This window comes from Cottoperca gobio, chromosome 12 (assembly GCF_900634415.1).
Source record: "Cottoperca gobio chromosome 12, fCotGob3.1, whole genome shotgun sequence".
Lineage (NCBI taxonomy): Eukaryota > Metazoa > Chordata > Actinopteri > Perciformes > Bovichtidae > Cottoperca > Cottoperca gobio.
Window position 1 is genome coordinate 12,538,848 of NC_041366.1, and position 104,232 is coordinate 12,643,079.

Below are 104,232 nucleotides of genomic sequence, written 5' to 3' on the forward strand. Positions count from 1 at the left end.
CTCTAGCTCCTGTTTGGCACAGGCAATGACCCACCCACTGGTTCAACCCTGCATTATACTGCAAATACCTATTCCCCAATTATTTTCCTGTAATCACAGCACAGTCATCCAGCTGCACATCAGCCACAGTTTGGCTGTTTTACAACCACTTTTAGTGCTTCCAGGTCTTGCTCCTGGCTTGACCTTTGCCCCAGCTCTCAAGCCTCATCTCTGGGGAGGCCTACCAGCAGTCCTCCACCCCCTCTTACCTCCAGCCCCAGCACCAAGGCTCCGCTCTGCCTATTCCCAGCCATAACTATACCACCCAGTCCCGGCTCGCAAGCAGGTTTTTAGGCTTGGCCCAGTGAGTGCGAGTGCACGTCACTCCCCTCCCCTAAGCACAGGTGGACTTGTAGGGAACGCTGCCAAATACTTTTGGTTTAGGTGGAGGGAGGGGTGTTGGCTGAGGCTGGTGGGTGTAGCAGTTTTTGTTTTGTTGTGTTTCTTAGATAACCGTTTCGTGGTACCTTTTCACTCCTCCAAATCACAGACACACCTTCAGAGCAAATTTGAGTCTCTATCTCGCCTGCTCTCACTTTCACAAGTCTGCCAGTGTTGAGACAGAGTTGAGTTTCCTGACAGCGACTGAGTGCGCTAGAGAGGAACTGAAATCAAAACTTCTCTTCTTAAAAGGTCAGTAACATCTAACTGTCTCTTTCACTCTCTTTTCTGCTTTTTTTTCTTCTTCATTGTGCTACTATTTTTGCATATCTTTAAAAAAGTGATAATGAGAGGTTCATATTTTCTGTGTGTTGTGGAAAAATTTCAAAGCATGCCAGAACTGTCAACTACCCACCGAGCGCCAGAATCAGACTAAAGGATGGCTGACCTTTTGTAGAATCAGGTTCCCCTGCATTACCATTTCAAGTTGCAAATCACTTCACATCTAAAAAAAGAAGTATAATAGGACATACAGTTTTAAAAAAAAGACGAAGGTATGTTCAGCTCTTCTCGGTGCTGTTCAGAAACTTTCCTGTGTGTGTACGTCTCGCAACAGATGTGCTCACAATGAAAGCCTCCCCCTTCACATAACAGCCACTGAGGAGGAAGCAAGTGAAAGCATGACAAAGCTGGAAGAGATTGAAAGACTGATATAATGTTTTTACTTTTACTTGTTATGACACCAGCAGCTTGTATAACGACACGATGATTTATTCTCCACGATTTACATATTTTATTTCATGATTAGGGCATCTAGAAGCTGCCTGAGTGCTTGTAAGAATACATGTAATACATGTCGCATCTCTTAAATGACATGTTCGTGACAAACGGGAGGACATCTGTCCTCCGGGAATCTATCTTGAAATTCTCTCCTTTCGTTCTCAGATGAAGAAGTCATCATTAGGTAGTGACCAAGTTCCCTTCAGATGCAGCTTCTCTGTGCAACACATGTGGGGGTAGAGGTGTGACATTTAAGATTACTTCCTGTCTGTGACCACCCCCCCCCCATCTAATAGCATGAGCAACTGTAAAGCTTTAAGAGTATTATTAAAAGGTGATAATGTACCACGCTGATAAAGGTATTGCATTGTTCCATCTTCAAATCTGAGAAACTATAATTGAATGATTAGTAGAATTATCAGAATTTGCTATACAGTATGTCCAGTGTCCTACATTAGTGAGCCTTGTGGCTTCAAAGAAATTGGAAATGATTACACATTTTAACATTTATATCTAACATTATACTAATTGCAGTAATTCACAACACAGCTTCTCAACAGGTGAAGGTCCTAAGTGGCACGTTGTTCTCACAGGCACACGTAAAGGATCATTCGTGTATAACTAGAAACAAAAAGCTAGTTTCTAATAGGCCAATGTGTAGCTGTGAGGTAGCAAAACTGAATCCTTTTTTTACTTGAATATACTGTAGTATAGAGTATACTTTAAAGGAGCTTGTATAGAACAGACAAGATCACGCCTGAAAGCTTTAATAAAAACCTATAGAGCTCTGTTCCTGTCACAGAGGCGGTTAGATGAGGATAAAGTGTAGTAGACACTTCCACACCTTCTCTCGTCACACGCCCTGAACTACAGCCCTGTCTGCCTCTCTCTCTCTCTCTCTCTCTCTCTCTCTCTCTCGCTCTCTAGGATTATCTCAATTGAACCTGATCCTTGCAGCTCTTTTGTTAAAGGGCCTCTTTTACATCGGTGTGTTTATCAAACATTACCTGAGGCACTGTTTCCTTCATGTTTGTACAATCTCACCTATAGAATACTGTATATATGGCCAATATTCAATATAAAGGAACTGAGATTGTATTTGAACAAAAGGTTCTCCTATAGAGTGGGTGAATGTGTGTGAGAGCGCAAAAGCACTCAATCGAGAAACTTAAGAGTGGTGGATGAATGTGTCGAGTGAATAAGGACATATCTAAATAATTGCAAATTGATGCAATGTGTTCATTATGAGACTGACAGAGTGAATGAGTCCACACGCCTTCTTCCCACCTGACAGCGTGTGGGCATGCCCATGTAACAGCATCTACACGGGGAAACACAATCTGCTTTCACCCCCCATGACTGAGATGTCTACTTGTCATAGTTGTCTAAAAACCAGTGTTTTCAAGTACATCCATTCAGCTAACCTCAAATCCCCTGCTAAAGTTCAGGTTGATGAGAACATGTGAGTTTGTATGTATACAATGGCCAAGTAGCTGTTTGTGCGTGCATGTGAGCATGTCCGCCCTCCTCCGTAGGATCGAGTTGGGCTGGGTGAGTAAGCCGCCCCTCACAGATGAATAGAGGATGGGAGGAGGCTTGAAGAGGCTGCCGTGGGTGGGAGGCCCGAGCCCTGCCAAAAAAGCTCCTTCTGTGGGATTTGTGTACTTTTGAGTTCCTCACGAAACACAGCGCCTGGCTCGAATGACAAAGCAGCCAGGGAGGCAGGCGCTCGCACTCCAGAGGTCGGCTCGATCGCACCCTCTCTGCTTTTTAAGCTATATTCTTTCTTTCCGTTTACAATTTCTCCATTTCCTCCATGTCTTCCTCTCTCTGCCCCTGCTGCAGCTTTTCATCACATTTGAGTTTTCTTCTTTAATAAAGTGATTGATGATTATGTTCACATACTTCAACAGCTACGTCACCTAAGAGCAAAAATCTCGTCTCTAACAGCTATGAGAAACTACAGCTTGCCTTTTGTAATATTAGAAATTTGTTTATGTTTTTATTGATTTGCATACAAAATCCTGGAAAAACGAGTTATTTGCATCAGTACATAACATTAGTTTTTAGGTATATTTCTATTTTAAAGTGTACCTTAATTGCCCTTAATGTGACCTTTTATTTCATGAATTCCTTTGAACACTACAGCAGTTATATTAGCATTATCTTGACTAAATCTAAGTGGAAATGTCTCTAACAGGGGTTTTGTATTCCCCAGCAGGGTCAAAGTCATCTGAGAAATATTTATTTGTCATACATTTCTACATCTGAAATGTCGGTGGCGGCCACAATTTGTATTGTGCTTGTGCAATGAAGAATTTTACATACAAATTGTGGGTGTTTCCTGAATGTTACCTAGATAATAGAAAATAGGCCTCTGTAACCACTGGCAACCCACCTAGCCTCAGCCGAGTGACAAGTGCAAAGACACATGTTTCTCAGTTTGGTCGTCAGGCATAATTATCAGCCAGTAAATTAGAAAATTAACGCTCTACTTTGTAGAACAGATCTGCAGGAAACATAAGAGTCGAATGTCATTCAGCATCAGGGTGTTAGATGAAGAAAAGAAGAAAGGGAAAGAAAAAAAAAGAGAGCACGATTTCATAATGTCTAAAAGAAAGATCTGGGTTGAATAAGTGGGTCCACCCACCTGTGTGTGAGAGGCAGCGAGAGAGAAAGCGGGGCTGGATGGCAGTTTTAGAGACATGAGTGTGTGGGTTAGACTAGCTGGCCTGCTTATGCTATCTAATCACTGGGAGAGAAAGGAGAGCAGCATGCCTTGATCCACCCACCCACCCCAGACAAACAGCAGTTTGCCTGCTAAGTACTATATGTGGTCGCCTGCAGCTCTGGGCCGTACATGGGGGAACAGAGACAACATGTGACAGACTCGGCAGGTAACAGACATTCAGCACAATTATGTCTCATTCTGTGCTGGGGAGAAAGAGAGATGTGTCAATCAGGAAGCGACTATGGGTCACAACTGCATGTGAGAGTGTGTGTGTGTGTGTGTGTGTGTGTGTGTGTGTGTGTGTGTGTGTGTGTGTGTGTATGTGTGTGTGTGTGTGTGTGTGTGTGTGTGTTTGTGTGAGGCACGCTTGGTGTGTGTCACCGGTGAACAAGTTGGCCATACTGCAGCAGGTTTCAGGTAGGAATAAAACTAAATATAACCCAAATTAGCCATATTAGTTCTAACCTAAGGCTAACCACCGAAAATAAGTAATGGATTCTCGTGTATATGCCAGTCAGCTAACAAAAACATTCATGTTCGTCAAAATCTTCTTTGTCTTAACATGAATTATGTTGATTTCACTGTTTGTCTTTTGTCATTTGGGTCACATACAGATTAGTTACCTGTGTGATACCTGAGTGGGTGTGAGTCCGAAAATAGCTGACCTACACATCACACTTGTGTGTTTGTGAGTGTGCATGTGGTTGAATGTGGTCCACCACCTTGTGCATGCGTGTGTGTGTGTGTGTGTGTGTGTGTGTGTGTGTGTGTGTGTGTGTGTGTGTGTGTATGTATGTGTGTGCCATGACAGGCATCTGTCTCCCCTGCCCTGCAGCCTGACTGGTTTTAATTAGGAGGTGCCAGAGTGCCCGAGGGCTCTCCTGCTGACACACACACATACACATGCGCACACACAGACACACACACACACTACCTGAGGGCAGACAGAGGCTGGCCTCCTTCTCGTTATCACCATAAGGAGTTGTCCTCATTCACCCCACGACCCCAACAAGCACACACAAAAAATATTCACACAAGCAAATGAAATGAACACAATACTGAAATGCAGTGACATGGAGAAGAGGTTGGGAGGTTTGACTCCTTTGTACATTTAGTTTGCAGTTTCAGATTGAGAATACATTTATATATAATAAAAGAGGCCTTAATCATAGAGAACTAGGAACTGGAAGGGCACTCGAGCAGCGCAGACCTCCGCCAAGGCCATACCCAATCTCGCAAAGTTGTGTGTATCTGCATCAAAACTTGATTGCCTCTTCCTTGACCCATCCTACACACTTCCACAAAGTTTCACTAGAATCGGGAAAGTAGTTTTTCCGTAATCCTGCTGCAGACCGAATGAAAAACACAACTTCGTCGGCGGAGGTGATAATCATATTTGTCTTTAACAATAATCACCACAGACATTAGACACAGACATTCAAGTTATCCTCACACACAGCAGTGAGTTCATACAACGCATTACAGCCACCTGTGAAACTGTAACTCTGTCTCCTTCAGTAATCGCAGCTCTAAATATGCAGCTTGTGTACTTTACCTCCCTTCTGGCAAATCTTCCAATACTGATTAGGATGTTTGAAAAGGAGACAAAACAAGAGAAAGTTAAAGACACAGACAGACAGCAGAAAGGAAACGCCCTCACCTCACTCCCCCGAATGGCATGCTCCAAGGTGAGTTCTAATGACTTGACGGATAGGTGTGTGTCTCTGGGATTGAGCGAGGCAGAGTGTACAGCAGGTTGGCACACATGCCTGCCTCCCTTTGTGTTTAAGCAACATTGCGTCTGTTTGTGTGTCTGTCTCCGTCCTTGGGACTGAAGACAGGGGTGTAGAGCTGGGAGGCTGCTGCGATGCTCTATCTCTGGACTGTGGAGGGATGATTGCCTCCCTTTCCTGCTTCTCTCCCACACCAGGCCACACCTGGCCTCTGCTCCGACACACCAGGGTAAAGGGCATACGTCAGGCTTGTTGTGTTAGTCTGTCTCTACAGTTATTAATCCAGTGAATGCCTGACAAGTACTGCTCTTTTTCCACCTTATTTTGCCATGCACACATTGCCACTTAATTTCGAACCTGTTGTGAACTTCTCTCTCTTTTCATTCTGAACTGCTCCTGACACTTTTGAGAATATGAATGCCCCAAAAAAGTCCTCGAAATGAAACAAACAAAAAACATCATTTGTCCATGAAAAACAATGTTGAAAAATTCACCAATTTTATGAAGTGAAATGATTACTCTGTTAAGGGTTAGGGGACAGTCGTCGTCATGGTTACAATAATAAACACGTGGATAAGGTTGGGGGACATCGTGGTCATGGTGTCTACCGTGTTAAAGTGCATGTTTCATTGATTCATCCGTGAACCCCCGACCTCGTAGCTACGCAGACTTTGTCACTCTATAACAAGTCACCTGACTTCCTTCTTCTTCAGACGAGAGTCCTACTGTAAACACTACGAGCTTCATCACTTGAGCATCAAGTGACGAAGGGTTTGAGGCACTTCCTGAAATGAAATCCTTCTTTTTGGAAGGAAAGTCTCTGTTGTGCCCACATTTATACTGTTATTGCTTCCCCCCTTGCTAGAGTGTGTAGTAAAGGGAAAACCTTTACTTCCTTAAATATTTTCTACGACTAATATTAACAGCATTAAGAAGTAAGCATTAAGGGCCAGCAGGTCTCAAGCTTCAAGGAACTGAATTCATAAAGAAAAGCCTGTAAGTGAGTCCTTTTGTTTGGCTGTCACATGCACATGAGCGTATGTATGAGGCTGCATTGCTGCTACAGTAGAGTCTAAGATATTCTAAAGAATTCTCAATTTCTTGAGAGAAATCTTACTGCATCAAAGTCTGCATGATACCAACTACATGTAATGGCGCTTCACACCCCATCCCCCCTCCAAAGTGCCAATCTGGTGCCCTGATATGTGTATCCTGCTGGGCGCAGCAGGTGGCAGTAAACAGGTACGTCGAGATGCCAGACAGAAAGACAGACAAAACAGATGACTCTTCCTCAGCTCCTTGAATCATCGTGTTTTGTGACTGTTAGCACACTCGCTAATGACGGGGGAGATAATATTTAGCGTGAAATATAAAAACACTGAAAAACCAAGATCATTTTCTTTCTTATTAGACAATCATATAACTGATTTCACGATTGCATTACAATATATAAAACTGTTGCAAGCATAATGACTAGGGGAGGGGGGAAATCAATTCAAAAATTATATTCAAAATCTATCTGGACTCCCGGGACCTAAATATTGCTACTGTATCAAAGTTGTGTTAAACATTAGTGCGTTTCTGAGAAATAAAAAGGCAGCTAGCCTAAGCTGTATTTATGTAACAGGCAACATTTAATGTAATAATACTAAAAACTCTTCAGTAAAAAAGTGTTTGTTTGCAAGTTTAGCATGAACAAATGTTACCTTCTGTCTTAGGTTTGCCTTTCTGTGTGTGTACTGAATCCAGAATCAATTTTGAATGGGGAATAGTTTGGATTTGTAAATCTACCTTTTAGACATGCTACACTGTGTGCACATTGTAAATGGTCTTTTGAATGTACACCCCAAAAGGTGCTGCAGAGCAAATCAATGTATATTACACACTGCATGTCTGCGCCGTCAGACCACTGGGTTAATCTCCATCATGGCCGATGGCAGTTTGACAGAGTTTAGAACAAAGCGATACACGCAGGTACCACTTACAGTGTGCTGCTATGACGGCAGCGGCCTGTTTAGAATATATAGCCGATCTTATAAGATGGCAAATGTTGTTTTTCTGGCCGTCTGGCTGGCCTGCTAGCAGTTAGTGGCTAACCCTGTTTATATATACTAGATGCCAATGTGAGCTGGCCTCAGCTCTCACCCTGTACAAAACAGTGTAAACCACGGGCATGGGCTGCGGTTTGCTTTAGTCCATGTTTTCCCCAAAGGGAAGTGGGCATAGCAGTCTGATGTACACTCTGATGTCTACTTGTTTGTGGAGGTTAACTCAACACAATTTGACTGCTTTCACAGTCTGATTGTCAGTTATGATTTGTGCATGGTTTGAAATATTTTAGTAGATTTGAAGGTCTGGTAACCACTAAGATAACAAAGGCTGACTGCACATTCTACCTTCATGAATGAAAGACACTTTGTCACTGATTCTTAAATGTAGTTTTATTATCCGTACCGCTGTTTTGTTTTTAGATCTGTCGGGGAAAACAGTTCATTCAGGCGGTGAAGCCTTATTGCTGTAAGCTAAATTAATTGAAAAAGAAAAATCAAGTGTTACAAAGGGCGTGGTTTATGAAGTCATGCAGGAAAGTCCAATGGCTGTTTCAGATCCTGTGAATGTGCTGTCATAACATTTGGCTTGTCTGTGAAAGCAAAAGTAACACTCTTTCTCCTCTTCTCTTTCTCTCTTTCTGTTTCTTGCTGTGTCATAAACACAGACACGCACTCTTTGACACAACCTGAGGAAGCAGTACTGTAAGCCATGCTTCGTGACCTGAAGGTTTTGTGACAGAAAACTCTCGGTATCTTGAATATCTCCCCAAACACCTGCTGAACAGGCTTCTTCTTCTTCTTCTTCTTCTTCTTCTTCTTCTTCTTCTTCTTCTTCTTCTTCTTCTTCTTCTTCTTCTTCTTCTTCTTCTACACTGAAGTCTTATTTCTACTCCTTTCTGCATAAACATCCTCCTCCTCCAGATAGAGGTGGTGGTGTGCTCACCAACTGTTACCCTGCTTCGGCGGCTTTCTGACTCAAAGCAAGAATTTTAAAGTTGGCCTTCTGCTCACTTCAACCTGGTTTATGAAACCTTGGTTAAAAAAAAAACTAAAGATGTTTCAACAAAAAGGAAAATAAGTCTGCTTTGCTTGTGGTATTTTTCAGCGCTTGTGGTTCAGTTCTGTCAGATCTGTTCAGTTGTGTCTCAGATATAGTCAGCTTTTAAGAAATATTTCCTCTCAAATTTACACCACTGACTGAATCAGCCAGTGTTATAGGGTTCTGGATGCCACACAGCAAAGTGTGTTAATGTGTTTTCAGTAATTAGTCTGTTGTGACTGAGTGTTTATGGGGGCTACACTCGCCCAGCGTGCACCTCGTTGCTTGTCTTAAACCATACATTGCCAGAGGTCTTAAAGAGTTTATTAAATCTTAGTTTATTTATATCATTTACTTTTGATTTGTGTATTTAAGAGAGCCAGAGATCTGCGTCTGTGCGACTACTTTTAGTCCTCTCAGCTTGAGACTAACCAACAGAGGTGCACAAAATAGTTTTCCAACTTTTCTCTCTCTTCCTGCTTTTCTTTTTTTACCCTCCCTCCGTCTCCCCAAACAACCCCTGCGAGTTTCTTTGCCCCGGTCCCTTTATACCAAAAATTCACTCTAACACAACTAAAAATTCATTTTGTCTGACCTAAATCAGAGGGTGTCTGCGCCATGGGCTTATTACACAGTGCGCTTAAACTTGTGTTGTGGAGGAGGATGGGGTATTATTATCTTCCAGCTACCCACCCTGCTATAAAAACTAGTGGTGCGACATCTCCACAGCGCAGTGCTGCTGCCCTCCCTCCCTTCCTCTTACTCTCTCGCTCGTCCTACATGAGCCACACACAACAGTGAGCCTGACTCTTAACTCCACACTAGCCACTCTGCTACACAGACAGACCCAAGAATCACACTCTGCTCTCCTCTCTTGCGCTGCTTTTGCTTCTCACCATTGGATATTCCTTCTTGGGTGTTTTTTTTTATTTATTTTTGTGAATGGGCATCCGTGGCCGCTGTGAGGAGCTTGTGAATGGACTGACTGCCGGGCTGACTGATTGACAGACTGGCAAAGAGGGAGGCAGCTGTGTGTCAATTAAAAAGGGCAATGCTGAGAGGTCAAGCGAGGAGCAACAGAGCCTCTTAGTAGTCTGGAAATACAAAGACACGTGAGGGGAATCAAGAAACTGAAGGCACGGTAGGTGATGGGTGCTGAAAGCTGTGGAATGCTGGGGAACGTATCAAGACATGTGTGAATTTATGTGTAAGCCAGTTTTGGAGTATGCACATGGGTGTGTGTCTGTGCGTATATGTCCATAAAAAATTGTCACATTGTTTCGGAGTGTATTTGAGTGAACAAGCTTGCACTTGTGCATTATGTTACAGGGAGCACATGTGCAGCACTTAGTGTTCCTGTGTAAAGAGTGTTTATGTGAGTGTTGCAGCCTACTGCTCTACACCATAAAGGCCTGACAAGGTGCAAACAGGTCAATAAAGTCACTTAATGACTCATGTAATTATTTAGGCGGTAGTGTAAATATTGTGCTGTAAAATTCTGGAAATAGCATCAGCGTTTATAGCATCTCAGCACGTCTTGGAAATGTCAAACATAGTAGTTTAAGTGGACTTAAGTATGTGTTTTGTCTCCAACGGTAATTATACATTGCACTTTTAGATATTCCATATCTATATGACATTCTGCTTTAAATCCAAAATAGATGCTCAGGTAATTCATAAAGATAAAGGGGATGTTTGTGAGTGGGGACAAAATAAAAACATGTTATGGATTTGAGCGTGAGCTGTAAATTACTGTTTACAACAGGCTTGTTGTCAGTCAGCTTATAGCCCTCTTACCTCATGTAGTTAAAATGCCATGACCAGTATTACCATTAAAATTGTTTACCAGTTGCTGTTTATCATTCACGTGTTAAGATGTGTTTGTACTCACTGAATTCTAAAGTCACTCAATTAGAACAATTGTTAAAAATGGAGGATGTACTTCAGTGAACGTGGAGAATAAAATATAGAGAATTCAGCGGTATATAGAAATGTAAAATAAGGTTATACTTGTGTCGCTGGTATATCAGATACTGGAAAACGTATTAAGTCACTTCAAAAGAGTACGTGTAGTTAAACACATATTTAACAGTCTCATAAACTATGACAGGAAATACATAATCATTTACAAGTTTGCTTGCTCACACATTGACTGATTATATCTCACAAGCTACAGACTCTTTTTAACCTGCACCTGCCAGAGTGTAATGAAGGCTCAGAACTTTTCTTACTGAACCGTTTTTCTTTTTCTGAATATAAGAAAAATCCAAAAGATATTACTTTTTTAACCATGGCTTAACTTTGAAACAGTAATAATAATCTAAAATGTATTTAATTAAATGTTTTATTGTACCATTCTTCTGTTCATTTAGAGGTCTTTATTCAGTCCAAATAGAGACGCAGAGAAACATAAGGTGATGTAGAATCATTTTTAAAAATCTGTCCGTTAGATGGCAGAAATTCTAGAAGCAATATGTTTAATCACTGAACAGATATTCTACAGCGAACCCTAAACTTTTGTTTACTTTGGGCGTAAGAGAGATAATGGTGTGTAGCTGTGGGCCCCCCTGAAGGCTCGAGAGATGACACTTAGTGCCAACACGCTCTTTAAGGAGCCGAGCGAGTCACTTGGTCTTGTTGTCTGTACATTTTTAATTTTATTGTCCTTCTAATAAATACAAATTATGTATTAATTAAAAGCATAAATTCTTGAATATTTAGGTGAAAATTTGTATTTTATTGCTACACTTTTTTGAAACATTTGAATAAAATAATCTGTTATTTAAAGTGAGATTTATGGTTCTAGATTTTAGGAAATATATTGAAGTCGCAGGCTGATTTTCAAACAAAATGATAATAATATTTAATATAAGTCAGTCTGTACTTGAATGTGTATGACAGCACAATCATTTCCTTAAAACAACATCTGTTTCATAACAGTGTAAATGTGGAATAAATGTGCACCAAACTCTGTGTAAACTTTCAATAAATAATCGATCCTCAACTTTTAAGCAAAACTTTTGCAGTTAAATGCTCAAATTTGGCTTCGAAATTTCATCATTATTGCAAAGATAAAAACCCATTTTATGTTACTGCCATTATATACTGTACACCTGCTCAAGTTGACAGCAATTAAGATTTAAAAACTCCTCCTCCTATAGGCTGCAGACAATTGTCATTTAAAACTCCATCCAAGGAAGTGTCTCCTGGAGAAACAGGTGCATTGCTGTGTTACCGGTGATAATGGACTCGCTCTCACGGAAGGTCAAATAAATGTCTTCTCCTAATAAGGGGGTGAATTTTGGCTGTCAATACTATAAATTATGGGCCGTGCAATTGTCCATGTGTGACGTGTTGGCGAAAGGCAGTTGGTGACAGGGGTAAACTACGGCTGCTGGTGATTTAGCATGTGGGTCAGGTGGATGCACTGGCCTGACAGGGGTAAACTAGGCTCCGGGTCTTGTAGCTTACAGGCCAAATTAGTGTCTGCCTGTGACAAGGGTTGAGATGGACATTAGCTGCTGATTTGTGGCCTGAGAGGTCAGGGCTGGGGACAAGTTAGCCGCTCTACTCTGGGCATAATGATGATACAGGTGCAACAGGGACAGAGAGAGGAGGAGGAAGAGGAAACTGATTAGGAGGAGGTGGTGGTGGGGGTGGTCAGAGCTCGGAAAGCAGATGAAGTTCTTGGGAGAAAGACGACACTGAATGGAGGTGACACATAATTTGGGGTGGGAGTGCTGAGTTGAAAGTGTTAGTGACTAAGTGAGGCATGAGAGGAGACATGGCCGGTACAGGCAGGCGGAAAGAGAGACAGACAGAAAGGCAAGACTGTCCATTAGAGGTCAGTTTAATAATTGAGCTGATACTGAGCTCGGTATGAATACTTCTCACGCATGGAACTGAAATTCCTGTTGGGTAAATTAATTCAGTGATGCATGTGTGATAAACACAAATAGGTGATGATTGCAACAAAACATGATTTACACTATGTGTTTATTCCAAATGCGTGTCACCTCCTGCTAATAATGGCAGTTTGCAGGCTACTCTAAAGAAACAAAAGTCAATTCCTCCATTACTCCATTAATTCATTTAAAAAAGATTCAGCATTTTGGTCACAAACCTTTCCGAAGACATATCAGTTGTTATAGGCTGACACTCATTTACTGAGTCAGTTTTATCAATAAAGAAAAAGTTGGATTGTCCATCCATGACTTTACTGGCAGAGTAAGATGGAGCCAAATGACTTAAACAGTAATTATCAGAGGCCTTTCACAAGGCGTCCCCACCCTAGCTGCTCCAATGGGTGGAGGGGGGTAGAGGGGTGGAAAGGGTTAAGGCTGTTTGGCTGATGAAATGTCGCTCCAGGGCCTTGCGGTGGGAAAGCTGTGCCCTCCTCCCCTCCCTGTCTATGTGGCACATCCTCCTTAGATCCTCTCCACATTGTAATTAGGGGCCGGCCGCTAAGAGCTAGTGCTAGCTAGTAGCAGGCAAACAGTGGGAACAGAGGGGAGTGGTGCTCGCTGGGGCACCAGGCGAACAAACAGCAACAGCAGCACGTGTCTCATAGTTCCAGGAGTGGGTGGGATGGATCAAGAGCAAACGAATGACAGTGGGTTTGCCAAGCCCTCCCAGTCAGACTCTTTTTCTCTCCCTCTTATCCATTCGGTGTTGTTCCAAGCTCAGCACTATTGTTTGCCTTGGCAGGCTGTTATAGGGAGGGGCCCTCCGCTGGTGTTTGTGCAACCTGTTAGGGAACTTTTAGGGCCATCTGATCTCTCCCTTACTCCCTCACTGGAGATTCTCTCACCTTTTACCCAGGCTATTACTTCATGGTTGTTGTACACGTGGTGTGAAATACAATAGAAAAAGGATATTATTCTGTGGTTGCAGAGGCAATATCTGCACAACGCAATCAGTGAAATAAGTTTTAATGCCGTATGTGTTACCGGACTTTCATTTCATTATTCATTATTCATTATTCGTTTCTTATATATATCATTTAATCAACTGGCAACTTTCTCTGACACTCTTTTATTCCAGTTTTCCCATCGTAGGTAGTTTTGTGTAGGTCTGTGGGCCTATATCCTATACCACCAGCCCCTTTATAGGCATTTTAATTATGACCACACTGTATCAATAGCATGAACATAGCAACAGTTACCTAGCAACAAGATCGACAAGAATAAACCACATGTAAGATCGGTATCCACGTTTTATACCTGCAGGTGAAATAAGGGATTTTCTGAAATAGTTTTTTATTTATTCTTTCTCGTGTGTGATCCCCTGCTGCTCAAAAGCAAGACACTCAGTGTGTGTGTGTGTGTGTGTGTGTGTGTGTGTGTGTGTGTGTGTGTGTGCGGCTTTAGCTCTGGCCCATTTTGAGCCAGTCAACAATGCAGCTGTGGTGAGCAGGCCCGCTTCAAAGTATTTATCTACACATGCCTCCAGTGACCACCAAGTGTGGACGGCTAAGTTTAAGCTCTATTCATAGATGTGAATGAATGAGCACCCTGCCAGAGGAAGTTTTATCACTGTAACTGTAAACAACAGCCCTTTGAATCAACAGGTAGGAACTCAGGCAGCTATGGCATAACGGATTTAAGAAAAGCGAATAGAGATCTGTGTGTGCCTCGAAAGTGTGAAGAGGATAAACTGCATAAGTAAGCATTTTGACAGGATACAGTATCTAGACTACAATCTGACCTGTTTTGACGTTCTCTCCGTCTCTCACCACATCCCAATCACACACTGTATTGTTCAAATGAAGGTATCGGCTTGCTTCGTGCCTATATCTGGTAGAGACAGACAAGAGGGATGGACGTCACACGCATTATCACAGAAGATCTCTCGTACTCATCATCATCAAGTGTCAAACTGTTTATTGTCCTATCAAGATGATGGGTTTCCTCTAACTCACATTGTCGCAACACGCTCATACAAGAAATCGTGATAGCACATTCAAGAATAAATATTACCCGATGTGATGTTTGCTCAAAATGAGACATGCTGTATTTACCACTTGTTGCCTTTGCTGCACAGATGGCACACAAACAAGCATGCCTACAGTACATTTTAATATAGCTAGACTGTCAGTGATTGAGTAAATCTATTCAAATTGTGGATCAATTTTACACCTATTGCACTTCAATGTTTTAACATGAGCTCATCACCTTCCTGTTGGCACTTCCAACTCGCCGCAACAATCACGAGCTGCTTCATCCCTGTGATAACTAAAATGTTTGTGATACTGAGAGACTACAACTATATAGATTTTCATTGTGAAAATGATAATCATCAAATGCCAGCAAATGGGACACTTTCAAATGAATCACTGCATAACATTCTCCAGGTATTTCAAAGACTGTCAATGTGTAACAAAACAATAGTTAACCAGATGTTTCCCTCTTTTCCCAACCTTTTAGTAATCTAAACTGAGATGGTGCCCTTATGACATATCTCCTTGTTGATTAGTTAGTAAAGATTTATTTATTCAGGAAGTCTCATTAAAGTCTCTTTCATTACCGAGACTTGAGAAATAATTGTGCAACATGAGGCAATATTTAAAAGCTTTATGGTCAAGTCTTATCTACATATCTAGATGTTATTTCATAATGGGGCTGTGTAAATGTGTTAGGAATGTTTTTTGAATTGTGTGGCAGACTGAATATTTTTGGATCCAGACAGATGAAAGAGTCGAAGGATTCTCAAAATTGTTTTATCTGTTGAATGACCTTGCAGGTTTTTGGAAGATTTCCAGGTTTTGTGCCATTACTTGAGAGGCACAACACTCAAGACCAAACTATTAGTAAAACAAATGTGGAACCCGTAGAACGACTTCTTATTGAACTGTCACTAAACGGTTCACTGTTTTTGCCTTCTAGATAAGCAACAGCATGGTTCATCACAGAGAAGAGGACCTGATCGGTATCCCCTTCCCAAATCACAGCAGTGATGTCCTCTGCAGCCTCAATGAGCAGCGTCGTGACGGGCTGCTCTGCGATGTCATCCTCATCGTCCGCGACCAGGAGTACCGCACGCACCGCTCCGTTCTGGCCGCCTGCAGCCAGTACTTTAAGAAGCTCTTCACAGTGGGCACTGCTAATGGCGGGGATCATCATCACACAGCCGCGGTGTACGAAATCGACTTTGTGGCGCCGGAGTCTCTCACAGCCATCTTGGAGTTCGCCTACACTTCTACTCTGACTGTAACGGCGTCCGACGTTAAAGAGATCCTGAAAGCGGCCCAGATGCTGGAGATTCCCTGCATCATCAACGTTTGCCTGGAGATCATGGACAGCGGGGGTGGAGACGGCGGAGGTGGAGGAGGAGGGAGAGGGGAGGAGGGAGAAGAGGAGGAGGATGTGGAGGAGGATGAGGAGGAGGAAGAAGAGGAAGAAGAAGAGGAGTATGAGGGGTCGAGGAAGGACGAGCACGAGGACGAGGAGGACAATGTCAGTGAGAGGTCACTGCAGTCGTCAGAGAGCAGGGGGGAGCAGACGCCTCGGGGGAGAGGGGACTCGCCGCCTCCCAGCACCTCCACGTACCACCAGCAGTTTGACCTGCACAGAGAGTCATCACAGTCACAGTCTCCAGACACCATGAGAGGAAAACAGGTAGCTCCCTCACTGGACATGTTGTTATTTCTGTTCATAATCTTGTATTTTAAAGAGAAAAATGATACTTTAAAGTTCAAAAGGCTGATGATGCTGTCTTGTGTTGCAGGAGAGTATGGAGAGTCGTGCTTTGAAGGATTTCTCCATCGAGTCTCTCCTCCAGGAGGGTCTCTACCCCCGTATGTCAACACTGGACAGGAGGGCCAATTTCTCGCCTCTCCTCCCAGGCTTCTACCCCTCCATGTGGGCCGCCGAGTTCCCAGCCTTCCCCAAGCAACTCCTGGACCCCAGCCACCACCAGCATATCCACGCAGGAGCCTCGCAGCAAACCCGGCTCCCCCACGCTTTCCCCTCTTCTGCACCGGTCGAGGCCTCCAGGCCCCTGGATCTAGCTGTGAAAAGAGAGATCATAAAGGAGGAGATGAAAGATGAAATCCCGCTCAGTCTGCTCCACGGCAATTTCCTGAAGGGGTTTGTCAACTCGGGCCTCGGCAGCACCGTGAACGCTGGGTCAGCGCCATCAGAAGGGAATGCTCTGGGTCCGATAAAGGATGAAGTCGACTTCCGGTCGTACCTGAACTTCCTGAGCTCCGCCTCCCACCTAGGGGCGCTGTTCCCTCCCTGGCAGCTGGAGGAGGAGAGGAAGATGAAGCCCAAAGCATCGCAGCAGTGTCCAATCTGCAACAAGGTCATTCAAGGTGCTGGGAAACTGCCCCGACACATGAGGACACATACGGGGGAGAAACCGTACATGTGCACTATCTGTGAAGTACGATTCACCAGGTATGTGAAGCATAACATCATCATTACTTCACTATAGGTGTTTTATATTTATAGGCCACACAGAGAGATCTTCCTGTTCCTGTAAGTTTTGTCTTCAAAGCATCAGGTTACGTAAAACGGCAGGGTTAACGGAAAAGTACCCCCGTGATCTTTTGACTGAGGTTAATCTGTTTTCACCAAATCTGAATATCAAAGGGTTTAAAGTGGAAAGCCCCTCCGCTGGTTTCTGTGCATTAGTGTTATCTCACTCACCAACATCCTTCATATTTTCCACCTGTACTTCAGAGCAGATCTTCAATGTAGTCAGTGGAGAGAAATCATCCTTACTGGCTTTTTAAACTCACTTGTGCTTAACAAGATCTAAAAGGGGCGAAGAATTGCAATGCTGTAATTTCTGTGTTAACCTCCCCACAACACAGTGTATAAAAACATGTGGTTTTGTTCTTTTCTCAGACAAGACAAACTGAAGATCCACATGAGGAAGCACACAGGTGAGCGCCCCTACATCTGCCTCCACTGCAACTCCAAGTTTGTCCACAACTACGACCTGAAGAACCACCTGCGTATCCACACGGGTGTCCGTCCATACCAGTGCGAGCACTGCTATAAAAGTTTCACACGGTCCGACCACCTACATCGACACATCAAGAGGCAGAGCTGCCGCATCTCCCGCCCCAGGCGAGGAAGAAAGCCAGCTGCTTGGAGGTCCACACCCACCAGCAACTTCCTGTGCCCCCCCACTGCTGCCACTAACCGGTTTGAGGAGAACGGGTTAAGCCCTGCATACCAGGGAGTCAAGAGTCACGGACTTGGGGAGATGCTTGGCAACAGGGGTCTGGGATTTAAGAGTGGGGACGGTGCGGGCAGGGAGAGAAGGGAGGAACGGCGAGCGGAGGGGAAGCACGTTGCAGAGGAGGAGAAGGCAGGAGCAGGGAGGCAGAGGGGAGTGTTTGCCTTCGCCCTGGCTGGAGAAGAAGTGCTTACCCACTCTCCATTTTACGCTGCGACCTCTGACCCCTGGACCATGAGACTGGAGCGCGCTCCACCCATCCCTGAGCCGGCCAAATGAACTGTGGTCTGTAGAAGACAAAAAGACAAGAGAGAAACTCTCTTTAATCTCTGTGTATTTTCTGCTCCAGGAAGCTAACGCACCTTTTTAAAAAGTGAAAGTGAAGCCTGCTGATGTGGCAGCCGTAAAACAGACTTAAATAATTTCACAGATGTCATGTTGAATAATTGTTTACAAATATGTTGATAGCATTTAAGAGGAGGCAAACAGTTGAACACTGCTGATGAGGAAAACATATCAGAATGCTGTTATATATATTATTTGCATTATTTATCTAAAAATACTATTCATTCAAAAACTACACAATTCTACAATGTACTCTGGAACAAGATAATATGAAGCTTTTATATTGAAAGGTATTCATAAGCAAGACAATATACATCCATAAATCATAAAAGGACCTATTGCAGTTGTTAAAATGTTGAATTAGTGACTATGATGAATGTAAAACATTTACATGATTACATGTACAAAATAATCAAAAATGTATTGTAAAGGGTTAATATAACAGTCTCATAACAAAAGGGAGGTCATTCAATTAAATCAATTTAATTTAAATAATGGCATGAATAAGCCTTCATCCAAACAATTCACAGCGAGTTTTGTTAAAGTGTTAAAAAAGTACTTTCAAAAAGCAAACAAACATTAAAAACGTTTTCTAACAGCAGGGCGTTGTCCGGCACATGTCCCGTAAGTATGTTTGAGCCTAAAATGGTTATTTAACGATATTCCAAAACAAAGGGAACCCACTTGAAGTCCAATAAATCAGGACATTTGCTAATGTGTTATTATCCTTTCACTGCCTCGTTCTGATTGAAGCTCCTCGTCTGCACTATTGTACATAGACACAAACATTTTTGGCCATGGTTGTGTTAATTACGGTTGCGTTGCTGATGATGTAAAATATATATATATATTGATCTTAAAAGGCATCCATCCAAAGATGTGTACTTTGATATTTCACAGACTTGAATAAGACTTTGTTTTAATGTTTATGAATATGTGTTTTCAGAGGATGTATATTTATGCCGCTTTAGCTATACAGTATGCTTGTGTTTTATCTGCTGCAACAAATCAAGAGGGTGTCAGCCCCATTTTTTCATATAATGTTCATCTCTGATTTGTGTATAAAGAAGTTCAAAAATGATTTGAATTGAAATGAGAAAGTATTTTCTTGCTATTTATGCATATTTAAATGAATGAGCCTTGGCTATATTTTGCAAATCTGTTTTATAAAGACACTAAATGTTGAACTTTGTTCTTCTTTGGGAGTGTTATTTTAGTAAAAGCACTACATTATGTTGTGTGTGTGTGTGTGTGTGTGTGTGTGTGTGTGTGTGTGTGTGTGTGTGTGTGTGGGGGGGGATCCTGACAAGGACATAAATTAGATTAAAACAGTTGCAACTATTCCATATTTACAGTAATATAAAAACAAATACCAGCACTGGATCAAAAAACACCTTTGTTTAGGTTCTGATTGGTGACCAAATGGTTTTCTCCCCCTGTGTACTGCGTAAAGTTCAAAATATTAAAAAACTAATTGGGTCAAATTTAACCCAGTGATTTTTTTGATTTAGATATTTTCTTAAACTTTTGCATTACGCATAAAACTATGCTACTTCTGCTTAAATACTTTATTTTTAAACTGGTAGGTTATAATATTTGTTTTATTTTTCAATCTTTATGTGATGTTTTGATGTTTATCTTTTTAAGAATAAGTATATAGCATGAACCAAAACCTCACAGCACAGCATTTATATCCCTGGATGGATTTTTTAAAACACAAACAAAACAGCACAAAACGCAAACATTGATAGAATGTATTACTATAAAACTCATTCATGACTTACACTTATTTAAATGCTGTGTCAAGATGATCTAAATCAAGATCCATTTTGATCTGTAGTCTGATGTCACTGAGCACCTTCCGAGCCTGCTTATTTAGGCGTTGATGGATGAATATTAATAAATTAGATTAACATATTTACTTTCTTAACAACGTGTCAGTGGTGGGATCTTATTAGCTTCCCATCCTGCATTTTAACTGCATGGAAGTGTATATCATCTTAAGAGGTGTGACTGTAGAAGATGCTTTTTGACAAGAACATACACAACATCTTAAATGTAAAATCCATGTCACCATAAAAGGGTGAGTAAAATGAGCTTCATACGTTAATTAAATGTTAAAGTGGGTGCACAGTACCTGTCACTTTGCTGTATTTCGAAATATATGAAATAAAAATGTGTCATTAATAATGAATGATAACACAGAGATGGATAATCCATGTTGTGATGGATGCTAAATATGTCACAGAATCAAATAAGATAAAACTACTAATCCAATATTTCAGTGCCAGTATGAGTCAGAATCAATAAGTTACAAAAAACACACAGGTCTTTAATGTGGGCAAAATTGTCGATGCAAATGTGCATATTATTACTCCAAAGATATATTGTATGTGAAATATGTACAGTAATATAAAAGATTAAATTAAGTTATTACACGAACCAGAGCAAAAAGTAAATAGTGCATCACGCAATCTTTCCATGACAGTAATGTGGTTTATTGGGGAATATTAATGGATCAATAAATAATTGAACGATACTGATGGTCATGCTGCTGAGACTCATTCAGTCCTTTCTAAACACATTGGCCTTGTGGCCTTGTGGTTTTGATATTTTATAGCTTTATTGATCAAGTCTTTATAGTCAGATCGTTCACTGTGTTGCTGTTTTGTTATTGACTGAGAGTTCATTTGTCTTCTGAGACTTGTTTTCATGACTTAAAGTGATCATTTCATTGGCTGCTCTTCGTACAGTGCTCGTTTGTTTCTTTGCCCTGACCTCTAGTGGAAAATAAGTGGCACTGTAAAGGACATGGTTTATATTGAAAGAATATCCAAAAGGATGTTTCATCTGACTATACTGTGTGACATTTAATAAATAGACTAAATGTCTAAGATTGATGTTGAGGTGACATTGATTCATATCTGAATATAAGACTAAAAGCACATAACAACAAAACTACTGCTGCTGACTTTCTCTCCATTTGAACCCAGTGGCTCATCACAGTAATAAAATCTCACTGAAACATCCGATCCATCCTGATACGGCTTCATCCCTCTGGAGGGCGCTAAAGATTTAAGTTTGACTCAAATCAAATAGCAAATCAAAAATAAATTTGACTTCAGACCCTAACGGTGGAATTCAGCAGGTTTGGAAGTTATTACAAAGGTGATTATTATTCATAAGTAGACAAAACGTTTTTTGCAGTGGAAGGTGCGACTCTTTCTTTTCTTATTTAAAGATTCTTGTGAAATAATAGAAAGATATATTGAGGACATAAAATGAAGAAACTTGCGGTGGAAGCTTTTTTTTGGGACACATACAGCACAAACCACATCCTTTCATGTAGAACATAGACGGTCTGCAGCAGCTGCTTCCTGATGGCTTCACATATTTCTTTGCAGAGGGTTTATTGTGATGAATGGTTGCCGTGATAAACTGTGCACCTACATTAATGGAGTGAGCAGCGACTCATTAAATGAAATAGGAAGCAAAAGCTTAAAGGAAAGTTCCTGTATTAAAAAAAAAAAAAAAGAATTCATACACATTTAAACAATTTGATGTCATTTGTTCAGTTTTACTTAAACTTGCATAACTTACACAAGAGTACTGTAAACACTTCAATATACTACTGACAGGAATATGTCCTGACAAATTGGTTCAGGTGTGCAGGTGATGCTGTTTCTGCACCTCGGTCAATGAAAAATAAAATAAAATAAAATAAATTCTCTTCTTTGTATGTTGCACTTACATTGTTTGGCTTGTTCAAAGCTATTGTTCTGCACTTACATGATTTAACCTATTGGAAGCTATTGTACTTGCTAGATTCCCGCTGTTTGGAGTTGTATCCTCATGATTGTTTGCACTTATTGTAAGTTGCTTTGGACAAAAGCGTCAGCTAAATGAACTGTAATGAACTGTAAATGCTCAAAAGATATTTTGGTAACGGTTGACTTGCTTACGTCTCGATTCTTCCTCTTTGGCTGCATATAAGTTCTTTGCATATTGTTCAGAGCAAGCCATGTGTAGTGTTCTTGTATACAAACAAAAGTTATGTTTACATTTATTATTACTCACCAAAATGCATTAAACATTTGCAAAGCTGATCTTTAAGTCCTCCGTTGTTTGCATCCATGTTTACGAGCTTGCTGTCTTCTTTTTCGCTGCCTCTGTTGACGCATTACTGTGTTTCTTGGTGTGTTATCGAACACCTGTTGATGTCCTTGTGCACAAGACGAACAAAATGGGGACTCAGAAAAACACCACAAGTTACCGTTAATCAAATATTGCAACAACAAACAAAATTCAAAAGTAAACCTACTGCAGGAATCTGGTGCATTTATTAGTTAAGGTTAAAGTTACAGTAACCAGCAATATAACCAATTACTGTAAAAAGAAATAAATGAATACCAGTGCACTGAAACTGAGGCAAGCCACTATTATTTAGTCAGTTAGTTGTTTAGTTTAATTAGTTATAAATGTGCTTTTCGTACTGTGACATGTCAAAAGGTATTTCATATTTCTTCCTGTATTCCTTTACTGCAGTAGTCTCCTAGCGGTGGGGAGTGAGGCGGAGGAGCCAGATAATTATTGTCCGATTTGTGGTGTGATAAACAGTAAATTCATCATGGCCCATATTGCTATTTTCCAAGCTACTGTACTTTTTTTTTCAACCATCAATGTTTCCCCCTCCATGTCCCCCTGACAGGGCTCTGTGGTTATCTGACCACATACATACTCTTGCAGGAAGAAAATGGCTTTTCTGTGAACTGTGTCTAGTGGTCATAGACGTCATGTAAAAACATGCAATCACTAGTGGTGTGAGTCAAGGACAGACAATTAGCTGTGTGGAAATGTACACCCAGAAGACAAAGTGTCGATGTGCGTGTGCCCATGACTTCCTGAACCCTAACCCTCCAGAGGTGTGACTTCCTTACCCATTAACTTGCAGTCCTGTCCGTGTTCCTCCCTCTGTTTCTACTTCACCACCTAATACAGTCGCCACCCTGATGATCCTCTGAGGCCCATGTTGGTACACACAACAGTCCTTGATGTGTCTGGTTGTGTGCGTGTGTGTGTGTGTGTGTGTGTGTGTGTGTGTGTGTGTGTGTGTGTGTGTGTGTGTGTGTGTGTATGCTTGCACACACAAAGAATTTCTAATGGGACATCCTCTGAGGAAGCTGTGTGACAATGCGGCTACACAATGCTGCTAGTTAGACCAGAGGGACTGTTGGCGGTAGCACGGTCTGAAGTTCTCTGCGGGGTTTCTGGGGGGCCAATGAGGAAACACCTTAAAAACAAAAGGCCTTAAAAAAACAACTGTTTGTCTGTGACAAGATTTCAAATACAAGGAACAATATGTATGACATAATTACAAAGCAGCGTACTGACATCCACGTACGTTGCTCTAAATTTACTGAGGGCTTGAAACATGTCAGTGGATTCACAGTATTATTATTATTTAAATAATTTATTTGTATGGAATTATATAGTGGCTATATAAAAAGAGTTTGCACAGGGAAGTGTCACTGCCTGCGTCTGTGGCTCAAAAACCCCTCACCCATTTCTTGTCTTTCTAACTGGTAAATGAATACAACTTCAAAAGAGGCTAAGCTACAAATCAATAAGTAACCACTGAAAGCACTTTGCAAGGATTAACCTGAAATAGACATTATAGCAACTATTCTACTAGAATACTCAATTTGACAAAAAGCTGTGTCTGGACGTGGTTGTCCCAAATTTTTAAACCTATAATAACATATGTTGGAAACTTCCGGGCAGCAGAAACAAGCTGTAAACATCACACTGACATAGTGCCAGCTTTAAACGTTAAGGGGTGCCCAGGTAGCTCACCTGTTAGTGCGAGCGCCACATGTTCTAACCTTGAGTTCTAAGCAGCGGCCCAGGTTCAGATCCAACCAGCAGCCTTTCGCTGAATGTCGTCCTCTCTCTCTCCCCTTTTCCTGTACTATCTAAAAAAGAAAAGGCAAAAAGCCTGAAAAATATCTTTAAAAGAAGTTCATTTTACAAACGTATTTACAAAACAGTTAGTTATTTACACATCCAGCAGATACATAACAACATTTGGAGTTGTGTTTCTGGCTACCCGGCAAATGTAAATCCAATATTCACTAACTTTTAGTGAAACATCTGGATCTTTAGCTGCTAAATTCTCCACTATGTTCTCCAGCTAGTAGCGAACTGTGACGGTTTAGCAGTTGGCAGTGTGTTTTTAGAAAAAGTCAGTTTTCACATATTTAATAACTGTTTGTAGGAAAGTGAATAAGCTTAAATAATAACTGCCTGCATGTGTATATGAAATGCCTTCTCACAGCAGCAACAGATCAAGTTATTTTGAATAGATAATAAACTTCCTGTCTCTTGTGGCTTTTTGTCTGTTAACCGTGATTATATTAAGACATTACAGATTAAGTTGTTCTGTATATGATCTTTACCTCCCTTAATACATTACAAGAAGCTCACAGCAGGCACTGCATCTTTTTCAGCTGCAGACAGTTTGTCAGCTGCCCTGTACGTCTTTTGTTTGTCGGCACCAGACGATCACTCCGAGACAATCCCTCTGCAGTCAATGGCTGACTGAAGTAAAATGTGTGTGAGTGTGTGCTCTGAGTCAGGAAGGCACCAGTCCTATGGCTTCTAATTAAATATGTATGCAGTTTGGGGTAAAGGTTTTACTATACAATGCATTTTTACTTGTTAGGTCAAGTCTGCATTAAATGTGTCGTGCATGTCTAAATCCCTCAGCACGTATGATACAATACATCTACAAGGAAATATCACAATGAAGTGAATGTCTCCATGAGGATCTGCTTTTGTAGTTTATTCATATCTATTTTTAACAATGATTTGAAGGAGCCACAATAACTGACAATACCGCGTGAGGTATTGTTCTCTTTCGGGGAACAAGGCCTCATTTTATGGCATGGCTAAAACTGGATTTTTTCTCAGAATACAATTGGACATCTTGACATCTCCTCATGATCCACCTCTTTCTGGAAACAACACACAAACGATTTAAGAGCAGCTAAAGACTTCCGGGAAACACCTGATTTTTTATTTACTGGTGTATTCTATAAGTAGCCTTATGCTTGCGTGTTGACATAATTCGATAAACCGAGTAGGAAGGGATTAACTAAAGTAATTGTGTTGTTATGTGTCTTGGCATGAGTTACAACTGCTACTTATTATTTCACCACATAGAGGGGAATTGAAACGTTTAAACGTCTGTCGCTATGTCATTTTTTGAGGAACCCATTCTCCTTTCTTTTTGACAGCATGTGAAAACTTGTGCATCAGGAGCTTGTTTTATGGGGTGTTTTGTATGTCAGGAGCAACAATAGAGCCAACTCAATGCTCAGCTGCTTTACAATCTGTGAGATTCATATACTGGCATTGCATGCATACATCACTTGCAGGAGGTTGTAATATACAGTAGCCTAATGTAGCCGACATTTATTCAGGCCAGCGTTTATGGTTTCCTGTATACTTACTATGCATCTTGGTATTTTGTTAGCTAGCTAAAGAGCTGTTTTATTGATTGAACAGGAAGCAAACATACAACAAAGATTCTTTATCTCTCTTGAGAAGAGGCAGCTTAAATCCTACTACTAATATGATTGATCCCAAGTGAAGAATACATCAACGCAGCCATGGAAGAATTGAAATAAAATATTGCATAATGTTGTACAGCAACAACTACCATGCTGTTGCAACACATTGGTGTCCAGTGGACATACATGGAAACACAGTACATTGATCCAACACAACATCTACTTTAGATAATCTTATTATATGAAACTAATGTTGTCTGACTCGTGCAGATAAGAGATATGAACGAGTTAAATGAGGCTTTCATTGGTGTATTTTAGACGTAACTGATTTTAATGCTCTTATGGTTATAGCACTAAGACATGAATAAAAAATGAACAGCAGAGATGACAGAAACATTGATTTGTAATGCATTGTATGGTGCTGCCCAGTATTTGCTGACCTGCAACGTGATAGCTGAACTCTTGATGTATTGGTTGTAGTTGGTTTCATAAGTAGTTAAGAATTTAAAAGCTTTTGTTATACAAAATGAGGCACTGTTTAAACTTCCACGTTGTTAGTGTAGTTTAAGTATAGGTGTATACAAAGAGATTTTGAGCCTAGTTTTTAAAGCTAAATTGAACATATAGTTTGTCCTGTGGGTACATTGTGGTGTTGACACCTACAGACTACATTAGCTTTTAAGTGGGTTAAAATAACAACAGAGTGTTTCACTGCATCAGCAAAGACTGCAGAGGAGTTCAAGTGAAAGTGCAGGTGTAGGTTTACCACTTACTGCCACAAATTTAGAAGTGGAGCTTAAATCATGACTATGAAAATAGAAACCTCTCCAGCTTTTTAAAATAATTCTCATATATCTATTTGTGTATAATACATTGGATTATGTTTGTGATGATATAAGGAAAAAGACTAAAGGAGTTGTGGGGGAAAGCAACTGAATGAAAGATGAACAAATATAATGCATGTAAGACTTGCACTCTGCTCAACAGACTCCTCTCTGGTTAATGACAAGGTAATAGCCATCCATTCAGCAGTAAGTCAAGCAACAACCAATGACTGCTGGACATCAATACAACACGTACTGCAGACCTAATGGGCCTGTGGCAAAAAAGCCTGACCTTGTGATGATTGGACTATTGCTGCTCACATTAACTGTCTGGAAGGCCAATGCAATTGCACTCAACTAAAAGGGAACGGTTTTGCTCGCTACATAATGTGGTCGTGGCATTGAAGCCCGGATGAAAACTTAACAATGCCAAAATAAAGTCTCAATATAACGTCAAGAGAGTGTTAGATGAAATACCAGGAACTGAATTTACAATATGAAGAACGGCTGAGAAGGACCAATCAATCTTTACTTTTGGTCTGAGCAAACTGCAATCTGTAACCACTAAGTTTCCTCATAATGAACGTCAGTAAGTCTTTACTGCGATTGTCAACTTCCATATAGTTTCTACGAACTCAAGCTAATAATATTATGTTCATGCAAGGGGAATTTCCTTCAACTAATTGTAAAGAGTTATCTCGACACAGAATGAATGAGCTGAAAGCAGCACATACTGTCTCGAGTAGACTCTAGAGCAGGCGATATGGCTCGCAGACAATTTTGAGCTGACATTTTTTAACATGATTAACAAGTAATAAATAATTATACTGTGTCATTTAAAGTAAAACATTTAGCAGCAGATTTTTCTTTAGTTCTCCCCTCTCCTTTCCTCCGCTGTCTCTGACTGTAAGTGTGTGCGCCCTTCTGTGTGTGTGTGTGTGTGTGTGTGTGTGTGTGTGTGTGTGTGTGTGTGTGTGTGTGTGTGTGCGTGTGTGTGTAGGGGCGGAGCCCTGCCCTTCGCGAAACAGCTGAGGTGAAACTGCGCAAAGCAAGCAGTAGACCAGGGGTGTCAAACTCAATCACAGAGAGGGCCAAAATGAAAAACTGGAACTATGTCGAGGGCCAAACACGGTCCACATTTATTAGACAGGATAGAAATATTGGATAAAGTGCAAAAAGATATGGAACATATTTAGGTAGGCTACATTCTCCGAGTATGCACATATGTCAGAGCCAGATGTTTGGAATCTTTTCTTAGCTGCCAGTTTAATGTTTGGGGTTCAGTGGAAACCCACAGTGCATCAGTGAGACTCCTGTGTGGGTTGTTGTTCATCTTCATCACAGAGAAAAGCTGCTCACACGGGTATGTGCTTCTGAACATGCAAAGCATCTGAGCGGCATGAAGGTTGGAAACTGTGCAGTGCCCACAGAGTCATACTTTGCCTTGAGTGAGTCATTACACTGGAGGTCAATCAGCTCCATTTGGAAGTTCACATGTGCTGTTTCCACATCAACTGCAAACGGATTGCTGAGCAGTTTTCATTTCTGAGCTGCAAAGTCGGCAAATGCGCAGTCGGGAACACAGCGGTGGTGATGGTTTGTCAGTGTTCAGGGGGGGGGGGGGCAGCACAGACAATGGTAGGGGAAACACTGATAGCGCTTTTAGTACTCGGAGACGTGATATACTTAAAACTCAATTTTATTAAATATATGGCTCTCAAGGAAATACATTTAAAAATATTTGGCTTTTATGGCACTCCCAGCCAAAAAGGTTCCCGACCCCTGCTCTAGAGTGTAGACCAGTGGTTCTTAAGCTGGGTTTGATCGAACCCCAGGGGTTCGTTGAGTCATTCTCAAAAAATTGGGCAACACGCAATTTTTCTTCGCCGTATTAGATTACAAATATTTAGTTGCTTAGTAAACATGTGTTACACAAAATAAATTCAGCCCACTCGTATTATTCTTGACGTCACGCTCCGCTTGGCCATCATTGGCTGCCGCTGATCACGCCACATTGCTTAGCTTTGATATCTGTGCTGCAGGGAACTGGGTGGGCTCAGTAGTCGACTTGTGGCTGTTGTGATTGTATGTCATTTGTGACTTTCAATTCCTTCATACTAACTATGTCGAGCAAAAAAAGAAAGTGGTTGGACGAATACGTACAATATGGATTCACGTGTATAAAGGAACCTAATGGGAGTCAGCGTCCTCAATGCATGATTTGCAATGTCAAGTAGCAATTCTAGTCTAGCACCAGCAAAACCAAAGGAACACTTCCTAAAGTTGCATGGAGATGGGAAATACAAGAACACAACGCTCGCTGAATTCAAGGTGAAGAGAGCCAGATTCGATGAAAAGGCTACTCTGCCTGTTCTCGGCTTTGTACCCATCGACAAACCGATCCTCACAGCATCGTGGATGACTTCTTCAGAGACAACGATCTTTCGTGGAATATGGTTTCTGCAGTTTGTTCGGACGGAGCTCCAGCCATGCTGGGACGACACTCTGGTTTTGGAGCGCTGGTGAAATCCGATGCACCATACATCATCGTTACGCACTGTGTTCTGCACAGGCATGCGTTGGCAACAAAAACCTTGCCTCCAAAACTGGCAGAAGTATTAAAAATTGTAGTTGAATGTGCGAACTACGTGCAAAATAGTGCAATGAAGCACCGCATCTTCAAAGAGCTGTGTAAGGAAATGGGCTGTGAATTCGAGGTACTTCTGCACCATTCTAATGTTCGTGGTTATCCCGGGGAAAGGTGCGGAATCGTGTTTTTGCCATGCGTGTGGAATTAGCCCTGTTTTTGCGAGAGTACCAACATTGTCACGCCGATTGCTTCGAAAAATTCTGAGTTCATTCTAATTTTCGATGCTCTCAATCATCTCAATCGACAGATCATTGAAGCGGAAAAAAACCTGAAGGCGTTATTGGAATTGGAGACATTTCTGTACCTGGGGAGCTGAAGCAAGCAATTGCCATGCACTTAGATGAGCTCGCAAAGTCTCTCGACGGATACTTCCCCACCAGAGAGTTATATCCAGCATGGCTGAGACAGACGTTCACGTTTAGTGTTGCGACAGCAGATGTCAACGATGAATACCCCGACAAAATCATTGAACTTCAGCAGAGCCAGCTTCAACAGCAACTCTTCAGAACAACAACGCTCTCAACGTTTTGGTGTCACCAAATCGTACCATACCCTTAGTGCTAAGAAAGCCCTTGAGATACTCATACCGTTTGTTACAACGTATCTTTGCAATCCTTTTCGAGGATGGTAGACATGAAAACTAAGAAAAGGAACAGACTTTGTTGTGAAAATGATATGAGAGTGGCACTTGCTAAGGTGAAGCCACGCATTTCTGAACTTGTATCTGAAAGGCAACAGCAAAAGTCACATTGATTTGCAGTAAATATTCATGTTCAAGTTATGTTTTTGTGTGAAATTCATGTTTTGTTGGTTTTGTTCTTTGAACACAGTGATTTTGTGTGCAACTGATGCATGGTTCATTTTGTGCACTAACAAAATATATACCTATGTTTTGAAGAAATCATATTTAATTTTTCCGGGTTCAGTATCTCCAATAATGTTAAGAACCACTGGTGTAGACTGTACCAAGCAAAACAAAAACGTACCAATTTCTAATAAGGAATCCTTTACAAACAGCTTATAAATTGTAACTAAATGCTTCAGTAATCATTATTAAGTCATCTACTAACGCTTTATATATCAGGTATAGGCCATGATTTTGGGATTTATTTCTTGTTGTTGCCATGTTGGGAAAATCTAGCTTGTTAGACTATTTTTGATAATGTAAATGTAATGTTCACATAGTGACTTCTAACATTTAGTATGAATAATCTTTTCTTCATTTGACTTCAAGTATTTAATTGAAGCTGCATTTATGCAGAAATACATTTATATTTTGGGATTTTATTCTTATTTAGTTATCTTTTGTCCTGTCTCTTTCTTGGTTAATTGTCTTTATTTGTAAGACCTGTCATACTTAGTGCAAATGCCAATTGATCTTTATAAAAAAGAAAAATGCATCAGATTAATGATATATTCTCTTTTTTCAGTTAGATTACCAAAATACATTTATTACACTTACACATGACACTTACAACTGATTACAACCCTTTATTTTCACGACATATAAACCCCAAATTTCTCATTTTTTTAAAGGCTCAAGGTATCTATAGTTTATTAGGCTATAAAGGTTCAATGTGTCATTTCGAGCTAACTGCTCCTAAGAAGTAGGGGGCAGTATTTCACTTCTAAACTGGGTCCATACAATCTCGAATGTTTATATTTTAGTTGTAGTATTTTGGCATATTTATTGTAATCTAATGTATTCTTTATATTGTGCATTTACTTCTATGTAATGCCTGACAGTCAGTCAGCAGGGCAAGAACACCAAACTGCGGAAACTCTGAGAGCCGGTCGAAAAACACTGCTGTCTTATAAACTTCACGTGGGGCTGATCCATCTGTGTTTACTGGGGCACTAATGTTAACCGGGGGCTGCTGTCAGTGTAACGTTACGTTAGTTTGCTAAATCCAAAGTGTCAGAAACTAGAAAACGACCTGCATATTCGTCTCGTCTTCCCGGTGGCGGTGCAGACAGAAGAGCAGCTCGCCAGGGGGGGAGAGCCCGTCACACGGAGCCCCAGTCAGAGGCCGGAGAGACTTGAGCTCAGCCACAACATGCCCAAGCGCCGGCAGTCACAGCGGGCTGCTGGACCTGCGTAACAGCAGGGACCTTGCGGTTCACCGGTGCCATGGCTGAATTCGAGCTAACTGCTAACTGAAGCTACGCTAGCTATACACTCGGTGAAACAGCGTCCTGGCAGCTGTGAGGACGTAGTGAGGTGGTGTGGGTGGTTTTCTCATTTCTGCCACTTTGAATGTAATACAATAAACAAACTATAAAACAGACACGTCAATATAAGTCAACACTTATTATTGATAATGTTTGTTAATTTTTTATGTTTTAAGTTTCAATTCTGGCATATCTTATACATTGAACATTTAATAAAGTAATTTGTTAGGGTGCCTTATTAGACAGTGGCACCACAACAATGTATACTATCAGAACACTTTCAAGATGCAGTCACACTAACGTTGTATGCATGGGAAGCTTAAATGTTAGAATTTTTGTTGGAGTTGGTCTGGACAGTACTATATTAAAATGTGTGATATTTTGTTGCCATCTGCATGTATGTGGGGTGAGGGAAATATCATGTGTCCGAACATGCAGCAGAGCAGGCAGTAACCCATGCGTTTATCACAGAAGCCCTTATAATGAGTCTACCACAAATAAACTGTGGCTTCTGTTTTGTTTTGTTTTGATGTTAAGTGTTAGGTGATTTCAGACCATTAAACTTATGTGAGGTCATCCAGTGTGACATTGGATATTCTGTTGAGGAGCCACTGTAGTATTTTTTAAGATAGACCCATTGGCAGAACTGAAATAAAACCATCCGATTAATATCTCAGCTGGTAAAAAATGAAATGGGAAATTAAAAGCTCTGCACTTAACGGTGAAAGAACAAGAGGTAAGAGCACTAAATGTCCACGCAGCAAAAGAAAGTGACAGAACTAAAGACTTATTTCTGTTTGTGTGGCCTTCTAAAGTTGGCAGGTGCTAAACTAAACTGTGCCACAGCTGAAATTATGCCTCAGTAACGTCTCCGAGGCCTTGTTCTGTTAAGTTGCATGCAAGAGACTGCCGTGCCTAGAAATACTGCTGCCACAAAGCCACAGGGCAGGAGGGGACTGCCCGCCTCAGATTTGCAGCCCAGACTCTCGGGGTGTGTTTTTGCCTCAAAATGGCGAGGGTGAAATTAAAGGCAGGGTTTTCATGTAATTGCACATGGATGTGCCCACTGCCCACGGCTTTGACCCCAGCTCTTGCACTCTAATGAAGGGTTGAGAGCTTGAACAAGGCAAACCCTGGCAAAGTGATGGCTACAGTGATGCAGCTAAATAGATTTTGTAATGTGCTTAAAGTACTAGAGCCCTTATCTTTATTCTATCTGGCCATTCTCATTTAACCATTAGTTATCTGCCTTGAATGAGAGGCTATTATGCTACCAGTAATATAAACTGCATTATAATCCATTATGAATGTTGTCATAATACTTTGTACATATAGGCATTGTAAGTGTGCACTGTTTTTATATTGCATAAAGATTAATAATTAATATCCTGATAATGTAATGCCCTGAGTCAAAAGAAGTTAGTTAAATGCTTTATATCTATATCTACAGATCCTGTACAAAGCTCTTTGACAACTCAACTTTGTTTGTCAACATCAAACAATGTCCAGGGATGCAAAGTAACTAAGTACATTTACTCAAGTGCTGTACTTAATTAAGAATTTCCATTTTATTCTGCTTCATGCTTTTACTCAATATATTTCAGGGGCAAATATTGTACTACATTTACTTACATATGTTTGGTCTATAAAATAGGACACATTGTTAGAGATTCAAATATCAAACTTTATATAAATTGTACTAGGTATAGCTCCTCTTTGACCAGCTGCAACATTAAACTGTTGCTTATATGACAAAGTAATAATAATTAAATAATGTGATATATAATAATATACTACTGACAATGAACATTCGTAAGTACATTTTGGTGGTAGAGCTAAGACTTGGAGCAGTTCTACAATGTGGTTGCTACATTAACTTAAATACAATATGGGAATACTTATTCTACTAGCTGACAATGTCAACCAGAAACTGTATACTGTATAAGGCTGGCTGGCTGTAGTTGAGCAGTGGAAACTTTCCCTGAGGAATGATTTTACCAGCTGTGAGGCCAGCTCCTCTGAGGGAAGCAGCTTTATTGTACAGTACTTTCAAATGAGGGGTTGCAGCTTGTAGGTTTATACTTAAATAATATAGCATTATAATAGCAGAAGATCACACATACGGTGCATTGATGATTTAGGAGAGACGTACAGCTCCTGATGCAGCCATAGACAGCTTTAATTACTGTCCTACTGACAAAGATGACAGGAAAATGCAGCCTCTCTCAAACCAAAGGAGTGAGGGTGGTCCTGCAAAAGTGAAACCCTCCACCCATGCTCCTCTTCAGTAGTCTATGAATACACATAGACATAGACTCACTCCAACCACATATTATGGGTTTGTACTTGCTGATGGTTTCATATTTGGCTCAAAGTTTATGTAAATGCAGATGCGAGCCCCACATCACTGTAGTTTGCTGAAAAACCCAAGGTTTTTCCAACCATGTTCCCGGTCTGTTAATCCAGCTGCCTTTACGTAGACCCACTCTGTTATTGGTCCCAGATTTGCTGCGGGTCCAAAGTAACTATTTTTCCCTATGATTTTTCCCATTGCTGCTGGCACAGTGCGACCTGCAGGAAATTACTGAGAATTGTGACTGTAACAATGCTAATGGACCAATGCCAGACCACAAATGTTTATCCAACCACACAAAACATTCCTCTGGGTTAATAACCACAGACACTGGAAGGGACCTAGTATTTAATGATTTGGTCTGTGACACAATACAATATGTGCTTAGTTTGAGGAAAGTTGCAAGCAGCTAAATGTGTGGCACTGTATAAAGTAGACCAAAGCAATGAGATTCTTAGCGTTTGAGTCATATTCACAATGCTCATGACTCAGTTATTCTTGGTGGAATTTCTGGAGTTCTTTGAAAATAAAGTTTATTGCTTCAGTCACATTTTGGTCATTTTATGTTTAGTTTTAGTCGGGGAAGTCTTAAAATCTCTGCAGTGTAGAATCCACTCCATCACATTCATTTCAAATAGTCATCATCTGTCTTTCTGCCTCCCAGACTCTCTGAGTCCCTCTCCTTGCTGCCAGCCCTGCCCATCCTTCCTGGATATGAGGTCACGACAGAAGGACCAGAACAAAGGATGGGCCGCAGTCATCTTAACTTAAACTCTTACAGCATATTATATGCTTTCTCATTGTTTGTACAGAACAGAAACAAGGCAGGGAGAATCAGCTACAACTGAACAAACTATATGCTTTTGTTATAGTTAACTAATATATATATTTATAATGTGTAAGTAAATCTACAGAGACAGGCGTTGCACTGGTGTACACAGTATTACTATTTCACTTAGTTATTAGAGAGTATGGTCCTAATTAAATCTGTTTTGAATTTATATTTATTGTTTATCTATTTATATTATTTAAAAGTGATTATCAATCTTATCTAACTTAACAATAGAATAATGTAAGTTAGCTAGCTTTCTTAAATTATTTTGCTAGCAATAGTGAGATTTGATCATAAAAATAAAGTGTTCAATAAGATGTGGCATGGCATGGCTTTGTGTCAGCTATGCACTCAATTTAAAAACGTTTTTAAATAATATATACATAACTTTATTTACATATAGCTAGCTAGCTATCTAAAATAATTTAGGATAAGTAACTATTTTCAATATATTAAACTAGTTTGATTTAATTTAAATAGTTAGCTAGCTAACTAGCTTAAAATGAAATAGTCTATGCATTCAAGCTAGCTAGCTTTAATTATTAAACTCTTTTAAGTTTGGATAAATGACCATACTTGAGTAGATACAGTACAGTAACAATTGTTTTTTTCTCATTTCTACAAAACATACCAAAAAGATATTAAAAAACAGACATAGGAAATGAATGTGGCAAGTAGACTTTTTGGACTCTGTAACTTATTCCCGAGGGATTTTTGTTTCATGTCTGGGACAATATTATAGCCACATATCTTAAAAACATGATGAGTTCCACATACCTCGTGGCTGGCTTTGATATAATGAATTAGACTGACCCTTCAGCCCCGTCCCTGATCTCCTGCCCGGGTTGAATGAGGGAGGAGGAGTGGGGGGGGGGGGGGGGGACTTCCAGCCAGCCGTCGACAACTGCGGAGTTTAGAGATCATTGAAGATGAGGAGCTGCTCTCTTCCACTGAGCCGAGGGACACGGAATTAAAGTTCAACAATACATCTGGTAATCACGGAGAATCGGCTACTCAGCAATGAAATGTATGTCTTTCGGTGTGCGTTTCACTTTCAACTAAACTCCGACTGCGAGCACCGCACGGTAAGTTGTGTTAAGGATCATTTGGTAAAATGTGACTGCTTGAAATACGCTACAATAAATCTGCGTGGTTTAAATTACTGTGAAGTGAAATAGATGAGGTAAACAGTATATGATTGTGATGATCAATAAAGCTACTTTAATGTCTTAAAAGCAGAAGTAAAGATTAATTAGCATTTTTAAATGAGCCTCTGGTAGTTTGGGCAATGGCCCAAGAATAAGCTATTATGTCAACAAACAAACAGCATCATGGTGTATTTTAAGGTGTAGACTATATGTTTTTAACCGTTTTCTGTTCTGTTTCCATAGGAATTAAGAAAACTAGATTATTCAGTTAAAATCCATCAGATAAAACCATTAATTGCTAACTAACTTATTATTATTAAAAATAATGTATGGAACTTTAAATTGGCTGCTTTCTGTAATAACACACGTCCCTCACTTCTTCCACTGCAGTTGAACACGGTGGATCTGCTGACACTGGACTCCTTGCTCACTTCTGACATCCAGTGTCAGCAGCCGGTGCTTTGAAGATGATCAACCCTCAGATATACCTCCACTACAACTACACAGGAAAGCTGGACCACCGGCCCAGCATTGGCACAAGCCCCGGCATTGTGGACACCAAAACCATTGTGTTCCTCATCATATGCAGCTTCATCGTCCTGGAGAACCTCACTGTGCTGGTGGCCATATGGAGAAACCACAGGTTCCACAACCGCATGTACTTCTTCATCGGCAACTTGGCGCTGTGCGACATGCTGGCTGGAGTCGCCTACCTGGTGAACCTTCTCCTGTCAGGAGAGAAGACCTTGCAGCTCTCACCTGCTCTCTGGTTTGTCAGAGAGGGAAGCATGTTTGTTGCACTTGGCGCCTCCATTTTCAGTCTCCTGGCTATTGCTATAGAGCGACACCTGACTATGATCAAAATGAGGCCTTATGATGCTAACAAGAACTACAGAGTGTTTCTGCTCATAGGGACCTGCTGGCTGATCGCCATATCTCTTGGAGCGTTGCCTATTCTAGGCTGGAACTGCCTGGACAACCTCCCCGATTGCTCCACCATCCTCCCTCTCTACACCAAGAAATATGTAGCTTTCTGTATCATAGTTTTCATGGTTTTGCTCTTAGCCATGTCAGTCCTTTACGGCCGTATCTACATCCTGGTTAAGTCCAGCAGCAGAAAGGTGAGCAAGCACAGAAACTCTGAGCATGCCATGTCCCTGCTGCGCACTGTCATCATTGTAGTTGGGGTCTTCATCGCCTGCTGGACGCCTATCTTTGTCCTGCTCCTGGTGGATGTGGCATGTGAGCAGCGCTGCCCCATCCTCTACAAGGCTGACTGGTTCATTGCAGTGGCTGTGATCAACTCAGCCATGAACCCGGTCATTTACACTCTGGCCAGCCGCGAGATGAGACGGGCCTTCCTGGGTCTGGTGTGTGGCGTTTGCTACAGGGGGAAGGCTTCTGTGAATGGCAGCGGGAACAAGCAGTCTCTGGAGCCCAGCCGCAGCAGGAGCAAGTCGTGGAGCAGCCAGAACAACCCCAACCAGAACCAGCAGAGCTCCAGGCAGGCGGAGCTGAAGAAGGGGCAGGAGACAGACGCGGTCCATGGCGAGGTCTCAGTGGTGGCAGGAGGAGCTGCTCAGGCCGTCATTGAAAGTGACAGAAAAGACTGAAGGAAGGGAGAAAGATATCTACAGTGGGAAGGTGAGGGTGGTCCTAATGTGTGAGCTCATGGATTGATTCAGAATGAAGGATTTCTTAAACTGCAGGGCAGTGGTTTCTTCTTTGTGCTTGATATTGATATATATGCATCATCCGTAATTGGTAAGAGTATTAAAATGCCCACACTTGGCTTAATTGATAAACTGATTAATGTATGTGACCAATAGGTTCAAATGGGAACAACAAAATCCATATGTACAGTATTTCATCACCGTCCAGTGAGAACCAGGTAGCTCCAAATTTGATCATTTTACTGTCAACTCTTTATTGGTGAGAAGATAAACCATCTATAAACCAATTGGATTATCTCGGGGGGGGGGGGGGGGGGGGGGAAATGCATCTTCACAAATCTAAAATTTTTTATCTTGGCTTATACAAAGTGGACGTTTTGGAGGTTAGTAGTTTTCGCAGGACAATGAAAATTTGCGAATGAATGGTGCTCTTACCCTTGAAAGAACAAACATTTACCTCCGAGGTTACAGATGTGACCATCTAAGACAAATCAAAAGGGAAAATTCACATGCAATGAATTAAAAGTGCAATTATAGTTCTGCAAAATAACCTAATGAAGAATGATTGTAAACAATTATTAGTGTAATGACAAACAATGGAAGTTATTTATTATTCTGTCATTTTGTATTTACTCAGTAATAGGCCTACTACAGTATAACCGTGCAGTTATTGTAATGAAAACTGCATTAATTGTATATGTGATGTAAATGAGATTAAACCTGCTACTCTTTTCATGATATGAGCATCATGATCAAACTGCATCTGTTATCACAAAGAATGAATGTAGCCGATGCGTTTGTTCAACATCAGCAGTTTTTGAGTGATGCCAGAGCTCCATCTGCTGGTTAATACGGATATTTGAAATCCTCAATGCTGACTAGATATTTGCATAACATGATGCATGTTCAGTACAGAATATCATCAATCCTCATTTTAGTACCAAAGTGAAGTTGTTGTGAGGGTCTGTGTTTTACCAAAGGTCAACTAAAACAACTTTAGAAGCATGAAGCCGGTAAACTGAAAGAAGAATGAAATGCTACATGCAGCTGTTTATATGATGCAAAATATTAACTTTGACACAATAAACCTCATGTTTCCAGTAGAGTGCAGTTCTGTTCCTTGTTCCAAATATCTATTATTTCCTCACTTATTTGTTGTGGTAACCATGCAGGTAGTTTGGACTTTGTATGTCCAGATTTAGAGATTTCTGCAGCCTCAATACAATGGAGGTGAATAGGGTTTTTGTTTGTGTTGCTTTTAGAATTGGAAAATAACTTAGAAAACAGCAACATATTTTGGCAGAAACAACATCCCTGTCACTGAGGATAATCCAAAAACATTACTGTGAACCATCTTCATGTTTGTACAAAAGATATACCTAAACGTGTTCTGTGGATTATCCAGAACAACGAGGACACTGCTTGTGGATATTTTCTTAAATCTTGTTTCCATTGCTTTCAGTATGGAAAACTAAATTCTATTCACCTCTGTTGTTTTGGGCTGGAGGCAGAAACCCCCAAAGCAGGTATCTCAAAACAACACGAATTGAGGCTAAAGAATATCTGCGTGGCAAGACATCACTAGAAATAATTGAATGAAATTGTAATGACAATGTGGCTAAACGCTGCATCTACCATAAACTGAAATATGCCATCGATCATTACAGCAGAACAGAGATTCGACACATTCACAGTTTTATTGCCAACAGTCATACAGAATAATGATAAACCCATACAACCAAAAGATCAAATCTGTAAACATCATTTGGACTTCTTAGTTTTTATTTCCTTTTTTTTTTTTAAACTATACCTGTTCCAAAATAGTGAGTTTCTGTGCGATTCCCTCCGACAAAGATTTATATTTAGAATCTGGAAATGATACATTTATAATATATAATAGAGAGGGAGGGAGGGAGAGAAAGAGACAGATAGAGAGAGAAAACAGTAGTCTCAAGCAGCAACACGCAGCAGGGCAAAACACAACCTCTAGTGAACAGGCATGCCCCATTGAAGATCAGCTATTGCACTTTGAAGAAAGAGAGAAAATAGAAATAAAAATACCATTTGTACAAATAAAAGGCACATTTTCATCAACAGAAATCTGGAAAGAAGCCATGTTCTTTTTGTGTCCCAGCGTGTTTGGTTGTATAATTTCTTGATGCCACACAGCTAATCATTATGTTATCAGAGACATTCAAGTATGGAGTTGTTCCTGCTTTAAATATTTATATTTTTTTTATATATATATATATATATATATATTATATATATATATATATATTTATTAAATATAAATATATATATAATATATATTTAAATATATATATTTTATTATATTCTATATATATATATTTATTTAGATACTATCTTATATAAGATATTATATATATATATATTCTATTTTAAAATATATCTTTAAATTATGATATATATCTCTACTTTATAAATAGAGAATATATATCTCATATATATCTATCTCTCTTCTCTCTCTCTCTCTATTTTCTATCTCTCTTATCTATATCTCTCTCTCTCTCTACTTCTCTCTCTATATATATCTCTCTATAGTTTGCACATTTTGCCAAGTGATTCTTCAAATTTGCTCTTCATAAATAAAGACTAATCTCAAAGTAATTCTTAATATAGCATAGTGCTTCTTTTTAAATTTAGCGCTTTAATCCTTCTCCCAAGATATAAGATTTGATGAAATTATGTCATAAAGAATTGGACTAAAAGTTAATGGTGGATAACTAAAAAAAACAAAAACCTCAGTGATTCTTTGTGCCCTTTTCTTTCTCCCCTTTCTCTCAAAAACACCAAAACGTTCTTCCTCTCCGGTGCTCTGCTCAGAGAGACACAAGGAATCAAGGGAAACGTAAATTAACCCGGTGGTGGATATTTTCATAACAATCCCTCTTTGCTAAAATATGTGTTGTTGTGAGATGCATGTACTGTACACACTCCCTCTTGCAGCAAAATACAGGCACGTTATATTACATTGCATCTGTCTTGTCAAACTCATTTGAACACATGCTGATTTTGGTTCAATTGAAGTGGTCCAGTGCATATCAAATAAAATGCCCCATTCATTTGGTATCCATCAGAGTACTGACAATAGTAAGGATGAGAGCATTTTAAAAGTCTGTTGCTAGAACTGCTGTGTACTATTTCTATTAGCCATTTCAAATGTTTGATTCCCACTCTACAAAAACAGTGTGTATAACACTAAATACAGCAAACTGTTCTGTGGAATGATTGTGTACAGTGGACTGCAAAATGCAAAGGAGCTCTGAGCTGTCGAGCAATAATGGTTTACTTCAATCCAAACACAGCCAGCATCATTTGCTACTAATAAGTGATAACACAAGATAATTGAATTGAGTGCGACTGACAGGGGTTAACAAGTATTTCTTTGATGACATCTAGTGGCAACACAGTAGTCTCGCCATGAGATATCACTGAGAATATCTTCCTGTTCAACATTAATAAAGTGAAGGTGATCTAACATTAAACATTCTGTACTGAGTGCACACTGTGTGTTTGTCTAATTCAGTCAAGTAAAAAGTGTAAATTACATCTCAACACATTGGTAATTCGTCTTGGTACAACGGACACGGATGATCTAACTTTCTGATTGTGCTATTGATTTGTGGTCATTCAAATAATAACGATAACTTTTAAAAGTTCACAACAAAAAAAAAAAGCCGAAAATGCTAATTAAGAATGTGAGAATATCCATTGCATGACTCAAGCCCAAAACTAATCATTGACTACACACCTAAAAGAAGAATCCAGAGGAAACCAATTCAGAAATAATCACTGGTTGAAAAGCATAAATATTTCTTTTTACAGTGTCAGCATACACAAGCACCTCTTTCAAATGAAGGGGTTTCAAGGTCTACAAACGATGTCCACGAGAACAGTTGATTTTAAGTCATGCGACTGCAGTGACACAAGAAAATACTTCATAAAAAAAGTTTATCTTTAAAGCCATTGACAGCACTATGAAGGATGCCTGTTTGCACCCCAACACTTTGTGACTACTGCAAAGCAAAACACATTCAGTTCTAATCCCCAATAAAAGCAGATTTCATATAGTGACTAATTGAGTGAGCTGTCACGCTATTGGTGAGATTAAAGGACATTTTCCTAAAGTAATTCATTATAAACAGCATTTGTTGTCCAAACTCTTTTTGTTTCCTCGGACTCTTAGCCATCGGCTCCTGTAGAAATGTGGTTGTGCTTGACAGACAAAACTAAGATTTCCGATTTTTATTCTAAAATACTCTCGTTACACCTCTTTGAGGTTTGATTTGCACTTCATCTAAACTACAAGAACAATTGTCTTCTTTTTTTTTTGTCTTTTAAAACACCAAATCAAGATATTATGTCCAAATGCACCTATGTCTTCTCAAAAATATAGCATTTCAGTCCCCACAATAAAATAATAACAGTTCTATAAATAATTGTTTTTTTATCTTAACAAATCTTGCGTCTTCCAGAGCCTCCAGTAAAGTAACTGCTGGCCAATTTCCCCAAAACACTGTCAGCGCATCTTCTCATGTTTCATCTTCAAGTTTCAGGATGGTAGGAGAGACTGTTCAGAGCTTCCTATTTCCCACCAGGCATTGCAAACATCACTGTTTCCTTCCAACGGGTTGTAGGAGAGACAGTTCACTCCCAGCTGACACAATCGGAAGATTGTTGTCACGGTGATGGCCAATAAGATGGCTAATGCTGTCAAATATATGATCTTTTGTCCGTACCTTTGAAAAGAGAGAGAGAGATGTTAGATGTCTGTTGAGAATTAATAAGAAGTTACATTTTATCAAAGTTTTCTTTCACTTTATGCATTCCTACTCACTGACTACAGTATCTCCCTGAAACACAGTCTACTTTACTTTAACCACGTCTTACCGTGCCCTCAGGATCCACCAGTAGTAGGTGTTTGGCAAGTCCATTGTGCATTCCCGTCAGTACGTAGGACCCTGGGTTGGTGGTGCTCTTACGAACCAGGAAGTCCCCGTCTTCTTTCAGCAGTTTTTCAGCGTCACGGCGGCTCATCTTGCCATGGTACCACGTCTGGCCCTCCAGCTCCTCCTGCGCCCGGAAGGCCACGGAGCGCACAAGAAGAGGGCTCAAGTTGTCCACGGATGCTGCCTTGTGAAGATTGGAGGCCTGGGACTTGGCTTGCCCCTGGGATGGCGGATGGGACTGCGACTGAATGGCGTCCCCAAAGGGCTCTGGTATAGGTGAGGGCAGTGCCAAAAGGATGAATTAAGAGAGGAAGGATATCTGTAGTACAAATTTTAACTTGACATCCTACAGCTGTCAAGACTTGTGAACTATGCTAATATATAATATCAGCTACTATAATATAACTCAGTATGAAAACTTAAACATGTCTCTGGGAAACACAAGGTCATCATTGCTTTAGCTTGAGAACAGGGTCTTAATTTCTTCATAAAGGTCAAAAGATTGTAACTGGATTATTAGCGTTGTGGTGACTGGATAATCTAAGGATGTACCCAATGTCTTTTCTTTTACATTTGAAGAGTCTAATGAGGTTTTTTGAATGACGCTTTGAATGTCATGATGTCATCACCCTAGAAATAAAAATAAATCCTCGAGCAACATCCTCAGTGATTCATCGGATTGCTGCTAGACCGCTTTTGTTTGTGTGCGGCAAGCGGGAGCGCAAACAGCTTTTGACAACGCCAACTAATATGGATTGAAGCAGAATATTTCTCTTTCACACTATTCCACTGAGCGAGATTGCGTGAGAAAAAGGCAGAGAAGAAGTAGACTGCTAACAAGTAAACATGGATGTAAACAAAGCAGGTTTTAAAAACCTGTCTACAGGATACAAACAAAATGCATTTGGTGAACAACACTGAAGTAATCCTGAGCCTCTGCCTTTTCCTATCAAATCAAAATGCATGTACACTAACTGAGACCCCTTTGGTATACAGGTAAAATGATTTCTCACTGTGTTGTGCCCCGAATCAAGGCCCGACCACGCAAACATTGCCATAACGTTTTGCAGCAGACTGCCCTTTGCCCTTTTTTTGCGGAGGTTTATATTTGTTATATAACTACCTTATTTGTTTATTTATCATCTTGTATTTTAAAGAAATGATGTAGTGGAGCTTTGTTCACAATTATCATTGCATCCTGTCACGGCATCCCAGAATATGACGCTTCCTTCGCCTGGCCACAATCCCTGCTGGGAGTCTGGGCGTGACACAATGCGCTCATCATTTTATTTTAACTGCGTGCTGCTATTAGCGCTGATCTTTGTGAATTGGACTGTTTTTGCACTGAGGCTCGTCATATTATTCTGTATGTGTTCTTATTCTGTTGTGCTGTGGAATGTATTTCTCACATACCCAGCAATAAAATTATTTTTGATTCTCTTGAACAATAAATATAATTCACACAATATAATTAAGGTTGGAATCTTTTCTTTTTGCTGAGGTAATGGTGCAAATCCTCACTTTTAAGACTTACTAGTACAGGTCAATTATATTTCCATCACTATATATAAACGTTTTATATAGTACAGCAATGACTTACTAATTCAATAACTTTTAAAAATCAATGAACATAATTTCCCCACATTGTATTGGGGAATAATATGAGTCCAATTTGATTAAAATATGACTTTTTTTCATACAATTGCTGGAGTTTGTTAGAGGAAGAACAAAGTAAAATGTGACCGTTAACAGTTAAATAACTACAGTAGGTGGATGATAACACCCGCACTCAGACTTTAAATAAGAACAGTTGACTTTTGAATGTAATAGTTCGCTGCTCACATGTAATTTGTGTCATGGATTCCTCATACATAGTTGCACACATCTTTATGCGAGAGATCTTTCATGTATAATAATAGCAAAAGCTAAGGTGGAAGTTGAAAGGAGGAAAGAATAAAGCTGCAGACATTAACACTCCTTCTATTGTCTCCTTACTGATATGATGTTATTATAATGCCACACCGACGTCACTGAGAAAACCTCTATAATTAAGAGCTCTTATTAGAAAGTCATTACAATGTTAGAAAAATCATAATGGGTCCACTATTCAAATCACATGACAAACACAAACTGAAGCTTCCGTACAGACCGGGACTTACTCATGTCAAACAGGTCCTTCTGTGGGCTCTCTTTGGCTGCAGCTGCCATGCCCTTTGTCACATTTTCCGCCTCTGCCTGGAGTGCTGCGAGCACCTGGGCGTCAATCTGTTGAGTGTTCACATACGCGGGCATCTCTCCCGTTTTTGGCCCCTGCCCTTTACTCTCCGGCAGACTGTTTATATCAAATGATCCTACGAGAAACAATCATAGCCACGGTGTTGAATGTATGACACACATTATGTCTTATGTATTTAAGTAGTAGGAAAGAATGCATTTTCTTACCCTGTTGTATGATAATGGGCTTCCTTCCATCTCCCCAGTTTTCTCCGCAGTGTCGCCCTTGGTAATATGTCTGATCCACTGAACCTGGACCCATCTGATGACATACAGACACACAGGTATCAGTTGGGAGATCATGAGCTGGTCTTTTAAAATAGACGTTGTGCACACAGTGCAGCCATACACACACACACACACACATAATGCTGTGGGTGTGGAAGTCCTTCAGCGTGAGTGAAGAAGACATAAAGCTCACAATTTGTAACAACTGCAAGTCCAAAACAAGATGTGGAGGAACAGCCTCAACAACAAGGTTTTAACAATAAGGTTCTTAAACTTGGTGCAGTTTTGGTTTAATAGTCAATGTTTTATCATGAACAAACAATAAAATAAAATAAACGTTACAAAAATATTTATGCATGCTGTCAATTACAGTTCTTAGAAAGAAAGAAAATCTGAATCTGCCAAAAACAATTGCAAAAGTGCATCTCTTATAACATCCACATGAAGAGTTCCTGAGATTAATCTACATAAATTGAGTTGCACCTGGCATCCATCTGGCGCTGCATTCTGATTGGTCAGCCGGGTGTCGATGAAGCCTCCCGGCGGCGGCATCTTGCCAGGGATGTTGTTATAGTAAGGATGCTCTGATGACTCCTCCTCTTCCTCTGTCCATGGTAACTCCTCCATGTTTAACACCCTGAGGAAAAACATGGTTTGAACATGAAACTCAATATGGTCCGTGTGTGTGTGCGAATACGTACATTTGAGAGAGTTTCATGAACGCCTCACCTGTCATGTGTGGAGGACAGTTTGCCCGAGGGACACTGCAGGTACTGCTGGAAGCGGAGGTCAAAGGCCTGGCCGATGGTGCTGATGACGTCCTGGGCCAGCCCATCAGAGCACTCCAGGATGTGACATGCTGACATGGGCCAGAGCAACACAATGTAATGAGCATGTTGCATGTGAGATATGAGACACTCTGTAGAGAATCAAAGGCATGAACACGTACCTCTTCTGTTAACAGGGTCCTTTGCTACATAGGCAACAAAATCTGTTGTGTCCTAAAAACAAAAAAAGACTCATTTCAATGTGTTGCAATAATCTCCAACTACAAAATACCACAAGACCTTCATACCACAACACGTATTTTGTGTTATTTAAAATCTTTATCGTTTAGGTTTTAATTATAACGACACACAGACGGCAGTTCATTATTTGACACAGGTCGTTGAGTTACTTACGGGGTCTCCACCTGATGCAAAGGAGATGGACTGCATGTGATGGTTGGCTATGATCTGTCAGGAGCAAAATGATGCAGTACATATGAGTTCACAAATACCTCTTCATACACACAGATAGATACAAATGCATTATTTATACAGACATATATACTTTAAAATGTAAATCAGAAGAATGTGGTTAATTTCTTTGCCTTTACCCACTAATTGAATTAACTGTCCGGTATCCAACATAGCGTGGGGCAGCCATATTAGAAGTATTCAGATGTCACACTTACATGAGAAGATCGATATTTGTTTAGTTTAACTTTTATTTAGCTTTATTTCATAGTTGGTTGAGTCACAATTGACAACTGATACTCAAGATTTTAGAAATGTTATACTGTCATGTTTGAGTTACTGTGTGTCGGATTATTAATTATATTTATTATTTGTAAATGTGGCACCATCTGCTGGCAGTATGAAGAAGTACACCGGGGTGGACAGCAATGCACACTGTGACCACCACAAAAGAAATATTCTGTTACCCGTATAACTGTCTAATTATAGTGGCATGCAAAGGGAAAGTCAAGTCGCAAACATCCTCTGGTTATTCTAGCAACATCTGGAGAGCTCATTTGCTCTTGCTTGTCTCCCTCTTTTAACTGTTCTGTTATTACGTAAACCTCCTGAAACAAACATCCTGAACTCTATTTAAAAAATGGTGTCACTTTAGAAATGGCTAAAAATAAGATCTCCTCTCTCACATCATCCTACATTTGGAAACAAATGTCCTCTGATCACTTTTGTCATCTTTTTTAGTCAGCTACTGAGAATCATTCTTTACCTTGAGGGACACATACCGTGTGGTAAATATACTGAAACGCAGGCTACACTTTATTAGCTATTCTACTACTAGGTCGTCCTCAGACGGGCCCTCCATCAGTTCTTCCAGTCATCCCGATCCTCCATGCCTCTGGCTAGCTCGCCAGTATTTTCTGCTCCCGCATCTTTCCTGAGTACATCCACGTATGTTATTGCGGGACGCCCTCGTGATCGGTGCCCGTGTGTTGGCTCCCACAGCACAAGTTTGCTGGCTGGCAGCTCTTGGTGTCTCTGGCAGTGACATGCCAGCCTCATTCTCCTGACCGCTGTTTTCTCGCCCACCCTCAGCGCCCCCCCATACAAGTGCGTGTTGGTGACATGCTCATCCTTGTTGATGCCAAGTACCACACGCAGCATTCTCGTGTAGCACCCATCTAGGGATTTCTGCAGGGTGGGCTTCAGGGTCCAGCATCCACTGCCATACAGGAGAACAGACTCCACTGTTGCATGGAAGAAGCTGAGTTTCATTTGTCGGGGGAGGTTGGAGTTCCACACACAGGTCATGCCGTTCAGGGCCCTCCATGCAAGCGCCTTCCTCACTTTAAGGTCTTGCTCGGACGAGTTGACCCACGAGCCCAGGTATTTGAAATCATTGACTTCCTTTAGAGCAGTGCCTCCTGTTGTTTTTAGAGGTGGCTTCACAGAGCTTTCAAGCGTTTCCCATGGCCTTCACCAGTGGATTTGTTTTTTTCTGACCCAGCATTACTTGTGCAGTATACACAATGTGGTTACACAGAGGTGTGTGCCGACCCCTAATACAGTGGTCTTCACTATTTTTTACGTGAGAGCCACATTGATCGGACAAAGTCAATAGGAGAGCCACTTTTACCGCAAAGTATGAAAAGCTACATCCAGTCATAAAAAGCCTGTCTGCTTATTAATCTGTCATCCCACCCAGAACATATAATATGCAATGCAGCCAACCAATGCATTCAATAAAAGCAGGATTACCTTAATATGTTGGGGATGTTGTCAAACACTGCAAACAATATTTGTGCTGAAGCCAAAAAGCAGTGTTTCACAATTTTTGAGTCTGAGAAGGTTTTTTTGCCAGAGCCAAAATCCATGCGATCTCAAAAGATGCCTCAGTGAATCGTTCAGATGTATTAGTTGTCGTCTTTATGAGCCTCTGTTGTCTATTTTTTACCAAATGTCCATATTCATAAGCATGCTTATGTTAACATATTTTTTAATGAGCTTAAGTTTATTTCTTTCTAGCTCACCATGTATCTACCCGTCCAAGAGCACATTCGCCATCGTAGTGCTGATAAACCGCCAAAACTGGCAACTCCGCAGTCAAGTGTAGGTAGTGCCGAGCAAGTTTAAATATCTTGTTTCTGGTCTATATTTGCATCTTTTAGCAATTATTATTATTATTATTATCAATTATTTGTAGGCTAATAGAGCAGACACTTTCAGTGTTTTAATGGGTTGTATGTAATAGCCCTGCTTGCTTTTAGTGTTTTTATGAAATATCTGTATTGACTCCATAACCATATCTATCACCCCTTTACTTAGCCCACTGCCACGCGAGCCACCAATTAAAGCTTGGCGAGCCGCGCAATGAGTAACACTGCCCTAATACAATGGTGCTACTACTTTTTTAAAGCATAGCATCATTGATTTTGATCACATGGATGTGGTTCTCAGAAACCTAAAGTTGTTCACACAGGTTGCACACTGACCTGTTTGCAGTCGGGGGTCATCAGGTTGAGGCTACTGGTGGAGATATTTAGGTTGATGGACATGCCAGCAAACTGCAGGTTGCTCTTCCCCAGGATACTGGACAGAGCTTTGGACGGTGGCTGAGAGGACACATACAGACACAAATAAAACTAAATACAGCAACAAAGTCCCTTTTTACCAATGAAACAATATAGCTTAAAAGAACATACCACAATGTCTCTACAGTGAATATGAAGCTACATCTAACAGCGGGTTATCAGACAGAGCTGCTTAGTTTAGCTTAGCATAAACACTGATACCAGATGTCAACAGGGATAGCTGTTTCCCCCCCATTTCCAGGCTTTATGCTAAGCTAAGCTAACCTGCTGTTAGATGTAGTTTTATATTTACTCATTCTATGCGAATAAGTAAGTAAGCAAACTAACCAAAATGTCAAACTATTCCTTTAAGGGTAGACACTTCAGGTGAATAGGGAAACACATTTAAACAATAGATATCACCGTTAAGACAATTACTTTTTGTATCACAAGTTTTCTGAAATGGTATGTTTAATTATGCAAATAAGGCATTATGTAATGCTAACTTTTGGTGAATTTAGAATAAATGTACAGACGCAAACAGACAAAGTTGGTAAAGTAAACACCTAAATGTGTATTTTAGATGTTTTCTTTCCACTAGTCTGAAAGAAGACGGAAGCTAAATAGCCAAAACTTCATGACAAAACGTGTTTTAATAAAAAGGAGTATTATCCATTAAAGTGTCATTTTACCACTAGTAAATTAATACAGAGGAAACATTATTGTTCAATATTCTTAATCGTTTGTGAATTCAATCTAATAATAGGGGACTGTGAAGTGTTGCGAGTGGTCATTTTGATGAAGAGACGATGGCAAAGAGGCCAGATAAATTTAGCCGAACCCATTCAAAGATTCTCAAACCGAAGCTGATGTCACCCCCAGTGCATTTGTCACACATCCAAAATAACATTCTTATATCTTACATCTATTCTGCGAGAGAAACTAGTTGGCGCTGATTTTTGGTGTTATATACTCTTCCCTGACATTTGAACAAGCTCTAGAGAGCAGAGTAATGCTTCATTTCACACTCCACATTAAGACACAGTCTCCTCACACACCGTGGACACACACCATGTACATGCAAGGACAAACACACGGAAGACAGACGCTCTCACACACACACACACACACACACACACACACACACTCCTGATCACAGATACTGTGCACTACATGAGTCACTAAGCACTGTGCGCGGTGTGCAATGCATCGTGGGCTGAAGCTACGCCCACGCACATACAGTCCCATACCTCTTCATCTCTCTCCTTAGCCTCTCTCTCTTTTCTAAGCACAATCTCTCTCTTTATTTCTTCCTCTCTCCATCTGTCTCTGTTTTCTCTCTCTTTTTACATGAAGAAAGGATGAGAGAAGAAGAACTTACAGAGGCGATGCTATATATAGAACGTGGAAGGGTAAATGAATATCTAATGCCGTTTCCTCTTTTTCTCTCTACTGTACCTTTCACTAACATTCATTTTCTCAGCTCTCTCAGTGTAGGCATCACTTCTCCCGTGATCACTCCATCTCCCTCCCTCCCTCCCTCCCTCCCTCTCTGTCCATCCATGTACCTTTCTCTTCCGCAGAGCTCCTTTGGTCCCTGGAACAGCCTCACACACCAGGCTGATGGCTTCCCTAGAGGGAGGGTGAGAGGAGGGTGAAGCCAAGATGGTGACCATAGACAGCCACAGAATCAGTTATTTAGGCTTTTTTTTTTTTGGTTACAGTTCCTACTCATGATTACGTACTTTGGCAAGAAAAAAAAACATTTAGTTATATTGGAAGGAACACGTACAACCATGCTAGTGGCTCTATGAGGTCGTACATATGCTCAAAAGAAACTCTCAGCTATATGACGTCATGCTTACACTGACAATGCGAACATACTGATGTTTAGCAGGTATAATGTATAATTAGAAACTTATCATGAAGTACAGCTGATTTTGGCAGATTTAGATTAAGAAGCTGATTTTATTTTAGGGTACATGAGCTGGTGTGTGGTTTCTAATCGTTAGGGGATCATCCAATAATTCAATAATTTGATTTTCACCCATTAATTACTTATTTTTATTAAGGCTAGTATTTGTTTCTCTTCTGTTACACCAGTGCATAGTCTGATGAGAGTTACTGGACTATTTAGGAATACTTGGGAAATAAAAAATATTATATTATATACAATATATTTTTCAGAATTGACACGTGTAACAGACTTATTTGGACTTCCTGAATGTATTAAATATTTCCTTTAATATAATTATTGCTTCCTTTATGAATACATCGATTAAATTGATGTAATCTGTTTTGATTTTGTTTCTATTAACATATGGAGGATGAAATAGGATTTATAAATAAATGAGAAAACAAAAAGTAAATTAATGCGAAATTTCATGACAGAAACGTTCATTTTTGTATCCTTTCCACGTGGATAAATCATGCACAGCAGTAGGTTCTTTTAGAAAAGGTGAAATCTAATAATAGCAATAGCATGAGACATAACATTTCTCTCTCCGTTTGTCTACCTCTCTCTTTATTAGAGGGAAACAGAAACACATACACACGGTGAGCGAGAGAAGGTAAGAGACGGCTGCTGTGTGGCCTTGTAAGCTAACGTTCGTCTGGACTGACTTCAGGAAGTCAAGCATAAAAGTGGACATGACACAAACCGATTCACTGTTGGCCTTTGCCTCACTGCACATTGGTCAATGATTTCAAACACGGAGTCACAGAAAATTCCAGGCAAACAAATTGTGATAAGAGGCACCCTAAATGTTCTCTAAAATACATAGAATATCAAAATCCCATCACGTTTTTAAATGTGTCTTATTTTTTTAAATAGGTTGATTGCAGATTGAACCTCATGAATACTGAGAAAAATGTTCTGCTTTTAATTATACGTTTTTCTTTGCTAAGGCATGACCGAGAGATCAAGTGTTTTAATAGACAAAACTAAGATGTATTAATAACTAATCACTAAAACATTTGGTAACATCGAAGATTTTCAATGACTAATTTGAACTGATAATACAGTTCATAAAGTTTTACTAACGATACAGTTCTGATACAAGTCTGTCTATAGAGTCATCACTGTCAGTGCTCGTGCGTCTGCTGAAGTACACACGTTGTGAACAGACTCACACCCAGGCAGTGTCAGTAACGTTAGCACTAGAAACTTAATCTCACATTCCTGCATGTTAAAAGTTCAACATTGATCGATACAATCAGTTACAGTAACTTAGTTATTGATTTTGTTAGTTATTAAGTTAGCAATAATACTATTAATTATTGCTAACTTATATTAGCATATCATTAAAAAACTAGCTACCAAGTTGATTCAGCAAATGGCAAACAGTGAAATATAATTTCTTCATCTTATAATGAAAGTTCAGCTCAGCTAAAATAATATATTTAATGTTTTTGTATATTTGGAATCTTAAGATTTAGGTTTGGTTAAATAATCGAACGTTTTAGACTTGGTTCAAACAATAGTTTTCTGACATTTCTGGGGGGTTTTTAAGACAAAAATAACTAAGATAAATATTAATTTTAAATAGTTAGATCATGTATTCATTGTTAACAAATATACACCAGTCTTACGTGTTTTGTTTGTGGGTTTAACCAATAAAACATCAGGTGGAATAATAACTGATTTACTGGGATTTGTTTTAAAGTAAATCTAGTAAATCATGAAAGGTCAGAATACAGAGAGGAAATACATACCTGGTAATTTGTGATCTTGTGGTGAAATCCAGGGATCTCATTGACCGAAGGACTTCTATACAGCCCAGATACTGGAAAGCAAAAATGTCAAAAAGTTACATTCATGACTAGAAACACATCAGATTTGTTTGCGTTACCAAGAGAAACTCACTAAATCCAAAGAACTGCAGTCCTTTGATGTATACCAAATCACCACAACATAAATGGAATATTTAGAAATCAGAAAGGAAAGTGATTTTTCACACATAATGCATCATGATAAGAAACACTCAACGAAAAGATACATGCGTGTGTTGACATTAAAACTCCACAGGGTAACTCGCTAATCTTGCTTTTTGGAATTAAAAACATCCAGCAGATTTGGTGTGTTACTATGCCACATCAGCTGACTGTAGTCCTCCCATCCCATAAAACAATCTTCAGTACCGGCCACCTACTCACATCACAACACCTTCTCTGATTAATATTACGCAGACTGAGAACATTTTGTGCTGACGAGTTCTTATTGTTATCAGAATCACATTCATAATCTGCCTGTAACAGACCAGACATCCAGACACACTAATGTTTCCACTTCTTTTTCAGAAAGAACTAAGTTATTAGAATCATAACTTTCATATTATGAGTCCCCTTCTCTCCAGTGAGCGTTTAGCACGGGCAAACAAATTCCATTTTGTCAACATGACGTTTGCAGATTTTTTAATGTCATCTATTTTCAGAACACTGAGTTTAAAGTGCACAATTCAGCAGGGCCAAAAATATATTAAACAGTTCTAAAATTGGTAGAGACCTATTCTGAGCAACACATTTTCTCTCATGCTGTACAACAAACAAGTACATGGTTCACACAGCACAACTGAACTTCAAATTAATTATGAAAATCAATGGGAGGCCAGCTCTGAGGAGCCCATAAATGATCGCAGTGAATAACAACTTCTAAGTGATCGCAGGTTCTGTAATATGCACTGACAAAACCACACACACACACACACACACACACACACACACACACACACACACACACACACAACCACACACACACACACACAAGGGGGAGAGAGAAGGGGGACGACATACAGCAAATGGCCACGGGTCGGACTCGAACCCCGGACTCAGCCTTTATACACGGGTTGCCCGTCTACCGTGGTCATAGATTTAAATGTCTATTTCCAATGAACTCAGATTAAGGATGTTGCAAAACACATTGTTGTTCCATAATGTGTGACGTTCTTACTTTAGAAACATTACATATACAGTCCCGTTCTGTACAGTCTAAACAGGATATGTCAGGTAAAGACAATAAAAGCACTTGTTCAATACATAAGTAAGTATTAATAAATGTTGAATGACATGAAACAGAGGATAAACAGGCATGAGCAGTAACTAATTACAATATGCAAAGAGCATGGTGATTTCTGCAATTCAAGCAGCTAGTCAATACTTCTTATATTAACAACAGATCACATGACTATTTGTAAAAAGTGGTCGCTATATTGTTGTGGTTTTTAGCACATTTGAGCTATTTGTTGTTGACCTTTTTTTTTTTTTTGTGTAAACATGTAGCTACAATGGGATAAAAGTGTGAGCGTAAACAGTGTCACTGTCAATCAATGTCCCTTTAGAGTAATGGTGCATGATGCGCGAGGAGTGACCACATGACGCTAATTAAAAGTGCTGTGAGCATAACACCACGTTGAGCTCAATACACACAGGACCTCAAACCACAGGAAAAGCAGAGGGTAGGGGAGCACGGACCGGAGCCATTTCCCCTCTCACAGTGTGGATGCTTTCAGCAGCATTGACTGGACAAATAAGCTCTCCCGTCCTTAATGCAGTTAATGGAATGTCACGCTGGTCACAGATACTGTAGGCTTTGTTCAGGCAAGTTGTACTAGATGTCATATGATGGCAATCATACCGTGTAACTTGATTTGGAGTACAACACATTGCTCTTCAGTACTGCTACAACAAAAAAAAAAAAGAATGCATTTGACTTTTTGTTTAATGTGCTGCATAAATGAAAAGAAAGACGTTCAGACTTTTCTGCTACGTTGTGGTTTCGGTGAAAATGGTTTGTTCCATTTTTTCATTCACTTTACACCTTGTAGAGCCAGGGCTCAGCATCATCGCTCCTCGTGCCGGCAATGAGTCACTGACTCATTGCCGGCATGATGACATTCACAGCTCTCGTATTTGTGCGCCAACTTGTGTCCCTTTAAATGATGTATGATAGCTGAACATTAACATGAGACACGGATGCTATGCGTGTTGTTTTTCTCCTGTTCCACCATTTCACTATCTGCAAGCTGAAACAGCTACACGGCTCAAAGAGATGCACAATGTACAGAAATAACACATCACCATGGTTACAAGGGCATACTGCTGTGGCTCCACATACACAAAACGGACCACATGAATTAAAATGTTTACAGCATTCTCAAAATGACGCTGATAACTGTTTTTCGTTTTACAATCACATTTTTCCTCTCTTTCCCCCCCCCCCCCCCCCCCCCCATTGTTGACCTTCTCTATTTCCTGAATTATTAAATGTCTATTTTCTAGTCGCTGCTCCTTCACTCAGCCTTCTGCTGTAGCCAACCTACATACACCCACTCAAGGGCATGTTGTGATGTGCCAATGAAACTACATTATCTCTCCTTTACCCCCTCCCCCCTGCAGGTAGCTGAGCTTGAGTCATTGAAAGAAAAGAAAGAATGGAAAAGGAGGGAGAGGACAAAAACAGAAAAGAGATCACCAACCTTCACAATGTATGTCACTCCTGGACCAGAGATCTTCTCGCTCGAGTGTAGCCATCCTCTTGGGGGTTTGCTCACCAGTCCACCGCCTCCACCTGGATTCCAGTCCTCTCCGCCGGGCTGGAGCTCGTCCAGCCTGCTCTTCTTGCTCATGTTGACGGCCGGCTCCAGTTGCGAGCAGGGGGTTGAATGGGAGGCCGAGCTGCACAGAGAGCCGCCCACACCAGAGGCTGCTGCTGTTGCCGCGCTGGGGCTCGAGCCACTGGAGCTGCCTGAGCCCGATCCCCCACCCCCCTGCAGCTTAGACACAGCCAGGTCCTTGACAGCCGAGGGCAGACCCTTGATGCCCAGCAAGCTGCCTGAGTTGCTGAATTTCAGGCTGGACACCTTGTTGATGAGGGTACAGAGGGTGGTGCCTCCATCTTCCAGGTGGTCAGAGCCGTGGCTGGTGGGGGTGCTGGAAGCAGTGGTGGTGGAGGAGGACTGGACCTCAGTCGGGGGTGTGTAAGATGTCTCGGCTGCAGACTGGGGGGTGGCCGAGACCTTGGGGTTCATGGACAGGCCGTGGAGAAGATCATCGACGGATGTTACTGACTCATTCCTGAAGCGGTTGTATTTGGTACGGTGAAGCATACCCTTCTCTCTCTTGCTCTCTCCACCAACCGACACGCACAGCCTGCCTCTTTCACAAGTGTGCTGGCAGACGTGGCTGAGCCGTGCTGATTACCCTCTCCTGTAACATAGCAGCAGCGGTACAGGCAGCAAACGCCTTTTAGCAATCACAGGCCACCTGACTGTAATTTTCTCTATTGAGGTTACAGTGGTGGTTCTGTTGAGCTGCTGCTGTCACCAAAGTCCAATCTGCTCTCAGTAAAATCCAGAGCTGCAATCCAATCCGTCAGAGAGCAATATACAGACACAATCCATGGAAACGCAGCATTGAGGCAGAGGAAGAAGAGGATGGAGAGGAAAAAGGTCTCTAAAAGGCTGTCAGTGTTGTGGTGCAGCTTGTTTGGTTTCCAGCGGTGATGCTGCTGCTGATTTCTAGCCTCAAAAATCCAAAAAGTAAGAGAACAGAGAAAGGTCTATGTTGTCGATGATCACGGATACTGCGAGGGAAGAGCAAATACTCTCTACTGACTGCTGCCTGCCTGCCGGCTCAGAGCTAAAGCATGACTCACTGATCTGAGAAAACCTTCTCAACAAAAGGCTTGCTGAACACTGCAAATCACTTCCTGTCGGAGTGAGAAGAAAAAAACCTCCCACTTACAGCACACTAGAACCAATCAATTTTTAAATTCCCCAGTCTGATGTTTATTCTCTGTAATTCTTTCCTTCTTATTTGTTTTTCTGAGAAAAAAGGAAATGAGGAATGAGAGGTGGTTTGATTAATTAACTTAGTAACATAATTATTGAGAATAATTTGCTTGAAATCATGTTATACACAATTAATCTCTTATGAAATGGATGAACTGTTCAAAAGTTGAGGTAAAAGGATGATACAAACAATAAACTAAATCAGAGTTATAATAAAAAAGTAATGAAAAGTAATATCTATTTAATTGACAGCTACAATCCTGAAAAAATCTTCTCTAACAGAACAAAACAGACGTCTTTGATTCAAGAATTAAATCTCTATTTAAATGTTACATAAAGATGTAATTTTCCTAAAAGGATGTTAAGGAAACGTCTACACAGTGAATCACTGAAAGCAACAATACAGTCAAATTTTAGCATGACCGGAAATACGCAACATCATTAATATATTGTCCATGTTAATTTATAATAGCTGCAGAATATGGGCAAACATCCCTCCTGGTTCTCGGTTATGTCCTTTGAAAAAACCTATAACTACTTAATACACTTGTTGTTTCCGCACAATATATTAATAATCAGGCATTAATGCAAAAATTAATACAGCAATTTTTTTCCATTAAACTGTTTTGAGACCATTTGTCTGATGCTCTATCTGTATTCTGTAACAAAAGGCATAAAAAAATCAGTTCATAACAAGGAAGCAGTAACAATCTCACAGCTTGTCTAAAATACCCAGCAATTGGTCCAGGTTGAATTACATGAATGACACAACTAACAAAAAAAAAACAGAATGAACGACATGTTTCTCAGGCAGATGACTCAATGAAACAACCGAAAGGATAACAGAAAAAGCCCATGAGTCTCCTTAAGACCAGCAGCAATGAAGCATCTTTGTCTCCCCGGTAGCGGAAAGCACACAGCCAGACACCATTCATGTAAAATGTCCTCAGGAGCATCTAGCAAAGCCGAAAGACTGACACTCATTCATAAGCAGCTTCCGCTCTCACTCTGCTGCAGATTTCGCACTGCAGTCCCTCCCAACATCTCTCTTTCCTGCCTGGCAAATATAAAAAAAAAAAAGAAAAAAAAAAGACAGCACGTCTGCCTTCTCTCCTCAGAAAAAAAGGCAAACACAAAAGCAGGGAAGAAAAGGCAGGCCGCCGCAAATCAAAAGAGGAGGGAAAAAGACAAAAGGAGAACAAGAGCAGAGGACAAAAGGCATGCAATATTTAGTCTTTTATGTGAATGAAATAGCAGGCCGGCATACCAATGTTTCTGTGAATGGAAGCAAGGCCTTTCTGCCTCTGCAAGGCAATCCCTTGGGATGGCATGGTCTTATCCAATGAGCAGCCGGCTGGATGACTCATTCAGGGGAGGCTTGCAGAATAGTGGAACAGACCATTCCAGACGCAGGTGTACATTTTGGTTTTTTTCATGACTGCCCTTTAAAAATGATACGTACATCATCAGATCTGAGATACTTGCGTGATTTATTGAGAGAATGTTGCATTGACAAAATAACAAAACGAGAAAAATATCCAGGAAAGGAATTAGAAGTAGAAATGCCACCCCCATGACTGTGATTGTCACCATTATCAGCTTTTTCTTTCTCCCCACATTCATGTGAACAGTTACCACCTACACATTTAATTAGAAGTTGACTGTTTATATGTATGAGGGCAGATAGTACAAATGTACTAGAACAACAGATGTATTTTGGGTTGACAAATATGGACATATATTTGGACTACATTTGTCTTTTGAAAAGACATCATTTGCATCCTATTTGATTTAGGATGACATCCTGTATGCTAATATTTTCTATGTTTTTGTTGATCATTTTAATAATATATCATCATGTCCTTTGCAATTGTATTACCTTTGACACCATGATTATTGCTGCTCATCTTTTTGTTTTTGCAAGCAAAATATTTATCAGCTGATACACCGGTTAAAAAGCAAGCGTATTTGTAATTTAATTGTATTTTATATGTGATACCTCACCTTGCTAGAAGAAGATTAAAATGACTTGAACAAGGAAAGAGTACATTTTGTGAAAAGTGTCTTTACTGCTGTTTGAAAGGTTTGATATTGTACAAATGTTTAAGAACCGCCACCATCTTCCCGTTTTATTCTCTTGTGTTGCGGATATTATTCCTTTTACCTTTAACATGTCACAAACTGGCTTTCCACATTGCAAAATCAAAAGTAATGCACGTATGATAAACTGCAATCAGTGACAGTCAGGGTTGTATGGAAGCAAAGGAATGTTAATATTACATTTAAATAATTTATTCAAATGTAACTTTCATTTGCTGGTATTCATTTTCACTTTTAACTATTTGAATATCACTACTGACAAAAATACAATTAGAACTAATACCTACTGTCAAATTATGTTCAGTGGTCCTGCCATATAGTCCTGTATAACCCTGCTGGTCCATGTATGCTTTTCAACAGTAAGTACGCAAACATGGTTATGTTAGAACGAAATAACGTCAACAAACCAGCTCATGGAGCTGACACTTATTAGCTACCGACAGCTGATCAAATCTGCCAGCGACAGCTTTTAAGCCTGCTTCTGTCTGCCTCTGTCTGAAATTAAAGACAACATTTTTGAGTGGTAAATTTGAGTGACAAAGATTGAAACGCTCGACAGACGTAGCAACAGTAACTAGGGTGGGTTGGGCTCATGGAAAGGTCGGGATGAATCTTGCCGACTTTTCCTCTAGCGTCACCAGAAGGTCGACATTTAGTCAATATTTTTGTCTTTTAGTGAAATGTCTCAACAACCATTAGATGGATGCCCGTGACATTTTTTGGTTTATGACCAAAAAATAATTACATTCCCAACATCCTTAGTTTTACCTTATGTTTAGCACTAATTAGCAAATGTTAGCATGCTGACACGCTCAACTAAAATGATGGACATGATACCTATACCTGCTAAACATCAGCATGTTAGCATCGTCACGGCATGTGTTAGCATTTAGCCCTTTAGAGCTGCTAGCATAGCTGTAGACTCTTAATCTTGTTCATTTATAATAAACTTTATACACCGTTATTCACATATACCTAAAATGCTGTTATTCTCATATGCACTATTGTCTGAATGTGGAAATGAGAAAAGTCTGTTCAATACTCCTGAAGATGGGTGCGGACCTGTGGCTGAATTGGACCTCATAGTAGGCTTTCTTCAGAGTACTGTGCACTCTGTGTGCATGGGAATGGTGACATTAAGAAAGCTCTACTCACACATTGCAGTGCTCTGTAAGCAGGTGTCCAGAGATCCTGACGTACTGAAAGCCCACCCACCGGTCACTGAGGGCGTTTCCTGTGGAGGAGGCCACAGCGAGGAGCTCCTTGTTGTGTATGATGGGGTCCAGCTGTGGAAAGGTCACAGAGCGTCTAATAAATAAATAAAATGGCACAAACATTAACAGGATTATTTTTCTTCCAATGATATTCTTGTAACATTTTTAACAACCCATAGGTAAGTAACAGGTAAGGCTTTCAAAATAAGAGTGCACTGACAACATGAACATATTCTGCTTATTTCATAAATCATGTGCATTAATTAAGGAAATTCACAAAATATACATATAAGTCATACAGATAATCAACAAAGGTTCATAGCATTTAATAGATGTAAGAATAACATATGTTCCATTGCAATTGAATGTGATTTAATATTAGTTTTCCATCTCATGTTCAGACATTAAGAGTGAATGAGAAAGGGGAGACTGAGGAAAAGAGCATTTATTGGAAAGCAGCTGACACCTCTCCACTTGACTACTGTTGCCGGGTTACCAAAAACATTCAAAAAAGCAAGAGTTATTTTCAGACTAGCTAGAAGCAAAATAACCAATATTACAGAAAGGGCAAACACAGGCAACTGGTAAAAAGTGACCGTTTTTGTTATTTAAAAAAAGAAATGCATTATTCACAAACACAATGTGAATTTGAACATTCACGATAAAACATGAACTTGCTGCAGATGACGATATTATTTGAGCAATATTGTTGAGTTATAGGAAAATGACATTATTGCAGCATATCATTTCCTGTCAAATATATTTTATTAGTGAGGTCATCTGATGCTCCAGTCTGACACAAACTGCAGCAGCCAAAATATAACATCTTTATTCTAAGTTTTGATGAGGACAGCTATCCAGTGTCGTATTAAAATAAGACTTATTTTATTTATAATAAGACCTAAATTAAAACGGCAAATGATTAACAGTCAAGTGCAAACTCAGTTTTGATTAAATAATATTGGGGACGGGGGAAACATGTGTCCATTGCACCCGTTTGCTGCCACTTATTGCTTTATTGCTCCAACACTGTGGCGATGTAACACAGCCATCTACTTGATTTACTGTTGGTTACATCCCACTACCACTTTTATTACAAGTTATGCAATGATGGCAACAAAATAGTCGACCCCATATAAATTGAGTCTATTCATATTATATGGGCCAGCAGGGACATCTTTATATTTGATGAAAATATAAATACAAGTTACACAACATTTGGTCACTATTATGTTCACACTGAATGGAACGGAGTATCATTTTCTTGCCCGACATCCACAATATGAGCCTGTTTGTGAGCATATTTCAAAAACATTGCTGCCTGTGGTTATATAATTGTTGTTTCTTAAAAGCTCAATGAAACACAATAAAATGAATGGCAAGGGAAACAATATTGATAGCCTACTTGAAGAGAGCACAGTGATGTAAGAATTTCCTGTGTGGACAATGTAGCCTTGAGAGCTCATTTTCATAATCGTGTCTGGGGCATCATTGAGCCTTCTGTGAATGGTTCATTAAAAGAAAGAGGCAGAAGCACCAGAAGATGGTGTATTTAGGATTATATTCATGTGTGTTTGTGTGTCTGTAGCTCTATAAACCCATTAACCTTATACAATATACACCCATCACCCAATCATTTCTGTAAATCAACTAAGCAAATACTGCTAATAGAAAAATGATTTGAACAAATGAGTCATTGCCATTTTTAATTTAATCTTTCAGGATACAGCACGCCTCGTGCATTTATTTCGATGTAACAGGTAACGTTAGGCCTCATTCAAAACCACATAGCATCTATGGTCTTACAAACCCCATAAACACGTCGTTTCTCCATTTCATTAGGATAACACGCTATGAAAAAAGATTTTAAAAATAAGTATATAAGCACGTAAGACATTAGATTGACATGCCTTGTATATCACTACTTCATATAAACTAGGTCAACACGGTCTAATTTGAACATGTTAGCATAATAAGTAACGTTACTCACCAGTGAGAGGACCCACTTTATGACAGATTTGGGTCACATGACCTTAATCATCCAATTAGAGGTTTTGTGCAATTTAAAGTAATAAGCTAAACGTGAGATGCTGTCACTTTTTTTATCTGAAAATATGTCTCACAACCAAATATAATATTCCGACAGTTATAATGACGACTACTGTGAGTAGCCAACAGGTGAGCAACATGTATCACTGTAAGCCAGCTGACTCTCCGCCTATTTCATTGTTTCGCTAACCAGACGTATATTTGCCAAACAAGCAGTTAGTCTTCATAATGTAAGCCTTTTTATTTTGTTTAAAAAAAACTGAGCTTTAAAAAAAGAAAAGCTTCTGATAAAGCATAAATCTCACTTTGGTGTCGCTTGTCGAAGTCTGTTTTGGAGTGTGGGGTGTTGTTGCCCCTCCTCCGCCCTCAGGGGGCAGTAATGAGCTTAGCAGCACAGCACAGTGAGTAGAAGAAGATATCACAGTAGCGATCTTCCTTGTGACAAGCGACATAAAAGTTAGATTTATGCATTGTAAAACGTATTTTCAAATGGCAAATTTCAGTTTTTACAAGAGACAAGACTTCAGGGATGAACATCATTTGGTTGGTTTGGAAAATGTACTTCCGGTTAACCACCCCGCCTCCGTTAAATAGCAGCGCACAACAGTTTCCCTATGGAACAATTTAGGACTGTTTGCCACGAAACGGATGACAGTCCCTACTCTAACATTAGAAATCCCTTCTAAGAATATATAATGCAGTCCAATACAACACCACTCTTAGGTTAACTACAACCTGTAAAATGTAGCTTTCTGACAGTGTCAATCAAACAGGAACATGATAGGCTTCACAAAGATAGGATTTATTGCAGCCATTATTTTTAATGTAATGATGTAGCCTGCCCTGCACAGCTGCACCAAATACACTTACTAAATTGGCAACTCTATGAATAGAGAAAATGAGAAATGTACAGAACACACATCAGTCATGATTTTCTAATCCTTTTTGCTTAGCTTTCTTCAAAGAATGGAATTAATACCATTATATTTTCATGTATGTATTTATATCCAGTTATCACTTTCGTTAGGGCTGTTTTAATGAATCAAGTCATCCCTTTTGTTTTAATTTACAAACATGTCGTTGGTCTACCATGGGAAATGGTTAAATGTGCCAAAATCAACACGTTAGGCTGAATGTGTGGATGATGCAACTACTTTAAACAGTATTTCTGCTTTTTGTTGTTGTGATAACTGAAAATCTACACGGCTTGTGTTATTGTTATTGTGTGGCACAGATAAAGCAGGTAAACCAGTATCAGACAGTAACTACTGATGAAAAAAAGAGGATTAATCTACATCACAATGTTGAGATGACTTTGCTGCGGTGAGTCATGACCAGTTTCATAAACAAAGAACGAGCTTTATGTTTATGTTTGCTTGTACTCCTTCACTGGGTCACATGAGGGCGCTGTGGTTCCAGTTGTGGTAAATGACGCCATGAAAAATATAAAAGCATTACAGTGCCATGCTGAACTGCAGAAACTTGGCCTGTAAACTTAAATATCTTATACTGAAAATAACTATTTAAAGACCACATTTTTTGTTATATTAAATACCCATTTTTCTTTAAATTCGTGAGGCATAAGTGTCTCAGATAAGATTTACAACTTACATCTGTAGTCAGTCAAGGATTTTCTGAAATTATAACTGGCTTTCAAGGAGAAATGCACGGTGGAGGTCGGTTAATAATTCAGCTTGTACAAAGTGTTCCTGTGGAAAAGGCTGACGTGTCAGCATGCCACTCTAGTTTTGGTCCTGCGGGAGTAATAACCTGTTTAGAAATGGGTGAATCAGGTCCGTGAATATTTAATCTATCATCTTATACAAAAAGTGATAAGAATGCTTCATTCAAACATGCCATAAATGTGATGCATTGATGTTCAAGCCAACGTAAGCAACAGATCAAACAAACTCCATTATTTCTGCTTCAAAGGCAAATAGATAGTCACAGTTTTAATGTGAAGAAAAACTAACTGGAGACAAAACGCAGCAAGATACAGACTAACAATTCCACCTATGCCAACGATGGCATATTGGTTGTTGGGCTTCAATCTGAATGTCACTTCTGGTGATATAATCATGCTTAATGTCAAACATCAGAGGTATACTGTGGATGTAAAGAACCCTACTTCCATAGTAACCTACTCCATTACTATAATCTAAACCCTGTGAATAAGCTCGGGCTTTGACTCTGGGAGAAAAAAACAAAAAGCCCAATAAATATTAAAGACACGGTATAATATCAAGTGAAAATGTCAGACTGCAAGGTAGCTTGAAAGGTCCGTACTGAGGCTCTGGAAGGCGGTGAAGGTGCAAACATCCGTTTGTAAAATGACCAAACAATAAACAGATGCTGCATCACTTACAAAAACAGATCAGTGCGCCTCATATACCATCAGCTTTATTGTTCCATACAAGCACTGCTTTCAGGATGTTCATTTTCATCAGTAAAAATAGAAATAAATGCATATTTGGAAGAAAGGCAGCCCACACGTCCTCAGACCTGATGACCTTCATCCCCTTGTCAGTTTTGGAAGATGTCCCAACACCATCATCATCACAGCCAGCTGAGCCCCCTGCAGAACGCAGGTGTTGTGAATTCTTTGCTGTATACTCCTTCAAACTCCTACGTAAGACGTGACACCGGGACATTGTATTCCATCGGTTTATGATAGTTTCAGTGTCAAAAGGTGTGGTCCACCTGGGCTGAGGACCATGTTCACAATCAGATTCAGCCAACACAAGTGAAGCTCGTGACGTCTTCACAGAGCTCAGTGGCCATCACAGCTTTCCTGTGGAGGGAGAAATTCACTAAGTTTAGTGAAACATGTCACAAGACCTGTGCATGTCTATGTGTTAGAACCCTTTAGTAAGCCTTTTAAAAAGGAACATGAAAGTGTTTGGTTATCTAGAACACAATTAGCCGAATGTGGTTAATAGATCATGTGGAACAGAAAATGAGGTTAAACGTAATGTTGTTAAATGTAATGGCTAAAAGTAGTTAACAAAACTGCTGTAGTTATTTACTTAAATAAGTGTACTTCACCGTTTTCAAACCCTGAAAAACACCTTTAAAAGTAGGATTAAGATAATTTGAAGAACACTAAAACTGTTTATTTCATGGTATATCACTCAGCTTGCTTTAGCTTTGTCTCGCTAATTATTTGGCCCAATAAATCTAGACTTTGCATGTCTCTCGTGGTTAAAATTGCAGAGTTTGAACCACCTGCCTGAAGCCCGACATGCAGAGCTGGTTAAAACTGGTGCACGTGATGCAAGTCGACCCGGGCAACCGCACAATAACTTTTATGAGGTTGGCAGAAAACACACGTGCATGCACGCACATAGACCTACCCAGGCCTTTTCCCATCTTTTTAGCAGTTGCTCATGCTCTGTGAGTGCACCTTTCCACTGGTTCAAATCCCTGGATGGAATGCTCTCCTCATCTGTCAAATAACAACATCTTTTATGGAGAGAATAGCATTGCTGACAACCAATCCCAGGCACTCCATTACCTCTCTACATGCATTACTCACAATACATCTCACATTTTGGAGACATAATAGGTTTTATTATTTCATTTAATTACGGAAGCAGAGCGAGAAAAATATTCTGGTGATCAATTTTCTAAGTCTGATCTAAATAGTTTTCTATTAAATCCTGTTTTAGGATTTAAAAATAAAGTTTTGCCAGGGTCATTTTTCTAATTATCATCTTTTCATCTGTGACTGAATCCAGGTTTCTTCCAAAGTTTAAATTTCTCCTTTCACTTTAAAACACAAGGTACATATACACTATATATGTACCTTTCAGAACACATTTAGATCATGGGGTAGTGGCGCACTTCAGCCTCTTGTGGACAAAATGAATATTACAAAAACAACTTTTTTTCACAGAACTCAATTATCCAGGCAAACCCCTTTTCCCCCTTTTTCTTAAGTCATAATCACAGGAGAAAAAAATATTTAGATCAGACTGAGAAAATGGATCACCACAATACATTTCTCTCACTTCTCAGAGCTTCAGTAATAATTACTTTGCACACTGGACAGTTTCACAGCCATACAAGCATCAGGTCCAGATACCTCCAATAGTGAGGCGGAGGTCCACCTCAGACATGACATTTCCTGTGCTGGCCTCAGCGACACAGTTGTAACGGGCGTCCTTGATCAGCGGCCCCTCTCGGAGCCAGCTGCTCACTAGTACCTCCCTCTGACCCAGCGGCAGGCGGTACTCCGATATGGGGGTGTCCAGACTGTGCCCATTTATTAGCCAGTGAATGCGGAGATCACTGGGACCTGAGGGACAGAATAGGACTTCAAGATGACCCCCCCGATTGTCGAGACACTGACACTCCACATGGACGTACTGCACACGAAATGGGAATACTTGCCTTTGGTAGATTTGTTTGTGGTGTTCAAGTTTCAACAGTTCTAGTGTGACTGAATATACATGCAGTGTAAAAATATGTAGAACGCCTGATCTCAGCTGTTATTCAGTGCATCTTGAACAGGTGGAGTCTGCACATATGGTTTGCATAGAATGAATATCATTTGAATTCATCACTCCTGAGATTACCAGAATTTTAGTTTCAGTTTATGCAACATAAACATTAGTTTTCTGTAAGGGGTGACTGAAGTCAAACATTTAAGAAAACAAGCCAGTGTTGAAAACATTTGACAAGATTTATTTAGCCTCCCTACCAAGAGCAATACTCCCAAAATGTCCCCTAGATTTATGTACATCTTCAACTGGTATTTTTCCATATATACACAAATATATTTACACTCGTTTACAGGCACAAAAAATATCCAGATTAAGTATTGAGATGTATGACATAGGAGCCTACAATAACACCCTGGATAAAAAAGGATCCACTTCTAAATGTTCCTTGTTTCACACCAGACTGCTGTTACATACTATACACAACTGTACCTTTCATTTAACACGGAATTGAGAACTGTGAGACAACCAGATCACTGAGAGGTTGACAGTTTAATATCGAACCTCGTCTTTTTAAACATTCACTCATTAAAACTGGTATCTTACCAGACACCTAAAATGAAGACGAACAGTCTTCCACGAGTCAGACGCCTTGAGGCAAAGGGCAAGCATGTTTGAAACAAATCCAGAAACACACACACACACACACACACACACACACACACACACACACACACACCACACACACACACACACACACACACACACACACACACACACACACACACACACACACAATTCTGGTTAGTTTGTTTGGGAAATGGTAACATGCAACATGCAGAAAGGAGAGAGAATGAGTGAAAAAGGGGGGTTAAAAAAAGTGAGAGGAATAGATTTGTAGTTGGGGAGGTGCGAGCTGAACCAATGTCACAGACACCACTCACCCAAGGCCAGGCAGAAGAGTAGGAAGGCCTCCTGCGCATGAACCCCCCAGGCCTGGTCCTTCAGCAGGGGAGGCAACAGTCTCACCTCTGCCTCCCGGGCCTCCACACTGTGGGGCTTGGTGGAGGAAGAGGTGGAAGAAGAGGTGGAAGAAGAGGTGGAAGAAGAGGAGGAGGAGGAAGAGGAGGAGGAAGGAAGGGCAGAGGGAGTGCTACTTCCAGAGGAGGAGGAGGAAGATGAAGTGTCGACAGGAGAGGAGGCTGTGAGGGAGGGAGTGATGGAAAAAGAGTGAGTATTGAGGGAAATAGTAAATATAAACAAGGGGCGACATGCAAAACAGACAAGACGGAGACAATGGGACAGGATGTAAAAAAAATCAACTAAAAGAACCTGCTGCAATAAATAAAATAAAAACAAACGTGGAAGATCATAACTACCTACACAATAAACAAAGTGATATTACCTCAGATGTGACTCATTAAATAATTCTCTGAAAATGTTCTAAAACTGAAGACTTGATTAAAAACAATAATACAAAAATAACTTTTAAAAAACAGAGCGTTTCAAAAACTGATGGTTGATATTGTCAAGCATCAGGTCATACGGAACATATTTAAGTTATTAACAGACAGCGTAAGGAAACATCACTAGTAGAGGTTAATACACAGGACCATAAGAGTTGTATCCATGTGGGAATGTTCACAGGTAGGCAGCAAATTAAATACAGAGAAACTCAACATTGTCACTCAAAGACAACTCAAGACAGTGGTTTGATTTATTCCAGCATTGTATATCATGCAACTCGTCGCTTGTCCACTTTCTGACCTTCAAACCCTACATTGCCACTTCGCTGGTTGAGATTAAGGCCCACATACCGGGTGCTGCAGACGGCAACACAGTACAACAAAGATAGGCTGTAAGTACCGAGCAAATCTTCCCTGAGAAATTACTGTAATGTTGAAGTCTTTACCCAAGACCAATAACCTACACTTTGCTTCGGAAAAAAAAAAGATGCAAAAGCTTCAATTAATTTTTCACCCCAGGCTGTACAAAAAGAAAAAAAACACGACTCCAATTTGGAAAACATCAAAGTAACTTACCAATTTGGTAAACAATGTTTCCAATTTGGAATTTAACAAATAGCTTTTCTCGCTGGACCGAAGCTGAGAGGGTGCAGCTTCTGTGAATATAGCTTTTTGCTTTATCATCATAAGCACTAAAAATCAGACAGCAGGAGTTAAATCGCTACAGGCAAGTGGGACGCCTGACTTAAGCTTTGTGATGATTAAGCTTCATGTGATGCTGTACACTAAACATACTTTCATATAGTTGTGGGAAGAGGCAGCAAGAGCGTGACCCCTATGAAACAGTCTCCATGCAGAGGCTTCTGGCTAGCAGTAAGGTTCATCTGCATCTGCAAACTGGATGGGCTGAGATTCACAGTCCACATCGAAGGGTTTCTCCTGGGACGGGCTGTCGCCCCCAAAAGTGTGAGAGGGGATCCGACCGTTTCCGCACTCCGGCTCAGTCTCATAGCCGGTGTCGCGGAGCGCCTTGACGTTTTGAGTGGTCTGGCTGCCGTTCTGCGTCGGCTGCTCAGTCATGTTAATTTTGTCAGTTGCAGACGCCTCCATTAGACCTCCCTCACACGCCCGGTACTCAGGCTGATGGGCGCTTTTGTGACTGCCCAACAGAGCAGCTCGCAGACGCAGGCAGGGAGCTGGAAGATACTGCATGTAGCAGTTGTACGCCAACGCGGCCAGGAAGAGGAGGAAGAACAGGAGGAAGAGGAAGAGGAGGGCTGTGCTGTTGTTGTGCTGCAGATACTCCGCCGCTGGGTCCCGGCTGTCTTGGTGCGGTGTGTTGGAGCTCAGGGGAAGAAGCTGCTTTGGCTGGAACTTGATTGTGCTGCTGGGCGGCGGCGTTAGTGATGAGTCAGTTTGGGGCGGGGAGGTGAGTTGGACTGTGGCTGTGAAGCTGGGAAGGGCAAGGGCCGACGTTAGTAGGGCTCTGTCTGTCTTACCATTACCTTCAGCTGCATGTGTGCTAGATGTCTCCTGGCTGTCGAGGGTGGTGGTCACGTGGCCTGCCTGGTGAGGGGCTCTGGCCGGGACATTCAGAGTGAGGACGTATCCAGCCAGGAGGCGGCTGAAGTTCTTCCCAGCAGCGGGGGCCCATTCCACCGACCAGCACTCGTAGCGACCTTGATCCTCTGGAGCCACGCTGTAAATAAGGAGACCGTTTTCGGCTATGAGGTGGAAGCGAGAGGCCTCGGTGAGAACCGAGCCGTTGGATTTCCACATCACCTGGGCTAGGTTGGAGCGTACCAGGCACGGCAGCTCAGCAGAGCTCCCTGGTTTCACTGTCACACGCTGGTAGTCCTTCACAGACAGACCTGACGCTACGAGGCAAAGAGAGAGAGAAGATATTGGATTTTGGACCCAGTGAGAGGTTTAGTATATCCTGTGACAGCTTTGAAGATGTAAACACAGCAATTAAGTTATGTTATTATGATATTCAGCAGTGTTTTTAAAGCTTCTTTATGAGGCTGTATGTGAGGAACTTGCACCCTACCTGAAGGACACTTGTCTGCGTCACCATTCAGGCTCTGGATTAGCTTCCTGAAAAAACAAACAAGCATTATTATCATTGCAATGTAAAACACGCACACACTGAAATGAGGAAATCTCTCGACTGAGACGGTAAAAGCAGGTCAAACTGGATGGAGTAGTAGTAAAGATGTCTCTTGATGGTAGCTTTGGTTTCGATAACCGGTGTAATAATGCATCAGCGGAGTACTGGTATGTGGAAAAGGGGTTACCTAAGCCGTTGGCTGGGCACATCAACGGTATTGACACAGGCAGCAGTGTGAGGGTCCCAGGCACAGTACGGGTCTCGAGCCAGGACACAGTCGTCGCAGGACCGATACCGGCCGCAGAAGGCTGTGGGTGACTGAACTACACCGGAGTCTGAACCAGCGTACAGGGATCGCGTCTGCAGAGAAGCACAAGGTTGAAAGATGAACCCTCAACCACACACACAAGTTTACAAATCACTTTAAATCAGCAAATCAGCAAAATTGTTAGCAGAAAGGTTACAGCACATGCCATACAACCAAAACGTTCAGGGTTCGAGCCTTGGGACTCGTTTTATACATATTATATCCCCCCCCTCCCCTCTCTCTCTCTCTTCTGTTCTAGTCTGCCTCTATGGCATAGAATGGCATAGACAGCATAGAGTCTATGCTGTCATCTGAAAAAAATAGCTGTCTCCAAAATTGTTATGCAAACTCGAGACAACCACAAACACACCACAGTAACGACAAACGCGCCGTCTCATCCAATTTAGAGAACTGATGTTTTTGCTTTTAGCAGTGATACCATCTTCTTTGCAACTTCCTTTCGTGAGCTTGGTTTCACAGCAGGGTAAAGATAAACACGCAACCTAGACTTGGCTAAATATAAAAAAAACACCTCTCAGTACCTAAAACTACATCCTCCAAAATGATCATACAATGGAACAAACACTTCTCTCAAACAGTTTCAACTAAAACGTACCATTAGAATCTCCATGAAGGTAGGTGTGTTTTTAGGCTGTTGTATTAGACTGCATCCGTTTTTAACTTAGTGTGCTAAACACTGAACTGACAGTAAACCAACACTGCCTGTCGGGGTGATATGTGCGTCTGCTGAGCTCAAAACACAGTTCCTAATTCTAGTGCCGCAGTTGTCTCTTTGTACGATAAGTACCCGCTGCAGTGACGTGACTGACCTCAGAGGACAGCAGCAGGTTTTTGATGGACTCAGAGTTCTTCAGGAGCTGGATCTCCTCCACAATGTGCACGTCTCCTTCATACACCACTGACTTGTGCAGGACTCCCTTATCTAAAGAGGAGAAGGGAAAAATGTTATTGGGCCGAGGTAGAAGCTTAAAAGCTTAAAATGCAGTGACCGAAATTAGCATTAGCGGCTAATACACTTGATAAGGACAACACTATGTGTAACAGTTATTAATATCATTTGCAATTCAGACCGATGTGTTCCTACCTGTTCCAGTGAAGATGACGTCGTAAATGTTTCCATCGAGCGCACGGACCCTCTCCACGACGATCTGAGTGTAGTTGACGTCTTTGGTGATGAGGCGAGGTCCGTTGCCGATCGGCAGGACGGGGTCCTCCAGCAGGGGGTGGTCCTTAACAAACTGAAGGGTCTTGTCAGGCAGGTGGAGAGAGCTGCTGATGTTCTGCTGTCGCATCAGGTTGTTAATACACTGGTGGAGTAAAAGAAGGCAGAAATGTTTTATTGTAAAGTATGTTCACATCCGTCTCTCTATTGTTTTTACTCATTCGTTCATTTTCTATTTAAGTCTGTATTATAAATACAAAATAAAGCATCTCCTTGCTCTGGACTGAATACACTTTGCACAAGCATTTACATAAAAACTGAGCTCAGTCTTAATTAATCGAGCCGTGTTAAATGCACTTACTGCTCCAGGACGTGGAGAAGGAGTAATGCCGTTGTATCGGACCCACTTGGTGTGGGACTGCTCCACCGTGGCCTTCTGCATGTACTTGCCCTTGGAGAAGACTTCTTCCACAGCTGTCATGTTGTAAGCGCACACTGCTGACAAGCCCACGTTACCCCTGGGGGACAGGGATGATGATTGAGTCGGAAGAGAAGTGGGGGAGGGAAGAGAAGTGAATTTAAGGACCTGCATTACACTGAAATATCTTTTCTTTTCCGACCCCTAACCGATCCCCTTCTCGAGATCTTCAAAAATCACTGACCACTGGGAGGTGAAGACCCCGTAGATGACCGTGTCCCTCCAGTCTGCCCCCTTCAGGATGAAGACATCATGTACTACGTTGAAAACAAAGTTGAGCTCAGGCATGGAGCACACTAGCTTGGCTTTCAGGAAGGAGGTCCATTTCTTCTGCAGAGTGCGTTGCCCCCCGAGGTCACCCTGTGGAGGAGAGGTTTATCGGCACATGAGTCGGGGTGGGGGAGAGGCAGAGGAAAGAGGCTGAAGGAAAAAGGAGTGAGAAGAGGGGGAGGGAATGGTGCAAGAATGTATGCAAGGGCGTAATTTCCACTGAGGATTGGGGAGGGGAACATGTCCTCATTACTTTTCAAGATCTTATTTTCTTCAGTTATTACCATTCGCTCAAAGCAATGAATGCTACGAGGGCTTTTTTTGCGCCGTCATTGACGTTCTTTGCGTAATATCTATATGTACAGTTAATTTTCTCCCCCCCCTGAAACCAAACCTACTTCCTTGAACGTGTGTACAGTTGATACAATAGCTGTTAATCAAAGTCTGATAATGAAATGAACTGCTGTGACCCGTTTCTAGTTATGCCTCTGGCTTTTACGGGAACATAATTGTATCAAAGTTTATTCCCATTTCATCATTTCTGGGAGTTCACACACGGGTTGGGATCCTCCAAACCTCAGACATGACTTATGCCTAAACTGCTGCTCACGATAACATCTTGAAAATCTTTTTTTGGATTAATTATTTATTTTCCAAATGTTATGTTTAGGTACCTTAAATACCGTTGGCTGTAGGGAATCAAATACTGCGTTATGTGAAGTAGGTTAAAATGAAATGCTTTGTTGTTTCAATGCTAATAATTTAGTAATTCAAAAGGATTATATAAGAAAAAAAGGGAACCTTTTTGTGGCAAGCCTTGGGAAAGTGCACTTGTATGTGCATGACATATATTCTAACTTACTAACTGTAGTTTATTTGTACTGTGATGTGAAATCAGGTTAGATCATGAAAAGAGGTACAAGACAATAGAACGCGTGAGAAAGATCTACACAGAGCATGCACACACAGACAGCAGGTGGATCGGGGCTAAAGAGCGATGCTGCTGGTATGTGCAGATGGCCCATGACGTGTACTGACCTTACAGACGCGCGCCACCCTGGGGATGAGCAGCTTGCCAAAGAATTCGTACTCCACCGACACCTCGGTGAAGAAGTAGTAGATTTTATCGTCTTCACCATCTACTCTGTTACTCCCTTCACTGATCACGTCGGCAAAAACAAAACTGGGCTCTGCAAAGGAAGGAGAGAAAAGTATTGTTAAAGGGAGTACAGGAAGAGACTGACTGATTATATTCCTGCTCCTAAGGGTGCCATTACACACATTCAACAGAAACCTTTAGAATTTATTTTGAACTATAAAAATAAAACTGAAATTAGGGATGATTCAAGCTCTTTTGATCCTTTAATATTGGGCGCAGAGTCCGATCTGATGCATATAGTCACCCAAAGTTGGTTAAATATGTATCTGACAGAACATATTTTTCACGAGCTACTTGATCCAAGTACTGACGGTCCAAAGGTTCAATAGTATTAAGTTTATAAGCTTCAATTATTGATATGAACCAAAGTTTAACCGGAGACTCCTGCGACCGACGTGACGCGAGAAGATGATGAGAGAAACTACATCAGTCAGTCCACCGGCCGTTGAAAACAGTCGAAATACAGAGTGGAGAATCTTTTACCTCATAAACAATTTAAACAATTTAATTTTGGCCCGATATCAAGTTACTCACAGCATGAACATTAATTGGCTATTCATTCAGGATGTTCACTTGTCACGTATTGTGCCAACTCACCGTTGAGCCATGATGTGGAGTACTCGGTCCTCAGCAGAGACTGGGACGGAGAGTATCTGGAAATAATCGGTTCACTGCCTAAGAAGTTATAAGCGGTCCCTGAGTACAGCTCTCCATCTGAGAGAAAAACAGGGAATAAAGTGCAATTTATTGTCAAGGGAGTCCATTCTGCCTCCCAAAAAACAAGAGATTATTGGGGATTATAATGCATTTTAAAGCAGGGCTGACCACCAACAGTGCTCTTTGTGAAATGACAAAAAAACTGGCTTCAACTCACCAACCATGACAGTCGTAAAGCTTTGCGACGGGTCGAAGGAGCACTTTCCCCGGCCATCTTCAGGTCGACCGTCCAACGAAAAGTCTGCGAGGTTCTGAACGAGTTGCAGATTACATTTCAGTTAACAAGGTTGCCGCGAGGATCGGCGAGCCCGATTACGTGTTTATTTGTGGCGATGCGCATTAACCTACCAAGTAGTCACACTGAGGCTGAAAGGCGTGCGTGCCGCAGACATACAGCCGCTCGTCGTCTACGACTTGGAGCACTCGGATGTAGTTGAGACAATCCCTCTGCAAAGACACATTCGATAAACTATTTTTAAAAACACTGATATTTTATTATAGACTGTTATAACACTAGAAAGAGTGATCGTGACGCCATAATAAATTACATTAACATATCAATAATTGAACTAACCTCTTTTGATTTTCCTTTCAGCGAGCACATCACCATGGGGATTTCTGCAACTGTCCACTGAACCTTGAAATCGTAAAAAAGAAAGAAAAATCATAAATAAAATTCTTTCAACGCTTTTTTTCTTCTTCTCATTTTTATTTTTATTACAAGGTATTTTGATACCTTGTTGTTTTTGACTGGTCACATTCTTCTTGCTGAGCTCAAAGATGGCCTCCCTGGCTCCCACGTACAGCGCGTCTCTTTTCTCACTCAGCAGCAGCGTGGAGTAGTTGAAGATCTCCGGCTCCGAAAACTCCATCAGATCCAAATCTGAGCACAAAAGCATTGGATCGCATTACTTTAACATCCGAAAAGGTTTCGCTTATCAACACGTGTTTTAAACAGTATTGAGAATTACATTTAAATCTGCTATAATCTATATTTGTATATGAACAATGATTATGTGTAATGTGAAAGGGGTTGCCTCTCAGCGCTACAGAGAGTTTCAACATTTCTCACAGCTCATCGTTTTGGTTTTTAAGGCCCTGAGTTGCAGAGTGTTGGAGATATCGGCTGTAGAGATGTCTGCCTTATATAACTAAACAGCAATGTCTCTTTCCAGAAATCATGACCCGGTCACTTAAGATAATCCACAGACCTTCTTATGAGCAGTTTTATGTAGGAGCTATCTTTGATCGAATTACAAAGAAGCGTGCATGTAGACGTGGTCAAGAGGCTCCTGGCCAGATACAGCTGAAGTTACAGCTCAGCTGGACTCTATTAATGTTTACATCTCGTGCAAGTCTGCGAGTAGATGCGCACTTCCTTCTGCGGGTTTATATGCTTAGCTGTAGTTCGGTAGAAAGAAAATAGTTTCTACATCAAAAAAGGTCTGTGGTTATCTTCAGTAACTGAGTCATGATTTCTGGAAAGAGACATTTCTGTTGAGGTTTTTTCAAATGTATATATTTGGCGCTTTGAGCACCACAAGCCGAGTGCCATTTAGTTCCATTACATCCGAGAGAAGACATCTTTGGGGGGGGTAAATATCAACAATGTCAACCAAAAGTGACGGAACACAACTTTGATTACTGTAGAGGCTTCATCCTTAAACGTAGATGTTGGAGACATGATTCTGCCTCCCTCAGTGAGACGCACGCATCTCTCGTTATACTCAGTGTTGTGATTGATGGCAAACCCAGCGGAGCGCTTGTGTCTGGCTGGCTTTGGTTGTGCCAGGTGCAAGTGGGTTCGGGTTGCAGGTGCCTGGACATAAACACCGGGATGATGAAAGCAAATACCCTCACTGGCTGACTGAACCGGTGACTGTGCCTCAGTGAGCTGAGAAACTTTGTTAAATCTAGTGCGAAACCTTGAGTTGAAAGAGTTCGCAAAGATCCGTCTGTACAGTATGAAGGCTCGGCTCGGTTTGCATTGCTACCGGAGCGACTGAACTTTACGTCAGCGTCTCCCGTTTCTCGTTTCAAAAACATGTAAGCTCATAAATACCAACTCAGACTAACAAGCATGACTTCCCTAAGTGACCGCCTGTAGACTCCCAGTGACTCAAAGTTTCAATTTAAAATCAGCACCGGGGTTTCAAAAGAACGTTTACCAGAAACGTACATTATATAATGACATTAAGGCTTACCTTGATGTCTCCAGGAGGTTCGAGGCACAGCGTGGGGTCCATGTGTGGAGACCTCGAGGAGCAGCCCCAGGAACACTCCCAGCACGCCAAATCCCATATTTGACTCTGATAACTTCGGAACTGTGAAGTTTCCTCTGCAAGACAAAAAGTGAAAGAGCTACAGTTAAAACTCAGGCACTAAAAATAAATATTTGACAAGGTAGAAATGAACGAGTTCCTCACGGGCTGATCTTATCATGCAGCACAGGCGTTTAAAAGGGAACAGGCATCAAATTACTTTCCCTCATACTGAAAGCCGGCAGGTCTGATTCATCCTCTTTGGTATCGGTTAAGGAGGTTAGTAAAGCACGTCACACGCATTTGAATAAAATCAATAGATAGAAGACAATCTTTTAAGACAATCAAATAAATATCTTTATTTTATAGACTAAAGAATTAATCAAGTCACTGAGAAACTCATTTGCAGATTATGAAAATAAACTATGGATCGATATTAAACTTAGGCGCTTTGCTCCTCATGTCCTTTGTTCTTTATGTTCTTAATCCGGCAGTTGTATTGTTTAACACACTGCAAAAAGAAAAGAAAAAAGGAAGTAAACTCTCGCTCGTGTTCAGAAACAACGCTGACATTTGCAATTTTCCTACTTTCCTTCCAGTGTTCACTTAAAAGGCCCTCTAATAAATTACTGGTTGCTTCAGGAACTTGGAACCATTTCAGAGGTGTTAAATAACAAAGCAGGAAAACAGATGGATGTGAAGTTCTCTCTGAACGAAGAATCAGACCCTGTGAGGGGGAGAGGGGGGGCTGCAGCACATGATGAGGTTCTGAACTAACACGACTTACAGAGGCAGAAAAACACCCTGGAACTACACTCTGGCATACGATGCTTCAGCTGATTGTTGGCATGTGTGTTACGCAACAACTTAACACTTCAGGCTTAAGAAAATCCCCCTTTTTGTTTTGAAAGCATATTATTCTGCGCTGCACTATTGTTGAGACACAGTAATAGGTGTATCCGTTTGCCTCGGGTGCCGATGTTGATGATGACAGCATTCCTGGTAGCCATCAGCGCTTATCAGATGAGAGTGTCGTTTTCCATTTATCCAATTTGTGGAGCATGGTGATCTTTCTGTCTTTTAACAGCTCTCTCCTGGTACATTCACTTCAGGCCTGATAAGGACTCCATTAGGCTGCTCTGTGCCATTTGTGTTGAACCTATCCAGACCCACCTCAGGAGGCTGATGTTTTTGTATTCAATAAAACCTTAAAGTTGTCATATTCCAGTTGTTCCCCTTTAGCACTCGGCTTTAAAGTGCAACTCACAACAGTATCTCATTCCTCAACGCTGAGAAGAGAAGTAATAAATAGTCAATTGGTACTCTTGGTTACTAATAGCCCCAATAAATCATGCCAAAAAAAAAAAAAACTGTCAGTTCTCACAATATAGTTTAGATCAAGCAAATGGTTTGATCTTGGAATGCTGTGCATTTTATTTTAATTCTCAAAACTAGTGGATTCAGTAACTACAACTAGTATTATTGAGCTTTCAGTCACTCATTTTTGCCTAAAACGGTAAATATCTTTCGACTGAACAAACAAGTCTCCTGTTTTAGGTCAGCAGAAAAGCTGGGGGGAAAAAAAGCTTATGCTTTAAAGCTTAAGTACAATATTAAAATAAATCTCTAAATCTGTTCTCAATTCTGCTTGTAATACGTGCAATGTTTGATAAATTTACTGCAATGCCGTGCACATGCAAAATAATTTTGGGGGTCAACTTTTAAGACCAAATTCATTCCGACGTTGACTTCTGGTATTAACTCAGAAAGTGATTAACTGACATAATTCAATTGTAAGGCTCAAGTGCTTCCTTTCTCTTGATGCGATCATGTGAAAGGAGGCGTGTGGGACACGTCAGCACAACTTCAGACTTTTCTCACGTTTAAGACTCTGAAGGCCAATGTTGTTGTAATAGACAGAAGGCAGGTGGGTCTGGCTGGTCAGGTGGTTGCATGCAGTTCTCAGAGGAAGTAAAGTGATCTGGCACAAAGCAGGTTATTCTGGTTTTCTACAGCAGGCTCAAAAGAAGCCTAAATACCCGCAGCACACCTCCGCAAAATGGGCTGGTCACGCCAAGAAGGGGATAAAAGGTTATCGGATGTCGTGCAAGACGAGGATTGAGATAACAAAACTTTTCTCTCACAGGAACCAACAGGCCCAGCAATACGGATTTAATTAGCATTCAAGCTACTGAAAAGAATTGTGTTCCCTCAAAAGTTACAAGTGGCTGAAGGAAGACTTGGTGAATAGAAATGACATACAAGATACGAGCTTACAAGGAAAATGTCAAATGTTTTACTACTTTATTAGGTAATTTGTCCTCATTTAAATTGTTCTAACCAAAATTGCAGAACAACTTATACAAATATAGGACAATAAATCATTGTAAACCACTTTTAATGACCTACTAGCACCATTGTGGCTCATCCCACTCAAATATAGGTTAGTAATCAGTTACCCAGCCGAGGGGGAGATATGTCATGTGGCGCAGCACGTTCAGACAATCAATGACAGCTAGAGAAAAAAGAGGGAGAATGATAATTGATTATTGATGTGGTTGTAAATAAGAATACATTGCCCCAGAGGTATGACCCTACTAACACTGGGATAGTTTTTTTGTGAGGGTTACCACCGACTAAATCTGGCAAAGATGGAATTCCATCCCGGCTTCAGCCCGAGCCCTGGACTCCTCTCTGCTAAAGAGGGGGTCAAACACACAAGGACCTATTGTTTAGTGAAGATGAGGGTAGCCTCCACTCCACCCCCCCCCCCCCCATCACATCATCACTGCAGAGTAGGCAACAATGAACAGAGCGAAAGAGAGCGAGAAAAGAGAAAGCCATCGTTTCTCGCTCTCATCCAGTTCTTTTACAGTGTTGCCAATCTAAATGCCAGGACAGCTTAGCCCTGAGCCAAGCCAGTGTTTTCAAAGATCACACAGGCCCATGAGATCTGGATGAATCCCATAAAGATGATCCATAAACTGTCCGATGATGATGGCAGCAGCAGCAACTGTTAAACAAGAGACGGGGAGAAAGAAAGGGAGCGACGTAGGCACAGTGTGAACGGATGAGATAACAATACTGAATTTGGGATGAAACCCCCAGACTGACAAAATTCTTCTGTTTTTTCACATCTAGTTTTTTGCCTTCTTTACACTGGCTGCACGCTGCATGAATAAAAACCTCAAACTGGACTCCTCCCACTATCTTTGCACTTCTGATGGCCTCCATCAATCTTACCACTCTGAGCCCCATTAATGACGAAGCTTTTAAAAAAAAGAAGCTTCAAACCCCGTTGAGAGGCAGTGTTACAGTAGCAGAAAGAGCAAACTGGCAGCTACCTTATGCTGCTGAGAGATTTAGAGGAGTGGCCACACTGGCCTGGGATATTTAAGACCGTTACCATGCTGGCAGGTCTCTTTGAGCCCTTTGTGTTCCTCTCTCAGCTCCTTTGGCTGAGCAGGGAGGTTGACACCTGCTTGGGGCCTTGGGGTTCCCAGCACTGTGCTGTTAACTGGGCACAGACATTGGCAGGCTACACACTGAGGACAGGGGGGGACGGGGGGGGAAACTGGAGCTCTGCCTATCTGTGCACAAGAACTGTGAATGTGTTAGAGTATAAACGAGAGAAAACTTTATCTGGAAAGTGATTTTATGACTTTGTGCAACACAAATAAATCCTTAGGGGTGTGCCAACCATTTCATTTTGATTTAAGTCAGTCATCATAATAAATCACTGTATAACCAGAGTTAACCTCTGGGGGGGGGTTCGCAGCTACACACTTATTGTTTTTCCCTTCGGCACACACTGTTAGCTAATTAACCATGACCACAATGACTGCCGAATTACCAAGGCAGCCAACCACAATTACACTCTTCCCGAATAAGGGATTTCTGTATAAAATAAAGCAAGAAAAAAAAAAGCATGTTTTAGTTGGAAAAGAAGAAGGTTTGTTTGCACTTGTCACTCAAGGCAGAGCGGTGTCCTTGTAAAGGAAAAAAAGATAAGAGATACAGAGTGGCATCTTCACGGCAAATACCGTTCGTCTAAAGGCCAACAGGTGTACAAGGCGTATCCATGGGATTGTAATAAAAAGGGGGAAAAGCCAAAGAAAACCTTCCCTCTGTTGGGTTCAGATAAAATGCTAAATCAAATTCAAAAAGGCAGAATGAAAAGTCAACAGAGTACAGACAAGAAATTGTACTCAATGCGGATAGTCATATCATTGTCGATACGTAACTACACCTTCGGATACGCCGACCATTATGATTAGATGTGCTCTCTGACAAACACGCAACTACACGTCGGAGTTATGGCGCCTTCGGGTATACTATGTGATGAACGTATGAAGTGTGACTGATAAGCATGTGCCCTTTCGCCTCTCTCTTTTCTGATGACGGTGGAGATTGGTGAGATTGGTGAGAGTAAAGACAACATGAAGCATGATGAAGGAAGAAAACGCTCCGTTATCTTCTTCTTCTTAGTAACACACATCTAGCAAAGCCATCTTGATTGCAAGCCTTCTGCCCTCTGTCACGGTGAATGAAACAACGTAAATACGGTGACCGTACGGAATAGTCTCATACTCAGAAATGACCTTTCCACGGTAAATAAGTGAAGCATGATACGGTCTAAAGATTCACGCATTTAGTGTTGAAGTAGTGCTAACAGTGGGAGAAATCTGACACTGAAGAGTAAATTCAAAACCTAATGTAGCCTTTAACTCCCATAAACCCCCTGTGTTGACCATAAATCTGGCTTAAGTGTGGATTGGCACCCCCAGCTGCGTCGACGGACTGGCTTAATCTAAATGAATGGAGTGCTCAAGTCGGTCTGAACACGGCCCGACAGTCATTTGATTTTTTTTTTGGTGCCGATTGTCATGGGTTAGAATACTAAAAAAGGAAAGGGCTTATAAGGAAATAGTTCAAGTGGACTGAAGCTGTATTGACTAAATCAACCGTATCCGATTTAAAGATAATCCAATTCCCTGATGAAATGTGAAATGTCCCTGAAAACATAGCATCTTCTCCACTTGCCACCTCATTTCCAATGCAGAGAGTGCAGAAAAGAAGCTCCACATCCTGTGAGCAGAGAGTAGGCTGAGGATACAGAGTGTGATGGAGGGTGATGTGAAGGAGTTGGACATTCAGCGCCTGCCAACAACTCCAACCCCTCGCTTCTTTTTCCTCTCACTGGCTCCCTTTTCCGTGTACTCATCATCAGCATCAATGCACAGAGTTGCTCTTCTTCCTGTCGCTGCAGCACGCCAAAGAGGCTGCTACTCATTTTGTTTTCTGCTCCGTCTGTACTAACGGGCCTAACCACGGACAAACAAACTAAGTAATGGGAAAAAGTAGTTCATATTGTGGAAAGAATGTCTCTTTTGGCAGTTCAGTGCGACATTTCCATGCTGTGCACTAAACTTTGCTCTAAGTTGTTCATATTCCTTTTAGTAAAAAACGACTGCTCTTGTCAAGTTGCTGCTTCACACCTACATATAAAAGGCTATAACTATTGTCAATTCAGCACAAAAGGAGGAGGAATTGTTTTTTGGTATGACTACAGCCGTTTCTCAGACAGTAGACCAACTTGTAACCACTGCAGATCCTTTATATATTAGAGGGTAGACTTAACAGAAATACCACTCTGTACAACGCAATACAGTTCAACAGCACCACAAACATCCTCCAAAATGACAAAACTGTTTCAATGTTATATCCTTATGAAGGTAGGATTCATAGGATTAGACCGCATTAGTTTGAGCTAAGTGTGCCTAGTAAACTGAGTATGCGACCAAAAAAACGTTTTATGCACGTGGCTGTAAACGTTTATTTCTGATATAAAGTTGGCCATTTCAACATTACATGGGGGTCAATGGGGATTGATTTGCATTTGGAGCCAGCCTCAAGTGGCCATTCGAGGAATTGCAGTTTTTGACGTGGTATTGTTTCAGTATCGGTATCGAGATCCTTTAGGCACAGCGCTGACATTTTATGCTAATGCCCGTGCTTTGGTGAAGGATTCCTAATAAACCTATCATATAGTTTGACATAAACAGCAGTAATGTTATCATCATGGGACTGTCGGTTTTCTTCTCCTTATATGATAGTAAACTGACCATCTGTGCACTGTTGGTTCTTGAACATAAAGACCTTTTAAAATGTCACCATGGGCTTAGGGAACTCATTTAATTCCCATTTGCTGACATTCAATAGACCAAACATTTAATTGATTGTTGAAAATACTCATGTAGATTAACATCAGTAATAGTTTCAGCCCTATAATTGAATAGAAATGCATATAGCATCTCCAAATACATGTATGTCAGCAATCATATGCACAAATGTATGCACTTTAAACTTTTTTTAAACCAACAGCACTAAGGCTTGCTCTTATACATCAATAAGGGGTACTGCGAGTTATTTGGAGCTGGGCCTGTATGGGAAAGTGAGCGAGCGGGAGAGCCTTCACTTGAAACAAAATACTGAGACCGCAGAGGATGACACGCACTGATGGGGACAGATGTCTGCTCCAATGTCATTTGCAGATTAATGGAGTTTGGCTCTAGATGTGGCAGAGACTCGAACCCGCTCACATCTTTACACGATCATGCCAACTGCGGGCATCGAATCCCTCTTCTATGACCAGACAGGAACCAAAAGCCCATCTTAAAATACTGCCAGCTGCATCAGAGTTTTGGGTTGCGTTTCCCTACAGGCTGATGAAATGTTTTTGACATTTCAAGTACTGACGACCAAGGCTTTACCGTCTCTCAGTATGGGCTGAGCTACTGGCGTTACAACTGCTGTAACACTTTCCTCTTATAAATCAGGGCTACAGCTTGTCCACAGATTTTGTTCCGCTCATGGGCAACATCGTATTGCACTTTAAGATTGTATGACTCATGATGGACAGTTAAGAAAAGATCATAATCCGTACAGCAGAACCAGCGATATCGTCTTTTTTATTCAACACATTTGACATTCATTGTCAAAACGCCTACATTACCCACAATGCAGCTCAAGCACTGACAGTTAGGCTAGTTAGGCAGTAACTACGCTTCTTTCTACCTCCAAACCTCCAGTATTAGTCTTCAGACCCAACCAAAGCTGACTCAAGTGACATCACTTGTCGTAATCTATCAGACTTCACACAGCTCCCTCTGGAGCAATAAAAGGCTTTATACAACTACGATGTGTAAAATCGTTTCCTCTTACTTTCAAGAACGGTCTCACTTGCTGGATTTCTCAAACTGTCCGGATAAATCAACACACAACAGTTCGACCTGCAGCTCTGGTCCATGTGCAAACCACCTGGAATCCATTGAAGAAAGACATCAGCCTTCAATCGCTAAGTGCAAAGCGACCGCGTCAAGGCCACATCATGTAAACATGAAGTCATCTGAAAGCCAATGAACAGCTGAATGACCTGCTCTGCACATCTGACTGTTGGTCATAGAGAGGAAAATCATCTAAAAACTGCAACAGCTGATGTAGCAGTCGTCGTACATTATCCGTGGGGAGCTCACCGGATGACAGATGGGGAGGAAAAGTCTTAAAAAGCCAGATCAAGGATTAACAGCATGATCTACTACACTCATTAATTCACATTTAAGGATTAATGATGACAAGGGGAACATGAAGCTCATTTCTGATGCAGGCTGGACACAGAAGCTACTTTGGGTTATATTGAAATGAAGTAGGGAGAATTAAAATGTAGGTAAACCATCAATGACAACACAAATGTCTAAATTGAGAAGAAGAGCTTGTGTGAAGGCAACACTATACAGAGGATGTTAAATGGAAACACTCCTATATAATTACTAGTTGTATGGCCCCTGTTGAGCTAGCATGTCGACCTAAAGTGGCCACAGCAAAGGCAAATGAAGGGTCAGGTCCAGTAAAGGGTATATTTAGTCTGCCGATGGCAAGCTTTTTAAAAACAACACGCCCTATCCCCGAGTCACGTGGCTCTGGAAGATCTGAAAACTTCCCTATAAAAACATACGGGCAAATGAAGTAAGCCAACTAGAAGAACAGGGATCGCTGTGTGGTGTTCCCCGTCCAAGTACTGAATGTGCCCCTGTAACATGAAAACATCAAACAACATCACCATGCACTTTTCCTTTTAATTAAAAAGGAGGAAAGTGGACAAGGTTTTACTATTGACATCTGCATTGGCAGAAAGTAACAATAAAAAGGAGGTTAAGTTTCAAGGATCACCTAGAAAAGAAGCTACTTACACATCTACAAACTGCCTTTTATGTTGTTACCGTGATAAGTATACAGTTCTAAGACAGAAATGTAAGTTGTATCCTGACCCCCATTAAGGCATTACTTCTGTACAAATAGTCCTTTCCCTCTATATGCATAATGTCTTTGGTGCGAAATGGTTAATATTACCAATAATGCACACACAGCAGTAAATGGATTAAAAAAAAAAAAGACATTTCCTGGAAGAAGACAACTCAAACGTCCTAGTCTGGATGAGAGCACATAGGTGATACTGTCCAGTGAAAAACTTTTTTTGGGATGACTTATCTTGGGGTGAATACTGGTACATTATATAGCCTGAGGTCACACGGAAGCAACAGCTCACAGTGAAGTCATAAACCTTTCACTTGATGTAGTTTCCTCGAGGCTACTGTGATGCCAGCCAGGCCTTGGGGCGTATAATGTGGGACTATTTTGGGAAGCTGTGAAAGCCCAGCTGAAGGTCTTATAGTTTCCAGCTGAAGGCCTTGCGGTCCCGAGTTGGTGAATGGTAGTCCCATTGGTGGCAGCAATAGCCAAGGGCAGGTGTCTTCAGCTCCCAGAGAGGAATACATCCATAGGTCTGGCTTTTCAATAGGATAAATAGGATTGCCGTTAGTTAAATTGCAAATATTTTATAGATTTTTTTTGGTGCACTGGTGAAAGAGTACAATGAGATAAATAAAGAAACAAAAGTCTTTCAGATGACAGTTACTGGGCTGTCCCACCAGCCAGGGGACATTCTAAGGTGGTAAACATCACACAAATCCCTGCTATATTTTCCTCCTCTCCTTTCTGCCTTTAAGGAGGATTCCTTTCTCTTCTGCTTTTATCTCAGCACAGTCTTCAGCAGGCACCGATTTCATGGTGGTAATTTTGGCTCAGCAGAGACAAAAAGCTCCTTTGGAGTGCTGTGTGAAAACTCACCCCATCACCCACAGGCTGCCACAACACTAACAGTGTGTCCCCTGAGCTTGGCATACCAGGAGATAAAACACTAATTTCACCATTTCTTCACAGCACAGAGAGGAATGAACAACACAAAGCCAAGCCTGACACTTTGAAACACTTATCACACTGTTTTTTTCGTGATCTGGCAGGCAGATTTAGGGCACACTTCCGTCCTTGCGGTAATAAAAAAAAACAAAAGCATTTTATAAGACTAGGTCACATAAAATCCAAGCAGCTAAATCATCAAAATATAAATCCATTATGAATGTAATGGAAGGAAAAAAATGCATGGGCAGCACTTGAACCGTGGGAGATTGTTGGCATCAGATGACCTTTCGCCCCTCCTCCCTACTTTAAGCTCCTCCTCCCTTAGCTACTGCTGCTAAGTAAGAGTTTGAGTCGGGGTCCTGCATCACCCTGTTGAGGTTCATTTCACAATGTTATTAACTGGTTACCAACTAAAAATATCAATAACTTGACATAGGGTTTGTTCTAACGTAATATATTAACCAATATAATAATATGGTTAGCTTAAGATACGCTTCTTGGTATTGGAAGTAATGTAGGTAGTACGCTGGTTAGCCGACAATGCTAACATTGTAGACAAGCGCACTGTTTAATCCATTACGGCTCTTGTGTTTTTGGTTTTTATAAAAGAAACCAACCTTGCAACTCTTGACTTCAGAGCCCTATTCACACTTCTTTAGCATTGGGAGAAATTCAAAGCTTGACAGTCGTGTCGTGACTAGTTACGGTTGCTAAGCTATAATTGGACAAGCACTGTTTGGGGGAGGGGTTTAGCAAACTGTCAATTGCAGAGCAATGGTACAAAGAAAAGCTGGTAGTTCAAAAGCCCACTGGAAGCAGGCAGCTATACATTATATACATCACATATAAACACCAATATATATATATATATATATATAAATAGGACAACATAGAACAGCAATTTACTTCTTAGCTGCTATAAAACAAGAGGACAACAACTTAAAGGAGGGAAGGGAAACCAAATCACATAGTGAGGGACGATGAAAAAATTATTGGTAAAAAGCAAAGTATCATTGCAAGCACCAAAGCCAAGCGGAATCAAATCAAAAGATGGATTGCCCAGGTGTGGTCATGCAAAGGGAATTAAAAAAAAAAAGGAGTAAAGCCCTGGGTTGGTATCAGGGGGAGGGGGTTGAAGAAGCATGCCACATTCATGTTGAAGCATGCGGGCCCCTGAGCAGCTCAGTGTCTGTCTGCACAGCAAAAAGGGGGGGAGGGGGAGAGGAGTAGAGTTTCTGACCTGTGGCTCCTTACAAGATGCGACGCTCTTCCTCTGGAGAGAATTACAAAATCCTCAAGCTAGGGAGGGGGGGAGAAGACAGAAAGATCAGACAAGACATATGTAGAGTGTGTGGTTAGTTGTCTAGAACATGGACATCAGACAGATATAGTGATGAATCAATGAAAACACATGTTTCACAATAAAACTGCCATTGAATAACATTTACAAAAGACATAAAGGACTATTACACATACACAGACACACAAGTGAAACAGATGAATCTGAGAAGGACAAAACAATTATATAGAGACTTAAATATCCACTGACCACTAAGCCGGTAATATCATATGATGTCTGTCAGGATACTGTGCTAACTTTTTATAACCAAGGACAAACACATGGTAAGCAGCCAAATGATTATTATCCAATACCATCAGAGGAACCTGAGGCCTGTGACTGCTATATTAATTTCCTCTTCAACTTCTTTGTCCACTACAGAGGTCTGGCCGTGCCTCTGTGGCCTCACAGCATTTTCCAGTCCGTCTGAGAGTTGTATGCAGACATGTAATGCTGTGGGCAGCCAAGTATGTGGATCAACCATCATTTATTTATTTATTTTAAGTGACACTGGAAAATGTTGACCAATAATGTTCTGTTGATCGACTAATCTGTACTTTTGTTGCAGATCCAAAAAAGCTTGAGCTGATGATGGCACTAGATCTCATCAAAGTTGTTACAGTTCATCCAGAGGGGACCATGAACTTGTGTAACAATTTGACCTCACGGTGGCGCTATACGTAAAGTCATGGGATTAAGAAAGTCATAAGATTCATCGTCTGGGAACCATGAATGTCTGTACCACATGATGTGCCTATCCATCTGTTGGTCTGACAGACATTGCAATCACACGACTAGCATGGATAAAAACAATCGTAGGTATTATCAACTGCTTCATTAGGACAGTGGGGTTTGATTACCACCAACCCAAACTGTTTGAACTTTGATCACATCGCTCACAAAAAGAAGCTGATTGAGAAAGTAGGTTTTCAGGTCATTTAAAAAAAAAAAAAAAGAACTGTACAGCGCCAGCACTGCAGTTGTGCATCACTAACCAAACAAGGCGAGAACAAAGACTTCAGGGAATAATCTGCAGCAACAGAACAGTCAGCTGGAAAAGTCTACTGCTTTTCTTTTCAGTGCATGAAAACAAGATTTCATAAGTCAAAGGGAGGGTAAGTAGAACTCTCCTTATTACCATTGTGACAGATGGTTGGACCTCCATTCACAACACTTTCCAGTCTGTTCCCTTAGACTGCTTCCCTGAGCAAAATGAAAACCTTTACAACAAGGCTGAATACATTCTCCCTGCACAAGTACACAAGCTTTATTCCCACAGTCCACTACAATCCAACTCTGTTTGAGTGGAAAACATGAGCTTACATATTTACTTTGCCTCGACTAAAGTTTACAGTCTATAGGACTTTCTGGTACTTTTTAACAGGGAATCAATGCCGTATTATCTCTAAATCCTAAAATAAAACTTTGATTTATCTTTAAATAAACAAAAGTCCTTGAAAATAACCTTAAATAAACAGAATAAAGCCACCACAATGAATGTTGCAGACAGATCTTCCAGACAACTGAATTGAGGTCACCCAAATCAACCCAAATATGCAGATTCATTAGCATGTGCTTGGTGGGGTAAGCTACTGTAATGCAGCCCCCCACCCCTGCTCTACTGTATAAAAGAATCAGATTATGTTAAGCAGAGATGATACGAACCAGACTGCAAGCATTGCCAGGTCACTTACTGACCACATTTAGACGAGACATAACTATGTAACAGTCTTCCCTCGGGTTTCATATTTATTAATTAAATGCTTAGTGCATTTCTGTTATCAAATATAGATTCAAGCAGAGTTTCACGGTACCCATCGGTTTCCCAAAGCCACAGAAGATGGTTGTTCATTTAGATCAAGGTCAAGAGCCATGCTTGATAGACGCCGTGTGTAGCCACTTTAAGCACAATGTTTTTGTTTTTCCATCGTCATCCAGACTTTCCCATTCTCTTGTCACTTCTTCACTCAAAGAGACACACACACACACACACACACACACGCACACACACAAAGAAAAAAAATACCATGTATGCAAGTGAGCACAAATACAGCGAGTCCCTGCCTCTCGCCCTCCTCTGACAGCATCAATGGACCACTGGGAGAAGATGACAGTTGCGTAAGATGGATGAGCTGTAGGCCAAAGGGGGCATACCCCTCGACATCCTTAGGAAGCACTTTGACTTGGCTTCCCTCGACTCCCACAAAACGTTGTGACAGCTGATACAGACATTTTACTATACATCCACAAATCCCAGTGACACGACGCCTTCATACATCTCAATTCAAGACGTCTGGGGTGCGAACCCAGCCGTGCCCCCAAACCACGCCTTTGGTGACACATCGGTCGGCAGAGGGCACAGAGAGGAAGTTGAGATGTCACAGGTCTGGGGTTTTTGTAATTGATGAGTGGACTTGAATGAGGACCGGGCAAGCTGGCCTTTTGAAGACACTTCAAGCAATAACACATTTATTAATAGGCCCTTCTTCAGAAACCCAGCCTATGGTAAACATACTGACAGGATGGTCTATTGAGCCGTGACACATGATTTTCCCCGGAGCTGATAAAAAGGTCCCAGCTCAAGCTTTCATCTGCATCTTATGACCAGCATTTCTCTTGCATTTTTCAAGTGCTTGTTGCATTCAGGTGCTCTACAAACCTATAGTCAAACTGCAAAACGTATTTCACAAGGAAGATCATGTTAAACATGTACTCCTAACAAATCCTTCTATTCAGTCTTTACAATCGCTTTACTCTCAAGGGTGCAACTTCTGACCAAACACTTGGAAGTTTAGCAGGTTTCTAACTGGCTTACATATTGCAGCCTTGTATAAGTGACAGACAGAAACTACTTAACCAGCTTCTGATGGTGGTTTTGGATCCCTACTCCCCTGAGACTGACATGAATACACACACACGTGGGGCCTTCACTGAGACATACACAAAGCAAGCAGATATACAGTATATTGGGAAAAGACCTCTCATATATATGACAGTGTGGTCATTCCAGTAAAAGCCCCCCCCACACACACACACTTTAATTTGTGCAGCCACCCTTACTATCCATCTATAAACATCCCAAGTCTCTGACAGGGCTGTCAGCATGCACCACCACAGGCGGGGGAGGGAAGGGACAGAGGAAGAGAGAGAAAACAGGGTTTGCTATGAGAGAGGATATTCAAGCGTGCAAATTCAGACAGTGGTTGAAGAAAGAGGACAAAGAGAAGAACGAGGAGAAATGAGTAGGAGGAGGATTCTCCTTATGGAAAACAAGAATGGATCCATTGCATAAAGAAACAGAGTATGGTTTGAGGGCTTAAAGAACAAATTATTTCAGTTTGTGTTTTTCCCAAAGAAATGTCGGCCTCCATTTGGAGGCACAAACTACAGCTTACATTTAGAAACATGACTACATTATCTCTGTGCATTGTCTTTCTGTCCTACTTTCATACATGATGCAATACAGTGAACACTGGGGCAAAGCACTTTGAAAGAAAAACTGGGTGAAATTCCAGTTCATTCAAATCCTGGATGGAGGGTGCGTGGACTCTGTACTCTCACGCACAGCAGTGTGTTGAAGAGGATTAACGTGGGCTTGAATATTAACAGAAAGAATCCCTGTCTACAAGCACTACAGAGCAAATCTGGCTTTAGAAACGTTCCTCATCCAACAGCATCCTGGTACAATAGGAGGCTGAACTTAAACTCCTGCCATTGAAACATGTTCATTTTTGAGGGACCGAGGGAACGTTTGCAGTTGGACAATCAGCTCCTGAATCAAACGCAACATCTGCATGGAAAACACAGATGCAAAACTGTTTTACTAAACACATGAAGATGGTGCACTTCAGGGTCCATATGCACTTTGATGGAAAATGTCAGAAAATTGTGCAAAGTATTCCACTTGTTCTAGATGCGTCTGCAAGCTACTTTGTATCTGGGAAGACCAACTGGAATGGACAAATCGAAAGGAATGTCCGCTGATATCCTGCTATGTGTAAATGTTTGCTCATGAGTGAGTGAGCTGGAAAAATAAAAGCGTGCATTTGTGTGTGTGTGTTAGAAAGAAAATAAGTAGCAGTCTTCTTCTGCCTTTGTATGAATCTTAAGTAGTCCCATGTTGAGGGAGGCTTTGTTCGCCGCCACCGTCGGGGGGCACGTCCTCCAACTTTTCCCCTCACTTCCTTTTGGCGTAACATTTATCATTCTTCCCTGACGAACAATTATTCTACAACATGGACTAGCATCTAGCGCACAATAAACTGCTACCACCTCCCCCTTTCGCCCCTTTCTGGTTGCTCGGATACCTTTCATCCAACGGGACAGCTTGTCAACAACATCATCACTTACTTAGAAACTCCCAACCTTCCCTTCACTTTGCTTTGATTTGGTCTAGCAGAGCCTTATTAAAAAAAAATACCGCTTCATCTTGTTTTTCAAAATAAAGCTTCCAAGAACATCTTTTTTCTAGTTTGCCTTTTATGTTGCATCCAAAACACTTAAAAACTTTCAAGCCTGAACGTCTGGCTCTTTAAAATTGCAATGCATCCTTAAGGGAACAGCAGAAGTGGTACAACCTTTTAATTTGCAAGAGAAATTCCCCTCTGGGCAAATATAGCATTATCCGGCTCTACTAGCCAACTAAGATGCACAATATTTTATACTGACATTATATTGTGCTGGTGTAAGCCAGTTACCCTGAGGCCCGTTTCATAGAAAGGCCAAGTGACTCACCAGATCTTCCCCTTTCTCTCTCTTTGTCCAAAGGGTAAACAGGTGCATTAACAATAAGAGGAGAGATGCTGGAGGTTGACTAAGTGCATACAAACACTGATTGACATCTTCATCATTTCATCTAACAGCACTACCATGGAAACTATATATATGTATATATGTATGCATATAAACCTCCTCTGCCTCTTCACTGAATCCTGCACAAGCATCCATAATCACCACAATTCAAAGTATTCTGAAAACAACCTGTTTCTTCTGTTTTGTTGCGGGGCCGGCCATACTTTTTAAACTGCCCCTTTCATTTTCTGTAACTCAAGCACATAATAGGCCTGGCCTTTTTTGGCCTTCACCGTGTTTGCGCCTATCCCTTTCAGCTGACTGGTCTGCACCACTTATTCCGCTTATTATGAACGCTGACGGCAGATTATTTAGCTTACTGCACCCAAATTCTCCGTCCTCTATGTAGATCAAATCCAGCAAAAAACGGACTGAGAGACAAAGGCTAAGTTGACAAAAGAGACAAAAAAAGAAAAGAGAGATAGGGAGCATAGAGAACAGGTCCAAAATGAGGGAAGGAACCACAGAAAAGAAAAAAGAAGGGGGCGAACACAGAAAAGGAGCAAAAGGAAGAGGTAGAACTCCTCGGGCTCAAAACCATTTCAATGACTATGTTTTGTCAGGGAAATAAAGACCAACTAACAGCAGCAGCAACATACCAGCACAGCGAACGAGAATGCAAATCAGCCCTGATGCAAATGTCATACGTCTTCAGGGGCAAAACAGACCGTCTTTATACCAACCCCCCCGACACAACACACTTCTCTCTGTGCTACCCGAACCCCTGATTCTCCTCCACTTCTGTACTGAAAACACACTCACACAAACACTTCCAGGAGACAATCTTGCGCAGAGCGAGAGAAGTGTAATCACACGAGACATCATCTTATTACTTCACACTACACAAAAGGGCCACGGAGTACAGATGGTTCTTTACACAAACACACTTTTGAAAAAGAGAAACCACTTACTTGTCTGTCATGGCGTCGGCTAGCGAATACTGATGCATTAAAACTCCTTTCCACGTTTCTTCACACAGTTAGAAGAGATTGAGGGAGAGGCACAAGTCTACAAGAGAGGGGAAGAGCAACGCAAATCATTTACTCACAACTACAGTAGACGAGATCATTTCAATACCCAACGGAAAATGTCTTTAATTGTTATCGTTTAGTCTATAAAATGTCAGAAAATAGAGAAATGCCTGTCACAGCTCAAGGTGATGTATTCAAACAGCTTGTTTTATTCAAATAAAAGTCTAAAACCCAAAGATATTCATCATAAAATGACAGAAAGGGTCATCTCATCTGAGAAGCAAGAACCAGGCATGTTTGACATGTTTTGCCTGAAAGATGAATAAAACAATAAATGGATTATTAAAATAGTGCTGGATTAATTTTCTGTCGATCGACTTATCATTGTGTAATAACAGTTTTAAACACATTGATAATTAGTTTGAATGTCCCATATTAGTACAAGTGTAATGGTGATTTAGTAACAAGTCTTTTCATCATGAATTATGTACATTATTTTGTTCCATGTGTAGCGAGATGATTCAAATGCTCTCCGACGAGAAAATAAATACTTCTTAAAACGAGAAAGTCACTTCTACTGTGACGGTTGCTGCACGTCAATCAATGACACAAAACAATCCGAATCCGAACAGGCAATCGCCCCGGCTTGGACTACAGCTAACTTTGGAGACACGCTTGACTTGCTCACAATTAGCCGAGCAAGGCCCGGTCTCTTCAACTTTCTGGGGGATACTGTTACCATAGTTACCCAGGCAGCCGACCAGCCAGCTAGCTAGCGTAAACAGAGTGCACCAAAAAAATCCTCCGGGCAGCGAGCAGACAGGATCCAATCACAGAGGAAGAATACATTGTGTGACTGAGGAGCAATGATTGCAGTTTTGGATCAGTGCAGCTCATCCAGCATCAAAGCTGGCATAATCCATAAATCATCACTAATAACCAGATAATACAAATCATCAAGAGGGTGTAACCAATGCCATAAAACACACCTCTGCTAATGATGCATATTTGGGAATGCACATAGATCAGCAGCTGTTGACTGCCAGCGATCAGCTTTTTAAATTTTAATGAGGCGACGGCGCGTCCTGTGTCCTGCTGCCTGATGAGCAACCCCCAAAACCTGCCATTAGCTCTTCAGTTTATCCGCCTTCAAAAGATTATGATAGCACATTAGATTCATAGATTAGATCCGGTTACGTGTTAACACACTGGTATAACACTGATTCTGACCTGCCAGAGGGAGATTTAAGGTTCCATAAGCAGATAAAACGGTTAGATACCAATTCACAGACGGTCTAAAATACATAATAGGCCAGTAGCAGAAAAGGAAAGCTGCTAAATCCAACCTCAGAAAATATGTCAATTTCAGTTAATAATCCAACACTGATTAACCAAAGAGGACTTAATGGCTTTATTGCTGTCAGCTACAACTGGAAGAAGACAGAAGAGTGAGGGTAAACCCCACCCAATCCTATCAGCCCCCAAACCCAGACAGACAGCCACCAGCCTCAGAGGCAGCCAGCGGCAGTCTGTCTGGGTGGGGATCTTTGCTCAAGAGGCTGATGTGCCTCCTTTTCCCTGCTTTCCTTTCTCCTTTTCCACATCACACCACCCCTGAACTCTGAGTGTTGTGTCTAGAAGACCTCGCTCTTCTTTAATGCTTTTTGCTTACCTGCCTCTTTTATTTTCCTGTCTAACGGCAGCTCATTGAACTGTTGTCCATATGTCCGTCTTCAGTGCAGAAACAGTCATTAGCTGTATACACATACACCCAAGTAATATCGGGTAATCAATTAAGTTCCAGAGAAGCACAATAAGTCCATTTCCAAATGAAATGTCCTTACATTACCCAATATGCAAAGAATCCATGCTTTTGCACAATGTTGCAATCCACCCAAGTATAAGAGCCTTATATAAAGAATGTCCCAAGCTTGCCCAGGCATACTGTTGTGATGATGTATGCAGTGTTTTCCCTGCAAAGCCAGGAGTTCCTTACCCAAAGCCCAGAATTAAACTCTTGCCTTCTCACGCAAACAACAATACAGGGCCTGGATGCTGGTGTTCAACACAATACTGAATGCAGTGACAATAAAGAGCAGTTCAACTGTACTGCAAGAAATCTGCAGCTTGTGGTGTAAAAGAAAAAGGTCACTTGACTGATATAAGATGGTTTCTAAGAGCGCACGGCTGAGATAGAGATGCCAGAAGAACAGTGCGCTCTGAAGTGAAGCGATAGCACTTGGAAAAGAAATGCAAGTTAGCTTTGATCTACATGAGCCCAACGCTCACAAACTATTCAAATCGAGCATCTTTTTCCAAGTGTTTCAATGCCCAGTTGAAGAGAACAACTTGTGACACGGTAAAGGAAAATTGGAAATTTCCAAGCTGAGAGGGCAATGCCACTCCTTCCCCTCTTAAGGGAGATTTATGAACTCCTGACAACTGCCAGCCAGGGGAAGACAAACTGTTTCCACGTCTAAAGATGGGCAGACGCTGAGATTTTATTGTTCTTCAACGTTCTCCCGCTTCAAATTTTAATCAGCCTTTCACACTGTACTGATTAATTGACCTGCCACTACTTGGCTGATCACGCTGAACAAAAGCACAGTACGCCTGGTTGGTTATGTCGAGTGACAATTGCAATAAAGTTTATCAAAACAAGATGGCTGCAACCTCAATGTTGGCAGAAATAGAGAAAGGCAGTGTTTCTTTTGCGCAATTCTATTGGAAAAATGCAGAGCCGATGTCTGGAAGATGCAGATAATATAGTCTAAATTCAGTTTAATATGATAGCAGTCTTAAGACTGTAGTTTTAGCCACAACATGTAAAAGAATACTCCAGTAATATTAAAATAAACTCTCAGCCATGAGAGAAATCATACCACTGGAACAGCTCAAACTGAAAGACAGCCAACCAGAATTTCAGACATGCCAGAAATCCATCCGATGGGTAATCAGGCGTTGTGACTGTAACCCTAACTGCATGTCAAACGACAACCAATCTGGAAGAAATTCTGCCCTATTCTAAAATTAGTCAGGGGGAGACAGTGCCTGCCCGGCTTTACTGTAAAACAGAACAGTGACATTAGTGATAATACTGCCCTTTTCTCTTTAAATATTTCAAATAAAAGTAAAATGTGTTTGTTTTTTTTATAAAAAAGAGGCACAGCTGTCTTTCTCAATGTATCATGAAAACATGCCATCCACCAATACACTGAATTATTTACCTCCCAAATGCGATTTGGGTAAAAATAGCATGCACTGTATTGGAGACTCTCTCCACTGCACATAGTGAGCATAAAAACATATCTGGTTGCTATGGCAAAGGAACAAGGTGTTGACATTGTGAGACTCCAGCAGTCAACACACTGGCTGCCGTCCACACAAGCAGTGTGCGACGTGAATCTTACCATAATCTGAGTGGGAAGATCCTGCAGGTTGAGCGAAGAAGAACACTGAAAGAGAGGCTCTTCAAAACCAGGCGAGGTCACTCGGTTATTACTGGGAAAGTCAGCAACGGTTTGCATGACAGATGAAAAAGAAAATAGAATATGATCATTCAGCACGAGCAGTCTGTCACCTCCTCCCTCTCCACTCCCCGGTCCTGCTCCTTCTTTCTCGCTCCGTCGCGAAATAGTGCTTGCTTTAAAGGGCTGTTTCACTTTAACGCATGTGAGCGGCAGTCTCCGACTGAGTGCATAACGAAACGCCCAGTATTGCCTTTGCCCTGTCACAGCAGTCAAACGCTGCTCGCCAGTGGAGAGCAACAGCGCAGAGATTGCGCCTCTGGAAAACATCAATGCACACAATTGCTGAGGAGGGGGAGGGGGATTTTGGGGGTGGCGGGTTAGGGGAGGGAAGACGGGGGGAGGGGGCTGAGGTTAGGGTAGTGTGTATTTGCATCTGTGAGGTTACGCGGTATTGTTGTGGGGAGTTTTTTTGTGAATGGGGAACTAGAGGTCCAGCTGCTGCCCTCTCTTGAAGCACTGTATTTAGCCCTGCACTAAGTTACCAGTTTATAAAAAAGGTACATCTAATGCAGTCAAATACAGTTTCAACACAAACCCTAGAGGGTATCATTTATTTCATGGCTGTTGCATTAGTTTTGCCTGGCTGTACCTTATAAACTGGCAACACACACACACACACACACACACACACAGTTTAACTGTTAATACTAAACACAATCAAACAATGAGTGACAAGATGATAAAAGTGAAACCGGTTCAAGTCTGCTGACTGCCAACTAAGTCCTGCAACGTCTTCTCTATGCAAAACTATCCCGAGGGCCTATAAATAAATGCTGCTGACAGCTACACAAAGTCAGAAAGCACCTTTTGCATTCAAATGTGTCAGTCAGTGATAACCTCCTCCACAGTAGCAGAACGTACTGTAGTCCAGCTCCCTGCTCCATTCCCTTCCAGCTCCCTGCTCTCAGCAACACAACGCTGGGAACCTTTTCAAAACATCAAGTGAGCATCAATAGCACTGCAGCAACGCATCAGTAATCTTCCTGCACTCTCAGCAAAAGCAGTCATAGCTTTGGGTGCAGCATCTTGGGAATCTTCAAGGACTTCCTGTGCAGTTTTCATGAATGCAATTATTGAACTACTGAAAAGAATTAAAGTGGCTGAGCCTTGCAGGGTGTGGACTGTTCTTCACCTTCATTGTTACCTGACACACGAAGCGAAGAAAGACAGGTTCGTCTTTGGATCAGCTGATTTGAAACCACCGTTCAATCATGAGACCATTTTGCTGAGACATCCTTGGAATGCGGCAATGCATTATGCATGGCCAGTAACACACATAAAGCGTCTACACATGCCAATGTCTGCTGCAGATATGAAGCCAGATGCTTCTCTCTTTGCCAATAGGAAATGATTCCAGCCTGAGGGTGTTGGGTACTATGGTGTAGGCAGGGGATGTTTGTGTGCGTTTCAAAATGAGGGGGTTGCCCCAGATGTCTGTTTCATCGAGCCAGCACAGCACACCTCAAGATCAGAGCGCCACAGACTGACCCCTGACCTCTACCCTTTAACTCCTGCAGGACCAAAACAATGAGATTGCTGCAACTCGCCGACCTTGTTTCCTAAAAGGCCTCTTCTTTAAAAAAAAAAAAAAAAAAAAAAAGGACACTCCCGTTGTGTTGTCATGAGCATCTTTCAACAGGCAGTACGTATGATTTTGAATTATTCTTGTTTGCCGACTTCACTGGCAGAAGATTCCTAACAATTAGATTGCTAATGAGCGGGAGGGAACAATGAAGGGGTCGTGTGTGTCCGTGTCAAAGACAACACCTTCCACAGTGACCTCCACAGCAGGAGGGGAAGTGCTACTGCCCAGACCATTTGCAGGTATTCCAGCCTTTTCTACCAGAGGAGACTGGCTGACAACCAAACCCAGCGGAGAGGGGACGAGAAGAAAGCCTCTGGAGGACTCATGAACGGTCACCCTCAAATCCATTAAGAGTTTATTCAATTACCTGACAGTGACTCACTGTAGGCATGTGAAGAAACGGTACGTCGCTTAAACGTCTCCTTTGGAGGTGGTCGAATAATTGCATTGGGATCTGAGGAGTAACGCACAAACACAGTATGTGTGCTTAATGTGAGCTACTCAATGCAAGACAGGAAGCGCTGCCAATTTCAATGTTCCCGACTTTGACTAACAGCCAGGGCTTGGTATGAAACTCAAACAAGGCATCCAACTAAATAACCCCTGACATCCAAAACAAGTACCATTTCTGCGCATAGTTCTCAGTTTAAAACAAAGCTCTCTTTCAGCAGCGCGGTTCCCATTTCCCACCTGTTTTAAATTGATTATTGATTTTAAAAAAGCAGTTAAGACGGGTTTGCATGCTTGTGTGCTTATCATTAACAAGCAAGAGTGTTGTGTGTGATTTCATTTAGCTCACGTGAATCTTGTGCAGCCAATGAATGTGGGAAAAAGACCAAGAGGAATTTAAAGATAGTTCAGTTTCTCCACTAATAGAATTTCAAACACAGACACACGTGTTAAAAATAGACTAATTAGCTTTTTCCTAAAAATGTGAAGTCCTGGCAAGACAACGTGTGCAAACATTTCCTCCCATAAAAAACAGGTAAGGGAAAGTCTAGAAAGAAAGTTTATCTTAAAGACTGTGCACAGCAGAGAAACCTCTTACAAACCTCTATCCACTTTCAAAATAATACATCTATCTTATAAACTATGCTTTCCAATGGCAAGAACCTGCAAGAGTCAATGACAACCTTACAACGCAAACACAACCTCTAACCTGAGGGGAAAGTCAGTGTGACAGACAGAAATGCCTGAGCCTCTCAGCGGCACACAGCCAGTGGTTTAATGATTTGTCTGCAGCTGGTGAATGATCACACAGCAATATCCTGTTCTGGCTAGTTCTCTGGGCCACCCCCCGAGGGTCCGGCTGACATGATTCTGGCTCGCCCGTGTGCCACTGAAGCGCCAGCCAGCCGATCGTATTGACTAGATCCGGGTGGCTGCCCCCATGGCTGATACGACCAAGCTAAGGACCTGTGGAATCAAACTTGATGAGGCAGAAGAATGACTTATTGAGGCCGTGAGGGAAGGGATGTCATCGCCAACACATTTCGGTGAGACGCCGAGAGGGAGAGGAGGGGTGGTTAATGTCACTAACGAAGCAGTGGAAAACAAGAGTTAGAAAACACAACAGCTGTATTTAAGGGGAAAACTAAATAGTTGGCATGTTCCAAAATTCCACAGTGCTAATGCAATGCAAGCCTGTATATAAATGGGAGAGGGGGTGTTTCTTTACTCTTATGTGAGGAGCATTCATGCATTTCCTATGAGCCTATATACAATGTTAAAGAGTATGTGGGAGAGACACAAGATGCAAGAAGGAATATTCTTCTGTTTATCAGTATCAGGGCGGCAACTAACGATTGCTTTCATTATCATTCATTTGCAGGTTTTTTCTTGATAAAGAGCTGAACTCTTTGGCCTAATAAAAACATAAAAAAATATTGTCTTCAGATTTTTTTCCCCCCACCCACATTCCCAAAACATTCAGTTTGGAGTTATGTGTAAGACAAGGAAAAGCAACAAATCTCCACATTTGAGATGCTATAATTATCCAATATCTTTTTTATCTTACTTTTTTCCAATTAAAGTAATTAATCAATTGTTTTACACAGAAAAACTCAGACTTGTTACGGCACAAACCTCTCATTCTGTCTGTCAAAAGCCTACACTTCCTTTTAGGGTTGAAGAAGGTCAAGAGAACAACCACACTGATGATGGTGTAGTTTGAATTATATACTGCGCATAAAGCCAGCAGAGTCACACAGAGACACAGGACTTCAGTTAGCCAGGCCAGAGGGCAAATGTTGAGACAGAAAGCAGCTCCATAACTACTTATTACCCCCTCCGGTCCATGCAGCTCCACACCAGCTAAGAGTAGACAAGCATGCAGGTGAAAGGTTTATGATCATCCACTGATGAGCCCCAGAATGAACTGGACTGTCCTCCTGTCTTGGCACAAGATGCTTTCCAAGCAGAAGAACTACAAAAACATGATCCTCCAATCAGCCTTCATACAAACTGGGGTTATGTGCTTCAGTGCTGTCAATAAGAAGTCTTCTGTTGTTGCAGGCGAAAGAGGACCCTTGATTTATGAAAGCCGAGGGTAGAAACCCCTGAATGACCTCTGAGTGCCAGAATGGCATTTTGAAAGTGCAAGGAGAGTTTAAATCTTTAAAAAGATTTGTGTGAGCACGGCTGGTGAACACGTAATATTATATTCAGGAGGAATTTTGCGTTTCAAGGACAGTGACAGAGACTGCGTGGACTCTTGGCGCAAGTCATCCGCTAATATCTAATTTTTCCGCACTTGGGCTTTAAAATGTCGCAGGAAAGTGTTTTCACTAGTTTTGTGCGCGGTTAAAACACGGAACAAGTAAAACTACTTCAAATTACAACGCTAGGTTTTTATTATTTTGTGTCTCCGCGGGGGTTTTTTTTGGATGCAGTGCAACAAGTGCAGCTGTGCTCGAGTCCGCGACAGCACGCATGAACACGGCCAGCGGGGCTGTAATAAGTTAGCAAGTTCAAACAGGAAAGTCGCTAACTAAAATGTGCACTGGAGTGAAAACGTATGTTGCTACTCACCGTGGGGAAGCTTTCCTCTTAGACCCGGTGTGTACGGAGATGAAAGTCGGTGCAGCAGCGTGACAAAGTTTGGTTGGTCGCAACTCTCTCAGCTCAGCATGGCGGCTGGGGCCAGAGACTGGATTCAAACCTCTCCGGGCTGAGATATCATCAGACAGGGGGAGGGTGCAGGGTGCAGGGGGAGGCGGTGGTGGTGGTGGTGAGAGACCCAGCGGTGGAAGAAGTAGAAGTAGCCTCCAGAAGCATCAAAAATGTACCACAAGTGAAAGTATTGAGTATGCAGGAACACCTATATTTTTAAAATATGTAATATTATGTAGAATATAGCCGAATGATTGACGTGTGTGTCACATTAATGTTGCAGTTGTTAACGGTGTTGTTGTATAGCCTACTTCTTGGTAGCTTGTGAATTAATTGTCTACCAGGGGTCAATACATTTGATCTCAAACCTATAAAAATACATCATTATTTTTTTGTTGACTGATATGAATCTAAAAAGAAACTTAGGTGATTAAGTAAATGTAGGCTTGCTAGTGTATTAAGTAAAATATGTGCCTCTGAATTGTAGTGGAGTATAAAGTAACAAAAAATGAATATACTCAAGTAAAGTACAAGTAGGCTTACCTATAAATTGTACTGAAGTACTTATTTTATTATCAGGTAGCCAGCTACAACACTGGTGAAGAATCTGTCACCTTATACTTTTGGCTGAGGGGACTCTGTAGGTGGGGCCAGTAGGGTTAAAAGGTCACTGCTGGAGGTCAAAGGTTATACAACATTTTCCTAAAGGAGAAGTGAATCAAAAACACAGTGGAGGAAAGACAGGCTGACCCTTGTGTCATTGTGCGGGAGGAGGAGGGAGAGGGACTTTCCGTGGCACTGCAGGCTGAATACAATACCATCTTTGAGTAAGAGACAGATTTCTACTGGTGGATGATAGAACAGCGTCGAAGTCTACCTCTGTGGCTGCTTTGTGGGTTCACTGAATAACAAATGTTGAGAAATGTACCTGCCCAGTTGAGCTGCACTGAGTCTATAATGTGCTTTTTCTCCAGAATAACCTTAAATATGCCAATACTCCCAGGCATCATCCGCCATTCTACAAATTGTTTATTTTCATATCAGCCCCTGGTGATTTGAGAGCTTAGGGTTGAAGGATGGCTGGAGTTAAAAGGGGACGGTAAGTGCTGCCTGAAATGAATACGTAAAGCAGCTGGGTTTATCTTCACTCACTCTGTGACATGTGCTGCTAAGAGAAAACAGGTGACAGAGGAATGTGTGCTGAAACCCAAACGTATTACCGGTGCTCAAATGAATTGTCGTCACTTAGACAGATCTGCATTTAAAGATATATTTTATGTAGTTATCTGATTTGTATATGTAGGTCTTTGATGTATTGCCGGCCCCCCTTCTCATATTTAATTTCTCTTTCACGGGCACACGCATTCTACTTGTTGGTGGATAATTTACTGTCACTCTGCACAAGAATGACATTTTAATGCTTACTTTGCAAATGTTAAGGACAAACACAAAGATACGGCACACTGAAGCTTATTATAAGGCTTCTCTAGATAAAACAAATCAGATAAAGGCATGTAACATGTAATGATGACATGAACAGAGAGTCAGACGCAAACACGCACACAATAGATGAGAAAGTAATAGAGCAAGGTGTAGATTTCCAGTTTAAGTATGATCTTCATGCCTGAGCTCTTCAGGCACACCAGTCGGATATATTTAGAGTCTCTAGTTGGTGTATCTATGCTACAAGGCCGACCACAATCATTCACAACACTTCAAGGGCCAGCGCTGGTCTGAGATCAGACAAGAGGGGAGTGCATGCAACTGGCACGGGACAGGATCGACACCATAAGAGTCAGAGGTCAGGGCCACTCATATCAAAAGTATATGCAGTACACTCAGTTTTACAATCTCATATTTCTGAAGGAGTGAGGTCTTACAGCTATAAAGAGAGCTATACAGAGTTTAAACAATTTAAGAAATGTAGCAAACTGTAACATCACAGCAAGCTACAAGACAGACATTTGCTCAAGAATTGTTTTAATATGTTTTTCAGAGAACTGGCTAAGACTGTTGTTAAGCAGCTATCTTAAATCCCATTCATTAGAAATAATTCCCGTGGGACAAACTTACAAAAGTAGAGAAAGGCAGGTGTACCGTGCTTTCTCATATGAATAAATACAGTGGCATATTATTTATACTTAAGCTTACTTATTAGCCCACACATTTCCTATAAACCAATAATAGTGCAATATATAAACTCTAGTGAGGTTGACTTTAGGAATCAACACTAGTTTTGCAATACAGGTTGACGAACAGCGTGGCAAAGCAGCACCATCTAGTGGCAGATATCAAACATGACATCCTTATATTGATTGAATCATTGCCCTCCGCGCGCTCATGGCTGTATCTTGCGCGTGCACATCTTCCTATTCGTAGGTGTAGCCTAAATAGGTGTCCCTATTTGTTTCTTCAGTTATAATGATTTCATTGTCCTTTGATTGGGCCACATGTCTTATGTTCCATCAGACACCATGGAGATATTATATCTGTGATATTGTGCCAGAGGGGGCGTTGGGTTCTTTTCACCGGAAGTCCCGCCTCACATCTCCATCAAGACAATAAACTGCGCCCTCTGGCGGGCTCTTACAAGTTCATCAGTTGTGCACTTTATACTGTGCAATGTTTGCAAACCTCAGTGTGATGTAATTTCCATCAGGATAGTTTTAAAAAATAGTCCACCTCACTTGCCCCATAATGTCAACATGAGAACTTCTGCTGCAATTGAACTGTGCAATAGCACCACATCTGTAAATTGAATTTGGTTGCAAGTTACAACGAGGTGAAGCTGCTGTTTAGTTACCTTAGATGTACAAAGACAATTGTTGAATGTTTGCATATTGTGTCACCCTATGCTCTTTGACTGTGCAGATGATTTGGCTAAAATAAATTGAAAGTAGTGTGTATATTATCTAAAACGGGCCAATGTCTAGTGTATCAGAGCAAAAGAATCAAGACAATGTGGTCTCGATTATTTTTGTGTCACTTTTTAAAGAATGAACAAACCTACATGTTTTGAGTTATGATGTAAAACTACAGTATCAGACTTAAAAAAATAAAATAAAATCAGCTTTATCAACAATAATGTGTTTTCTAACCTCACATCTTTAATCACAATGCAAGATCAGCGAGATCACCAAAAAGGTCATATGTCCAGTTACTTGTCCTTACACAGCACATCACCACATCACATGTCCAAGCCGCGCTGAGGGCTAGTTTAATGTTATACAAGATGGTACAGATAAGAAGATGA

General features: G+C 41.1%; 4 protein-coding genes across 6 annotated transcripts; 2 read left to right on the forward strand and 2 right to left on the reverse strand.

The window, feature by feature from the left end:
- The first annotated feature begins 598 nt into the window (after positions 1 to 598).
- On the forward strand, positions 599 to 19,442 carry zbtb7c (zinc finger and BTB domain containing 7C). 2 transcript variants are annotated; one of them, XM_029444825.1, is made up of 4 exons: positions 599 to 672; positions 15,639 to 16,370; positions 16,480 to 17,153; positions 17,607 to 19,442. In XM_029444825.1, exons 2-4 carry the CDS (start codon positions 15,651 to 15,653, stop codon positions 18,220 to 18,222), a joined length of 2,010 nt encoding a protein of 669 aa, XP_029300685.1. In that variant the 5' UTR covers positions 599 to 672; positions 15,639 to 15,650; the 3' UTR covers positions 18,223 to 19,442. The 2 variants fall into 2 exon arrangements, with proteins under 2 accessions (XP_029300685.1, XP_029300684.1); XM_029444824.1 differs by lacking the exon at positions 599 to 672 and adding an exon at positions 9,654 to 9,895.
- Positions 19,443 to 35,645: 16,203 nt separating this feature from the next.
- On the forward strand, positions 35,646 to 37,769 carry s1pr3b (sphingosine-1-phosphate receptor 3b). The gene is made up of 2 exons (XM_029445107.1): positions 35,646 to 35,775; positions 36,229 to 37,769. Exon 2 carries the CDS (start codon positions 36,306 to 36,308, stop codon positions 37,449 to 37,451), a length of 1,146 nt encoding a protein of 381 aa, XP_029300967.1. The 5' UTR covers positions 35,646 to 35,775; positions 36,229 to 36,305; the 3' UTR covers positions 37,452 to 37,769.
- A 4,071-nt stretch (positions 37,770 to 41,840) lies between these two features.
- On the reverse strand, positions 41,841 to 64,707 carry shc3 (SHC (Src homology 2 domain containing) transforming protein 3). 2 transcript variants are annotated; one of them, XM_029445105.1, is made up of 14 exons: positions 61,883 to 64,707; positions 59,834 to 59,964; positions 55,265 to 58,016; positions 52,506 to 52,576; positions 50,360 to 50,423; positions 48,714 to 48,833; positions 46,168 to 46,221; positions 45,936 to 45,987; positions 45,716 to 45,845; positions 45,470 to 45,623; positions 44,927 to 45,020; positions 44,644 to 44,835; positions 42,426 to 42,751; positions 41,841 to 42,274 (listed from the first exon to the last, which is right to left on the reverse strand). In XM_029445105.1, the coding sequence occupies exons 3-14, from the start codon at positions 55,892 to 55,894 to the stop codon at positions 42,146 to 42,148; spliced, it is 2,016 nt and encodes a 671-aa protein (XP_029300965.1). In that variant the 5' UTR covers positions 55,895 to 58,016; positions 59,834 to 59,964; positions 61,883 to 64,707; the 3' UTR covers positions 41,841 to 42,145. The 2 variants fall into 2 exon arrangements, with proteins under 2 accessions (XP_029300965.1, XP_029300966.1); XM_029445106.1 differs by lacking the exons at positions 59,834 to 59,964; positions 61,883 to 64,707 and having other exon boundaries at positions 55,265 to 58,178.
- Positions 64,708 to 67,442: 2,735 nt separating this feature from the next.
- On the reverse strand, positions 67,443 to 101,110 carry sema4d (sema domain, immunoglobulin domain (Ig), transmembrane domain (TM) and short cytoplasmic domain, (semaphorin) 4D). The gene is given in 17 exon segments (XM_029445104.1): positions 67,443 to 69,726; positions 69,900 to 69,946; positions 70,147 to 70,319; positions 71,097 to 71,209; positions 71,372 to 71,594; positions 71,811 to 71,967; positions 72,112 to 72,287; positions 73,236 to 73,387; positions 73,954 to 74,070; positions 74,231 to 74,324; positions 74,422 to 74,520; positions 74,648 to 74,710; positions 74,810 to 74,824; positions 74,826 to 74,956; positions 76,278 to 76,411; positions 92,694 to 92,790; positions 100,899 to 101,110. Coding segments are annotated over 16 exon segments (2,742 nt in total). The 5' UTR covers positions 92,732 to 92,790; positions 100,899 to 101,110; the 3' UTR covers positions 67,443 to 68,716.
- Between the last annotated feature and the right edge of the window lie 3,122 nt (positions 101,111 to 104,232).

Bases quoted from the DNA above. Each gene is read 5' to 3' on its own strand.
- zbtb7c (XM_029444825.1), top strand. From the start codon at position 15,651: ATGGTTCATCACAGAGAAGAGGACCTGATCGGTATCCCCTTCCCAAAT. The intron at 16,371-16,479 runs GTAGCTCCCTCA...CTTGTGTTGCAG, and splicing joins ACACCATGAGAGGAAAACAG to GAGAGTATGGAGAGTCGTGC. The intron at 17,154-17,606 runs GTATGTGAAGCA...TTCTTTTCTCAG, and splicing joins TGTGAAGTACGATTCACCAG to ACAAGACAAACTGAAGATCC.
- s1pr3b (XM_029445107.1), top strand. From the start codon at position 36,306: ATGATCAACCCTCAGATATACCTCCACTACAACTACACAGGAAAGCTG.
- shc3 (XM_029445105.1), bottom strand. From the start codon at position 55,894: ATGCTTCACCGTACCAAATACAACCGCTTCAGGAATGAGTCAGTAACA. The intron at 46,222-48,713 runs GTCAGTGTGCAA...TGCTCCTGACAG, and splicing joins TGACCCCCGACTGCAAACAG to ATCATAGCCAACCATCACAT. The intron at 45,846-45,935 runs GTACGTGTTCAT...GGCCCATGTCAG, and splicing joins GGACCCTGTTAACAGAAGAG to CATGTCACATCCTGGAGTGC.